Genomic DNA, 144,179 nt, shown 5'->3' with positions numbered 1-144,179 from the left:
ATGGAGTGCTGCATCAGATGGCCTCCACAATCACCCGACCTCAACCCAATTGAGATGCTTTGGGATGAGTTGGACCGCAGAGCATTCCAGGTGAAGCTGGTTGAGAGAATGCCAAGCATTTGCAAAGCTGTCATCAAGGCAAAGGGTAGCTACTTTGAAGAATATAAAATGTAAAATATATTTATTTGTTTAAAACTTTTTGGCTTACTACACGATTCCATATCTGTTATTTCATAGTTTTGATATCTTTACTATTATTCTAAAAACCCTTGAATGAGTAGGTGTGTCCAAACTTTTGACTGGTACTGTACGTATTTTTTTTATTTACTGACAAATGAAAGAAATCAATCAATCCAAACTGTGCAGTGGCAAATTGGTGAAAGAGACATCTGTTACAAAACACCAAAAAATGTTGTGACATTCGGAGATTGTCAAACCAAGCCTTCGATACTTGGTAAACCTACAAGGAAGGGAGGGATATATTTTCTATTTGTCGAGATTGACATAGTCTATTTATTGTGGTGTTGAAAACATTAACCATGTTATTGAAGTGTCTGAAGTCAGTATGTTTTGTTTATCGGTTGTGTGGTTCATTGGCACAGAAACCTGTTGGTTTGTGTTGCATATATTTTATATAATTATAAATATGGCAACAATATGATGATAATCTGACTCCCTCCTAGTTGACCATTGTCTGTAACCGGCTCTGATCGTGAAGTAATGAAACAGTCAGGGAGAGTGATCTCAACTGTGATGGTTGGCAAACCCTCAGCCTTCTGGCCCGTAGCTCTGTGTGGCATCAACTGTAGTATTGTTATTTTTTCTTCATTTAACTAGACAAGTCAGTTAAGAACAAGAGTGACACCTCTTGCAGTGCCTTAGACAGCTGTGCCACTCAGGAGCCTATTTGTGGGTATTAACATTATTTTGAGTTAATTCTTTGAGGCGGGTGGGTGTTACATTTATTTTACAGTACAAGGGAAGGGTGGTGTGAAAATACTTTTAATGTTGGGGAGGGGTGTGCATTTTTTTATGACACCTTGAGATGGTTAAGTGAATGAGTCCTAAATGGCACCCTATTCCCTATACAGTGCACTACTTTGGTCCAGGGACCAATAGCATTCTAGTCTAAAGTAGTGCACTATATAGGCTACGGAATAGGGTGCCATTTATACAAAAACATGTATTTCAGTTCGGAGTTGTGCCTCTTCAGCAGCTCTAGCCTACTCATTCTTCTCATCCCTCTCCGGCTACTGTCTCTCACTAGACGAACGAACCACTGCTGCGGGCTCTGGAATAGGAGGGATAGACTTGTCTAGGCTACTCTAACCCCTTTGGCTTATGTGAAATATTTGCTGCTCTGTCTCGGTATACTTAGCCGATGTGAAATAACCGAGACAATATAAAACCTACGGTCAGATAACGGGTCTGGTCAGGGTGCGCCAAAATAACAGGATTCTGTCAACTTGTTGCGCACTCAATGCAGTGGAACTACAAGTGGTAGTTAGAATTGTTTCGAGTAGCAGCCAAAGTGGACGATTATAATTTCAGTTATCATCATGGGCGAGACACACTAAGCCTCAGCTCCGGAGGATCAGGATTGTTTTAGCAGTGGGGGGACGAAGAGAGAGGCACGGCATTCCCAGACGGGACCGATAAGGACTCCTAAATGCGTCTTCCTGTCGACCCAACGACAACAATGAATAGTGGTTCTAGCAACTTTCTGCTAGTTCCAATACAGGAGTATCCCGTTCTAGACTGCGTACCCAACAAAAACGTCAAGATCGTGGTTTTGGGAGCGAGCAACGTGGGGAAAACAGGTAGGAGATCAAGCTTTACGAGAAGTGTGAAGTAGTCTGAATCGCACCGTTGTCGTGAAAGTCCGGAGGTTTTTAGTTTCCGACTCTTTGAATGAATCTATCGAGGAGTATTAATCGGGTCCAAATAGAAAATGTATACTAGAATGGAAATACTTTATTTGCATCCGTTTGGCACAAACGGATTGGCCATACAAGTAGCCTATACAAATTTCGATTTTGGAAAAATGTCTACGTATTAATATTTCCACCAAAATATTTTATTATGTCTTTGGGATAGGCGACACACTGGTGTGCCAGTTGAACAGTGAGAGGTAAACAATCTCGCCAGGGGGCGACGTGTACGTTCACAGACTCGATCAGGACAGACAGGCTGAGCGCATGTCCCAAATGGCACCCCATTCCTTATTAAAGTGACCTACTTTTGAAAAGTAGTGCAGTACGTAGGGAATAGGGTACTATTTGGTTTAGGATGCATACAGCCAATGCCAACTAAGGAGCAGTATTCTCTTACGGCAACTATAAGAGATATGTGGCCTTCTAGTATTCTTTTCAAGGTGTTTATATTTCAATTTTTTTCATTTAGTAGACACTCTTATCCAGAGCAATTTAAAGGAGTAATTAGGGTTTAGTGCCTTGATCAAGGGTACATCGATATTTTTCCATGTTTAGGATGTTGTTGGCCTATGCCAACTAGGAGTACAGTGTTCTTCAATGGCAACTATGAAAAATATGTAGTCAACTACATTATTATTCTCAAGGTGTTTCTCATTGGAGACTATTCTTCTCCTTGTTTCATTCACAGCGTTGATAGTCAGGTTTCTGACTAAGAGGTTCATCGGGGACTATGAGGCAAACACAGGTACGGTTTTATCATTCTAACAGTCCCATTCATATAAAATACACACACACACACTCACCACCATGCACTCACCTACCACGTATGCCATACTGTTTACTATTATCATTATTTATCCTGCTACCAGTGTGACGTGGCGAGGTTGGACCCAGGTGCAGAGAAGAGACTAAACGAGGAATCAGTGGTTAAGGATAAACATAATACTTTACTAAGAACGGTAGCCACGGGATCCCAGTACACTTGAAAACAAACACTAAGTCTCGAAAACTCACTCAGGAACCGACCGCACACGGTCAACAATTCAAGCTTCTGCAATGTACAGCAGAAAACACACCTCTTTTTTTAAACAGGGAAATCATAATGAGTAATAGAACACACCTGAGTGTCGTAATTGCCTCTAGGATGGTCTCTGCTGCCCTCTGGTGGTGGAACCATGACAACCAGTCACTTTCGCCTAATCCCCTGCTTACATGTACATATCTACCTCCAATTACTCCAGTACCCCTGCATAATATGCATAGTCTTGTAAATTTGGTATTGCCACTCACCCTGTAATGTATGTTATGTTCGTGTTTTTCTTTGTTATGTATATTTATTTTGTATTAGTTATACTATTTTGATATTGATTACTGCACTGTTGGGTAGAGCTTGCAAGTGAAACATTTCACTGTACTTGTGCATGTGACAGTAAAACTTGAACTTGTCATTTCACATTGTTATAACCTTGTAAGAACCCCATACTAGTTTACTACACATTTAGAAACAATTTCACTTGTAAACACCCAGTGAAAAGCCTGAGCTGGCGCACACCCAAAAAAGTGCTGACTAATGGTGAGTTAACTGTAGGCTATAAAAAATAAATGGAGTCACACACTCGATAGACTCCCAGTAATTTATTGGATAAATACCAACGTTTCGGCATCCCTGTGTAGGGCACTATACAGGGCACTAAACTGTGAAGTAGGCACTGTGATGCTGAAACTTTGGTGGTTTACCCAACAAATGTCTCTCTTTATTAACTTATACTGTAAACACCCACCCTAATAATACAGGCAACTTATACATTTTACATCCTCATTCATTTGTTGCATAGAAATCACTTGTGCGTAGTCAGTAATGTTTTGCTTATCTCTGTCCCCAGGGGCCCTGTACTCCAGAAAGATCAATCTAGATGGAGAACAGGTTTCACTACAGGTTCAGGACACGCCCTGCGTCTCTCTACAGGTCGGTCTCTCTCTCTCTCCACACAAGGGCTGAGTCCCAAATAGCACATTAAGGAATGGGAAAGGGAAAGGGGGATACCTAGTCAGTTGTACAACTGAATGTGTCTTCTGCATTTAACTCAACCTCTGAATCAGAGAGGTGAGGGGGGCTGCCTTAATCGACATCCACGTCTTCGACGCCCGAGGAAATGTGGGTTAACTGCCTTGCTCAGGGGCAGAACAACAGATTTTTACCTTGTCCGCTCGGGGATTCGATCCAGAAATCTTTCCTATATAGTGCACTACTTTTCAAATCAAATGACATTTTATTAGTCACATCACATACACAGTTTACAGCAGGTATAAAAGGTGCGGTGAAATGCTTATGCGCAAGCTCCCTCAGCAACGCAGTACATCAGTCAATAACATTAATAACAATAAAAAGAGTCAAGTCAAAAATAACAAGTAATAGAAGTAATAAGAGATGGACTGTATTACACTGTAGTGGGCAGGGACTTGTTCACACAGTGGAATACTGTAAATAGTATATAATAGGACAGCAACATTGATTGTGTTATATGTGTGTGTGAGTTGTGAGTGTGTGTGGGTGCTTGGGTGTGTGTTTATGTAGGTTTGTGTGTTTGTGTGTGAGGGTTTTGCTTAGTCAGTGCAAATAATGTCTGAGGTGCAGATTGTCTCTTAGGTAAAAATAGTCACAGGTACAAGTCTGTGCAGGGAGTCAGCTAGGGTTAGCTGTTCAGCAGTCTGATGGCCAGGTGGTAGTAGCTGTCTCAGAGCCTGTTGGTCTGAGACGCGATGCTTCGATACCGCTTGCCAAATGATAACAGAGTGACTAGAGTCTCAGGCATTATGGAGCCTTATGGGACCTTGTCTCCATAGGGAGTATGGTGCCATTTGGAACACAGCCTCTGTATCTCTCTACAGGTAATTCCTAGTCCTCTCTACAGTCTAAGGGTATATGTAACCAGACCTGGGTCAAATATTTGTGAAATACTTTCAAATGTCAAGTACTTTAAATTACTTGCCAAGTCTCTCTTGGGAAATAGGTTTTCTAACCTCCATGGGACTTTCTGGTTCAATAAAATAAAAGTTACCGTAAATAAAACAGTATCTCGGTTTGCACTTTTGGGACTATTCCATTGTATTGGCTCCATCGCAAAAAAGTATTTGACATACATACAGTAGCTTATGTATTTGATCCCGGCCTGGATATAACAAGTGGAAACATCTCCTTATTTACAGTTCATCACTACCAGTAAGAAGTTATGATGTTACAGTAGAACAGGCCTACATCCAGTATCAGGGCATATCTCAATTATTCTTCTCCCTCTAGAGTGGTTTTTGATAATTCAGTGCCAGGCCTAGGGGAGGCTCCCATTCGTTTATCAAACTCACTTCCACCGCCCGTTCAAAGGCCTGGTCTTGTAAACAGACTATGCCTGAGATAGAGAGTGTGTGCTGTCTTTCTGTCTGCTCCATAATCTCATAATAATAACCGTGCCGACTACTGTGGGAGTTGAACACATCACTAGCTACATACCATTGACTTCCCCTCTCTCTTTCCTCTCTTTCTCTCCTCTACCCACCCCCCTTTCCCCCCTCACTCCTCCATCCAGGACGATGCAGAGGGACTTTATTGTCAGGAGCAGATCAACAGGTCTATCTACTGGGCGGATGGATACGTCCTGGTCTTCTCCATCACAGATGACAGCAGCTATAGAACCATCCAGCCTCTCTACCAGCACGTCAGACGCATCCACCCTGCAGGGAATATACCTGTCATACTGGTGGGTTTGACCGTTGTATTACATCTATTAGTAACGGGAGCTGGATGCTATTATTAGTATTATTTAACTATACAGTATCTGTTACCCATCTATTACATCTGTTTCCATAGCGATACATTAAATGATATGTTATATTTAACTCTCCCGGTGTATGTCCTCGTCATACTGGTGGCTCGATAACCTTTATTTTATCTGGAAGTATTTCTGGACATTGCCTTAACATTGGTCTAATCCATCTCTCATCTCCTCCCAGGTGGGCAACAAGAGTGACCTCCTCCGTGCCCGCCAGGTGCCAGCCGATGAGGGTGAGACTTTGGCAGCCTCTCTGGGTGGTGCGTATTTCGAGGTCTCTGCCCGGGAGAACCACGAGGGGGTCCACGCCGCCTTCCTGCACCTCTGTGGCGAGGTGAGCCGAGCGCTGGGCGGGGGGAACGGGGAGAAGAGGAGAGGGCTGCACCTAGCTCGGCCTAAGTCCCCCAACATGCAAGAGCTCAAAAGAAGGTTCCGACAGGTGCTCTCTTCCAAGGGGAAGTCTTCCACTACCCCGCTGTGATGATTCTGGTTCTGGTTCCGATGGTTCTAGTTCTGGTTCCAGAATTGGAATTATTGATTTAGCCCAGTTGACTCTCTTGTGATGTCATTGTATGAGAATGAATGGAACAGTTTCAATGGAACAGTTTCAATGGAACAGAGAGAAGAGATAAACGGTTCTATATTCTATTTCATTCTATTGGAATGGAACGTTGAGATAAGGAAATCTATATTCCACTTGTGGAAGGAATGGCACAGAGACAGCAAGACCAAACGCTTCCAGCAAAGGAGTGGGCTTCGTGGTATGTGATATCACAAGCCTGTCTGCCGATTCAACCAATGGTGACTGAGGAGACTGAAAAACAGACTATGACTGACAGGTCTAACGGACCAATCGTAGGCTTCTCTGAGATCGCTATTCGTACTAAGCGATCATGCAGTAGTCAACTCTCCTTGCTTTTGATACATTTGTATTTAAAGAATGTAATCTAAAATAAACTGTACCCAGAGGCAAAGAAAAATTATGTTGGCATCACAGATTACCTATAATGAAGGGAATCTTTATCTCTAATGGCACTCTACGAGCCCTGGTCAAAGGTAGTGCTCTAGGCTATATTATAGTGCTCTAGGCTATATTATAGCATTAGAGATGGAACCTATGTATTTTCTCAATGAAACATTTAAAACATGGACGGGCCATGCTTAATTCAATTGAATCGCTAAAAAATGCACTCAACCACAGTCCTTGACATCCTGGTCTGTACTAATCTATACCAGCTTGGTTCCCCTGAACAGTCACTAACCACAGGATCAGTTTACCCTACCCCAACCCTAACTTAAACCATCAGGAAGGCAATAGATAAAACTGACCACAGACCAGTTCTTAGGGGAAACTCCATCCTACATCAAACCACTGTGATACCTAGGGTTGGAAGATTCCTGGAATCAGGAGGGAATAAGCAGGACACTTTGAATCCTTCAACCAGAATTTCAGAAAAACCTGGGAATTATGGGAAAATTACAGGAATTTTGCAACCCTACTCAGGCCCCTTTAAGGTAACATATGTGGCAGCTGTATGTCCTACAGATGTATCTTTCTGTCTGTGTTTTTTATATGAGTCTGGAAAGGAAGAGACATGGTATGCGTCCCAAATGGCACCTTATTCCCTATATAGTGCACTACTTTTGACCAGGGCCTATCAAAAGGAATGCACTATATAGGGAATAGGGTGCCATTTGGGATGCACAACAAGTTCTCATGACCTTTCACCTCTATCTGCTGTGTCAGAGTTTAACACACACCAGAGCAGGGATCATCCACTAGATTCAGCCGCAGGGTGATTTCTTTTCTTGAGCGGATGGTCAGGGGGCCGGAACATAATTACAAATAATTTGAAAACCGCAAATAGACCGCAAGAAGCCGAAACTGATATAATATCTCAAACCTTGTTTACATTTGTATACAATCACATACTGTATATACAGTATATATCTATTAAGTGTGGGAATACTTTGGAACAGATTTCCACATTTAAAATCCCTTGGAGCTGACTTGCTGGTGTTTTTAGTCTTTTATGTCCACAATAAAAGTAAAATATATTTTTGGGACCCAGAAAACTCCAGTTGGGGAACCCTGCACCAGAGGTTAGGGAGTGCCCAGTTCCCCCAGAACCCCCCCCCCCCCCCCCACACACACACACACACACACACACACACAAGTAACTGGTGTGAAATGGCTAGCTAGTTAGCGGTGTGTGCTAGTAACATTTCAATCAGTGACGTCACTCGCTCTGAAACCTTGAAGTAGTTGTTTCCCTTGCTCTTTGGAGCGATAGGTAACGATGCTTCATGGGTGACTGTTGTCAATGTATTCAGAGGGTCCCTGGTTTGAGCCCAGATTGGGGCAAAGAGCGGGATGGAAGCAATACTGTTACATTAATGTTGTTGACCCGGATCATTCAGTTGGGCTCTGCCCAGCAGCTGGGGTTGCTACGGAGAAGGAAGAGGTCAAAGGGGGGGGGTGAGTGTAACCGGTGTGAAATGGCTAGCTAATTAGCGGTGCGCACTAGTGGCGTTTCAATCGGTGATGTCACTCGCTCAGAGTAATTGTTTCCCTTGCTCTGTAATGACTGCGGCTTTGTGGAGCGATGGGTAATGATGTTTTGCGGGAGGCAAGTTATTGATGTGTTCAGAAGGTTCCTGATTCGAACCCAGGTTGGGGCAAGGAGAGGGATGGAAGCAAGACTGTTACACACAACCAGAAGAGAGACGCAGAAATGACAACACACTAGGACACCTGGGGGTACAGTGCTCTGATAATGAGAAATTCCTCGGCACCTGGAATTTTTATTTGTGAATCTGGTCGTTGCCCCCAACCTCCTCCGTTAGACACACTTGACTTTCTAAATGTAATCCGTTACAGATACTAACGTAAACTCACTCACTTTTGTACATCGCCTTGGTCCGTACAATTGACCTTATTTTAGCGCCCTAAAAACGTAATACTTCCAGATCAACTGTAATGTCAATACCATTGTAAAGCACAATTTCTCCCCTTTCCAACAAAATTAATGACATGACCTCCAAGCTGCCCGTTTCTGCATTATTCAAGAAGGCAATGAGCTCCGTCGGGTCTTTTTAAAAATGGCGGGTGGGGAAGCGAAACTAATGCGTGGTAGTGAGAGGAGAGGAGATGTGTGGGAAAATGGCTTTTCTTCACTCGATCTGTCCAACTTATCACCTTATCGCCTCTAAAATGTAAATAAAACACTATAAAGAGTTTATATAATGTGTCATTACATACCTATTTGAAGGTTTGTGTCGAATTTGAATCGGGTTTTTAGGGCGGTGCTAAAGTTAGTTCAGAAGTAAACAGCGGCTTTGAGAGTCATGATCGTTTACAGTGATGATGCAAAAAATTACTAGGTATCCCCCTTACCCCCGTCACTGTCCATTTCTTGTTTTTAAACGATGAGAGAAGTGCTACACCTGGTGGAGAGAGATTGTAAGACAGAAAAAGTTGCTTAATGCGTGCTGTTCGTTACGGCATGACACGTCACGATGTAACGGAGGGTCAGTTTTTTCAACTTTTCTCTTTTCTCTTCACTTACATTTTACATGTACATTTTAGTAATTTAGCAGACGCACTTATCCAGAGCGACTTAGTTTAGTGCATTCATCTTAAAGGGATACTTCAGGATTTTGGAAATGAAGCCCTTTATCTACTTCCCCAGAGTCGGATGAACCCGTGGATACCATTTGTGAAGTAGATAAAGGGCTTCCTTGACAAAATCCCGAAGTATCCCTTTAGCCCTTTCCTGCAGGCAAATGACCAAATCTCCCTCTAGTGGCCTCATGGGTGAAATGTTATTTATATTTGTCATATCTGTCACTTTGTTATATTTCAGTCTTCTGTGATATATAAAGTTGTAATATCGGGATGCAATACATTTCAACTCTATTTCTAGTAGATTCAAAATAGATTTGTTTAAGACTACCAAGAAACCCCGTGTGACACTGATTTAGCCCACGGCAGTAAATTAAGATAGCTAGGTGAGACAATATCTTTGCTGGAAACGTAACTGATTACAGTCAAAAGAAAATTGTAATCAGATGACATGTAACTCCCCAACCCTAAACACACACACGCACACACACACACACACACACACACACACACACACACACACACACACACACACACACACACACACACGCACACTTCAAAACCTTTTAACCCCTTGAGCCCTGACCTTTAACCAATCAAATTAATCAGTCTCAATATGTGGCAGTACAAGGATTCATCTCACAGTGGTGGCTGACCGAGTATCGCTATACTGGGTCATGCCCATTAGGGTCCAAACGGACTGAAACAGTGCTTTTTATTTTCAGTTTTCCACTGAGTGCCCTATTAAACAAGACCTGGATGTTTGACATGTAGTTTAGAAATGCAAATAAAGAAAAAATGAGAGAGAAGTAATTGACTGTATTCTTTACATTTGAATGTCCTTCTCTTCCTGAGTATTTAAACTCCCTGACTACCACACGCACACACACACACACACACACACACACACACACACACACACACACACACACGCACACGCACCGGCCAAAAATCTGAGGGGGCATGAAGTACATGAGGATGGCTGGTGAGTGGTCTGTAGGGGGTTGTCAAACACCTTAAACAGCCTTTTCCTGCAATATAGAGCCATAATCATTATGCTTAATTCTATGACAAGCATATGTTTATTTTCTGCATATCTAAGCATACCTCTTGAGCTGTCTGTCTTTTTAAAAATAAACTAAATATGCTTCTCTGCTAAAATCTTGGTCAAAGATTGAAAGGAATGTGAGTCTTATTCAGTACATTTAGTTATTGCATGCTTTTCTAAAGTTTACCAATCTTGCCAGCAGGGCAATCCCAGCTAAGATAGTTAGACAAGCTAGCTACTCTAAATTGATAGCCTGCAATGGCTTCTTGATAGCTAGTTATGAGGTTGTCACAACTTCTGCCGAAGTCGATGCCTCTCCTTGTTCGGGCGGTGCTCGGCGGTCGACGTCACCGGTCTTCTAGCCATCATTGATCCATTTTTCATTTTCTATTGGTTTTGTCTTGTCTTCCTACACACCTGGTTCCAATCCCATTCATTACATGTTGTGTATTTAACCCTCTGTTTCCCATCATGTCCTTGTCAGAGATTGTTTGTTTTGTATGTTCGTGTATTATGTATTGGTGCGCGACGGGTTCTTGTACCCACTTTTATTTATCTTGTATTTTTGATTATGGAGTTTTGTCAAGTCTATGATATAAGTTCGATTCTCCTGCGCCTGACTTCCCTGCCACCTACACACACGGCATTAGAGGTTGAGAGATTGGTAACCTATCTGAGCTAGCTAAAGCCAACTTCATAAAATTGCTAGGTGGCTAGTAGTATTACAGAGAAACAACAAAAACCTATATATTTGTTTTTAACAGCACAATCTGATACGTTATATTTTAGGTTTTCTCCCAAATGGAACCTTATTCCCTACATAACCCTGGTTGTCAGAAGTATTGCACTACATGGAGAATAGGCTATGGTCACAAGAAGTGCACTATGTGGGGAATAGGGTGCCATTTGGGAGGCAACCGTACTCTTATTTCCCTCCAAGTGTGCCTGAATGCCTTTAGTCCATCCAGTCTACCAGATGAGCCAAACAGTAGCAACATCGCCCCAGCCCACCATAGAAGAGCAGACAGCAGTAACATGGCTCCAGCTCACCATAGAAGAAGAGCAGATAGTAGCAACATGACCCCAAACCACCATAGAAGAAGAGCAGACAGTAGCAACATGGCCCCAGCCCACTATAGAAGAAGAGCCTGACAGTAGTAACATGTCCCCAGCCCACCATAGAAAAAGAACTCTGACCTTTGAACCCAGCAGCTCTCTCCAAGCCTCTTCTTCTAGCTCAGTGCATCTTCCTGTCTTCAGAATAGCAGGCTTGCACAACAGGGTCAAATCTGTCATGGATATCACTAGCTAGGTCTAACTGTTCTGTGTGTGTGTGTGTGTGTGTGTGGACGTGTTTAACTATTCTTGTGGGGACCAGAAGTCCCCACAAGAATAGTAAACAAACCACAATATGACCAACTGGAGAAATGTTATTAGTCTACACAAGGTGAAATGCTATTTTTAGGGGGTTTAGGGTTAGAATTTGTGTTAGGGTGGCACGCCCTGAACATAGTAAGCTGTTTTTTCGCTGTGTTGGTTGGGGCGTGATGGTGACTTGGGTGGGTTATCTATGTGTATTTGTATGTCTATGGTGGCCTGATATGGTTCCCAATCAGAGGCAGCTGTTTATCGTTGTCTCTGATTGGGGATCATATTTAGGCAGCCATTTCCCTTTTGTGTTTGTGGGATCTTGTCTATGTTTAGTTGCCTGTCTGCACTATTTGTATAGCTTCACGTTTCGGTCGTTGATTTTGTTGGTTTGTTAAGTGTTCATTCATTAAAAGAGAATGTACGCATACCACGCTGTGCCTTGGTCTCACTCATATGACGAACATGACACTCCAGCCCACCATAGAAGAAGAGCAGATAGTAGCAACATGGCCCCAAACCACCATAGAAGAAGAACAGACAGTAGCAACATGGCCCCAGCCCACTATAGAAGAAGAGCCTGACAGTAGTAACATGTCCCCAGCCCACCATAGAAAAAGAGCTCTGACCTTTGAACCCAGCAGCTCTCTGCAAGCCTCTTCTTCTAGCTCAGTGCATCTTCCTGTCTTCAGAATAGCGGGCTTGCACAACAGGGTCAAATCTGTCATGGATATCACTAGCTAGGACTAACTGTTCTGTGTCTGTGTGTGGTTGTGTTTAACTATTCTTGTGAGGACCAGAAGTCCCCACAAGAATAGTAAACAAACCACAATATGACCAACTGGAGAAATGTTGTTAGTCTACACAAGGTGAAGTGCTATTTTTACGGGGTTTAGGGTTAGAATTTGTGTTAGGGTAAGCATACAGGTTATTTATTTTTATCTTTATTTAACTAGGCAAGTCAGATAAGAACAAATTCTTATTTTTACCTTGTCAGCTCAGAGATTCAATCTTGCAACCTTTCAGTTACCAGTCCAATGCTCTAACCACTAGGCTACCTGCGGGTTAGGTGTTAGGAAAAATAGGATTTTGAATGGGACTGAATTGTGTGTCCCCACAAGGTTAGCTGTACAAGACTGTGTGTGTGTAATGGTCTCTGGCATGGCCTGATGTTGGGGTTAGGGCTATGGTTTGGGGAAGGCTAATAGAATAATAATAAAAAACTATACGCTATTACCATCAGGTATCATCAGTATTCTCACGGCTTGCTAGAGCATTGTGAAGTGTGGTGGCACAGTGGTCTGAGCAGCGTGCTTCGAACTCCGAGCATCACAAGTATTTTTTTACAAAAATTTGGTGAGCACCGAGCAAGGCAGATATCAACGTTCTCAGGACCTTTTCAAACGTCTGAAATCGACGTTTATTTCTAGTGAACAGGCTGGCTGCCTAGGGCCTTATCTGAGTTGCTTGGTTTCAATAGTTCCACAAAGAATACACTGTATACACACTATATATACAAAAGAATGTGGACAAGACAAAATAATTTATAACTTAATTTTTCCAGAACAATGTAGGTTCAACAAATCCCCTTGTTGTTTGGGATACCTTTAAATATACCTTCAGAGATCATTCAATATTCATCAATAATAATAAGAAAGCAGTTTCTGTCTAATGAGACAAGACTAACAAGGGAAATACATGAACAAATAGTGTTACACGGAGTGGAACAGGGGAACACAAGAGCAGACGAGGAGACTGGGATGAAGTAACCAAGGAATTTATTGAAACACAGGTGGGAGATGGAGTACAGGTCAGGGGAAGCTCGGGCGGGTTGCTGAAAACCAGGTGCGGAGGCTGAGGCTGGAGCGAGAGGGGTTGAGACAAGGTAAGCAGGTCCAGAGGGGAATCCAAGGGAGTAGTAGAGTGGGGAATCCAGGACAGAGTAGCAGGATGACGAGACGTGGGACAGGAGACAGGGACCAGAGTCAGAGCGGGCAGAATGAGCAGAGATTACAATCTGGCAGTGTGGAAGTGGCAGGGCTGAGTATTTGTAGAGTTCTTGATTATGGAACAGGTTGCAGCTGGTGGGGATCTGCTCTGACTCCAGCACACCTGTCTCCGCCCACACAATCACACACACACATAGAGAGAGAGGGAGAGAGTACTGGGGGAGTGGCGGCAGGTCAATGATACACAGGATGAGCAGTAGAGGGCGTTGCAGGAGCAGATGTGACAAATACTACAGGTAGATAGCAATAAAAACGGTACTACAAAGATACAAAATAAGTTAGAGGAAAACCAAAAAAAATAGAGGAACTTATTCAAGAATGATCTAACGTAATCTATTACAAACATAAAGCAAACTGGATGTAATATGGAGAAAAATGCACCAAATTCTCCCTGAATCTCCAACTCAGTGATGCTGCCAAAAATAAGTAGCAAAAACGAGTTACTAAAGACGGAGTCATCTATGATTCTCTGAATTATATTTTAAAACAGGAAGCTAAATATTTTAAGCAGATGTTTTCTTTTCTGTCTCCCCCTCCCCCTCTGAATGACGATTACTGTAAGGAATTCTTTCCAAATAATAAAAAAATGGAAAAGTAACAAACATACAAAAAGATCAGTGCGAAGGCCAAATGACAAAGTATTAACCTTTTATTAACTTTTTGAGGCTATTGAATCCTTTCAGTCTGTAAAAACACCAAGGCTTGATGGCATACCTTTTTTTATATACTCAAAGCTCCATGTTTGGGCTTGTTTTAACTACTCCTATAGAAATTTTGGTCTTTCAGGTACTCAGCAGGAAGGTCTGATTTCTCTATTATTAAAACAAGACCCGGTCAGCAAATATAAAGATCTAAAAACATTGGAGGCCCCTTACACTTCAATGTTGTGATGCAAAAATACTAGCGAAATGCATAGCACTCAGAAATGAAAAGGTTTTACCAGATATTGTTCATCCTGATCAGAGAGTTTTTTTTACATGGACGATACATTGGAGATAAAATACGACAACTACTAGAAATAATAGAACAACATTAAACATCTAAGATGCCAGGCCTTCGATAAAGTAAGACTGGATTAGATTTATAAATGCCTGGATTTTTTCAATTTTGATGAGTCTCTTATAAAATGGCTAAAAGTAATATATAGCAACCCCAGGTGTAAAATAGTAAATAGTGGCTAATTCTCAGAGTTTTGAATTGTCAAAAGGAGTTAAACAAGGGTGTCTGCTGTCACCATATCTATTCGTTATGGCCATCAAAATGCTAGCTATTAAAATCAGATCAAATGACAACATTAAAGGATTAGAAATTCAAGGCTTAAAAACAAAGGTGTCCATGTATGCTGATGACTCAAGTTTTATAGTCCGCAAGCTAGATCCCTGCAATGTCTCATTGAAGATCTAGGTAACTTTTCTGGACTCTCTGGACTAAAGCCAAAGTGTACAGTATTACGTATTGGATCTTTAAAAAATACAACTTTTACATTACCCTGCAGTTTACCTATAAAATTGGCTGACGGTGAAGTAGATATACTTGGTATTCATATCACAACAGATATGAGCTCTCCACAATGAATTTCAATAGAAAACTAGTAAAAAATAGCAACCATGGAGAGGTAAAAAAATTGCACTGATTAACTCCTTAGTCATATCTCAATTTACTCACTTACTTATGGCGCTGCCTACTCCTAATGATTTGTTTTTCAAATCATATGAGCAAAAAATATTTCGCTTTGTCTGGGATGCTAAACCAGACAAGATAAAACGTGCCTATATATATAATGAATATGAACTGGGTGGGTTGAGATGATTAAATATAAAAGTAGTAAACCTCTCTCTAAAAGCTTCACTTAAACAAATGTTTTACTTGAACCCAGAGGCGCAACTTTGGTTTTAGAAGTGGGGGGGACATAATTATTATCCAATCGGACAAACAGCCTACCCAACCGCTCGGAGGAGTCCACATGGTCCTAAAGCACTCTGGTGCCTCATTTTGTATCATAAATCTGGGGGGGGCAATTTCAGTTTAAAAATGGCCTTTTTGCCTTTGTGCATATTGACATGTCAAATTTTTTATTTAATTGAAAATCAAACCTTTTTCTTATCTCTCTTTTTCAAACAAGCATTACAGAGCTGGTTCATATGTATTTAAATTTCATCCCCCTGAAAACATAGAACAAATATTATGGTTGAACTCAAATGTGCTGGCTGATAAAATACCTGTATTTATGGAAAACGTGTTTAAAAGGGTATTTTGTTTTTAAGTTATATTTGAAATTGGAATGGTAGAGTTATGTCTTTCATGGAGTTATCAGAATGGTATGGGAAGGTCTGCTCAATCCAAGATTACAACCAATTGATTACAGCATTACCCCAAAAATGGAGGAGGCAGGGGGCAGCGGGAGGAGGTAGGGAACTAGTCTGTCTTCCCAATATAAAGGATAAAAACTGGCAGAGGAATAAAAATAGCATAAATAGGAAACTACACCAGTTTCATTTGAGGACCAGGATGTTGACAGCTGTGCCATTCAGGTTGCAAAGTAGTTAAAATGACACAAGATTCAAGACTTTGTGCCTTTCAGCTAAAATTATTGTACAGAATTCTTGCCACCAACAGGATATTTGGGGCATACAATCATCGCAGCTCTGAAGATTTTGTTGTGAGTCACAGAATCAATAGACCATTTCATTTGGTATTGCCTTCCGGTAGCCTGTTTCTGGTCTCAGGTTCAGGAATGGATGCACTTGCATTCAAACTCACACACGTGCTCTCACACACACACACACACACACACACACACACACACACACACACACACACACACACACACACACACACACACACACACACACACACACACACACACACACACACACACACACACACACACACACACACACACACACACACACACACACACACACACAGAAACACACATGTAAATAGTGCCATACATGCACTCAAACGTATTAATTTGGCCTTGCTGTTATGATTTTTGTTGTCCTTGATTTATTTTTTGCAGTGTTTTCTGTTTTCGTTTTTTCCCCCTCTTTTTTCTCTTTTGTTAATTTTGTTGGTTGTTAGTGCATTTGGGGACGGGGGCTTGGGGGGACGGGGGTCTTGGGGGTAGGGAAAGGAATTATTTTACTTTATTATTATTTTTTTCAGGAGGGTGGGGACTGTGGGGGGGGGGGGGGGGGGTCTCAGATGGTTGAGGAGCAGCTCTCGGGGAACTTTGGAGGGCTGATGGCCTGGCGTTTGGGAGCTTGTTCCGGTGGATGGCAGGTCGCTGGTTTGGCTCCCTGTTTTTGACCTTGTGGGAAATCTGTCAACGTGCCCTTGAGCAGGGCATTGACCCTGGTTGCTTCTGTTAGATGACTCAATGTAATGTAAATGTTGAGCGGCTTCACTACAAGTAGATTGAATTTTTTAATATTCAATAATAAAAAAGTTAAATTTAAAAATGATGTGGACACCCCTTCAAATAAGTGGCTATTTCAGCCACACCCGTTGCTTACAGGTGTATAAAATCGAGCACACAGCCATGCAATCTCCATAGACAAATATTGGAGCTCAGTGACTTTCAACGTGGCACCGTCATAGGATGCCACAATTCCAACAAGTCAGTTCGTAAAATGTCTGCCCTGATAGAGCTGCCCCAGTCAGCTGTAAATGCTGTTATTGTGAAGTGGAAACATCTAGGAGCAACAACGGTCAGCCGTCAAGTGGTAGGCCACACAAGTTCACAGAACGGGACCGCAGAGTGCTGAAGCACGTAGCGTGTAAAAATTGTCTGTCCTCGGTTGCAACACTCTCTACCGATTACCAACCTTTCTCTGGAAGCAACGTCAGCACAATAACTGTTCATCGGGAGCTTCATGAAATGGGTTTCCATGGTCAAGCAGCCGCACACAAGCCTAAGATCACCATGCACAATTCCAAGTGTCGGCTGGAGTGGTGTAAAGCTCGCCGCCACTGGACTCTGGAGCAGTAGAAACGCTTTCTCTGGAGTGATGAATCACGCTTCACCATCTGGCTGTCCTATGGCCGAATCTGTATTTGGCGGATGCCAGGAGAATGCTACCCGAATGCATAGTGCCAACTATAAAGTTTGGTAGTTTGTCGAGATTGGTGTGGAAGAACATGATTTGCCTGCACAGAGCCATGACCTCAACCCAATTCTACACACATTTTACATACAGTACATGGCACTTCTTTTTTACAGTAGTTACATTGCATATATTTTGATATACGTTTAATCTAGATAGATAGCATTTATACATTATACAAATAAAAGATTACTGAAATGGTACAACAATTGTCACGTTCTGACCATAGTTCTTGTGTGTTTTGCTTGTTTTAGTGTTGGTCAGGACGTGAGCTGGGTGGGCATTCTATGTTGTGTGTCTAGTTTGTCTGTTTCTATGTTTGGCCTTTTATGGTTCCCAATCAGAGGCAGGTGTTTTGTGTTGTCTCTGATTGGGAATCATATTTAGGTGGTTTGTTTTGTGTTGGGGATTGTGGGTGGTTGTTTCCTGTCTTTGTGTTTCTCTGCACCAGCTAGGACTGTATCGGTTTGCCACATTTATTTATTTTGTTATTTGTAAGTGTTCACAGTTTCATAATTAAACATGTTGAGCACTGGCTACGCTGCGTGTTGGTCCGATCCTTGCTACACCTTCTCTTCTCGTGAAGAGGAGGAAGGCTGCCGTTACAACAATAAGGTACATCTTATCCAAAACGATACATTGCCAATGCTTTCACTGACTAAAGTATTCAATAAAGATAATTTACCAGTATATACCCAGAAATTACTGCAAAGAAAGTCAAAACATTTGCGATTTGCGCTCAAGGGTCTCAGAGAGATGCATGTGATGATGACCCTCTCCTTCCCTATACCCTAATAAGCAGTTGTTGATGGTTTCATCCTTCACTGGCCAGCTCTCTCCTGTCCCTCACGTCCCACTGACACCGCTGACAACAACATAAACAATGAGATCACTCCCTTTGACAGATTAAAATGGATCACTTCCTGTCTTCTGATGATGGGCCTCGCTCTTGCTTGAAGCAGAAACTTCCCCGCAGATCTAGGATCAGTTTACCCTCTCTGAATTCTAACCGTAGATTAGTCTTAGATCTTTCTTGTGGCAACTTCCTCCTACTCCTCGCAACCCTTAAAGAGATGAAAAAATATTTAAAAAATGTAAATTAAGAAAACAAACTCTTTTAACTGTAAAGGGGGTTATCAGCTAACTCAAAAATAAAGCATGTAAACGAGCATTTATAATGTGCCTCAATCAGTCTGTGAAAGCATGATAGATGGTGGGAGAGGGATCGTTATGAGAGGGATTAGAACATGGAACGTGGAACGTCTTCTAAGGAAATGTGTTGCTGGACATGGAACAGCTGTTGGTCTTGTTGGTGTGTGTGTCCGTGTTAGAGTGGGCGAGGTTGTTAACGCTTTGCCTCGTTATCAGATGAGGCAGGATGTGCGGGTTCGGAGGCCAGGAGAACACTCACTGCCTGGGATTCTTTTTTTTTTACCTTTATTTTTAACTAGGCAAGTCAGTTTAGAACAAATTCATATTTTCAATGACAGCCTAGGAACAGTGGATTAACTGCCTTGTTCAGGGGCAGAATGACAGATTTTCACCTTGTCAGCTCAGGGATTCGATTATGCAACCTTTCGGTTACAAGTCCAACTCTCTAACCACTAGGCTACTTACCGCCTGGGATGAGGGGAGAGGGGGAGGAGGAGAGAGAAAGAGAGCGAGAGAGAGCGAAAGAGAGAGACACTAACCTCCTAGGATGAGAGAGGGGGATGGATGAGGGGGGGAGAGGAGGGAGGAAGAGAAAGGCCAAGGGAGAGGGGGTTAGAGGGATAGAGAGCAGGGGGCAGGGGAGGAGGGTTGGGAGAGAATGAGAGAGAGAGAGGCCAGAGCAGAGGGGGACAAGCAGAGACAGAGGGCGATTGAGATGTGGGGAGCAAAAGGGAGTGAAAGGGCAGGGCAGCAGAAAAGAAAGAAAGTGAGAGAGATAGATGGGCCTGGAGTAGAACTCATGTCAGTGTGCTGGTCTGGAATTACCTGTGAGTCCATCAGTCAAACTGACTGATGTATGAACGCTCTGCAGCACCCAACACACACCACTTTTCCCTACACTAGACTTTGGGCTTACATCTGTATCTGGGTTTTAGATAAGGAATAAGGGAACACAACTTAGTCAATAAGAGTGTCTCATCAGATAACTGTCCACTTTCAACCACTGTCTATAGAAGGGTAGGTTGACAATTTCACAACAACGATGCACGCGCAACTCAGAGGCTAAAGGCCGTGTGCTATGATTCTGAGCGGTCAGATAGCTAGCAACAATGACAAGAAGCTGCTGTGTATCTTGTTCTTGAAATCATCTCTTGTCTTGAAGTCTTTTGACCTATGCCATATTTTTGCTACACTCTAGTAAAAAGGGTTCCAAAATGGTTCTTTGGCTGTCCCCATAGGAGAACTGTTTTTGGTTCCAGGTGGAACACTTTTTGGTTTTTGGTTTCATGTAGAGCCCTCTGTGGAATGGTTGGCCATATTACACTCTTAGAAAAAAAGGTGCTATCTAGAACAAAAAAGGGTTCTTTGGCATTCCCCATAGGAAAACCATTTGTAGAACCCTTTTTGCTACTAGGTAGAACCCTTTTTGCTACTAGGTAGAACCCTTTCCACAGAGGGTTCTATATGGAACCAAAAAGGGTTCTCATATGGAGACAGCTGGAGAATCCTTTTGGAACCCTTTTTTCAAATGTATTTATGTTTTCAATAAACATTTGCGTACAAAATATAGTTTACAGATTGTCAATAATCCTTTGATTGTAAGCCAAACCTGTCTGTTTTGCCTCGAAGTTGCACACACATCGGTTTTGTTGGTGAACACCCAACCCGTCTATTAAATGTTAAAACAATTGTTTGAAATGAAACGTATAAGAATGCAATAGCACTCACACATACAATATGTATTGAATATATAGTTTCAAGCTCCTTGGTGTCCACATCACCAACAAACTATCATGGTCCAAACACACCAAGACAGTCGTGAAGAGGGCACGACAACACCTTTCCCCCCTCATGAGACTAAAAAGATTTGGCATGGGTCCCCAGATCCTCAAAATGTTCTACAGCTGCACCATTGAGAGCATCCTGACCGGTTGCATCACCGCCTGGTATGGCAACTGCTCGGCATCTGACCATAAGGCGCTACAGACGGTAGTGCATATGGCCCAGTACATCACTGGGGCAAAGCTTCCTGCCATCCAGGCCCTATATACCAGGCTTTGTCAGAGGAAGGTCCAAAAAAATTGTCAAAGACTCCAGTCACCCAAGTGTTCTTTCTGCAACGGCACGGCAAGCGGTAGCAGAAAGAAGCGTCAAATCTAGGTCCGAAAGGCTCCTTAACAGCTTCTACCCGCAAGCAAAAAGACTGCTGAACAATTAATCAAATGGCAACCCAGACTATATACATTGACACCCCCCCACCCCTGTTTTTACACTGCTTTTTACTTATTTAACCAGGTAAGTTGACTGAGAACACATTCTCATTTACAGCAACAACCTGGGGAATAGTTACAGGGATGAATGAGACAATTGTAAGCTGGGGATGATTAGGTGACTGTGAGGGTATGAGGGCCAGATTGGGAATTTAGCTAGGACACCAGGGTTAACACCCCTACTCTTACAACAAGTGCCATGGGATCTTTAGTGACCACAGAGAGCCAGGACACCCATTTAGCTTCCATTCCTAAAGACAGGACCCTACACAGGGCAATGTCCCCAATCTGCCCTGGGATATTAAAAAAACAAAATTAGACCAGAGGAAAGGGTGCCTTCTACTGGCCCTCCAACACCACTTCCAGCAGCATCTGGTCTCCCATCCAGGACCAACCCTGGTTAGCTTCAGAAGCAAGCCAGCAGTGGGATGCAGGGTGGTTTGCTGCTGCTGGCATGCTGCTGCTGGCATGGGCATGCTGCTGCTGCTACTCGCTGTCTGTTATCTATGCATAGTCATTTTACCCCAACCTTCATGTACAAATTACCTCGACTAACCTGTACCCCCACACATTGCCTCGGTACCGGTACCCCCTGTATATAGCCTCGTTATTGTTATTTTTATGTTACTTTTTATTGTATTTTTCATTCAGTAAATATTATCTCAACTCTATTTCTTGAACTGCATTGTTGATTAAGGACTTGTAAGTAAGCATTTCACGGTAAGGTCTACATCTGTTGTATTCGGGGCATGTGACAAATACAATTTGATTTGATTTGAAAAACAACTTGCTGATGTTGAGTTATTACAGTTGTTTATCGCTTTGTTACTATTTTCACAAGTATGTGGTCAAATGTCACAACTCTTAGTACAAAAATCAAAACAGATCATCAAAAAAGCTGTTTTTTCAAAACTTTAAGCACATTTTCAATTGACTAAGTATAACACAGTAACTTTTTCACCAAACCTTATCAGTGTTTAATCTAGAAATACCTTTCATTTAAAGTAATTGCCTTTCACAATGCAATGCTCACAATACTTTTCATATGATTCTCTTGTCATTTCTTTAAATACATTTGACCATCACTTAATCCAACTGTGCTTAACGGTTAATCACTTAACCGTTTGGTATACCTATAGATTTTAAACTGGTGTTGTCTACTATATATGGATTTGGAGAAATATAAATAAAATGTGTGTTTGTAAAGTATAATCATCTAAATGATATATATGGTACATGATAACCATGCATAGTAACTACAGGTTATTGCTAATTGATTTCACATAGTGGTTAACACAATTGGTCGCCAATAAAAGGCAGTGTGTGAACACTTGCAATTTCTTTCATCATGGAGCAGGATAGACAGCAAGGGAGATGAAGAAATAAAAGATCTTGTGGACAAGAGGCCCGTCAGAGAGGTGGGCATGGGCCCCATCAAAGAGTTCAAAGAGGTGGGCATGGGCCCCATCAAAGAGTTCAGAGAGGTGGGCATGGGCCCCATCAGAGGTCAAAGAGGTGGGCATGGACCCTGTCAAAGAGGTCAAAGAGGTGGGCATGGGCCCCGTCAAAGAGGTGGGCATGGACTCCATCAAAGAGGTCAAAGAGGTGGGCATGGGCCCCATCAAAGAGTTCAAAGAGGTGGGCATGGGCCCCATCAAAGAGGTCAAAGAGGTGGGCATGGACCCTGTCAAAGAGGTCAAAGAGGTGGGCATGGGCCCCGTCAAAGAGGTGGGCATGGGCCCCATCAAAGAGTTCAAAGAGGTGGGCATGGACCCCGTCAAAGAGGTCAAAGAGGTGGGCATGGGACCCGTCAAAGAGGTGGGCATGGGCCCCGTCAAAGAGGTCAAAGCGGTGGGCATGGACCCCGTCAAAGAGGTCAAAGCGGTGGGCATGGGCCCCGTCAAAGAGGTGAACATCAGAGCGGGGGAGGCAGACAGCAGGGAACTGTTGTGTCTAATGAAGTCTGTGCCAAAATTGTTGACCGTGTAGTAAACAGAGACCTTACCATGGCAGAGGCTACCAGATTAGTTCACCCAAATCTGAAGATAACTGTCAATTCGATCATTGGAACATTTTGCCAAGATAACCGGTATCTCTGCAGGACATGCACTATGCTTTACCATTACATTTACAGTGACATATTGTAAATGCATGCAGCCGTGTGCTGATCGACCAACAGGAGTGGGCAGTGGTGGAAATGGTGAGGCCCAGGAATGACATAGAGCTGTCCGCAATAAAGCAGGCCATTGCTGGTCATCTATGAACATTTGAACATCTTGGCCATGTACTGTTATTATCATGACACAAGGCGAGACCCAAATGCAGACACAGGAGGCAGATGGTTGGAGTCTTACAATATTTATTAATCCAAAGGGGTAAGGAGAGAGAATGGTCGTGGACAGGCAAAAAGGTCAAAACCAGTTCAGAGTCCAAAAGGTACCGAAGGTCAGGACAGGCAGGATGATCAGGCGGGCGGGAAAGTAGTCCAGAGTCAGGCAGGGGTCAAAACCAGGAAGACTAACAAAAAGAGAATAGCAAAAGGATTATGGGAAAAACCACACGGGTTGACTTGACTAACATACAAGACAAACTGGCACAGAGAGACAGGAAACACAGGGATAAATACACTGGAGAAAATAAGCGACACCTGGAGGGGGTGGAGACAATCACAGGAACAGGTGAAACAGATCATGGCGTGACAGTTATAATCTCCACCCGGCACAACCAGAAGACGACTGGCCACCCCTCAGAGCATGCTTCCTCTCTAGGTTTCTTCCTAAGTTCCTGCCTTTCTAGGGAGTTTTTCCTAGCCACCATGCTTCTGCATTGCTTGCTGTTTGGGGTTTTAGGCTGGGTTTCTGTATAGCACTTTGTGACATCGGCTGATGTAAAAAGGGCTTCATAAATACATTTGACTGATTGGTTGATGGAGAACGATGACATCTTTGCCAATGTGGCATCCATCAGCCTACCAACAATCGCCTGTCTTTTGAAGAGGCACCAGGTATCTATGAAACACATTTACCTGGTGCCTTTTAAAAGAAACAACGACCGGGTGAAACAACTGCGGGCCGAGTATGTTCAGGTACAGCAATATATACTGTATTGCCGTTACTATTTGATGCACATGCTACTTCACAATATCATATTGGAACTATACTGTAAAAAGAGGGTGATTGATGTTGTTGTGAACCATCACAAGTATATCTTTGTGAGTGAAGCAGGCTTCAAACTCAGCATCGTGGGCAGAGCATCATCAGCCAATGGGCGACCGCCCAAGTGCCTGGATAACGTGGGGGAAACATCTCCATGTGCACAGCTATCTCTGAAGATGGTGTGGTAGGATCTAGGCCATTTCTTGGAGACTGCAACGCTGCACACCTCATTGTGTTTCTCAATTAAAATGAGCAGGCCTGTCAAGGTGTGGGACAATGTCAGGTTCCACCATGCAGAGTTGGTTCAGGCACGGTTTCGGGCCCATCCCCGATTCGTGACCCTATACCTGCCCGCATACTCTCCTTTCTTCAAAGCTATTGAATAAACATTTTCAGCATGGAGGTGGAAGGTGTATGATCGCCATCCCCATGAACATGCCACCCTCCTTCTGGCCAAGGATGAGTCATACGACAACATCAATGCAGACCAATGTCAAGCTTGGATTCGCCATGCCAAGATGTTTTTCCCACGGTGCGTGAACAATGAGGACATTCACCGTGATGTGGATGAGAAATGATGGCCAAATGCTCAAGAAACACTTGCATGCAAATTAATGTGTGCTAAACGTTATGTTTTATTTTCATTCCTTTCATTTGTTGCATTGAATTTTGTGACATTTGATTACAGACAGTACATCTATGTTGCAATTATATCTGAAAAGTAGAAAAAAAAATTGTATTCATGATTCATTGATCACACCTTTGATAGATATTATGGAAATTATAGATGTTCTGTCAATTTTGTTGGGTAATGTAAGTGTATTGCCTAATGTGAACTGTGTAATTTACAGTAGTGGAGCATATTACTTTCATCACTTCTTCTAAGGGTGATTTGAAACGAGTATCTTGCATTGTTTGCTATTGGATTAACTGGTAGTTAAAACGACTCAATTGAAAAGATATCCTTATATTGTGTTTTGGTGATTAAAGCCATGTTCTCATTTACATTTCACTATAAATATATTTTGAATCAAGGGTTATGTGGTGAGAGATGTTTAAAATCCAAATGAATGCACAATGACATGTTTTGAATAAAAGACTGTCTTACAAGTGTGACTAGTTTGGAGTTTTGTACTAAGAGTTGTGAAATGTACCACATACTACATACTACTAAAACTGGACTGGTTTGCTTCCTTATCTACTGTGTGAATTGAGTCTGATCTGTTTGATAAACATCAAGAAACGTGGACATATTTGCTTCTATGTGCAATCATTTGTAGTTCAGAGACTAGCTGCTTTTAACTGAATGTGGGCCGTTCCTCTGTGTGGTGTGTGTGTGTGCGCGTTTCGTCAGTTGACCGATTTATCTGATACCACAATATCAAAGATGTCAGTATATGCACAGGTCTATGATCAGCTCAGTCTCCTAAAGCCTTACCTTAACCATACACGGATCACCACAAAACTTAACCTAGATCAGTGGTTCCCAAACTTTGATAGTCCCGTACCCCTTCAAACATTCAACCTCCAGCTGCGTACCCCCTCTAGCACCAGGGTCAGCGCACTCTCAAATGTTTTTTGCCATCATTGTAAGCCTGCCACACACACATTATACGATACATTTATTAAACATAAGAATGAGTGTGGGTTTTTGTCACAGCCCGGCTCGTTTGAAGTGACAAAGAGCTCTTATAGGACCAGGGCACAAATAATAATATAATAATCAATACTTTTGCTCTTTATTTAGCCATCTTACATATAAAACGTTATTTGTTAATTGTAAATTGTGAATAACTCACCACAGGTTAATGAGAAGGGTTTGCTTGAAAGGATGCACATAACTTTGCAATGTTGGGTTGTATTGGAGAGAGTCTCAGTCTTAAATCATTTCCCACACAGTCTGTGCCTGTATTTAGTTTTCATGCTAGTGAGGGCTGAGAATCCACTCTCACATAGGTACCTGTTTGCAAAGGGCATCAGTGTTTTAACAGCGCGATTTGCCAAGGCAGGATACTCTGAGCACAGCCCAATCCAAAAATCTGGCAGTAGCTTCTGTTTAAATTCAATTTTCACAGAACCGCTTGTTGCAATTTCAATGAGGCTCTCTTGTTCAGATACCGGTAAGTGGACTGGAGGCAGGGCATGAAAGGGATAACGAATCCAGTTGTTTGTGTCATCCTTTTCGGGAAAGTACCTGCGTAATTGCGCACCCAACTCACTCAGGTGCTTCGCTATTTCACATTTGACATTGTCCGTAAGCTTGAGTTCATTTGCACACACAAAAATCATACAATGATGGAAAGACCTGTGTGTTGTCCTTGTTAATGCAGACAGAGAAGAGCTCCAACTTCTTAATCATAGGCTCAACTTTGGCCCGCACATTGAATATAGTTGCGGAGAGTCCCTGTAATCCTAGATTCAGATCATTCAACTGAGAAAAAACATCACCCAGATAGGCCAGTTGTGTGAGAAACTAGTCATCATGCAAGTGGTCAGACAAGTAAAAATTATGGTCAGTAAAGAAAACTTGAAGCTTGTCTCTCAATTTAAAAAAACGTGTCAATTCTTTGCCCCTTGACCACCAGCGCACTTCTGTATGTTGTAAAAGCGTTACATGTTCGCTGCCCATATCATTGCATAGTGCAGAAAATACACAAGAGTTCAGGGGCCTTGCTTTAACAAAGTTAACCATTGTCACTGGAGTGTTCAAAACGTCTTTCAAGCTGTCAGGCATCTATTTGGCAGCAATCCCTCAGTGGATGCTGCAGTGTACCCAAGTGGTGTCGGGAGCAACTGCTTGCACGTGCGTTACTATGTCTCCCTGTCATGGCGTTTGTGCCATCAGTACAGATACCAACACATCTTGACCACCAAAGTCCATTTGATGTCACAAAGCTGTCCAGTACTTTAAAAATGTCCTCTTCTGTTGTCCTGGTTTCCAGTGGTTTGCAGAAGAGGATGTCTTCCTTAATTGACCACCCATAAACGTAACGGACTGTCTCGGTCGTCGTTACGCGAAGGAGAGGAGGACCAAGGCGCAGCGTGATAACAATACATCTTACTTTTTAATGAAGATGAAACTAACACTTTTACAAACTAACAAAACAACAAACCGACGAACGTGAAGCTATACAAACAATAAGTGCAGACACTGGCAACTTACACATAGACAATCACCCACAACCTACCTAATGACTATGGCTGCCTAAATATGGCTCCCAATCAGAGACAACGATAGACAGCTGTCTCTAATTGAGAACCAATCTAGGCAACCATAGACTTACATAAACACCTACAATGAACACAACCCCATGAACTCTACAAACACCCCCTGGACAATACAAACACCCTAGACGAGACAAAAACACACAAACATCCCCCATGTCACACCCTGACCTAACTAAAATAATAAAGAAAACAAAGATAACTAAGGCCAGGGGGTGACAGTACCCCCCCCCCCCCCAAAGGTGCGGACTCCGGCCGCAAAACCTGACACAGAAGGGGAGGGTCCGGGTGGGCCTTCCTACGGCGGTGGCTCGGGTGCGGGACGTGGACCCCACTCCACCATAGTCAATACCCGCTTAGGTGGCCTCCCAGGAACGAGGACCCTTGCAGCGAGTCCCGGACTGAAGACCATCGTAGAGGGCGCCACTGGACGGAGGGGCAGCTCCGGACTGAGTGGTAGCTCCGGACTGAGGGGCAACTCTGGACTGAGGGGCAGCTCCGGACTGAGGGGCAGCTCCGGACTGAGGGGCAGCTCCGGACTGAGGGGCAGCTCCGGACTGAGTGGCGGCTCCGGACTGAGTGGCGGCTCATGACTGGAGGGCGGCTCATGACTGGAGGGCGGCTCATGACTGGAGGGCGGCTCATGACTGGAGGGCGGCTCATGACTGGCGGGCGGCTCATGACTGGCGGGCGGCTCCTGACTGGCGGGCGGCTCTGGCAGCTCCTAACTGGCGGGCGGCTCTGGCAGCTCCTGACTGGCGGGCGGCTCTGGCAGCTCCTGACTGGCGGGCGACTCTGGCAGCTCCTGTCTGGTGGTCGGCTCTGGCAGCTCCTGACTGACGGACGGCTCTAGCGGCTCCTGACTGACGGACGGCTCAGATGGGGCAGGGCAGGCAGGCAGCTCAGATGGCGCTGGGCAGGCAGGCAGCTCAGATGGCGCTGGGCAGACGGGCAGCTCAGATGGCGCTGGGCAGACGAGCAGCTCAGATGGCGCTGGGCAGACGGACAGCTCAGATGGCGCTGGGCAGGCGGGCAGCTCAAACGGCGCTGGGCAGACGGACAGCTTAGATGACGCTAGGCTGGCGGGCAGTTCAAACGGCACTGGGCAGATGGCAGACTCTGGCCGGCTGAGGCGCACAGTAGGCCTGGTGCGTGGTACCGGAACTGGTGGTACCGGGCTAAGGACACGCACCTCAAGGCTAGTGCGGGGAGCAGCAACAGGGCGCACAGGGCTCTGGAGACGCACAGGAGGCTTGGTGCGTGGTGCCGGAACTGGTGGTACCGGGCTGGAGACACGCACCACAGGGCGAGTGCGTGGAGGAGGAACAGGGCTCTGGAGACACACTGGAAGCCTGGTGCGTGGTGTTGGCACTGGTGGTACTGGGCTGGGGCGGGGAGGTGGCGCCGGATATACCGGACCGTGCAGGCGTACTGGCTCCCTTGAGCACCGAGCCTGCCCAACCTTACCTGGTTGAATGCTCCCCGTAGCCCGACCAGTGCGGGGAGGTGGAATAACCCGCACTGGGCTGAGTTGGCGAACCGGGGACACCATGCGTAAGGCTGGTGCCATGTATGCCGGCCCGAGGAGACGTACTGGAGGCCAGATACGTTGAGCCGGCTTCATGGCACCTGGCTCGATGCCCACTCTAGCCCGGCCGATACGTGGAGCCGGAATGTACCGCACCGGGCTAAGCACACGTACAGGAGACACCGTGCGCTCTTCCGCATAACACGGTGTCTGCCCGTACTCTCGCTCTCCACGGTAAGCACGGGGAGTTGGCGCAGGTCTCCTACCTGACATCGACACACTCCCTCTTAGCCGCCCCCCAAGATATTTTTGGGGCTGACTCTCAGGCATCCAGCCTCGCGTCCGTGCTGCCTCCTCATACCACCGCCTCTCGGCTCTAGCTGCTTCCAGCTCTTCACGAGGGTGGCGATACTCTCCAGCTTGAACCCAAGGTCCCTTACCGTCCAGTATTTCTTCCCAAGTCCATGAATCCTGTGTTCGCTGCTCCTGCTGCTGCTGCCGCTTACCACGCTGCTTGGTCCGAGTGTGGTGGGTGATTCTGTCACGATTGTCGTTACGTGGAAGAGAGGAGGACCAAGGCGCAGCGTGATAACAATACATCTTACTTTTTAATGAAGACGAAACAAACACTTTTACAAACTAACAAAACAACAAACCGACGAACGTGAAGCTATACAAACAATAAGTGCAGACACTGGCAACTTACACATAGACAATCACCCACAACCTACCTAATGACTATGGCTGCCTAAATATGGCTCCCAATCAGAGACAACGATAGACAGCTGTCTCTAATTGAGAACCAATCTAGGCAACCATAGACTTACATAAACACCTACAATGAACACAACCCCATGAACTCTACAAACACCCCCTAGACAATACAAACACCCTAGACGAGACAAAAACACACAAACATCCCCCATGTCACACCCTGACCTAACTAAAATAATAAAGAAAACAAAGATAACTAAGGCCAGGGCGTGACACGGACATATACCAGGAGCTGTGCCAGGCCGCCACGTCTGTTGACTCATCCAGCTGTAGCGCATAGATTTCACTGGCTTGTATGCGAAGCAGTAATTGTTTGAAAACATCTCCTGCCATGTCACTGATGTGTCGTGAAACAGTGTTGTTTGATGAAGTCATTGTCTGTATAGTTCTTTTGACCTTTTCCCCCAGCATTGTCCCAGCCATAACTGCGGCAGCAGGACGAATTAAGTCCTCCACAATAGTATGGGGCTTGCCTGTCCTAGCCACTAGGTAGCTCACCATATAACCCCTTCTTATTAATGGGATCTGTTGCTTTTGTACATGTCTTACTACTCGAAAGTAGTCTTAATTAAACCATCTAATGTGATTGGATGTAAATTATTTTACTGGTCTACCTGTATTTGATATTGTGTTGTTATTTCGCTGAACACTAGATGGTTTAATTTTATTTTTGGCAGTGAAACGAGGCTACTCAGGCGAGAAAAAAATCTCACCCAAAGGTATAGCCCCGTTGGAAAATATAAATGGACCGTTTGAAAATAAAAAGTGAATCCCATTTTTATTTGGCGTACCCCCGACGGCATTGCGCGTACCCTGCTGAAAAACATGATAATTAGCCAACCGCCTGTCTATTTATTTGATATCAATTAGAAACCATGATTTTTGTTAATTTTGGTGGCGAGACACGGACCTGCTTCTAAATCAGTCTGTTTATTTAAAGGGGCAATCGGGGATTGCTACATCCATTTTTGGACTTTTGAATGAATGATATTTAGCCATGTTGTTTTTTCAACCCCAGATTGTTTTGCTAGCACAGAGTGGAATATGATCCAGGATTCATCCAATGGCATTGAGCCATCAGTACAGATACCAACACATCTTGACCACCAAAGTCCATATGATGTCACAAAGCTGTCCAGTACTTTAAACATTCTACCTCAGTCACAGGTTTCATCAATAAGTGTATTGACGACGTCGTCCCCACAGTGACCGTATGTACATTTCCCAACCAGAAGCCAAGGATTACAGGCAACATCCGCACCAAGCTAAAGGCTAGAGCTGCCGCTTTCAAGGAGCAGGACACAAATTCGGACGTTTATAAGAAATCCCGCTATGCCTTCAGACGAACCATCAAACAAGCGAAGCATCAATACAGGACTAAGACTGAATCCTACTACATCGCCCCTGATGCTCGTCGGATGTGGCAGGGCTTGAAAAATATTACGGACTACAAAGGGAAACCCAGCCGCGAGCTGCCCAGTGACACGAGACTACCAGATGAGCTAAATGCCTTTTATGCTCGCTTCGAAGCAAGCAACACTGAAGCATGCTTGAGAGCACCAGCTGTTCCGGACAAATGTGTGATCACGCTCTCCGTAGCTGAGCAGACCTTTAAACAGGTCAACATTCACAAAGCCGCGGGGCCAGATGGATTACCAAGACGTTGTAACGGCAGTCTAAGTCGTCCTCCTCCTCAGACGAGGAGAGGCGAGAAGGATCAGAGGACCAATACGCAGCGTGGTAATTTTCCATAATGAATTTAATGGACAAAACAAAAACACTATACAAAATAACAAAAGAACATACCGTCACAGTCCTAGCTGGTGCAGAACACAAACACAGAGACAGGAAACAACCACCCACAATCCCCAACACAAAACAAGCCACCTATATATGATTCTCAATCAGGGACAACGATTGACAGCTGTCTCTGATTGAGAACCATATCAGGCTGAACATAGAAACAGACGAACTAGACACACAACATAGAATTCCCACCCAGCTCACGTCCTGACCAACACTAAACAAGCAAAACACATAAGAACTCTGGTCAGGACGTTACAGTACCCCCACCCCCCCCCGAGGTGCGGACTCCGAACGCACCCCTAAAACTCAAGGGGAGGGTCTGGGTGGGCATCTGTCCGCGGTGGCGGCTCCGGCGGTGGACGAGGACACCACTCCACCACTGTCTTTGTCCCCCTCCTTAACGTCCTTTGAGTGGCGACCCTCGCCCGCGACCTTGGCCTAAGAATCCTCCCCAAGGCCCTCACATGATTTAGGAGGTAGCTCAGGACAGAGAGGTAGCTCAGGACAGAGAGGTAGCTCAGGACAGAGAGGTAGCTCAGGACAGAGAGGTAGCTCAGGACAGAGAGGCAGCTCAGGACAGAGAGGCAGCTCAGGACGAATGGCAGCTCCGGACTGAATGGCAGCTCCGGACTGAATGGCAGCTCCGGACTGAATGGCAGCTCCGGACTGAATGGCAGCTCCGGACTGAGTGGCAGCTCCGGACTGAGTGGCAGCTCCGGACTGAGTGGCAGCTCCGGACTGGGTGGCAGCTCCGGACTGGGTGGCAGCTCCGGACTGGGTGGCAGCTCATGACTGTAGGGCAGCTCATGACTGTAGGGCAGCTCATGACTGTAGGGCAGCTCATGACTGGAGGGCAGCTCATGACTGGAGGGCAGCTCATGACTGGAGGGCAGCTCATGACTGGAGGGCAGCTCATGACTGGAGGGCAGCTCATGACTGGAGGGCAGCTCATGACTGTAGGGCAGCTCATGACTGTAGGGCAGCTCATGACTGTAGGACAGCTCTGGCAGCTCCTGACTGGCTGGCGGCTCTGGCAGCTCCTGACTGTCTGGCGTCTCTGGCAGCTCCTGACTGGCTGGCGTCTCTGGCAGCTCCTGACTGGCTGGCGTCTCTGGCAGCTCCTGACTGGCTGGCGGCTCTGGCAGCTCCTGACTGACGGACGGCTCTAGCGGCTCCTGACTGACGGACGGCTCTAATGGCTCGGGACAGACGGGCGGCTCTAATGGCTCGTGGCAGACGGATGACTCAGATGGCGCTGGGCAGACAGATGGCTCAGATGGCGCTAGGCAGACAGATGGCTCAGACGGCGCTGGGCAGACGGATGGCTCAGATGGCGCTGGGCAGACGGATGGCTCAGACGGCGCTGGGCAGACGGATGGCTCAGACGGCGCTGGGCAGACGGATGGCTCAGACGGCGCTGTGCAGACGGATGGCTCAGACGGCGCTGGGCAGACGGATGGCTCAGATGGTGCTGGGCAGGCAGGCAGTGCAGGCAGCTCAGACGGCGCTGGGCAGACGAACAGTGCAGGCGGCGTTGAGCAGACGAGCAGTGCAGGCAGTTCAGACGGCGCTGGGCAGGCAGGCAGCTCAGACGGCGCTGGACAGACGAGCAGTGCAGGCGGCGTTGAGCAGCCGGCCGACTCTGACCTGCTGAGGCGCACAGTAGGCCTGGTGCGTGGTGCCGGAACTGATGGTACCGGACTGGAGACACGCACCTCAAGGCTAGTGCGGGGAGCAGGAACAGGGCACACTGGACTCTCGATGCGCACTATAGGCCTGGTGCGTGGTACCGGCACTGGTGGTACCGGGCTGAGGGCACGCACCTCAGGGCGAGTGCGGGGAGAAGGCACAGTGCGTACAGGGCTCTGGAGACGCACAGGAGGCTTGGTGCGTGGTGCCGGAACTGGAGGTACTGGGCTGGAGACACGCACCACAGGGAGAGTGCGTGGAGGAGGAACAGGGCTCTGGAGACGCACTGGAAGCCTGGTGCGTGGTGTAGGCACTGGTGGTACTGGGCTGGAGCGGGAAGGTAGCGCCGGATATACCGGACCGTGCAGGCGTACTGGCTCCCTTGAGCACTGAGCCTGCCCAACCTTACCTGGTTGCATGCTCCCCGTAGCCCGTCCAGTGCGGGGAGGTGGAATAATCCGCACTGGGCTGTGTTGGCGAACCGGGGACACCATGCGTAAGGCTGGTGCCATGTACACCGGCCCGAGGAGACGTACTGGAGGCCAGATATGTAGAGCCGGCTTCATGGCACTTGGCTCAATGCTCACTCTAGCCCGCCCAGTGCGGGGAGGTGGAATAACCCGCACCGGGCTATGCACCCGTACAGGAGACACCGTGCGCTCTTCCGCATAACACGGTGTCTGCCCGTACTCCTGCTCTTCACGGTAAGCATGGGAAGTGGGCGCAGGTTTCCTACCTGCCCTCACCACACTACCCTTTAGCCCCCCCCCCCCCCAAGAAATTTTTGGGGTTTCTTCACGGGCTTCCAGCCCCGCTTCCGTGCTGCCTCCTCAGACCACCGCTCCTGGGCTTTAGCTGCCTCCATCTCTTCCTGAGAGCGGCGATATTCTCCAACCTTAGCCCAGGGTCCTTCTCCGTTAAATATTTGCTCCCATGACCATTCCTCCTGGTACCGCTGCTGCTGTTGCTGCTGCCCGTTGCCACGCTGCTTGATCCTTGTTTGGTGGGTGGTTCTGTAACGGCAGTCTAAGTCGTCCTCCTCCTCAGACGAGGAGAGGCGAGAAGGATCAGAGGACCAATACGCAGCGTGGTAATTTTCCATAATGAATTTAATGGACAAAACAAAAACACTATACAAAATAACAAAAGAACATACCGTCACAGTCCTAGCTGGTGCAGAACACAAACACAGAGACAGGAAACAACCACCCACAATCCCCAACACAAAACAAGCCACCTATATATGATTCTCAATCAGGGACAACGATTGACAGCTGTCTCTGATTGAGAACCATATCAGGCTGAACATAGAAACAGACGAACTAGACACACAACATAGAATTCCCACCCAGCTCACGTCCTGACCAACACTAAACAAGCAAAACACATAAGAACTCTGGTCAGGACGTTACAGACGTGTACTCAAAGCATGCCTGGACCAACTGGCATGTCTCTTCACTGACATTTTCATCCTCTCCCTTACCAAGTCTGAATGCTTATATGTTTCAAACAGACCACCATAGCCCATGTGGCCAAGAAAGTGAAGGTAACCTGCCTAAATTATTACTGCCCTGTAGCACTCACATCGGTAGCCATGAAGTGCTTTGAAAGGCTGGTCATGTCTCACATCAACACCATAATGCCGGAAACCCTAGACCCACTCCAATTTGCATACCGCCCCAACAGATCCACAGATGATGCAATCTCAATTGCACTCCCTTTCCCACCTAGACAAAATGAACACCTATGTGAGAATGCTGTTCATTGACTACAACTTCAACACCCTAGTGCCCTCCAAGATCATCACTAAGCTAAGGACCCTGGGACTAAACACCTCCCTCTGCAACTGGATCCTGGACTTCATGACAGGCCATCATCCACACCAAGACAGTTGTGAAGAGGGCACAACAACACCTTTTCCCCCCTCTGGAGACTGAAAAGATTTGGCATGGGTCCCCAGATCCTACAGCTAAACCAATGAGAGCATCCTGACCGGTTCACCGCCTGGTATGGTAATTGCTCGGCATCTGACTGTAAGGCGCTACAGAGGGTATTGCGTACGGCCCAGTACATCACTGGGGCAGAGCTTCCTGACATCCAGGACCTATATACTAAGCGGTGTCAGAGGAAGACCCAAAAACTGTCAAAACTCTAGTCATCCAAGTCATAGACTGTTCTCTCTGCACATCGCACAGCAAGCGGTACCGGAGTGCCAAGTCTAGGACCAAAAGGCTCCTTAACAGCTTCTACCCCCAAGCCATAAGACTGCTGAAAAATTAATCAAATGGCCACCCTGACTATCTACTACTATCTACTATCTTTTTACACTGCTGCTACTCGCTGTGTATTATCTATGCATAGTCACTTTACAAATGACCTCGACTAACCTGTACCCCCGCACATTGACTCGGTACTGGTACCCCCTGTATATAGCCTCGTTATTGTTATGTGTTTTTCTTTAGTTTATTTAGTCAATATTTTCTTAACTCTATTTCTTGAACTGCATTGTTGGTTAAGGGCTTGTAAGTAAGCATTTCATGGTAAGGTCTACACCTGTTGTATTCGGCGCAAATCTGATATGATTTGAGATTGTCTCTCTAAATTGTCTTCAAGAGAACTCAACAACACTCAACTCTGCAATACCTCTGTGATGTATGACTGTGTTGTTAGGGGATAGTCAGCATTCCAAATGGCACCCTATTCCCTTTACAGCGCACCACTTTTGACCAGAGTCTTATGGGGCCTGGTCAAAAGAAGTGCACTACATAAGGAATATCGTGGCATTTGGGATGTAGCCACAGTCTCTGATGACACATTTGGTTCTGAGTGCCAAAATTAGTTAGGGAATAGGGATGGTCTGTTGGTTGCTACCACAACAAATAGAAAGAGTCAATGGATGTGTCTCAAATGGGTCCCTTTTCCCTTTAGAGTGCACAACTTTTGGCCAGGGAACATACGTGTAGGCCAATGGTCAGGGCCCATAGGGCTCTGGTCAAAAGTAGTGCCCTATATAGGTAAAAGAGTGCCATTTGGGATGCAAGCAATGTGTTTTAAGCACACATATACGAGAACCTTGTTTGGTCTTGACAAAAGTCCTATCAGGGCAGCAGCTAGTCTGGCGGTTAGTGCGTCGACAAGCTGCCGATGTACCCTTGAGCAAGGCACTTAACCCTAATTTGCTCCAGGGCCGCTGAACTACAATGGCTGACCTTGTAATACAGCACATTTCACTGCACCTATCTGGTGTATAAAACATATTTAATCTAATATATCTGTCAGCTATGGAAGCTCAAACTTACTGGCTTCAGTGATTATCTATCCACGTATAGGCCTATTAAAAGTGTTCACTGGACATCCAAACGCATTAACATAATAGCCAATATGGTTGAGGGAGAGAGAGATATTACACTTACCACCCAAGAAAGATGATTGCATTTTTATTTGCAATTTCTGTGAATTCAATGATACTTAAAATTCAATTCACACGTAATATTGTTTTTAGCATTTTATTACATATTCTGCAGAAAGAAGCCTTTTGAAATATCAGTGATGTCATTTGCTATTTTGCAGCTGAGGCCAATGTCATATTTTCTTTCCTTCGAGAGTGTTTTGTAATCACCAACTCCAACTGACCCGATCCTCTCCTCCCTCCCCCACATCCCTCATCCCCAAGTAAAACAAACAGAGAGAGGAAGAAAAAAAGAAAGAGGGAGGGGCACTTGTTTACCCATTCATCCTCTCCAAAATGTTTTCCTTGAGGGGGAAGAATAGATCCTTCTTTGACCGAGAAACTTCTTCGGAAGTCTAGCACCGAAACATCACTATAACCATTCATACAGCATAAAATTTGTTTTAATGTGTTTTCCTGAGCCTGTAGGCTATTCTGAATGCAATCTGCAGTTCACACAATAACAAAGTGGCTACCCCACCACTGTTTTGATAAAAGGCTGAGGCATGGGACTGGAGAAATGTAACCACTAAAATTCACAGACAGAGCTATGGATGCAAGGACCGACCATCCATGATATCAAAATGATAGTTTTAACCATGTTTTGAGGCTATACAGTGTTTATTTACAATTTTGTTGTTTACAAACAATAAGTAAAACAAGCTTATATTTTGGGTTTGGATGGAGTACGACAGTTGAACTAAGCTCCTGAGGCATTTATAAGCTATATTCTTCAAGAATCAATGGGTATGTATGTATCATTCATTTAGCGCAGATTGCCCCTTTAAACTCTGTGGTTCAAGCTCAAAGTCTTGGAAGTGTGGCCTGGCTCATCAAAATCATTACAATAAACCCACATTACAATAAAACAATATCCTCAAAAATAATACTCTCTGATCTACAATCTTTGAGGTCCAGACTGTCATTGCCATTATTATTATTATTGTTCATTATTGTTCATTATCATCATCCTCCCTAAGAAGAGAGCCAGACTGTTGTGGACAGCATCAGACAAGACTCAAGGGACAATGGGCGATGATGTCTCAATATGGTCGCACTAGGAGATAGCCAGTCTTTGGGAACCACCCATCACTGACAGTACGTGGCTCAATATATCGTCCCAAATGGCACCCTATTCCCTATTATAGCGCACTACTTTTGACCAGTTACAGCATCACTATCTGACCACCTGTCTTCACCTGGGCATAAGCCTGTGTCTGCTTCCAAAATAGCTCCCTATTCCCTATATAGGGAACAACCTTTGACCGAAGATGTTATCAAATAAAATGTTATTTGTCACATGTGCCGAATACAACGGGTGTAGACTACACCGTGAAATGCTTGTTTTACGAGCCCTTCCCAACGATGCAGATAAAGAATAAAAATAGTAACACTCTTAGAAAAAAAGGTGCTATCTAGAACCTAAAAGGGATCTTCGGCTGTCCCCATAGGAGAACCATTTGAAGAATCCTTTTTAAAAAAATGTTATTTTACCTTTATTTATACAGGTTTTTTCTCATTGAGATAATATGTATTTTCCAAGAGAGACCTGGTCCAATAGCAGCAGGGGGAATAACGTTTCAGACAAAACAACTTACATACACTAACACAGCATTAAACAAAACTATAAACACACATACAGTACAACAATTACATATTACATTAAAAACACAAACATCTTGACTAAAAACAGCTGGCCTAAAAACAATTACACTCTTCAATGATATATACATCGATCGAGACCATCACATTTTAAAATGTTCAGGAGAGAATTCCAGGACCACGGTGCTAAGTAACTAAAACTATTTCTACTATGACCTGTTCTAATTTTTGGAACTGTTAGAAGCAAATCAGAATCCTTGTTGGTTCTAGGTAGAACCCTTTTGGTTCCTAGTAGAACTGTTTTGGGTTCTACTGTTTTGGGTTCTACATTGAACCCAAAATGGTTCTACCTGGAATCAAAAAGGGTTATCCTATGGGGACAGTCAAAGAACTCTTTTCAAACTATTTGTTCTAAGAGTGTCGTGCACTACTTTTGACATTAGTCCTGTGGGCCCTGGTCAAAAGTTCTGCACTATATACATAGGGAATAGGGTGCCATTTGGGACGCAGACCCTTGGTTGTCAGTCTCCCTACTAACATCTGGACCTGTTAGCATTGGCAGACTGCTGCTGTTACTAATGTCAGGGGAAGGGGGGAGAGAGAGAGAGAAAGAGAGAGCATGTCACAACCATCCTTAATAAGGACTTGGATACAACCTCTTGGGTGTTCAGCTTTCTCTTTCCTTCTCTTTCTCTCCCTCTCCCACACTCACTCACTCTTTTCTGCCAATCTGTTTCCCTCTCTAATGGTCTTTCACACAGTTTATTCTCTCTGTCACGTGACAGATTCATGATGATGCCATTTTCAGAATGAGAGAACTGGTAAGAGAGAGGAGGTGAAGAAGAGAGAGAGTGAGTGAGTGGTGGGACAAAGAAAGAGATAGGGGAATAAGGAAACCGATGCTACAGATTATGTTAAACAGTGCTTGCCAAGCCCAAAACTCACTTAAATCTTGTTGTTTGTTCCCAACACCAAATAGTACAAGCTAGCTTATCACAGTGAATTGGTTAAGTAAGTCTGGGTGAATGAGGAAAGCGCATGCAAAATCAGAATCTGTTTTCTATCATTATAGAGTTCCAGAATGTAACTCTATACTCAGAGTTCCACATGGGAACTCCATTGTAGAACTGTTACCCAATGAGAACCCCTGAAGTTGCTATCTTGTGCTGCCCTCTAGCTTCAAGAAGAATAACTGAAAATCCGGATGCTGTTGGTAGAAGTTGCCCAAAGATAGGAGCAGGTCTAGGATCAACTTACTCCCATATCTGAAGGTGTAAATTACAAAGTAAAACACAACACTGACCTTAGGTCAGTGTTTAAGCGCTTCCTGGTGTCCTACAATGTTTTGTAGCCTAATTCTGCTATACTGACTGACACACACACACCAATCCAATCAGAGGGGTTGGGTAAATTGCGGAAGACACATTTCAGTTGAAGGCTTTCAGTTGAACTGACTAGGTAATCCCCCTTCACCCTTTCCCTTAATATGGCTAGAAGATACACTACATGACCAAAGGTATGTGGACACCTGCTCGTTCCAAAATATCATTCCAAAATCATGGGTATTAATATGGAGTTAGAACAGCCTCCACTCTTCTGGGAACGCTTTCCATTAGATGTTGGAACATCACTGTCGGCATTTCAATTCATCACAAAGGTGTTCGATGGGGTTGAGGTCAGGGATCTGTGCTGGCCAGTAAAGTTTTTCCACACAGATCTTGACAAACCATTTCTGTATGGACCTCACTTTGTGCATGGGGGCACTGCCATGCTGGACAGGAAAGGGCCTTCCCCAAACTGTTGCCACTAAGTTGTAACCACAGAAAGGGTCTGGAATGTCAGTGTATGCTGTAGCGTTAAGATTTCCCTTCACTGGAACTAAGGGGCCTAGCCCAAACCACTAAAAACAGCCACAGACCAATATTCCTCTTCTACCAAACAAGACAGTTGGCACTATGTGTTCAGGCAGGTAGCGTTCTCCTGGCATCCGCCAAACCCAGATTCGTCCGTCGAACTGCCAGATGGTGAGACGTGATTCATCACTCCAGAGAACGTATTTCCACTGCTCCAGAGTCCAATGGCGGCGAGCTTTACACCACTCCAGCCAACGCTTGGCACTGTGCATGGTGATCTTAGGCTTGTGTGCGGCTGCTCGGCCATGAAAACCCATTTCATGAAGCTCCCGAAGAACAGTTCTTGTGCTGATGTTACTCCCAGAGGCAGTTTGGAACTCAGCAGTGAGTGTTGCAACCGAGTACAGACGGTTTCCTCTTTTCTATCTGTTTCAAAGACAGAGTTCCAGAGTTGTAAAATACAGAATAAATCAGAATGTCTCCATGGACAGGCTGGACATGGAAAATCAAGATGGAATGTTAGGTTAGAGCCTGCATATCATGTGCTTGGGGCTGTGCTCTGTCCCAGAAAGTCCAGCAGTAGAACAATAGGGTTATTATGTTGAGATTGAGATACATGATTTGTCCCACTATTGTAGTCTACAAAGTAACTTCGGCCCCACACTACTTGGGCAGATGTGTCTGGTCAGCGGGAGTAGGCCTACCTACAAAGAGCAAAATAAGGTTGAAGATAAAGGTTATAGGTAGGCCTAATGTAAAAACATTTCCTGTTTTTATACACTACCGGTCAAAAGTTTTAGAACACCTACTCATTCAAGGGTTTTTCTTTATTTTTACTATTTTCTACATTGTAGAATAATAGTGAAGACATCAAAAATATGAAAATAACACATATGGAATCACGTAGTAATCATAACATGGTTAAACAAATCTAAAAATATTTTATATTTGAGGTTCTTCAAATAGCCACCCTTTGCCTTGATGACAGCTCTGCACACCCTTGGCATTTTCTCAACCAGCTTCACCCTGGAATGCTTTTCCAACAGTCTTGAACTAGTTCCCACATATGCTGAGCACTTGTTGGCTGCTTTTCCTTCACTCTGCGGTCCGACTCATCCCAAACCATCTCAATTAGGTTGAGGTCGGGGGATTGTGGAGGCCAGGTCATCTGATGCAGCACTCCATTACTCTCCTTCTTAGTAAAATAGACCTTACACAGCCTGGAGGTGTGTTGGGTCATTGTCCTGTTGAAAAACAAATGATAGTCCCACTAAACGCAAACCAGATGGGATGGCGTATCGCTGCAGAATGCTGTAGTAGCCATGCTGGTTAAGTGTGCCTTGAATTCTAAATAAATCACCAACAGTGCCACCAGCAAAGCAACCCCACACCATAACACCTCCTCCATGCTTTACGGTGGGAAATATACACGCGGAGATCATCCATTCACCCACACCGCGTCTCACAAAGACACGGCGGTTGGAACCAAAAATCTCAAATTTGGACTCCAGACCGAAGGACAAATCTCCACCGGTCTAATGTCCATTGCTCGTGTCTCTTGGCCCAAGCAAGTCTCTTCTTCTTATTGATGTCCTTTAGTAGTGGTGTCTTTGCAGCAAGTCGACCATGAAGGCCTGATTCACACAGTCTGCTCTGAACAGATGTTGAGATGTGTCTGTTACTTGAACTCTGTGAAGCATTTATTTAGACTGCAATATCTGAGGCTGGTAACTCTAATGAACTTTTCCTCTGTAGCAGAGGTAACTCTGGGTCTTCCATTCCTGTGGCGGTCCTCAGGAGAGCCAGTCTCATGAGAGCCAGTTTCATCATGGTTTTTTGCGACTGCACTTGAAGAAACTTTCAAAGTTCATGAAATTTTCCGTTTTGAGTGACCTTCATGTCTTAAAGTATTGATGGACTGTCATTTCTCTTTGCTTATTTGAGCTGTTTTTGCCATAATATGGACTTGGTCTTTTACCAAATAGGTTGATATTCTGTTTACCTACCCTACCTTGTCACAAAATAACTGATTGGCTCAACTGATTGGCTCCAAGAAGGAAAGAAATCCCACAAATATACTTTTAACAAGGCAAACCTGTTAATTGAAATGCATTCCAGGTGACTACCTCAAGAAGCTGGTTGAGAGAATGCCAAAAGTGTGCAAGGCTATCTTCAAGGCAAAGGGTCGCTATTTGATGAATTTCAAATAGAAAATATATTTTGATTTGTTTAACACTTTTTTGGGTTACTACATGATTCCATATGTTTTATTTCATAGTTTTGATGTCTTCACTATTATTCACTATAGTAAATACAAAGAAAAACCCTTGAATGAGTAGGTGTTCTAACCAGTTGAAGTCAGAAGTTTACATACACCTTAGCCAAATACATTTAAACTCAGTTTTTCACAATTCCTGACATTTAATCCTGGTAAACAGTTCCTGTCTTAGGTCAGTTAGGATCACCACTTAATTTTAAGAATGTGAAATGTCAGAATAATAGCAGAGAGAATTATTTATTTCAGCTTTTATTTTTTTCATCACATTCCCAGTGGGTCAGAAGTTTACATATACTCAATTAGTATTTGGCAGCATTGCCTTTAAATTGTTTAACTTTGGTCAAACGTTTTGGGTAGCCTTCCACAAGCTTCCCACAATAAGTTAGGTGAATTTTGGCCCATTCCTCCTGACAGAGCTGGTGTAACTGAGTCAGGTTTGTAGGCCTCCTTGCTCGCACATGCTTTATCAGTCCTGCTCACAAATTTTCTATGGGATTGAGGTCAGGACTTTGTGATGGCCCTCCAATACCTTGACTTTGTTGTCCTTAAGCCATTTTGCCCCAACTTTGGAAGTATGCTTGGGGTCATTATCCATTTGGAAGACCCATTTGCGACCAAGCTTTAACTTCCTGACTGATGTCTTGAGACGTTGCTTCAATATATCCACAATTTTCCTACCTCAGGATGCCATCTATTTTGTGAAGGGCACCAGTCCCTCCTGCAGCAAAGCACCCCCACAACATGATGCTGCCACCCCCGTGCTTCACAGTTGGGATGGTGTTCTTCGGCATGCAAGCCTCCCCCTTTCCCCCCCAAACATAACAATGGTCATTATGGCCAAACAGTTTTACATTTGTTTCATCAGGCCAGAGGACATTTCTCCAAAAAGTATGATCTTTATCCACATGTGCAGTTGCAAACCAGTCTGGCTTTTTTATGGCGGTTTTGGAGCAGTGGCTTCTTCCTTGCTGAGCGGCCTTTCAGGTTATGTTGATATAGGACTCGTTTTACTGTGGATATAGATACTTTATACCTGTTTCCTCCAGCATCTTCACAAGGTCCTTTGCTGTTGTTCTGGGATTGATTTGCACTTTTCGCACCAAAGTACGTTCATCTCTAGGAGACAGAACGCGTCTCCTTCCTGAGCGGTATGACGGCTGCGTGGTCCCATGGTGTTTATACTTGCGTACTATTGTTTGTACAGATGAACTTGGTACCTTCAGGCGTTTGGAAATTGCTCCCAAGGATGAACCAGACTTGTGGAGGTTTTGGCTGATTTCTTCTGATTTTCCCATGATGTCAAGCAAGGAGGCACTGAGTTTGACAGTAGGCCTTGAAATACATCCACAGGTACACCTCCAATTTACTAAAATTTTGTAAATTAGCCTATCAGAAGCTTCTGAAGCTATGACATCATTTTCTGGAATTTTCCAATTTTCTAAGCTGGAATTTTCCCTCCTAGACCTGTTTAAAAGCACAGTCAACTTAGTGTATGTAAACTTCTGACCCACTGGAATTGTGATACAGTGAATTATAAGTGAAATAATCTGTCTGTAAACAATTGTTGGAAAAATGACTTGTCATGCACACAGTAGATGTCCTAACCGACATGCCAAAACTATAGTTTTTAACAAGAAATTTGTGGAGTGGTTGAAAAACGAGTTTTAATAACTCCAACATAAGTGTATGTAAACTTCCGACTTCAACTGAAGTATTTTTTTAGGTATCTGTACTTTACTATTTATATTTTTGACTACTTTTACTTCAATACATTCCTAAAGAAAATGATGTACTTTTTGCTCCATACATTTTCCCTGACAACCAAAAGTACTTGTTACATTTTTAATGCTGAGCAGGACAGGAAAGTGGTCCAATTCACACAATTATCAAGAGAACATCCATGGTTATCCCTACTGCCTCTGATCTGGAGGACTCACTAAACACAAATGCTTCATTTGTAAATGATGTCTGCGTGTTGTAGTGTGCCCCTGGCTATCCGTAAATAGCATATTTTTTTAAACAAGAGAATTGTGCAGTCTTATTATAAGCAATTTGAAATGATTTATACTTTTGACACTTAAGTATATTTAAAACCAAATAGTTTTAGACTTACTCAAGTAACGTTAGTATTTTCTGGGGGACTTTCACTTTAACTTGAGTCATTTTCTATGAAGGTATCTTTACTTTTGACAGTTGGGTACTTTTCCCACCACTGCAAGGTAGGTCGGAGGTCAGAACGCTCGGATCAACCGAACTCCTTGGCCAGAGCGTCTAGTGTGCGCTGTGAATTTACGAAGGGACAATCTGACAACGCTCTGAATTTACAAATGCCCAGAGCGCACTCTGAGCACACTCTGGCACTCCAGATTGAATTTACAAACTACGAACACGTTCCAGGTCTCTTGTTTCTTAGGCGACGCATTAACCATATCCGGTTGTTTCGGGGTCCCAACAAGATCCTGGTCACCCTCAACGACATCACTTTCATCAAACCGTCGCTTACCAACAAGGTCAGCCAAGCAACTCGACTCCAACTCAAACCAAAAAGTATTGTGAAATGCTCTCATAAACAACATGTAGGCTTATTTTACTGGGCGTCTACGACGCCGATTCCACCGATTGTGCCTTTTTGTGAAGTGTATCTTGGTCGACAAACTTTTGATTTCACTTCATTTTAACATTCTGTCAAAGAGCACATGTTCAACTTCATAAACACATTTTCCCATCTCAACAGGTTAAATGAAATAATTACTATAGTAAGCGCCTATTAAGTGACAAATAAAATTACAGGGTTGACGATTTCATCTTAAATCAGCAATACAACCCCTTGTGACAGAGCGAATGGAAGCTTGATGTGTGCAACAGGAAGTGGTAATTGAATGCAAGCGACAACAAAATGTAATTGCTCAAACATTTCTAGGATGTCTGAGGGTTGACGTGTTATGCTCAACCCGCTCAGTTTTCTACCACAAAACACCAGAAAATGGCCAAAAATAGTAGAGCCAGCTCACCGGCTTTTGCGCTATGATTTGAATGTTATATATTCAAATCTTCTTTTGGAAATCTATTTAAAAAGGACTTGTTTCACAATATAAAACCAGAAATCAGTTCACGTAACAGGGTTGACTTAAAAATGAGGAACAGACCTACATTTATCACTAACTACGTAAAACAATGATCTTCCAAAATGAGTTTGTCAAAGCAACAAAGTAACTATGGCTTTACAATGATGGTGAAACTTGGAGACATTTTTGGATTAATTGGGTCTTCCTAGAAGTGACAGGGTTGATGGATGGACATGTCAAAATGCAGATTTTTTTTACTTTAGCAAGCCTTCATTTACATAAAACAAATCTATAAATCGGATTTATTGAATTCTCCATGTGGTCTATATTAAAGGGCACTTCATTTAATATAACAGGCTTTTAAAAATTCAATATTGGTGTACAATTTCTACTTAAAATATCAAATTGCATTCTTTTTGTGGAAAGACCCTGGTGTATTAGCAGTCATGATTGAACCTATTTCTGCTGTGCTCCAGAAGCTGAGTATAGACGACAGTAAGAGTAAGACCAGTGGAGTCTCTCTGAGGAGCCTGTCACAGCGCATGCGTCATGTCCCCTTCTCTGGACAATTACCTGCCACCTACGATAACTCCGTCCTCTATGAAGTAAGAAGAGCAGAATGGTTGTTTGATTGTTAAAATGATTGATTGGATTTGTTATAATGAACTGCGTTAGTTAAAAACATGTTTGTGATGAACATCTGAGTGGGGAGATTCTTGACTATTATGGGCCAATTTAATGTTGGTTTAGACTGGGCGTGGCTTATGAGACTACCTCATGGAACATTCAGGAGCATTAATACCAAAATCAAATTGTATTAGTCACATGCGCCGAATACAACAGGTGTAGACCTTACAGTGAAATGCTTACATACGAGCCCCTAACCAACAATGCAGTTTAAAAAATACGGATAAGAATAAGAAATAAAAGTAACAAGTAATTAAAGAGCAGCAGTAAAATAACAATAGCGAGACTATATACAGGGGGGTACCGGTACAGAGTAAATGTGCGGGGGCACCTGTTGAGGTAGTATGTACATGTAGGTAGAGTTAATAAAGTGACTATACATAAATGATAACAGAGAGCAGCAGCGTTGGGGGGGTGCAAATAGTCTGTGTAGCCATTAGATTAGATGTTCAGGAGTCTTATGGCTTGGGGGTTGAAGCTGTTTAGAAGTCTCTTGGACCTAGACTTGGCACTCCGGAGAACAGTCTATGACGTGTTTGAACGGGTGGGTTACCTTAAGATTTTTTTTTAAATGAATGTTTATTCATATCCTTGGCTATAGTTTTCTAAGTATATTTTCACATCAAGTTGGTGATTAGTGATGTTTTCTGTCCTTGCTGTTGTTGGGGTTCGTTCCTTGTTCCTTGTCAATCATTGGCTCATTGGTGAAATTAGCATTCAGACAGTATCTTTAATTAAATCAATCATTCATTTATTAATGCAGTTGCAGACAGAAGTTGACAACAGGAACATAGCACGCATGTTTCCGAGTAAGTTCTGCATAATAGAAAAGGGTCTGAGTTGTTTTATTATGCCTGCAGTCATATATCTTAGTGATGTCACTGCCTATGTCATTACCTTCTACTCATGAGACCAAACCCATGCCTACACATCTATACAAAGAAGAGTTTCAGTGTTATTTAAAGGCTCAGCAGTAATTGTCCACTCCCCAAGTTGATTTATAGTGGAATGTCTGACTAGTCTCATCTCTTTCACTCCCCCGCAGAGTTCTGTGTCTCTGCATCTCTTATCTTTGAGGCTCTTTCTCAGTCACACATCTCTCAGACCATTTCTTTATAAGAGGCAGAGACTAGAAAATAACTGTGGAACAATATTAAACCTTATAATGCAAATACATATTGTTAATCTGTAGTCTAGGACCCTATAAATGTAAGGGGGAGGGGTCTTATAACCCTTCCCCTTCTATTAATACAACATAAGCATAATCAATTATTATAATACATCAAACATTTGGTACAGCCCCTATCATGACCCCAAGGTGAACCCAACACTGTACTCTAGTGCCAGTCTGTTTTGTGCTACCATGCCACTCCTTGTTAGTCATTGTTTGGCACAAACAGATCTGGGAACAGGCTAGCTGTACTTTACACTGTCATAAATGCTGTTGAAATATGACACCATAATACAATACCTACCTCTAATCTCCCCAGATGAAGGACATGCGTCATGAGAACATTAACCTTTTCCTGGGTTTTTACCACAACCGTGGAGTGTTTGCCATCGTGACAGAGTTCTGCACCAGGGGAAGCATGGAAGACCTATTGCTCAACAATGATGTAAAACTGGACTGGATGTCATCACTACTGCTAGACCTTAAGATAGGAGGGAGGGAGGAAAAGAAGATGGGGGAGGGTGGACTGGATGTTCAAGTCATCTCTACTGCTGGACCTTATTAAGGTGAGGAGAGGTGGAGAGGGAGGGGGGATGGAGGCATTAGGAGGAAAGGAAGAAGTAAGAGGGGATGGAGGCAGGGCAAGAGATATGAAAGTGGCTCAGCCAAAAGGAAAGCGGGAGGAGCAGGAGTCTAAAGTGCAAAGGGGAAGGTGGGAGGGCACGCCTGGGTTCCATGCTAAGTACCAGTGTTCTCTATATTCTATGTTCTCTGAGTTCTATGCTCCATGTTCTCCCCCAGGGTATGAAGTACCCGCACCACAGGAACTTGTTTCATGGTCGTCTGAAGAGCAGGAACTGTGTGGTGGATGGACGTTTTGTCCTGAAGAGCACTGACTACGGATACAACGAGGCAGCAAGGTTCCCCTACCCAGAACCGCCTGCAGAGGGTGAGTAGGTCTGGAGAGGGGTAGAGAGTTTTACCTTGAGTGCCTTAAGTTCCATCTGGACAGAGTGGACTGATTCTGTATGTTTAAAAGTTAATATACAGTAACTTGTAGTTTGTTTCTCTATGCATATGTGTGTGTGTGTGTCAGAGGAGGCTGGTGGGAGGGGCTATAGGAGGACGGGCTCATTGTAATCGCTGGAATGGAGTTAATGGAAAAGAGTCAATGTGGTTTCCATATGTTTGATAACATTACAATGAGCCCGTCCTCCTATAGCTCCTCCCACCATCCGCCACGTGTGTGTGCTAACTCTATGCTTGTGTGTGTCTGCGTGCATGCCCCTCCTAGACCTGTTGTGGATGGCCCCTCCCCGGTCTCTATGGCGGTCTCCATGGTGACATCTGCAGCTTCGCCATCATCATCCAGGAAGGGGTTATGAGGGGCCCGCCCTTCTGCATGCATGGGGCAGTCTGCTGCAGGTAAGAGACTACATTACGCAGAGTACACCTGTACAAGGAACAGGAAGTGGTCATGAGTGGGCCGACCTTCTGCATGCTGGAGCAGTCTGCTGCAGATAAAAGTACATTACCCAGAGTACCCCAGTACAGGTAACAGGAAGTGTTCCCCCGAAGAGGTGTACATTTTAGTTTTTGCCCTAATCCTACACACCTGATTGAAATATTCAACACATCATCAATCCTTTGGAACTTGGTCTGAGTGGAGTCAGGTGTGTGGCGTTGAGACAAACATAAATGTGCGCCACTATAGGTCCCCAGGACCAGGATTAAGAAACCCTGCTCGAGAGTCATGTTGCTACTGTATTTTTCTTTAATATACCTGACTAGTCTGTTGTCCTTTTGATCTTTACCCCCTGCCCCTCCAGAGTTGATCCAGAAGATCCGTAAGCCCCCTCCGCTGTGTCATCTAGTGGTCTACCCTGACTACGCCCCATGGAGTGTATCCAGCTGATGAAACAGTGACGGAAGGAACAGCCAGACAGACGGCCATGCTTCGACGAGATCTTTGACTTGGGTATGTATGTGTACTTTATTAGATGTAGAGATGAATCAGAATCAAATGAACATGTTTTCAAGATAAGGCAATGATACAAGTTATACACTGAGCGAACTCAACATTGTTCTTTCCATGACATTGACTGACCAGGTGAATCCAGTTGAAAAGCTATGATCCCTTATTGATGTCTCGTGTTAAATCCACTTCAATCAGTGTACTGGAGGAGACGGGTTAAAGGAGGATTTTTAAGCCTTGAGAGAATTGAGACATGGATTGTGTATGTGTGCCATTCAGAGGGTGAATCAAATCAAAGTGGGCAAGTCAAAATATTTAATTAAGTGCCTTTGAACGGGGGATACCTAGTCAGTTGTCCAACTGAATGTATTCAACTGAAATGTGTCTTCCGCATTTAACCCACCCCCCTCTGAATCAGAGGTGGGGGGGGGGGGGGGGGGGGCTGCCGTAATCAACAGCCACGTCTTCGGCACCCAGGGATCACTGTCTTGCTCAGGGGCAGAACAACAGGTTTTTACTTTGTCAGCTCGGGAATTCGATCCAGCAACCTTCCAGTTACTGGCCTAACGCTCTAACCACTAGGCTACCTGCTGTAGGTGCTAGGCGTACCGGTTTGTGTCAAAAACGACAATGCTGCTGGGTTTTTTCACGCTCAACATTCTCCCATGTGCATCAAGGATGGTCCACCACCCAAAGGACATCCAGCCAACTTCACACAACTGTGGGAATCATTGGAGTCAACATGGGCCAGCTTCCCCGTGGAATGCTTTTGACACCTTGTAGAGTCCATGCCCCAACGAATTGAGGCTGTTCCGAGGGGGGGAAAAGGTGGTGTTCTTAATGTTTTGTATACTGAATGTACAGTGGCAAGAAAAGGTATGTGAATCCTTTGGAATTACTGGGAGTTCTGCATAAATTGGTCATCAAATTTGATCTGATCTTCATCTAAGTCACAATAGACAAACAGTGTGCTTAAACTAATAACACACAAATGATTGTATTTTTCTTGTCTATATTGAATATATCACTACACTATAGTGTAGGTTGGAAAAAGTATGTGAACCCCTAGGCTAATGACTTCTCCAAAACCTAATTGGAGTCAGGAATCAGCTAACATGGAGTCCAATTAATGAGATGAGATTGGAGATGTTGGTTAGAGCTGCCCTATAAACACTCAGAAAAGTTTGAGTTTGCTATTCACAAGAGGTATTGCCTGATGTGAACCATGCCTCGAACAAAAGAGATCTCAGAAGACCTAAGATTAAGAATTGTTGACTTGCATAAAGCTGATAAGGGTTACAAAAGTATCTCTCAGATCTCTCAGATCAAATGTTATGACCAATTTATGCATAAATCCAGGTAATTCCAAAGGGTTCACATACTTTTTCTTTCCACTGTATATCCGTGGCTTGATATTGACCAATATGATTTAACCCTACTTGTATTTCCATGACATACGTTTATCAGGGTGAACTTCTTACCTTCAAGTCTGTCTCTGTTATTCACTCATAAACTTAGGGTCACTGACTGAACCTGTACTGTATTCCTTAAATGCTCTCATTCTCTCACTCTTTCCCTCACTCAGTCTCATCATTCACACACTATATACTCTTTCTGTCTCCAGTTTAAGAAAAATCAACAAGGGCAGGAAGACCAACATCATAGAATCTATGTTGTCGATGCTGGAGCAGTATTCCTCTAAACTGGAGGACAGAGGAGCTAGATATAGAGAACTAGAAGACCTGAGAAACTACTCACTCAGATGCTGCCTTCGTAAGCCATATAAAGACACCGGTACACACACATACACATACACATACACATACAAACACACCTGTAATGTCTCCCCCTCGCTCCTAGGTCCGTGGCGGATGCCCTAAAGGTGGGTTGTAGGTGGTGGTACCAGGCAGTGATACTTGTCCCGACAGGATGCTCTCGATTGTGCATCTGTAAAAGTTTGATGTGGTTTTTTTTTGGATGTGTTTTTGGTGACAAGACTCATCATGAGGTTGAAGAGGCGCTGTTGCACCACCTTCACCACGCTGTCTGTGTGGGTGGACCATTTCAGTTTGTCTGTAATATGAACGCAGAGGAACAAAACTTTCCACCTTCTTGTCCCGTGGATAGGAGGGTGCTCCCTCTGCTGTTGCCGAGGGAATTCATGTGTGTTATTACAGCTGTTTACATACTGTCACAAGCAAACACCCGGAGGCAGTCTTTATTGTCTCGGGTGATTTTTAACCAAGCACGTTTAAAATAAATTTTTCCAAAATATCACCATGTATCCATGAGAGGAAACAACGTGCTGGACCATCTATATACAAACATCTGTGACGCATACAAAGCCATTCCCGCCCCCACTTCAGCCAATCAGATCAGGTCTCTCAGTTCCTATTCCCTGCCCACAAGCAGCAACTCAAGAGAGCCAACACAGAATATTGAGGCGCTGGACAGAAGAGGCAGACTCTAATACTGCGGGACCTTTTTGAGAATACTGATTGGAATTCAAAGCTGTTAGGTGCCAACCGAAGCCTCACGCCCAGACAAGCTTAACACATTCTATGCTCGCTTCGAGGCAGACAATACTGAGTCATCCAGGAAGACTCTCGCTGCCTATCAATACACACACAAGTTACAGCCTTATTCTAATAGATTACATTTAAAAAATCCTCAGCAATCTACACACAATACCCCATAATGACAAAGCGAAGATAGTTTTTATAATGGTTGCAAATTTATTAAAGATTAAAAACAGAAACACCTTATTTACATACGTATTCAGACCCTTTGCTATGAGACTCAAAATTGAGTTCAGGTGCATCCTGTTTCCAGAGATCATCCATGAGATGTTTCTACAACTTGATTGGAGTCCACCTGTGGTAAATTCAATTGATTGAACATGATTTGGAAAGGCACACACTTGTCTATATAAAAAGGTCCCACAGTTGACGGTCCATGTCAGAGCAAAAACCAAGCCATGAGGTCGAAGGAATTGTCCGTAGAGCTCAGAGACATGATTGTGTCGAGGCAAAGATCTGGGGAAGGGTAGCAAAACATTTCTGCAGCATTGAAGATCCCCAGTTTCGAACCACGAACTCTTCCTAGAGCCGGCCGCCCGGCCAAACTGAGCAATCAGGCGAGAAGGGCCTTGGTCAGGGAGGTGACCAAGAACCCGATGGTCACTCTGACAGAGCTCTACAGTTCCTCTGTGAAGATGGGAGAACGTTCCAGAAGCACAACCATATTTGCAGCACTCCACCAATCAGGCCTTTATGGTAGACTGGCCAGACAGAAGCAACTACTCAGTAAAAGGCACGAGAGCCCGCTTGGAGTTCCCCAAAAGGCACCTAAAGACTCTCAGACCATGATAAACAAGATTCTCTGGTCTGATGAAACCAAGATTGAACTCGCTGTACAATTTGCCCAGGGTCATCCTTGTTTGGCTGGTGTAGGCAGTCATTAATAATTTGTTCTTAACTGACTTGCCTAGTTAAATAAAGGTTAAACACTCTTAATCTCTATCCAACAATGTCACCAAGCTCTCAACACATAGAACCCCTATAATGCTCTGTGGCACAATCCCAATACAACTCACTAGGTTCATTCTCTGATCCTAATTCTATGATTGATGGACAACATGTCAGTTCATACTGCAAAAGTTGATTGGTTGGAGGACATCCTGGTCGTGGTCATAATTACCATTTATCAAATCAAATCAAATCAAATTTTATTTGTCACATACACATGGTTAGCAGATGTTAATGTGAGTGTAGCGAAATGCTTGTGCTTCTAGTTCTGACAATGCAGTAATAACCAACGAGTAATCTAACCTAACAATTCCACAACTACTACCTTATACACACAAGTGTAAAGGGATAAAGAATATGTACATAAAGATATATGAATAAGTGATGGTACAGAACGGCATAGGCAAGATGCAGTAGATGGTATCGAGTACAGTATTTACATATGAGATGAGTAATGTATGGTATGTAAACATAAAAGTGGCATAGTTTAAAGTGGCTAGTGATACATGTATTACATAAAGATGGCAAGATGCAGTAGATGATATAGAGTACAGTATATACATATACATTATATTAAGTGGCATTGTTTAAAGTGGCTAGTGATACATTTTTGATCAATTCCCATCAATTTCCATTATTAAAGTGAGCTGGTGTTGAGTCATATTGACAGTATGTTGGCAGCAGCCACTCAATGTTAGTGGTGGCTGTTTAACAGTCTGATGGCCTTGAGATAGAAGCTGTTTTTCAGTCTCTCGGTCCCTGCTTTGATGCACCTGTACTGACCTCGCCTTCTGGATGATAGTGGGGTGAACAGGCAGTGGCTCGGGTGGTTGTTGTCCTTGATGATCTTTATGGCCTTCTTGTGACATCGGGTGGTGTAGGTGTCCTGGAGGGCAGGTAGTTTGCCCCCGGTGATGCGTTGTGCAGACCTCACTACCCTCTGGAGAGCCTTCCGGTTGTGGGCGGAGCAGTTGCCGTACCAGGCGGTGATACAGACCGACAGGATGCTCTCGATTGTGCATCTGTAGATGTTTGTGAGCGCTTTAGGTGACAAGCCGAATTTCTTCAGCCTCCTGAGGTTGAAGAGGTGCTGCTGCGCCTTCTTCACAACGCTGTCTGTGTGGGTGGACCAATTCAGTTTGTCCGTGATGTGTACGCCGAGGAACTTAAAAATTACTACCCTCTCCACTACTGCCCCGTCGATGTGGATAGGGGGGTGCTCCCTCTGCTGTTTCCTGAAGTCCACAATCATCTCCTTTGTTTTGTTGACGTTGAGTGTGAGGTTATTTTCCTGGCACCACACTCCGAGGGCCCTCATCTCCTCCCTGTAGGCCGTCTCATCGTTGTTGGTAATCAACATTGAGTATTAAAATTAATTGTGAATTAAAAGTGAGGATCGACCTCTGTCTAAGATCAGTTTCATGAAGAAGGATGAAACGGTGCGTGCGTTCAATACCAACTGGTACAACAGTATAGCTGGTTAACAGGAGCCTTTCATCAAGCCGCCTGTATGTCTATAGAAGGGGGTGAGGCCTACCAGCCTCCTAGGTTTTGTATTTAAGTCAATGTGGCCAGAGGAGGACAGAAGCTAGCTGTCCTCCGGCTACACCATGACAGTGCTGTTGAAGTTACCTTCATTGCAAAACAGTGTATTTTAATCAATTATTCGGTGACAGGAATATATTTAATACAGTTTTATCTTAGGATACTTTTTTTTATCTTAGGATAGTTTTATCTTATCTTATCTTATTGTTACTATTGTTATGAAATTTCATGGTAGAGTTCATGGTAGAGTCTGGCCACTCTACCATAAAGGCCTGATTGGTGGAGTGCTGCAGAGATGGTTGTGCTTCTGGAACATTCTCCCATCTTCACAGAGGAACTGTAGAGCTCTGTCAGAGTGACCATCGGGTTCTTGGTCACCTCCCTGACCAAGGCCCTTCTCGCCTGATTGCTCAGTTTGGCCGGGCGGCCGGCTCAAGGAAGAGTTTGTGGTTCCAAACTGGGGATCTTCAATGCTGCAGAAATGTTTTGTTACCCTTCCCCAGATCTGTGCATCGACACAATCATGTCTCTGAGCTCTACGGACAATTTCTTCAACCTCATGGAGATGCATACAGCCTATGTGCGCTGTCCATTTGGTCAGGGTAAACTCATTGATAACTTTATGTATTTATAGTCCATTTGTGTGTCAGGAGAAAATGTGATCAAATTTGGTCAACATTGGGCTGGCTAGGCTGCCAATACGTTTTCAATCAAAAATTATTAACTGGAATTAATCAATCAACAAGTCTTTTGACCGATGTGAGTAAATATTTTATAAGGCCTATAGTTGCATAGAACTGCATGATGTAAACATAAAGCAAGCTCAGCCCTGTGAGTTCTATTGTCTATCAGTTGTTGTCTGGATAGAGGAAATCCCCTTCCTAATCTAGTATAAATATAATTCAAATGAACAAGTGTAAGGTTGATGCAGTTTGACAGGGTTTTCATCCACCCAGGGCCAGGAGTTTTTTTTTCTTCCGTTTTTAAAAACATTGGACTTGATTGGGAAAAACTGGTCCCATCATAACCCTTATGTCACGTTCGTCGTAGTGAAGAGACCAAGGCGCAGCGTTATGTGAATACATTCTTCTTTTAATAAACGCAGAACACTTAAACAAACTAACAAAATGACTGTGACGCTATAAACAACTAGTGCTGACATGCAACTAAACATAGACAACTACCCACAAACCCAAAATGGAAAATGGCAACCTAAATAGGATCCCCAATCAGAGACAACGATAAACAGCTGCCTCTGATTGGGAACCAATTCAGTCCACCATAGACCTACATGACCTAGACATACAAAATCCCCATAGATAAACAAAAACCCTAGACAAGACAAAAACACACATACCCACCCTCGTCACACCCTGACCTGACCAAAATAATACAGAAAACTAAGGTCAGGGCGTGACACCTTATAAAAACGTTTTACAACTGATTAATCACTGTCATACCTTATAGGATCCAGAGTTGTCCTGGTTAGGTTAACAGATCAGGAAAAAAAAAACGCTCTGGGACCTATGGTGCCACCAGTCTGCTTGCAGTTGTCTGTTATGGTCAGGTATGTGGATGATCAGGGCTTTATTCCGGAATGTTTCTTGGGCTACTTGGATGTGTCACGTGGGCGAGATGCCAACTCTGTGTTTAACTTCACGGAGAAGCTTCTTCAAACCTACGATGGCGCAGCTGTAATGGAATGTATCTGCTATTTGTATTTCCAGCAAAGTCCCCTCCTGTTCCCTGATTTTTAAGAGGTGATGACCAGTCCACTCTGCTACCATTGTCAACTCTGTCCTGACATGAACTGAAGCCATGTCGCATGTGCCCGCTCATCCACTTTCAAATTCAACCTAGCTAATTTCCGATTTATACGAAATTGTTTGACTAGAGACTAGCAAAACTGTACTTCAAATCTATGATACTCCCCCACTTAACATACTGCTTGACTAGTTGGGCCCAAGCTTGCTGTACAACATTAAAACCTATTCAGTCTGTCTACAAACAGGCTCTCAAAGTGCTTGATAGGAAGCCCAATAGCCATCATCACTATTACATCCTCAGAAAGCATGAGCTCCTGAGTTGGGCAAATCTTGTGCAATACACCGACGCATGACTTGTATTCAAGATCCTAAATGGCTTGGCTCCCCCTCCACTTAGTATTTTTGTTAAACAAAAAACACAAACATATGGCAGCAGATCCACAAGGTCTGCCATGAGAGGTGACTGTATAGTTCCCTTAAGGAAAAGCACCTTTAGTAAATCCGCTTTCTCTGTGAGAGCTTCCAATGTCTGGAATACACTGCCATCAGACACACATAACTGCACCACATATCACACTTTCACAAAATGCATGAAGACATGGCTAAAGGTTAATCAGATTTGTGAATATAATCCCTAGCTGTGTGTTGCCGCTTTCCATGGTGTCTGTTGTCTGTAGCTTGTGAGGTGTGGAAACACTTTGTTGCTTTTATGAATTTTGTCTTGCTGCTTTTTGTTCTATGTTGCTCTGTCTGTATGCTACGTCTTGCTTGTCCTATGTTGCTCTGTCTGTATGCTATGTCTTGCTTGTCCTATGTTGCTGTAACGTCCTGACCAGAGTTCTTATGTGTTTTGCTTGTTTAGTGTTGGTCAGGACGTGAGCTGGGTGGGAATTCTATGTTGTGTGTCTAGTTCGTCTGTTTCTGTGTCCAGCCTGATATGGTTCTCAATCAGAGACAGCTGTCAGTCGTTGTCCCTGATTGAGAATCATATATAGGTGGCTTGTTTTGTGTTGGGGTGGTTGTTTCCTGTCTCTGTGTTTGTGTTCTGCACCAGATAGGACTGTTTCGGCTTTCACGTTTGTTATTTTGTTATTTGTTAATGTTCACCGTTTATCGTCTGATTAAACATGTTGAACACTAACTGCGCTGCATTTTGGTCCTCTCCTTCATCCCAGGAAGAAAGCCGTTACAGTTGCTCTGCGTGTGCTCACAGCTCAATGGTTGTCTATATTTTAATTGTTTTTAATAACCTGCCCAGGGACTGCGGTTGAAAATTAGCCGGCTGGCTAAAACCAGCACTTTTACTGAAACGTTGATTAATGTGCACTGTCCCTGTAAAAATAAAATAAACTCAATGAACTCAAACATTGAATGTTTCCTCTCCAAGCCCTGTGTACTCCTATCATTTTCTCTCATTACTCTATGTAGAGTCAATCACATACACAATCACATTATTACACATCAATGATTTTGCTCCGTGCTTGGTCTAACTGTTGTGTTATTGTTTTTTTTGTCTTCCCAGACATTCTGTCCTGCACTGAAGTCAAGCCTCTGAACACCTCAACTCATGCCTCACACACTCATTCAATCACTGCTGTGATAAACACTGTAAGGAACCCTCTTATTCCCATTCCCCATAATATTGTACTATAAATGTATTTTATTAAATGCTTTAGGTTAAAATAGTTACTCTTTTGACGATTTTTGAAACACACTGACATCTCCGTGCGTTCAGCACTTATACCGTGGGTCTCCCATCATCAATTTTTCAAGTCACCAGCATCCACTGATATATATACACGTACACCCACAAGTCAAAAGTTTGGACACACCTACTCATTCAAGGGTCAAAATATATTTTCTATTTGAGATTCTTCAAATAGCCACCCTTTGGTTTGATGACAGCTCAAATAAGCAAAGAGAAATGACAGTCCATCAATACTTTAAGACATGAAGGTCAGTCAATCTGGAGAATATTACGAATTTTGAACGTTTCTTCAAGTGCAGTCGCAAAAACCATGAAGCGTCATGATGAAACTGGCTCTCATGAGGACCGCCATAGGAAAGGAAGACAGTTACCTCTGCTGCAGGGGATTTCATTGGAGTTAACTGCACCTCAGAAATTGCAGCCCAAATAAATGCTTCAAAAAGTTCAATTAACAGACACATCTCAACATCAACTGTTCAGAGGAGACTGCGTGAATCAGGCCTTCATGTTCGAATTTCTGCAATGAAATCACTACTAAAGACACCAATAATAATAATAAGAGACTTGCTTGGGCCAAGAAACACAAGCAATGGACATTAGACCGGTGGATATCTGTCCTTTTGAGTCCAAATTTGTGTCTTTGTGACGCGAAGTAGGTGAACGGAGGATCTCCGCATGTGTGCTTCCCACCGTGAAGCATGGAGGAGGAGATGTGGTGGTGTGGGGGTACTTTGTTGGTGACACTGTCTGTGATTTTATTTAGAATTCAAGGCACACTTAACCAGCATGGCTACCACAGCATTCTTCAGCGATACACCATCTCATCTAGTTTGTGCTTAGTGGGACTATCATGTGTTTTTCAACAGGACAATGACCCAAAACACACTTCCATGCTTTGTAAGGGCTATTTGACCAAGAAGGAGAGTGATGGACGGCTGCATCAGATAACCTGGCCTCCACAATCACCTGACCTCAACCTAATTGAGATGGCTTGGGAAGAGTGGGACCGCAGTGAAGGAAAAGTAGCCAGCTAGTGCTCAGTGTATGTGGGAACGTGTTTTAAGACTGTTGGAAAAGCATTCCAGGTGAAGCTGGTTTAGAGAATGCCAAGAGTGTGCAAAGCTGTCATCAAGGCAAAGGGTGGCTACTTTCTAAAATATATTTAGATTTGATTTATTATTTCATAATAAATTAGATTTATTATTTCATGTGTTATTTCATAGTTTTTATGTCTTCACTATTATTCTATAATGTAGAACATAGTAAAAATCAAGAAAAACCTCAATGCTGTGGGCACCTTCAAGATGAGACACATGCTTGATGTCCCTGTACGCATAAGCATAGGACTACATTCAGGTGAGAGAGTGGGGGGGACATACCTTACCTCACCTATCTGTGTCTATCCAATAGGTCCGTTTGTAGCAGGGGTAGTAGAACTGACTATGCCCAGATACCGTTTATTCAGTAACCGTCTCTCGTATGGAGTCTACTGGGATGGGTAAATTACATATGCATGTATAATAGATATGTGACGTAGTCTATGCACTGTTGCTTAAAAGTGAGGGACTTGTCGTGGGTACATGATTGACTGAGCCAGGAAGCTTCTTTATAAAGTGTGTATAAATTAGAGTTTTGAGTGTCATGCCGCCTGTATTTGCAGCGTCCAGAATCCACATCCATAACAGCACAGTTAAAATCCTCCTGGATCTCAAGGCAGGTTACAAGGTGCAACTGAGGCAGGACAGGCCTCAAGGTAAAAGTCACAGGTAGGACCGACTACTTGGTACCACCATCATGTTACATACAGTAAGTTCAAGAATACTTCAAACTCCCTACAACACCCTAAAACTTCATAGAACTGTCTAGAACTCTCTAGAACTCACCTAGATCTCCCTACTAAACTCTTTCTCTCTCGTCTTTCCCTGCCCTCTGTCCTCTCCCCCTCTCTTCTTCACAGGGAAAAGGAGGAACAGAGGAGACCTACTGGCTTATAGGGAAGGGCAACTTTGAGAAACCTCTCCCCGTCCCTCCCGAATTCAAGAAAGGGTAAGGAACGCCCTCCTCCCTTCCCTCTCCTGTCTCTCCTCTAATGTCTGTGTGTCTTTCCTTGTTGATCCTGCCTCTGTGTCCGGTTCGTTTTCCACAGGCAAATGGCTCACGGCCTGCAGATGGAGGAGATGGCGAGATAGAAGATGAAAAAAGCTGCTCAATTGCAACAGCTTGCAAAGAAAAATAACTGCATTTACATAAGGTAATGTGATGCATGAAAAATGTATAACATTACTTGTTTGGCTATGTTTTTACTTACTGTAGTTTAGGACTTGGGGCTAGTTGTGATCCTTATGAAATGTTTTGTTTGGCGTCACACCACTGCCATTTATATTAATTTGTTGGTCATTGATGACTCGGTTCTTCTACTTTACAAGTTTGAGGCCGTAATTCGGTCAAAGGTACGTTGTTGACAATGCGCCTTTGATTGAATCTCAGCCTAAGTTTCACTTGTAAACTTAGTGTTATGATACTGTATGTGTAGATTTGATTCTAAGTTAGTATGAAAGGTATGGAAGCACTATTGCAAATTTGATGGAGCAAACCAGAAGAAAATAAAACTTACAAAATGTCCAGACACATACTGATGTTAACCTTTCTGGTTATAACCTTTTTCGTCAAGACAGATCTTCCAAAGGTGGGAGTGGCAATCTTTACCAAGGATCACCTTCAGTGCTCTGTTGTCTGTCCCCAAACAATTTGATTTGCTGGTTTTAAGTATTAAACTTTCAAATAGCTCTTTGTTGACTGTTGCTGGGTGCTATCGTCCTCCATCAGCACCGGCCTGTACCCTACCTTCCCTAAGCTCTCTCCTGGCCCCTTACACTAAGTCTGAATTTGTTCTGCTAGGTGACCTAAACTGGGACATGCTTAAACCCCCTTACCAAGTCCTAAAGCAATGGGACTCCATAAATCTTTCTCAGATTATTACCAATCCCACAAGGTATGACTCCAAACACCCAGAAAAGTCTACTCTTCCTGATGTTATCCTCGCAAATAATCCTGATAAGGTATCATTCTGGTGTTTTCTGTAATGACTTTAGTGATCATTGTTTTACAGCCTGTGTTTGTAATGGCTGCTTAGTGAAACGACCTGTCCTGATTTGTCATAGACGCTTGCTAAAAAAAAAAGTATGAGCACGCCTTCCTTCATGAACTGGCCTCTGTAAAATGGTATAGAATCAGCTTGATCCCCTTTGTTGAAGACGCTTGGACATTCTTTTTGATATTTTCAGTGGTACACCCCCCTCATTAAAAAAAAGAGAATTAATAACAGGTTCAGCCCCTGGTTCGACTGTGATCTTGCAGAGTTACTCCACCTCAAGAATTGCATTTGGTCAAAGGCTCGGCGTGCGCATGCTCAGGCTCGGCGTGTTCATGCTCAGGCTCGGCGCGCGCATGCTCCGGCTTACTGTATAATCTCGTTCAGGCAAATGAGAAATAAGTGCACTCAGGCTATCCGGAAGGCCAAAGTTAGTTACTTTAAGGAGCAATTCTCTCTCTGTGGATCTATCCCCAAGAAGTTCTAGAAAACAGTTAAAGACCTGGAGAATAAACCCTCCTCACAGCTGCTCATGTCCCTTAATGTTGATGATTTGTTTGTTACTGACAAGAAGCACATGGCTGAGCTCTTCAATCACCGCTTCAGGTGATTAAGTCAGGATTCCTATTTGACTCAGCTATGCCTCCTTGCCCATCCAACATTTCCTCATCTCCCACCCCTTCTAATGCTACTATCCCCGATGCTTCTCCCTCTTTTTCCCCCTGCCCCGCTACAAAGTTTCAGGCAGTCACTGAGTCCAAGGTGCTAAAGAAGCTCCTTAAACTTTACCCCCCAAAAAACACGAGTCAGATGGTTTAGACCCTTTAAGGTTGCTGCCCCTATCAATCGCCAAGCCCATCTCCAACCTTTTTAACCTCTCTCTCCTTTCTGGGGAGGTTCCCATTGCTTGGAAGGCAGACCTGGTTCGTCCTTTATTTAAAGGGGGAGATCAAGCTGATCCTAACAGTTATAGGCCCAGTTCTATTTTGCCCTGTTTATCAAAAGTGTGAAAAACTTTTAAAATAATCAACTGACTGACTTTCTTGGTGTCTAAGGTATTCTCTCTGGTATGCAGTCAGGTTTCCGCTCAGGTTATGGATGTGTCACTGCGACCTTGAATGTCCTCAATGATGTCACCATTGCCGTTGATTCTAAGCAATGTTGTGCTGCTATTTTTATTGACTTGGCCAAAGCTTTTGATATGGTAGACATTCCATTCTTGTGGGCCGGCTAAGGAGAATTGGTGTCTCCTGAGGGGTCTTTGGGCTGGTTTGCTAACTACCTCAGAGTGCCGTGTATAAAGTCAGAAACTGCTGTCTCAGCCACTGCCTGTCGCCAAGGGAGTACCCCAAGGCTCAATCCTAGGCCCCACGCTCCTCTCAATTTACATCAACAACAAAGCTCAGGCAGTAGGAAGCTCTCTCATCCATTTATATGCAGATGATAGTCTTATACTCAGCTGGCCCCTCCCCTGATTTTGTGTTAAATGCTCTACAACAAAGCCTTCTTAGTGTCCAACAAGGTTTCTCTACCTTAACCTTGTTCTGAACACCTCCAAAACAAAGGTCATGTGGTTTGTTAAGAAGAATGCCCCTCTCCCCACAGGTGCGATTACTACCTCTGAGGGTTTAGAGCTTGAGGTAGTCACTAGGGATGCACGATATATTGGTGAACATATCGGAATCGGACGATATTAGCTAAAAATGGCAACATCGGTATTGGCTGATGTCTAGTTTAACGCCGATGTTAAAAACCGATGTCAAAGCTACCGTGCATACCTATATAACGTAGGTACATGACCTAATGACGCCACGTAAAATTTTGCGCTAAACGTGCAACACAGCATTCATAACCTAGCCCACACAATGTCTGCTGTGTGGATTTCAGTGAGACAACTCAAAGGCGAAATCTATTAAAGCCAAGATAATGGAATTCATTGCCCTTGACAATCAACCGTTCTCTGTCGTGGGTGATGTTGGCTTCGTCGACTGGTCGAGCAATCGTACACACTACCACGTGCACTATTTTTCAGATGTTGCCCTACCGGAATTACACTGTAAATGCTTCACTGCTATTAGCTTCATGACATACATACTGTGGAACGCCATTTGGGTCTTTGCGCGTAAAAGAAGATACAGTAGCACTGTCAAAGCTGTACAAAAAAGTATGCAAACAAGCAAACCCTGGACACGAACGATGTGTTTACAATACCGCGTTGGTGATAAAGCATAATTTGCTCGACCGGAACTTCTGGGGTAGCTAGCTTTAGCTTGGTACCAAGCTAACGCCAATACAACCAGCCTGAAAACAATGACCAGTAGAAACTGCAGTCATTTTCATTATTCTTAGCAATGATATAGAAATCCTTGTGAGTAAGTATTAGCTAGGTAGCCACTTATTGTTCGCCTATTGAAATTGAACTTCAGTTCATGAAAATAAATAGCTAGCCAGCTACTTAACCCTGTTGCCCAAAGCTAACGTTATAAGCAGCCAGCTAGCTTCATCTGACTAGTGAGGTTCGATCAGACCGGGTTGTGTTGTGAAGCTAGCCACAATAAGGATTAGGCCCAATAGTGGAATTTGCTGTTTGCCTTCAAAATAAAAGTATGTCATTGAGTGATGCAAATGAATACAAATAGTAGAATCATGCCATACTTTTACTTTGAAGGCTAACCGTAGAGTCCAGTATTGTGGCTAGCTTCACATAGATGGGTCCGACCACCATTAATCAAATAAGAACTGTCTTATAAATTAGGGTTATTTTAGATGATGACACCTGTTGATAAAACATTTACTGGAGACAGGAGATCAAGTTGAGACATAGGACTAGGTGGATATGGTATAATAGAGGCAGTTTATTCAAAGGTAAAGATATCTGGTAAATCGTGCTGCACGGCCCCTTTCGTCTAGCTCGTATGGAACCGTCGGAGAAAGAGGCCCGAAACATATTGTGCAGATTATATATGCAGTAAATGACGTAGGTTGAATCTGGTAGTCTGGCCTTCTGATTGGTCGATCTGGGTCGTGGGTAGTCCTGTTCGGGCCTGGTGTCGACGTTCCATTGGCTCTTAACATAGTTCTTTGTCTTGAGTCCCAACCTTGGAAAGAATGTGTGTGCCTAATGTGGTTGCAGGGGCCTGTTCTGAGTGGGGGTGTGTGTGTGTCTGTGGTTGGTATCTAATGAGACCAGCATGTGTCTAAAGAGAAAGAGGGGGTGGGTGCATGTTGTATAAAAGATAGCTTATGTTGAGAAGTTGTTATAACAAGTTTCCAGTATCTATTACAATTTCTTACACACCTAGCTATATTTTTAGCTAGCTAACTATAGCTACTGAAACAGAATGTCGTTTTGCTATGTTTTTGGGGAAGAGCATTGTTTGCATCCATGAGCTAGCTAGCTTTTTTTATGACCAGCACTGTAGGTGCGCGAGACAACGTTACCAGCATCATAGCATACGTATCGATGAATCGTAGTGACATATGAAACACGAGTGATAGTGTAATCAATGTGTTAAAAAAAAATATGAACGCGTTAAATTATTATGTGACGTGCTGTCATATTCAGGCCCTGATTGGTCAACAAACTTATTTGAAACGTCAAATAGTGTTATTTGACACGCAAAGACCCAAACGGTATTCCATAAAAATCCTGGTTCAGAATGAAACGACTAAACAAATGAACAACGAAACAGCACAGCAATAAGTGAAAGAGAGGATTTGATGATGTTTTACTGGTAATGGGGACACAAGTAAATGCCAACAAAATAACTTTTTGGTCAGTGTGGTGTGTGTGTGTGTAACCTTTTATTTAACTAGGCAAGTCAGTTAAGAACAAAATGACGACCTACCAAAAGACCTCCTCGGGATGTTGTCATCCCGAGTCACATTTTATTTATTTTCCAAGCTATAGCAAACAATATTTGACATAGAACAGGTTTTTAAAGGACAAAAGAGTTAGATCTGCTTCGTGTTTATTTTTGCCATGGAATTTTTTTTGCGATACTGGTATCGTCCAGGCCCTAATATGAAGCACGTACTATAGGTTCTTATAGCATTTTATATCAGCTGCCAATAATGCTCCCTACTGTATGTGTGGAATCCTACATATGTTGTTTGTACTGTACAGTCGTGGCCAAAAGTTTTGAGAATGACAAAAAAAAATGTTTCACAAAGTCTGCTGCCTCAGTGCCTTTAGATATTTTTGTCAGATGTTACTATGGAATACTGAAGTATAATTACAAGCATTTCATAAGTGTCAAAGGCTTTTATTGACAATTACATGAAGTTGATGCAAGAGTCAATATTTGCAGTGTTGAACCTTCTTTTTCAAGACCTCTGCAATCCGCCCTGGCATGCTGTCAATTAACTTCTGGGACACATCCTGACTGATGGCAGCCCATTCTTGCATAATCAATGTTTGGAGTTTGTCAGAATTTGTGTGTTTTTGTTTGTCCACCCGCCTCTTGAGGATTGACCACAAGTTCAATGGGATTAAGGTCTGGGGAGTTTCCTGGCCATGGACCCAAAATATCGGTGTTTTGTTTCCCGAGCCACTTAGTTATCACTTTTGCCTTATGGCAAGATGCTCCATCAGGCTGGAAAAGGCATTGTTCGTCACCAAACTGTTCCTGGATGGTTGGGAGAAGTTGCTCTCTGAGGATGTGTTGGTACCATTCTCCCTTGGCTGAGAAGCAACCCCACACATGAATGGTCTCAGGATGCTTTACTGTTGGCATGACACAGGACTGATGGTAGCGCTCACCTTGTCTTCTCCGGACAAGCTTTTTTCCGGATGCCCCAAACAATCGGAAAGGGGATTTACCCCAGTCCTCAGCAGTCCAATCCATGTACCTTTTGCAGAATATCAGTCTGTCCCTGATGTTTTTCCTGGAGAGAAGTGGCTTCTTTGCTGCCCTTCTTGACACCAGGCCATCCTCAAAGTCTTCGCCTCACTGTGCGTGCAGATGCACTCACACCTGCCTGCTGCCATTCCTGAGCAAGCTCTGTACTGGTTCCCCGATCCCGCAGCTGAATCAACTTTAGGAGACGGTCCTGGCGCTTGCTGGACTTTCTTGGGCGCCCTGAAGCCTTCTTCACAACAATTGAACCGCTCTCCTTGAAGTTCTTGATGATCCAATAAATGGTTGATTTAGGTGCAATCTTACTGGCAGCAATATCCTTGCCTGTGAAGCCCTTTTTGTGAAAAGCAATGATGACGGCACGTGTTTCCTTGCAGGTAACCATGGTTGACAGAGGAAGAACAATGATTCCAAGCACCATCCTCCTTTTGAAGCTTCCAGGCTGTTATTCAAACTCAATCAGCATGACAGAGGGATCTCCAGCCTTGTCCTCGTCAACACTCACACCTGTGTTAACGAGAGAATCACTGACATGATGTCAGCTTGTCCTTTTGTGGCAGGCCTGAAATGCAGTGGAAATGTTTTTTGGGGATTCAGTTCATTTGCATGGCAGATGGACTTTGCAGTTAATTGCAATTCATCTGATCACTCTTCATTACATTCTGGAGTATATGCAAATTGCCATCATACAAACTGAGGCAGCAGACTTTGTGAAAATTAATATTTGTGTCATTCTCAAAACTTTTGACCACGACTGTACACCAGTACCATGTCAGTGTGCGGGTGTACAGGCTAGTTGAGGTAATCTGTACATGTAGGTGGGGGTGAAGTGACTATGCATAGGTAACAAACAAACAGCGAATAGCAGCAGTGTAGGGGGGGATGTCAATTGTCTAGGGGAGATTTTTATGAATTGTTCAGCAGTCTAATGGCTTGGGGGTAGAAGCTGTTGAGGAGCCTTTAGGTCCTAGACTTGGCGTTCTGGTTCCGCTTGCCGTGCGGTAGCAGAGAAAAGTCTATAACCTGGGTGACTGGAGTCTCTGACAATTTTATGGGCTTTCCTTTGACACCACCTATTATATAGGTCCTGGATGGCAGGAAGCTTGGCCCCAGTGATGTACTGGGCCATTCATACTACCCTCTGTAGCGCCTTACGGTCAGATGCCGAGCAGTTGCCATAACAGGCGGTGATGCAACCGGTCAGGATGCTCTCGATGGTGCAGCTGTAGAACCTTTTGAGAAAATGGGGGGCCATGCCAAATATTTTCAGTCTCCTGAGGGGGAAAAGGTTTTGTCGTGCCCTCTTCAAGACTGTCTTGGTATGTTTGGACCATGATAGTTTGTTGGTGATGTGGACACCAAGGAACTTGAAACTCTCGAACTGCTCCACTACAGCCCCGTCGATGAGAATGGGGGCCTGTTCGGCCCGCCTTTCCCTGTAGTTCACGATCAGCTCCTTTGTCTTGCTGCCAATACCATGTCTCTTCAGCAGAGTTGATTCTCCCTGGTAGTTCGTTGATTAATTGTCATGGATTGACCATTGTGTCCACTCCCCTGGTTGGGGAAGGATGAAGACAGGGATGGAAAGCCCGAGGCTAGTAGAAAATTGTCTTTTCAAATATCGCAGGGCACAGATTTAGGACCCGGACTTGTAAAACTTGTGGTCTATAAGTCCGACTGAGCAGTGCCCAAAATCCTTAACTTCTTACCGTCCCACCTGCCCAACATCCGGTGAAATTGCAGAGCGCGAATTTCAAATTACAGAAATATAAATATTTAACATTCATGAAAATACAAGTATTATACATCAAAATAAAGCTTAACTTCTTGTTAAAACCTCTAACACCTCCCAAACCCGGATCCGGGAGCACCCCCATCAGTAGAAAAGCTACTAGCATAGCCTAGCATAGCGTCACAAGTAAATACTAGCATCTAAATATCATTAAATCACAAGTCCAAGACACCAGATGAAAGATACACATCTTGTGAATCCAGCCATCATTTCTGATTTTTAAAATGTTTTACAGGGAAGACACAATATGTAAATCTATTAGCTAACCACGTTAGCAAAAGACACCATTTTTTTTACTCCACCAGTTTTTTACTCCATCAGTAGCTATCACAAATTCGACCAAATAAAGATATAAATAGCCACTAACCAAGACACAAATTCATCAGATGACAGTCTGATAACATATTTATTGTATAGCATATGTTTTGTTAGAAAAATGTGCATATTTCAGGTATAAATCATAGTTTACCATTGCAGCCACCATCACAACTCGACTAGAATAACTACAGAGAGCAACGTGTATTACCTAATTACTCATCATAAAACATTTCTTAAAAATACACAGCGTACAGCAATTGAAAGACACAGATCTTGTGAATCCAGACAATATTTCAGATTTTCTAAGTATTTTACAGCGAAAACACAATATAACGTTATATTAGCATACCACAATAGCAAACATCACAACCGCATTGATTCAAGCCAAACATAGCGATTACGTATAAACCACCAAAAGATATGAATTTTTTCACTAACCTTCTCAGAATTCTTCAGATGACAGTCCTATAACATCATATTACACAATGCATATAGAGTTTGTTCGAAAATGTGCATATTTAGCGGCACAAATCGTGGTTATACAATGAGAAAAGTAGCAAAGCTGCCCAGAAAATGGCAGGAGAAATCTTTGAAGAGGCACCTATTCTAATCAGTAACTATTCCAAAACTTGACTAAAAAATACAGGTTGGACAGCAATTGAAAGACAAATGAGTTCTTAATGCAATCGCTGGCTTACATTTTTTAAATTAACGTTACTTCAAGCATACAGCGTGCGCTAAAGCGAGACCGCACCATAATTCATGGCGGAATTATTATCTGACATTTGTCAACATAAGTACGAATTAACAGCATAAAGACTGCTTACTATTAGCTGAGCTTCCATCAGAATCTTGGGCAAGGTGTCCTTTCTCCAGAACAATCGTCTTTGGGTTGAAAGATGTCCTCTTGTCCGGTCGAAATAGCCGCTAATGTTAGCCGCCAACTGGAGTGGTGTCCAACTCGTGAAAGCGCATGGCAAAGAAATCCCAGAAAATCGCAATAAACTGCTATAAACTGCTAAGTCGGTTTAAATTAACTACCTTATGATGTCTTTAACACCTATAACGAATAAAAACATGACCGGAGATATAGAACTACTAAAACGAAAGCGTTTGCAGGACGCCATTGTGATGTCTTCATGCGTCAAGCGCACCGTTGAAAAGGACGGTACTTCCGTTCCACGGTCTATATATAGGGCCCAGATTGCGCAATCCACTCCATTCAAATTCTCCCCGCTTACTGACATCTAGAGGAAGACGTATGCAGTACATGTAGCCCCATAGCTTACATTGGGACTTATAAACTGACCCCAGAACAGGGACCTCGATTTCTGAAATCTCACTCCCTGACAGGAAAAGTGCTGCAGAATGAGTTCTGTTTCACTCAGAGAAATAATTCAAACGGTTTTAGAAACTAGAGAGTGTTTTCTATCCAATAGTAATAATAATATGCATATTGTATGAGCAAGAATTGAGTACGAGGCAGTTTAATTTGAGAACAATATTTTACAAAGTTGAAATGGCGCCCCCATAGGCTCAAGAAGTTAATCCAGCCTCTGTGTCAGATTTCAAAAAGGCTTTACGGCGAAAGCACACCATGCGATTATCTGAGGACAGCGCCCTGCATACAAAAACATGAAAAACATTTTTCAACCAGGCAGGTGCGACACGAAAGTCAGAAATAGCAATATAATAAATGCCTTATCTTCTTCTGTTGGCACTCCAAAATGTCCCAGTTACATCACAAATGGTCCTTTTGTTCGATAAAGTCCTTTATATCCATAAAAACTAAGGTTTGGTGGCGCGCTTCATTCAATAATCCACCGGTTTCCCTCCTTCAAAATGCATACAAAATGAATCCCAAACGCTACCAATAAACTTATCCAAACAAGTCAAACAATGTTTATAATCAAACCTCAGGTACCCTAATATGTAAATAAACGATACAATTTAAGACGGAGAATAGTATGTTCATTACCGGAGATAAATAACAAAGAACGCGCTTTCACCCACATGCATGGAAACACTACAGCCAAAATGGGAGCCACTGAGAAAAACTACAACTTCTAGCTCATTTTTCCAAAAACCAGCCTGATACTCTTTCTAAAGACTGTTGACATCTAGTGGAAGCCCTAGGAACTGCAATCTGGCAGGACTTCGCCTCATAATAAACATGAAAGCCATCGGAAACAGTGGGAGGCTGAAAATTATTATTATTTTGGATGGTTTGTCCTCTGGGTTTCACCTGCCATATCAGTTCTGTTATACTCAGACATCATTTTAACAGTTTTTAGAAACGTTAGAGTGTTTTCTATCCAAATCTACCAATCTACATATCCTAGCTTCTGGGCCTGAGTAACAGGCAGTTTACTTTAGGCACGCTTTTCATCCGGACGTGAAAATAATACTGCCCCTACCCAAGAGAGGTTAAGTTCCATCCCTGAATGAAAACCAGCAGCAGTGTTGCTGCCAGTCAGACCTCCAGGCTTAGATTTGAATAGCCCCTAGTAGAGCCATGTATTTCTAGAGTTATTTAGAAGTTGTAGAATGTTGAATCTTGTTCTAATTCTAGACATTCAGTTGCATAGCATTATTTATTATTTCAGGTCCTTCTACAAAACGTTCCAAGATGATGGAGCAGCAAAGCTAAAATCACTCTTACTAGACTGTTCTTGTGTTGGGAACATTTATGTAAAACTCTTCTCTTGTCTTTCAGGTCTGCCCAGGAGATCAACAAGATCTTCAAGCGGCTCCTCCAGAAGGCCGTGAAGAAGATCTCCACAGTGGCTCAGAGGTTCCATTGGTGGGTAGCTACAGGTGTAAAGACCAAGTCCCCAAATAAGAGAAAAGTTACTGTAACATGTACAGTACATCGGTTGAATGATTCACAAAAGTGTTTTTAAATTTTAATTTTTTTATGGGGCCAAGAGGTTGCTGCTATGAACATTGTGCTCACAGAGACACATTTACGTAATTTAGCAGAATGTCTTATCCAGAGCGGCTAACAATTATTGCATTCATCATAGACACTTTCTTTTAATGTGAGAGACAATCCATCAAAGCTCACTTGTAAGAGTTATCTGATGCACCATCATACACTCTGAAGCACAAACATTCCCTCTACTCATTTTTATCAGAATTATAGTTTTTTTGTTTTGTGTACCAGTATTGATTGTATTCATCTATAATTGTGTACTGTAACTTGTTAGCATTGCTTGCATTAGATACTATTTCCATGGCTTCATAATAGACTAGTCACTACTGGTCAATTTACTCACAATAATGCACTTTCATGACCCATATGTGGTGACTCAGACAAACAGTACATATGCCTACAGTATGACCATATAGTTAAATGATTGTAACAGTGTGCCGTCTTTCAGTAAACATATTTCCCAATATCGCAAATACTGTAGCTTTGGTATTCTGAATGGCATTCAAATTAGATACACAGAGGAGCAAGGTAAACCTAATTGCTTACATCAATTATGAAAACTTGTATCTGTACTTGTGCACATTCTACCTACTCCCATGATCGAATGATATCTGACTGTTATAATAAACCATTTTTCCTCGATCACAAATATATATCTGCGGGGTTCTGAATGGATCTCAAATTAGATAAAAGATGGGGCAAATAAAACCTAAATCTCAATGAAAGGGTTATGAAAAATATATGTATCATTGGTTACAGGCAACCCCTGTACCTGTAGGCTTACTGTCTGTCCCTATGTACCAGTACATGTCTCAGGGTTTAATCAAACTACAGCACTCCCCCTGGTGGCAGAGGGAGCAAAAGCAGCAGATGGTAACTCAGAATGCAACTGGGACTGGGATTATCTCATAGAGATAGATATAGGACTCAAGTGCCCAAAAGCCTGTTTTAGCATGGACAGTGCCATTGAGGACTTTCACCATTTTGAACTAGTCAACTGGGTGGGACTTCCCATGGGTTAAGGAAGGATCACATGAGTCCATCTTGATCATCATTAGGGATCAGCCAATGAATTATACTCGTGAGCAAACATTCCATAACTAGGTGGCAGTAAATCGCCAACCTTGGCTTTATACCTGTTCAAACAACACACTCTAGATGGCAGTATGCACCCTTTCAGTTTGTTTGCCTACTCATAGAAGTAGTAGAAGAAGAAAATGTACTATTTCAAAATGAAGATGGCCTCAACGGCGCTGCCCATGCTCTTACATGTGCCATAATGGGACAGATACAATGCAATCTATCTACACTGAACAAACATATAAACGCAACATGTAAAGTGTTGGGCCCATGTTTGATGAGCAGAAATGAAAGATCCCAGAAATGTTCCATATGCATAAAAATAGTATTTCTGTTAGTGAGCATTTCTCATTTGCCAAAATAGTCCATGGACCTGATAGGTGTGGTATATCAACAAGCTGATTAAACAACATGAACATTACACAGGTGCACCTTGTGCTGTTGACAATAAAAGCTCACTCTAAAATGTGCGGTTTTGTCACACAACACAATGCCACAGATGTCTGAAGTTTTGAGGGAGCGTGCAATTGGCATGGTGACTGCAAGAATGTCCACCAGAGCTGTTGCCAGAGAATTTAATGTTAATTTTTCTACCATAATCTTCTTCCAACGTAGTTAAAAAAACATTTGCAGTACGTCCACCCGTAGACCACATGTACAATGAACACAATTGCATTTTATTGATGGCAATTTGAATGCACACAGATACCGTGACGGGATCCTGAGGCCCATATTTTTAAAGGTATCTGTGACCAACAGATTATTATCTGTATGCCCAGTCATGTGAAATCCATAGATTAGGTCCTAATGAATTTATTTCAATTGACTATGAACTCTAACTCAGTAAAATCTTTGAAATTGTTACATGTTGCGTTTATATTTTTATTCAGTATAAATCTATGAATTATCTACTGTTCTACTACCTGCGGGCGGGGCAGTCTGCCTGCTCCTAGAAGGACATAATGTGTAGGAGGGCTGGGTCATCCTTTACCATATTATAATCACACTACAGGCCCAGTTATAAACCTGCTCATAGATAGAGCCACACACAGATTATATGCTGCCTGGGAATATGTATCAGACTACATTAACATTTCAGTGTTATCAGATTCTACTACTGGACAGGAACAAAAAACAGCAAGCAAACCCAGATTATAGTCCCTCTGCACCATTTATAAACCTAATCATAGATAGAGCCACAGACAGATTAAGGTTATATTAGAACACACTGCTGCCTGGGAATATGTATCAGACGAAAGTATAATTTCGCCTACAGTATAATCTGGGTTAGCAGATTTTTTTTCAACAGCACTACACAGAGTATATGATAACACTGCTAGTCTGCTGGGGATAAGTATCCGTCTAAAGCACCATTTACTGTACATGGGGGCTACTGTCTGAGTTTGCAGAGATTTTTCCCAGTCCAGCACTACAGACAGATTATATTACAACACTTCACTGGTCTGCTGTGTTGGGAATATGTATCAACAGACTAAAACACCATTTACAGTACATCAGGATGAGCATAAATACTATGGTTTGCAGGGTCTTGTCCAGCACTAACCAGATCGGTTTAAAAATATTTATTGTGGACTTTAATCAACAGATCACTTCAGTCTGGACCCTAGTTAGTCATATTGAGTGTATTAGTGTCGGGCTAGAACAAAAACCTGCATATAGCTCTCCAGAAATGATTATTATTAATGATAAAGTTCTGTAAGACATACTGGTTAAACACAGTAATGCATGTATTGCACAGTATGTCTGTATATGGATATACAGTGCATTCGAAAAGTATTCAGTCTCTTTGACTTTTTCTGCATTTTGTTACGTTACAGCCTTATTATAAAATGGATTCAATTGTTTTTTCCCCCTCATCAAACTACACACAATACCTCATAATGACAAAGCAAAAACAGCTTTTTATAAATATTTGCAGATTTATTAAAAATAAAAAACGGAGATATTACATTTACATAAGTATTCAGACACTTTATTCAGTACATTGTTGAAGCACCTTTGGCAGCGTTTACAGCCTTGAGTCTTCGTGGGTATGACTCTACAAGCTTGGCACACCTGTATTTGGGAAGTTCTTCCCATTCTTCTCTGCAGATCCTCTCAAGCTCTGTCAGGTTGGATGGGGAGCGTCGCTGCACAGCTATTTTCAGGTCTCTCCAGAGATGTTCAATCGGGCTCTGGCTGGGCCACTCAAGGACATTCAGAGACTTGTCCTGAAGCCACTCCTGCGTTGTCTTGGCTGTGTGCCGAGGGTTGTAAGTTCTATTGGAAGGTGAACCTTTCCCGCAGTCTGAGGTCCTGAGCACTCTGGAGCAGGTTTTCATCAAGGATCTCCCTGTACTTTGCTCCACTCATCTTTCCCTCGATCCTGACTAGTCTCCCAGTCCCTGCCTCTGACATACATCCCCACAGCATGATGCTGCCACCACCTTGCTTCACCGTAGGGATGGTGCCAGGTTTCCTTCAGACGTTATGCTTGGCATTCAGGCCAAAGAGTTCAATCTTGGTTTCATTAGACCAGAGAATCTTGTTTCTCATGGTCTGAGAGTCCTTTAGGTGCCTTTCGGCAAACTCCAAGCGGGCTGTCATGCACCTTTTACTGAGGAGTGGCTTCCGTCTGGCAACTCTACCATAAAGACCTGATTGGTGGAGTGCTGCAAATATGGTTGTCCTTCTGGAATATTCTTCCATCTCCACAGAGGAACTCTGGAGCTCTGTCAGAGTGACCATCGGGTTCTTGGTCACCTCCCTGACCAAGGCCCTTCTCCCCCGATTGCTCAGTTTGGCCGGGCGGCCAGCTCAAGGAAGGCTCTTGGTGGTTCCAAACTTCTTTCATTTAAGACTAATGGAGGCCAATGTGTTCTTTGGGACCTACAATGCTGCAGACATCTGTTACCCAGATCTCTGCCTCGACACAATCTTGTCTCGAAGCTCTACGGACAATTCCTTCGACCTCATGGCTTGGTTTTTGCTCTGACATGCACTGTCAACTGTGGGACGTTATATAGACAGGTGTGTGCCTTTCCGAATCATGTTCAATCAATTTAATTGACCACAGGTGGACTCCAATCAAGTTGTAGAAACGTCTCAAGGATGATGAATGCATACAAGATGCACCTGAGCTAAATTTCGAGTCTCATAGCAAACGTGTCTGAATACTTATGTAAATACGTTTTTTTACATTTTATTTATAATACATTTGCAAAACATTTTTAAATAAGCTGTTTTTGCCTTGTCATTATGGGGTATTGTGTGTGAAATAAAAACCTAATATAATACATTTTAGAATAAGGCTGTGAATGTGAAAAAAGTCAAAGGGTCTGAATACTATCCGAATGCACTGTATGGCATGCAGAATAGGAAGGAGACTAGAGAACAGTCATTTTGGGATGAATTATGTAATCTGGAGTTGAATGGTGGTTGAGGGGGAGGGGTAGAGGGAAAGGATGGAGGGAATTGAAGGGGGATTGGTGAGGGGGGAGGAAAGGCGATAGCCTATAGCATTATATGTGTAAGCATGCAAAGTAGGTAAGTACTTTTACTATTCACTATTCCATTTTAGTTCTATGTCCATGCATTTTTACATAAAATAACCAAACAACTACAATACATCACTATAGATGTAACTACAGCACACCCAACTGCATTTTTCTCTGGCACATTGCTTCAATCAGGAATCAGGAATATTACAACATATTATGGTGGTCCCATTATTATCAGACGGCATACCATTTACAGCACAATGGGCAAACCTTCTGTAATGTACTAAGGAAAACAGTAGAGGACGCTCAAACTGTCTGTTGTAATGCCAGTACAAAAGTACTGACAAACACATAACAATGACTATTAAAAGTTGTGGTATAATTTCTTACAGATATGCCAGCAAAGGAGTTTCCACTCCTTCAATGGCCAGTATAGCTTGATAAATCCACGTTGGGTAGGCCGTCATTGTAAATAAGAATTTGTTTTTAACTGACTTGCCTAGTTAAATAAAGGTTAAATAAAATAAATAAATAAATAAAGATCGGGGGGGACTAGTCCAATCCAGGGATGTCCCATGTCAAATAATGAATGTGAAAAGATCATGATACTATAGTGATTAAAATAATGTTTGGAAAGAATGAAAAACTCATTATTATACTTTACACCCATCTCTGTCTCTCTGGAGCTTGACCAGACAGCAGGTCACAGGTACATTTTTGCACAAGCGCCAAGCGGCAACAACAAAACATAGGCATGCTGAGTCATGATTCACACCACTAATCATTCTACAGCAAGCTAACTAACAAGATGATTGCAAAAAGAAAACACAAATTGTCAACAGATTCTACAAACAACACCATAAATAATTACTGTGGCCCCTGACTGTGACACCTGGCCCTTCCAATTTTGCAGATCTGAAATAATCGGATAGGTGCTATCAGTTTGGTAATATCTCCAACCATTCCACTGGTTTTACTGGAGCCCACTTCTTTGGAATCTGTAAAGTACACCAAATGGGAAAGAGGCAAGGGGTTGTTTTGGGGCACATTTTCCCCAAGGCCTTGCAAAGATTTTGGGGTGGCAAGTAGCCTAGTGGTTAGAGCGTTGAGCCAGTAACTAAAAGGTTGGTGGCTCGAATCCCAACGCTGACAAGGTAAAAGTCTCTCGTTCTGCCCCTGATCAAGGCAGTTAACCCAGTGTTCCTAGGCAGTCATTGTAAATAAGAATTTGTTCTTAACTGACTTGCCTAGTTAAATAAAAATACACCTTCGTGCCAAATCAAAACAGTGGTCAATCAACAATATTGTCCAATGAAAGGGATAGCATCAACGAACGCCTATCACTGTACCTATAATCATTGGCCAGTCAGCTGTCAATCATCTCGAATACCTCTCTTTAACTAATGAAAATATGTGCTATGTCTCATTGGTCCACCGTATTGACGTAAACACAAAACAATTGTCTCGTTTGCCTGTCAGTTCCTGTCAATCTCGCTGAACTTCCAATGAGAAGCCCCGTCTGGCTCATTATTCCGCCTACTTATGGCTGACGTACCAGTCACGTGTTGTTTGTGCTCCGCTCTGTAGAGATATGTAGAGAGGGAGAAGGGGACAGTTTGCTAGCTAGCTAGCTTGGAGAATAACGATTATAGAAACATGGGCATGTTGCACAGGGGCGGCTTTATTTCATAAAACCCCATATTGGATACCTGTTTTTCGCGAAGAGGCCTGGACCGGTCGTTTTTAACTTAACAATCTGACATTTTTGCTTTGATTGTAGCTAACCATCGCGCCACCACAATACAGCAGCGCCAGCCGGAGCCCGTCTCCTAAACAAGAATGGGGTCTAGGTCCACAGCACTGCTTAGGTAAAGTGACCTTTGGTTGTGTTATATAAATGGCCAATTTTATGAATTACCAAGAAAACAAAGCCGCTATGTTGTTGGTGGAGACGCAACAGAGGGGCATCGGGACGACACCAGCAGGTACGGCAGCCAACGGCTACACCTCAATTGGGGAACCCCCTTCCCCGTTATTGAATATCTGTGGTGGCAGTGGAGCTCGTTTTCATCAGCAATTGCCGCCCTCCAACCACCACAGCCACCATCACTATCCCCAGAGCTCGCTGCCCAAAGAACAACGCCCGCTGTTGCACCACTATCAGGCGGCGACACAGCAACAGCAGCATACTCTCTCTGGTGAAAACATCCCTGGGTCCCCGGTAAGGAAAGCCTCGTTGTCGTCTTTGAACCTGGTACATGAGGACCCCTCTGCTAGCCACCACGCACTCGCTGCATCGGTGAACGCGGCGTCGGCTGCGATTCAATTGGCTGCGAATGCTAACGTTAGCGTCGCTGCCTCAGGGGTCATGGACGACATTCGGAAGTGTGGCTACCTACGGAAACAGAAGCACGGACACAAGAGGTTTTTCGTTCTGAGGGTGGCGAGCCACCTAGGCCTCAGCCGGCTGGAGTACTATGACAGCGATAAAAAATTCCGCAGTAGCCTCCGGTCTTCAGCAGCAGCCCCGAAACGGGTGATCTATCTGTATCAGTGCTTCACCGTCAACAAAAGAGCAGATTCCAAGAACAAACACCTCATAGCCCTCTACACTAAGGATGAGTACTTTGCCATTGTGGCTGAAAACGAGCAGGAGCAAGAGGACTGGTATGTAGCCCTGAGTGAACTGATGAGTGAGGGGAAAAAGGGGCATCTAGACTCTGACGAGTTGGATGATGGCTATGGTACAGTCACACCAGGTACGGTTTTCAAAGAGGTGTGGCAGGTGAACGTGAAACCCAAAGGGCTGGGTCAGACCAAGAACCTCACAGGTGTGTATCGTTTATGCCTCTCTTCTAAAACGATCCATCTGGTCAAACTAAACTCTGAGACACCGTATGTTAACCTCCAGCTAATGAACATCAGACGATGTGGACACTCAGAAAGCTTCTTCTTCATCGAGGTGGGTCGGTCGTCCTCCATAGGACCAGGGGAGATATGGATGCAGGTAGATGACTCTGTAGTGGCTCAGAACATGCACGAGACCATCTTAGAGACCATGAAGGCTCTGAAGGCCTTCGCAGAGATCCGCCCCAGGAGTAAAAGCCAATCATCGGGCTCCAACCCCATGGCGTTCATTACCACCCGCCGTCACCTAGGCAACCTGCCGCCGAGCCAAACGGGTCTCCAGCGCCGCTCCCGGACCGAGTCGGCGGTCGGTACGCCACCATCGAGTAAGAGCTCCGGTGCCAGTGGCTACCGCTTCAGGACGTCGAGTGAAGGCGAAGGGACGATGAACCGGCCATTCCGGTCTGTTACCGGCAGCCTGATCCACCTGAACACCGCCCGGATACACCTAGGGCGCCAGGAGGGTGGGGGAGGGGCAGGGAACACCGGGGGAGGAGGGCGCTATGTCAGGGCGCTACCGGGCTCCAACTGCCACACCCGCTCCGCCTCGCTCCCCGTCTCCCACTTCTCCTCCACCACCTCCCCCGTCAGCGTGTCCAGCAGCAGCGGTCACGGCTCAGTCTCTGACACCCTCACCCGGCCCTCCAGCTCGTCCATATGCGGCTCCCCCTCTGACGGAGGCTTCAACTCCTCAGACGAGTACGGCTCAAGCCCCGGAGACTTTCGCTACTTCCGAGTCCGTAGCAACACACCCGATTCGCTGGGCAACACCCCACCAATCAGAGAAGAGAACTGCCTGAGTGACTACATGGCCATGGGCTGGCACCGCGAGGTGTTTGGAGCGGGCGGCGTGAGTAGCTCTGGCGGCGCTGAGGCCCCCCACCGGGACGAGAGCACGTCGACGGACGAAGACCGGTCTCTGAGGCGGCGGACACACTCGTTCACGCGGCCCGGGAGTCAGGGTGGTGTTGCCGGCGGTAGCAGCGGCGTGGCGGTGTACCAAAAGATGACCCAGACCACCACCTCACAGGACGAGTTGGTGTCTGTGGAAGAGGCTCTGTCTCTGGGCCGCAGCAGCAACCAGCCTTCCTCCCCCTCTTCCTCCCTCCGCTCTGACTACAGCTCCTGCTCCGAGCACAGCCAGGGCAGACCCCCTCCTCTCTCCTCCTACCCATCCTCCTCGGCCAAGGAGGACAGTGGCTATATGCCCATGTTGTGTGGGGTGGCAGCCTCACCCCGTGACACCCCGGATTACATGCCTATGCAACCTAGTTCCCATTCTCATCCCCATCACCACTCTCTCTCACACCCTCCCCATCCTCAGCCCTCCCACTCCCCCCAGGCCTCTAGCCCAGCACTGGCCCCACGCTCGGCCCACCAGCTGCAACCCCACCAGCCTACGGACCCCCAGGGCTACATGATGATGCTACCAGGGGGACCGAGCTCCTCTTCCCCAGTCCAGGCCTCCCCAAGTCCCCACAGCAGTAGCAGTAACATGGGTCTGGGTGTCGGTAGTTCTGGTAGTATAGTGGAGCGGCCTGAGACTGGAGAGTACATGGACATGTCGTACAGCAGTGGAAGAGGAGGGAACGCGACAGGAGGACGGAAGCTCTCCAACGAGGGTGGATACTACACACTGAGCAACCCTGAGGGTCCCCCCAAATCATACAGTCCCTACTTCTCCCTGCCTCGCTCCTACAAGGCCCCCGTCGCCAGAGATGGTGAACAGAGAAAATGGGAGCATGAGGAATACGTGCCTATGAGCTCCCCAGCTAAACCCGTCTACTCCCAGGTCACTGGCGTTACGACAAAGGGTTTCAGTAGTGGGGGGTCAGACACCCCTCACGCCCACCACCCCCCGCCCTACGGGGCCCACCACCAAGCAGCTCGCGGTGACCGGCGAACGACTGCGGTTCGGCCCAACCGCCTCCCCCTGGGCCGCCACAGCTTCCACGGGTCGCTGAGGGTTAGTGAGCCAGCTGCTGCCGAGGGACCCTCCAGCCCCGGCGAGTACATCAACATCGAGTTTGGAGATCCCTACGGACCCCCCACATCCTGCCCTCTCGCTGACCAGTACGTCTCACCCTCGATGGGCTCCGTCGAGCAGCGTCACTCCCCTCCCCAGAACCAGGACTATATGAGTGTAGAGGGTGGGGGTGATGATGGTTGCCGCCTGACTAAGAACCAGTCCCCCAGACCCTCTCTGGTGGCCCCATGGAACCCACCCAGCTACATTCGACCCCTGACCGCCAATTCCTCCCTGAGCGGAGCTCCTGGATCTTCTGGCGCTCACTGGCGGACGGGAACAGATGACTACACAGATATGACCTTTAACCTTAGCAAGGGTGAGGGGTCGCGGGGGTCACAGAGTAGCCCCACAGCCATGCTGCAGCACCTGTGTTTGATGGAGGGCAGGTACCCCCCTACCTTACTCCCCCACCCCATCACTCCTCCCTCATCCTCCAGCCCCCAGCCTGAGCCCCCCAAAGTGGTACGTGCTGACCCCCAGGGGCGACGCAGACACAGCTCTGAAACCTTCTCCTCCACCCCTGGAGGAGGCAGAACCACAAGCTCTAGCACAGGCACCAATCCCCCCTCGGGCTCAGCCAACCCCTCGGCCCTCAACGGCGCTCTCCTGGCCGAGGGCTCCAAGTGGGCCAGCTCTGGCTCCTTTGACAGCGTGTGGATGTGTGTGGAGGGGATAGGGGTGGATTTGGCCGGTTTCCCTGCCCAGCCAGGGCCCTCTGATCTGGGCATGGACTCAGCCTCCTCTGGGGGCCCTCCTGGAGGACATATGTGCAGAAATGTGTCTGTGGGGTATCAGAACGGCCTCAACTACATTGCCCTGGAGCTGAGAGAGGACCAGGAATCTAACACACTCCCCATATCCCAGCAGCAGCAGGGGGGAACCGGGCCGACCCCCAACGCCCCCTCAGCTGGTAATGTGACTGTGCCGGTAGCAGAGAACAACGGCGCCTATGCCAGTATAGACTTCAACAAGTCAGACGGGATGACTGCCACGTTCACGGGTGAGTGACGGAGGGAGTGTTTTTGTGGGGATGAGGTGGGGTTTGTGTGTGTGTGTGTATGGGGGGGTCTGTGTATATTAGCCTAATGCTCATAAGTGTGTCTGTGTGCTTACATCTGCTCTGTGTTCAGTGTGCTTGTAGGAGTTCTGTGTTTGTGTGTGTAGCCCTCCAGTTGTGTCTGTTGGCATGCAGGGAGGCATGCTTGCCCTGCAGTGTATAAGGTGATAATGAGGAGAGGGATTCTCCCCTACTGTACTCTACCAGTGATTGGGGGGTAATCGATAGTTGCATATCGGGAAATAATTTGACGATATATCGTCTCGTTTTGACTATCGCAATATTATTTTTGCACTAGTTGGCTGTACCTGCACCAACACTCCAGTATTTTTGCTTAATAGTTTGTTCTCCATCTTCCTTTTGAAATAGAGAGCCGATTTTGTTTTCGGCACTTTTTTTATTTCCATGACTGATCAAAACACATTTTCTCATGCTCTCTTTTCCAACTGCAGCAGACATATAATGAGCAATATGTGTGCAACATAGAATCACAGTATTGAACCGCAATACACAGAATCGTGAGAATGCAATGCATATCGTATCAGCACCAAAGCATCGTGATAATATCGTATTGCGAGGTCCCTGGCAATTCCCAGCCCTATACTCTGCACACACTTTTGTATTTAATTTTTTTATGAATCAGCAGCATTCCTGTATCATGCTGTAGATGCATCAGTCATGAGTTAAAATCATCCAAGGTGTTACATTTTAAGGGTGCTTCGTAAATTCACTCGAGTGTCAGAGGGCGCTCAAGAGCGTTTTGTAAATTCAAAGGTTGACAGATTGTCCCTTCCTAAATTCAGTGTTTCACACTGAGCGTTCAGAATGAGCACTAGACGCTCCGCAGACCTGCAAACTTGCACACATTTTGAGTTCAAAGTACGCTGGTATGAGACACGAATGTAAAATATGCAAAAATAGACTTCTAGTTGGCACATTGGTTTTTGACTCAACTGTCTGAAGTTGGAGCTAAGCCAATCAGATGACTTGGGCAAGGAGAAAAAATTAAACACCATCAATTTTACAACGGGTGTAGAGCTTAACTGTCATACGTAGGCGGTGTGTGAATTTGGAGAAGATCATTTTCACCATTAAAAATGCACATTAATAATGCATTACATGCATAATCTCATTTACGGTCACGGAATATTCGTGTTTATAGCCTACTGCCATGTGCACATTGCTGCACAATTAGCAGGAAAACAACATTCTCAAAAGTGACCGTAAATGCACTTATAATGTGAATAAATAACCAAATAGTTTATCAACATTTTAAGCTAAACGTTCTAATCTGTTGCATCAGCCTCATTGATTTTTTAAAATGTTTTTTTTTATATTAGTGGTTGTATTAATTTGGGATCTATGGCATCCCACATCTGTCCCATCCTACTATCCCCCATTGTAATTCTCACTCAGAAGTACAAGTTGACCAATAGAATACGTTAACTTTTGTACTTTTGAGGGATAGTGGATTGACATGTTTCTTTGTTAACCGCTCAACACAGAATAGTCGTATGTGCGCACTCCCTGAAATTGTTTGGAGAAAATATATTTCATTCAGCTATGTCCAATTGTATTCTTCATACTATAAAAGAATTCTAAGCAAATCTTGTCTGCTAAATTAACTGCTGCTAAATTAACACAGCCAATATGGCATAGCCAGATCCGGGCCTAACATAAGGACAACTCAGAGTATGCTAATCTGTTCTTCTGAAATAGACATTTTTTTTCATATTTCTTTAGACCTGTCTTAAATGAATAATGGATTTATTGTGATGGTGTAGGCTATATTATATGGATTTATTAGACTTTTTAAAATGTAGATGTTCCAAAGGTCTGCGTCAGTTGAGACCGGCAGTTATTTGCTTGACCGTCACCGGCTGACAATTTTATGACTGCCACAGCCCTTGGTGTACCGTATTTTAATATATACCGGTATTGATGCACGGACCAGTTTGGGTTTTTACTTTACCTTCTATAACAGTATTTAAATGTTTGGTTTTCTAAATGTGATACGCCTTGTATGAAGTCAATTGTTATAGTTTACTCTGCTACTTGAGTCATCTCTCTCTATGCCACTTTCCACAGACCTAGCCCCGCCCCCTGTCACTTGAGGAGCGCGTTTGTTGTGGCTCGACCATGAGACACTTGCATTCAGTCTGCATGGTTAATGCAGCACATGCAGCAATGTTGATGACTGCGATGCTGTTTCCACTTAGCTTCTTAATATAAATCCACAAGCGTTCTATAATTACACAATTCCTTTGTGTTTCTTACATCTGCAAACAGCTAGTTTGTCTTAGCCACAAGCTAAGTCGTGTTAACCGCTAATGCTAATCGCTAGTTAGCTGGCTAGCTAGCTAATAAAAGTACTGAGTCAGTGCAAACGTAGCTAGCTATACAGCCTGATACCAGTGATGGTTTGGCCTAAATCAGCATACTGTTTTTACAACCTTATCTTCTAAATCAGAGGAATAGGCGAAGCATGACTGTTAGCTACATGAAGTAACTAAGAGAAAATATTTAATGTAGCCAAAGATTATAGGGTGCCCTAGGAAATGATGACCAACTCTTTGGTTCCTAACCTGTCAATAACTCGTCACCTGGCATTTTCATTCGTTGTCATGTCAAACACTCTATTCAAAGTGCCCACTATTATCTTCTAACTATAGAATTAGAATAATCATTATTTTCTTGTGATTCCAACGGTTCACATAAGTGTTTTGATCTAAATCAAGGCAAATCGCAACACTTGGTTAAAAACAAGCCTTTTTTCCCCTCCATATCTTGCAGCCCTACGTGGCAGTGTGGAAATGATCTCAAATGAGTGCAGGAAATACAGATTTTTGGGGGAGGGGTTGAAGTTTAATTGAACAGTAGCAAACAGTCAAAGTAGAGCAACCCATTGAAGTCACTTAGAATGTACAGTACCAGTCAAAAGTTTGGACACCTACTCATTCGAGTTTCTTTATTTTTACTATTTTATACATTCTAGAATAATAGTGAAGACATCAAACTATGGAATAACACATATGGAATCATGAAGTAACCAAACAAGTATTAAACAAATCCAAATATGTTTTATATTTGAGATTCTTTAAAGTAGCCACCTTTTGCCTTGACAGCTTTGCACACTCTTGGCATTCTCTCAACCAGCTTCATGAGGTAGTCACCTGGAATGCATTTCAATTAACAGGTGCGCCTTGTTTAAAGTACATTGGTGGAATTTCTTTCCTTAATGAGTTTGAGCCAATCAGTTGTGTTGTGACAAGGTGTGGGTGGTATACAGAAGATGGTAAAACACCAAGTCCATATTATGGCAAGAACAGCTCAAACAAGCAAAGGGAAACAACAGTATATTATTTTAAGACATGAAGGTCAGTCAATCTGGAAAATTTCAAGAACTTAAAGTTTCTTCAAGTGCAGTCTCAAAAACCACCCAGCTCATAAATAAGTGTCAGTCTGAAAATAAAGCAGTAAATATAGATGGAGGAGGTATTGGAAAGGGCAGCTAGCGAACACTCAACAGCAGCTAGCTGATACACCGCTCTGCGAAACTTAACTCAGCCCCACAACATGAAACTGGCTCTCATGAGGACTGCTACAGGACAGGAAGAACCAGAGTGGCCTCTGCTGCAGAGTATACATCCATTAGTTACCAGCCTCAGAATTTGCAGCCAAAATAAATGCTTCACAGAGTTCAAGTAACAGACACATCTCAACATCAACTGCTCAGAGGAGATTGTGTGAATCATGGTTGAATTGCTGCAAAGAAACCACACCAATAAGAAGAGACTTGTGTGGGCCATGAAACATGAGCAATGGATATTAGACCGGTTGAAGTCTGTGCTTTTGGTCTGATGAGTCCAAATTTGCGATTTTTGGATACAACTGCCGTGTCTTTGTGAGACAGAGTAGGTGAACGGATGATTTCTGCATGCGTGGTTCCCACCGCGAAGCATGGAGGAGGTGTGATGATGGTGCTTTGCTGGTGATTTATAATTCAAGGCACACTTAACCTGCATAGCCACCACAGCGATACGCCATCCCATCTCTTTTTTTTCTCCTTAGGCAAGTCAGTTAAGAACATTGTTATTTACAATGACGGCCTAGGAACAGTGGGTTAACTGCCTTGTTCAGGGGCAGAACGACAGAGTTTTACCTTGTCAGCTCAGGGATTCGATCTAGCAACCTTTCGGTTACTGGCCCCGCTCTAGCCACTAGGCTACCTGCCGCCCCTTGTGCTTAGTCCCACTATCATTTGTTTTTCAACATACACAGCCTGGAGGTCCTTATAAGGGCTATTTGACCAAGAAGGAGAGTGATGGACTGCTGCATCAGATTGCCTGGCCTCCACAATCACCCAACCTCAACCCAATTGAGATGGTTTGGGATGAGTTGTACCGCAGAGTGAAGAAAAAGCAGCCAACAAGTGCTCAGCATATGTGGGAACTCCTTCAAGGCGGCAGGTAGCCTAGTGGTTAGAGCGTTGGGCCAGTAACCGAAAGGTTGCTAGATCGAGTCCCCGAGCTGACAATCTGTCGTTCTGCCCCTGAACAAGGCAGTTAACCCACTGTTCCTAGGCTGTACATAAGAATTTGTTCTTTACTGACTTGCCTAGTTAAATAAAAGACTGTTGGAAAAGCATTCCAGGTGAATCTTGTTGTAAGAATGCCAAGAGTATGCAAGGCTGTCATCATGGCAAAGGGTGGCTACTTTGAAGAATCTAAAATATATTTTTGTTTAACACTTTTTTGGTTACTACATGATTCCATGTGTTATTTAATATTTTTGATGTCTTCACTTTTTATTCTACAATATAGTAAAAATAAAAACCTTTGAGTAGGTGTCAACTTTAGAATGGTACTGTTCGTGTTTCCATTCTAGGGTCACGCACTACTCATAAAGCAAATGTTACAATTTTATCATTGAAAAACATAAAATACCACCCAAAATTGGAAAAATACTGTGATTATATTTTGGCCATATCGCCCTAATCCAGTAATCCCCAAACAAAGTTAAGAAGCCATTTTCACTAGACTATTGACATAAAGACACCTAATAATCAATACCCCTACATTTTAACCTAGAAAAAATGTGAAGGTGTCATTGAGACGACGACCTCAATTTCATTTAGGATTCAACACAAGACTTCTGTGTTGTCTACATTGTTTGATATAGACTCTGTTTCAGGAAATGGCATTCAAAAATGCAAAATGCTCCAACTTCCTGAGGGGGAAGTTGACTGACCCAACCTTAGGCCTACATCAGCACCGCCTTGTCAGAAAATCCTAGGGAGAGCCCTGATTGTACATTTTAAACATTTCTAGTTAGCTAAGGAAGAGCAGCCAATTTCCAAGTACCCGTAACAGTCTATAGTCTACCATTCCTGCTGAGGCAGTCTTCAACCAAGGTAATTATTAGGCTAAAAAAGGTTGCATTTGCTTATGATTTGAGTAGTGTGGGTGTCACACGTGCCACCGTGGGGGCTGGGGGTGCCACCGCCACGCTGAAGTGGTACTCGTAACAATTCAGGACTGGCTGAGGAGTAGGGTTGATCTGAGCGTTCTGACCTCACAATGGCGGTCAAGCACCCAAGCCAACTGGCTAAAGTTGGCTAGCTTACTAGCTAGCTATTTCCAGACACAATGAGAGAACACCTCTGAACATTTTACTCGCCCTAGCAGAGCTGGTAGAGCTGCTAGTGTTTTCATGTTATCAAGAGGGTTAGTGACGAACTGTTACTGGCAACAATTGAATTGTTTATTTTTGTCTGTCTACTTACACCTGGCATTCCTCAATTATTCTAATGTTTTATGATTTCTTCTTGGAAATGTACTTAAAAACATCTACAGGATCGGTGCCCCCCCCCCCCCGTGGTACGGTTGAGCTAACGTGCGCCAATGTTACTTACAACGTCATGCTAATCACAAGAGAATTTCCCTCCCAGGACATAGACATGTCTTATATGGGCAGAAAGCTTAAATTCTTGTTAATCTAACTGCACTGTCCAATTTACATTAGGTATTACAGTGAACGAATGCCATGCTATTGTTTGAGGAGAGTGTACAGTTATGTACTTGAAAATGTATCAATAAACCAATTCGGCACATTTGGGCAGTCTTGATACAACATTTTGAACAGTAATGCAATGGTTCATTGTATCAGTCAAGCACTTTGCACATTGCTGCCATCTAGTGGCCAAAATCTAAATTGCTCCTAGACTCCTTAGTCATATAATGGCCTTTCTCTTGCATTTCATAGACGATGGACCAAAAGAAAAATTTGAAAACACGTTTTTTTCTTTGTCTTTTACCAGATCTAATGTGTTATTCTCCTACATTAATGTCACATTTCCACAAACTTCAGTGTTTCCTTTCAAATTGTATCAAGAATATGCATATCCTTGCTTCAGGTCCTGAGCTACAGGCAGTTAGATTTGGGTATGTTATTTTAGGCAAAAATGGGGGGGGGGACGATACGATCTTAAGAGATTTGTTACTTTAGGACAGCTAAACCCTTGTCTTGTGATGAATGGATACTTTTGTAACCATGAACTGTCCCTTGCCATACCCTCGACGGCAGAGACTGACTCGGCCATCCTCTTTTTTTGGTCTCTGCAGTGACCCCGCAGTTATCAAGTCTCCCCAACAGCAACCTTTTTCTGGCTGCTATTTCCTCCAGCATCACTACAAGCACTTGTTTGCTGAAGCTTTTATTGTGCTTTCCTTGGTTATCTTTATTTTTGATATAGCTAGTCTGATGGCTATAATGTGTGAAAAATAACATTTTGTTTTTGTGTATAAATGGTTTGCGAGCCAACGAAAGAAAAAAATATATATATATATTCTCGAGACATAAAGCAGATGCTTCAAATGTATTACATTTATCAACACTTTATTATAGTGGGCAAAATCCTATCATCCCTGTCACAGGCTTATTTATGGTTTCAAGCAAGTCACTAATGTCAATGCCACCAAAGGAGATATTTACAAAGTTTTTAGGAAAGCTATTTGCAAAGTTCCTAAGAACATTTTGAGGAATTGCACTTACAAACTATCTTGTGAACTTGTATTTTTTTCCCCCCTTAAACTTCTTACTTTTTCGTAAGTAGTGTTTTGTGAATCCGGCCCCAGAACATTAGTGTACCGTTAGTACAGTACATGCCTACTACAGTACAGACAAGATTGGGTTGGTTTGACAGCCCATTAGGAAAGAAGCATGAGGTGTCAGCCTAGTAAACATGGTGTGTGTGTTAAGTGCAGTCTATCCGGTGTTAAGTGAGAAAAGCATCTCTTTTGAGCCTTTAACCTATATTTTTTTCTACAACATATCCTATGAGCAATCTAATGAAACAAACAAATCCTAGACAATGAGCAATTTCATCCGGGGTGATTGGTGCTTGATAGTTTGACTCAATAGGTTCATGCAACCACAGGCTGACTCATATGTTAACTGTTGAGCTGGGGCTGAAATGGACAAAGGGGTATACGTTCATTGACGCTGAGCCTGGCCAGTGTGCCAAAGTGGGTCAAACAGTACCAAGGTAATATGGAGAAACCTTGACCTGTAGTTGTGTGTGTTCACGTGTGGTGTGTCTGTTTTCTCCCGAGGTGTGTGTCTTGCATTGACCCATTTCTGCCCCCCTTAGTGAGGTCATGCTCCCATAGGAGAAACAATACTGTTTGTATCTGTGTTTTTGGTTTTCCACAGGGAAAAAACAGTATTTTCTGATGAAGGGTGTGTTCACTGAAGTGTTTTCCGCTGTTGTGTGTCTGAGTCATGCGGATGGTCTTTGATGTGCTCTAATTGGCCCAGCGTGTCTCAGCAGCACGGCAAGAGGCACAGGAAACGCATCATCACACAGGAATGCACTTCCTGTGACCTGCCCTGAGCAGCCAGGCACACCTGAGTCTCTTTCAGTACCCTTTCCATTTCTTCCTCCATGAGAAAATGTTTTGAAATGGAGTGAGAGAGGGAAGTTAGTGGGCTACTAGGTCCTGTTCATTAGGGCACGCCGTAGTGAAACTTTTTGAAACGGGAACATGGGCAGAATGTACTATTCAAAGTTGTCTGATAACAGCACAGACTTTCCTTTTCGATTTGCTATGTGTGACATACTGAACACGACCCTGGCTTCAGAGTGAGAGTATATGGAGGGTTGGTTGTGTGTGTGTGTGGAGCATGGTTGAAAGAGCGTTGTGCTTGCTGCTGCCCTTTCCTATCCCTGTGACATCCATAGGTAGGCTCCAGAGTGTGAACGTGTGAGTGTATCCTACTGGTTGTCTGGAGCATGGAGTTATTTGGAGCTTGGTTATGGTCCCGTTGAGTACAGAGTAGTGAGAGTTTTAGCTAGCTAGCTACAGTTTTTTAGCTTTGAGATAGAGGGCGTTAGCTAGCTGCTGCCCATTCCTATCCCACATCCATAGGTCCCCTTCAGAGTGTGACTGAGTATACTTGTTACTGGTAGTATGGGGCTGAGTTAAGTTTCGCAGAGCGGTGTGTCAGCTAGCTGCTGTTGAGTGTTCGCTAGCTGCCCTTTCCAATACCTCCTCCATCTATATTTACTGCTTTATTTTCAGACTGACACTTATTTATGAGCTGGGCCTAGCAGTAAGCCTGTGTAGGCTGCGTCCCCAAATGGCTCCCTATGTAGTGCACTACATAATGTACACTGGCCCTAAAGCAGGACACTACCCAGGCACAGGCAACTGGACCCCTGTGTGTGTGTCGAAGAACCTAAACTTGCTCTCAAACACTCTGACGTAAATACATACAGATGTTAATGTAATCACAAGATGTTAGGTCAAATCGATTTTTGTGTTTTCGTGGGCTATATACCTGTCTCATTAATTGCAGGTTGACGTTTTATTGGGACGAGCTCATTAATTTCCTTATCGCTGTATAATAAGTCGCTCTGTAATAAGTTGCTATGAATGACGATGTAAGTCTGGCTCATTCCACCTCAATAAGCACAAGATTTGATTTCAACACATTTTGTGTAACCACAGCATTCAAACGAGGCTGCAATAAAAACGAATGGGAATGTAGCAACTGTGTAGCATTTTTAAAATCTGGGGTGTTTATTATTTATTTTTTTAACCTTTATTTAACTAGGCAAGTCAGTTAAGAACAAATTCTTATTTTCAATGATGGCCTAGTGGGTTAACTGCCTTGTTTAGGGGCAGAACGACAGATTTTGTACCTTTCGGTTACTAGTCCAACGCTCTAACCACTAGGCTACGCTGCCGCCCCTAATGGACTAATAGTATTTGAGAAAAGATGAAAAAACGGACCCCTCTGACACTGTTCGTCACATCGTGTGTGTGTGTGTACGTACTACCGTTAAAAAGTTTGGGGTCGCTTAGAAATGTCCTTGTTTTTTTCTCCATTAAAATAACATCAAATTGATCAGAAATACAGTGTAGACCTTGTTAATGTTGTAAATGACTATTGTAGCTGGAAACGGCAGATTTGTACTTTTTTTCTGAATATCTACAGAGGCCCACTCAGCAACCATCGCTCATGTGTTCCAATGGCACGTTGTGTTAGCCAACCCAAGTTTATCATTTTAGAAGGCAAATTGATCATTAGAAAACCCCATTGGCCATCTCTGAGTTCCGTGTGCTAACTGAGGTTATTTAGCCGCCAATGATCACAGTAGGCTTGTCACGATACCAAAATGATACCAGGCCAAGTATCACGTTACCGAGTAGTATCACAATACCACGGTGGGGGAAAAAACAGTGGCCTAGCATCCTGTTCGCCCCGTCCCCCGAACGCTTGGTCACGTTTGCTAAACGTTCTCCAAAAACCTGTCACTGAAATTCACACTTCTACTTAATATAACACATTTGATTTTAACTTCACACTGTTTAGTGTATATAATACTGCATAAAATGGCTAATTTGCTCATATTGGCAAAGGCCTACCTGTGATTTGGCTGGAGGAATGGGAGGAAAGAATATAGTGCTTTCAGAAAGTATTCAGACCCCTTTCATTTTCCCACATTTTGTTACGTTACAGCCTTAATCTAAAATGGATTAAATAAAAAAATATCCTCAGTAATCTACACACAATACCCCATAATGACAAAACATTTTTGCACTGTATTAAAAAACTGATACCTTTTTTTACACAAGTTTTCAGACCCTTTGCTATGAGACTCGAAATTGAGCTCCGGTGCATCCTGTTTCCATCGATCATCTTTGAGATGTTTCTAAAACTTGATTGTAGTCTACCTGTGGTAAATTCAATTGATAAGACATGATTTGGAAAGGCACGCACCTGTCTATATAAGGTCCCACAGTTGACAGTGCATGTCAGAGCAAAGACCAAACCATCGAAGGTCGAAGGAATTGTCCGAAGATCTCCGAGACAAGATTTTGACGAAGCACAGATCTAGGGAAGGGTACCAAAACATTTCTACAGCATTGAAGGTCCCCAAGAACACGGTGGCCTCCATCATTCTTACATGGAAGAAGTTTGGAACCACCAAGACTCTTCCTATAGCTGGCCGCCCGGCAAAACTGAGCAATCGGGGGAGAAAGGCCCTGGTCAGGACAGTGACCAAGAACTCGATGGTCTCTCTGACAGAGCTCCAGGGTTCCTGTGGAGATGGGAGAACCTTCCAGAAGGACAACCATCTCTGCAGCACTCCACCAATCAGGCCTTTATGGTAGAGTGCCCAGACGGAAGCCACTTCTCAGCGGAAGGGACTGGGAGACTTGTCCGGATCGAGGCAAAGATGAACGGAGCAAAGTACAGAGATCCTTGATGAAAACCTGCTCCAGAGTGCTCAGGACTTCAGACTGGAAGGTTGAACCTTCCAACAGGACAATGACCCTAAGCACACAGCCAAGACAACGCAGGAGTGCCTTCGAGACAAGTCTCAATGTCCTTGAGTGGCCCAGCCAGTGCCCGGACATCTCTGAAGAGACCTAAAAATAGTAGCAACGCTCCCCATCCAACCTGAGAGAGCTTGAGACGATTGTCAGAGAAGAATGGGAGAAACTCTCCAAATACAGGTGTGCCATGTTAACGGAGCGCGCACGCATGCCTGAGCATGCATAGAAGTACCTGGCCTTCTGTGGGCAAATATAGGAAAGTGCCCATTTGGGGATTTCTGATTCTTAACTCACCACAACTAATAAGCTGAGCTTCTCAGTAATTTTCTTTCTTCACATCACATAGTCAGACATAGTCTGTGACACACCGCCCCAGACCATGACAGACCCTCCACCTCAATTGATCCCACCCGAACTATTTACATTTTACACTGCTGCTACTCACTGTTTATTATCTATGCATAGTCACTTTACCTCAACCCAATGTACAAACTACCTCGACTAACCTGTACCCACGCACATTGACTCTGTACTGGTACCCCCTATTTATATCCTCGTTACTGTTATGTAATTTTATTGTTACTTTTAATTTTTTACTTTATTTAGTGAATATTTTCTTAACCAACAATGCACTTCAAGAAATAGAGTTAAGGGCTTGTAAGTAAGCATTTTGCGGTAAGGTCTACCTACACCTGTTGTATTTGACAAATGTGACAAATCAAATTTGATGTGTAATTTGACTTGCATGTTCTGTTCATTTGAATTACCATTATCGAAATGTGATTTCTGTCATTCTGAGCACTGTTGCCGGACACACTAATCAGGTTACGCACCCACTGCATATGGGTCTGGTAAATTTCTCAAATTTACAGGTATTTTTTTTATTTTTTTTTTACATCCATTACGAATGATAATAGTTCCTTACAAATCTTTCAACTATTTTTCTCCTGATAATCACCAAGCCTCTGTGTGAAAGAACTACTATTTTCCTTTGGGCAAAAACAGTTGTCTGATAGCCCAGAATAGGCTAGTTGATACAATGTTGCAAGTTCGCTAGTGCAAAGCTTCAGGCCAGACCCATTTTGATTTGAAACAATGTTGCACTTAACTAGCAATAGCTCAAGACCGATAGATAGAAAGGGAGGTAAGCAGGCTCAGTATAGAGATGAATGCGATTTGAAAGAACTGGATCTTTATAATTTAACTTTTTTTTTTATTGTCGGCTTTATGTATTTTTACTTAGTTGACAATAAAAGTTATAGCCTATGGGCCAATGCATCAGTAGGCCTATCTCTGCACTCCATGCACTCATTTCTTTAGCCGCCAATAGATCACGTGTATCATCAATGTCCATATGGCAGAGGCTGGTGCTCTCGTTAGTTTAATGTAATCTTTTAGATTTTTATCATTTGAATTCAGAATTGTATAATAACCACGTGACAGTGATTTTGAAAACAAACTTTATTATTGAGAACTGTTCCACGAAAATGAGCATATGGCAATCGTAACTGGCACACAGATCGGTAGAAATTGCAGGGGGAATTGAAAAAATAATTGCCTCCATGTTTCTATGGTCAGATTTTGCCTGTAGGCTACTTTGAAGCAAGGTAAGACATGCCTCATAATATGAAGTAAAACATTCAGGTTTCAAACAATTAAACTAGGTTTAAAAAAATGCATACTGGCTCACATTGTAAAGAGGTCAATCTGATAGCCTACTGTTGCTTGCACTTGACTGGTGAATGGGAGGCGTGCTTCAATTATCAGTTGAGATATCAAAAAATATTTTTTAAACATGCACCAAAATTGTTAGCATTTTAGAATTGTTGCGCAATGAATGGGCTTATAAAAACACGTTTTACTCCAGCTGAGGATGCTGTGCGTGTGTGATAGTCGTTATTTATCCAATAACGAACATAAATACAGACGGCAATTTAATTCCACAAAATTATGCAAATGAACCGAATATACTGATAAACATGGCTGTCAAATGTATTTATAATGACTGCTATTTCAATCAATTAATTAAAAAGCGTTATTTTACAAAAAATGTTAGGCCGGTCAATTTGGCAGGCTTTTCATTTTTTTTAATCAGCTGTAATTACCGGCTTTTGGCCAACGGAAACCCTTGTGTGCCTGTGCTGTGCTAAATGTTTTCTCTGGGACGTTAGATGACTGACTAATAGGCCTTGCTGGAGAGTAAACGTTCCCTCCTATCCACTTAGGAGGAGGATGTGAGGTGACTAATACGAATTTGGTTGAGTAATCATGTGCTTTTTGAGTGTAAAAATCCCCCGCAACGCCAAAGCTTAGTGCTGTTTGTATGACCATAGAAGGACAGTAGAAGTTGGCTAATGCTGTTCTTAAGATCGTAGTGTGCTCACTGCGCACCTATTTGTTCACTATAATTTAATTAGTGTCCCTAGTATTGCTGCACAATATACTGAAACTTCAGTACTTTTTTGATACTAGAACATGAAACAGTTCTGTACTGGAATTTGTTACTTTTGGTACTTCTGTCAAATTTGTCTCACGTCGTACAGATTGAGAGGATCCAGTCTGTCTAGTAATTTGTCTGGATCTCCTCAAGGGGGCACTAGAAAGCGAGCCAGGCTACTTGCGCATGCAGTTCACACAAAGCAAGCCACTTTTGAGAGGAAAGCAGGAGGGGAGAGAATGCTGACAGCATGGCTTCTTCTAACAAAAACATCATGCCTCCACAAAACTGGCTCCGGAAGCGAACTATGGGAATGCTTTGCTTACAGAGCAGATGAGGGCCAGCCCACCAAAACAACTATGAAAAAGGTGTTCCAAAACAGTGCAGTGCAAGGGAGGTATAGTTGCAAAATTTATATTTAAAAACTATTTTACACACATTTGCATTGTAACGTTATTCTACTAGCAACTAAATTCAAATGATTTTTGAGTGACAATGACATTGCAACCTGAAAGTAATGTGAAATGTACTCGTAACTTAGAAATAACAGCAATATATTTAGACTAAAGTTACTTTGTGTTTGTCTGGACTTGTTAGCAGTAGCCAGCTGGCAGCCCTGGGTGAAGCATTGCACCCTGGGAGTTGAAATGCACTCTGGGAATCATAGTATGCTGTGTAAAATTAATTCTATATTTATGGTGTGTAGACTATTACAAAGTATAATCTTCAGAAATTTGTTTTTGTTGTTTTGGAACTTAACTATTCATTTAATACATTCATTGATTTAGCTATAATGAATCATAAGTCTAATGGATGTAATTTGAACCAATATTATGGCCATAGATGAGGAAAATGTACTTTTCTACTATGGTGGATAGTAGATTGACGTAGGCTAGTGAATTTGCGGTCTCTTACTTGTCTTGTAACAGAGTACGCAATCTCAATGGCATTCCACACTGCCCTTTCCCACGTGGACCAAAGGAACACCTATGTGAGAATGCTGTTCATTGACTACAGCTCAGCATTCAACACCATAGTGCCCACAAAGCTCATCACTAAGCTAAGGACCCTGGAACTAAACACATCCCTCTGCAACTGAATCCTGGACTTCCTGACGGGCTGTACCCAGGTGGCAAGGGTAGGCAACAACACATCTGCCATGCTGCTCCTCAACACAGGGGCCCCTCGGGTGCGTGCCTAGTCCCCTCCTGTACTTCCTGTTGACCCACGACTGCGTGGCCAAGCATAACTCCAACACCTTCATTAAGTTTGCTGACGGCACAACAGTGGTAGGCCTGATCAACGACGAGACAGCCTATAGGGCGGAGGTCAGAGACCTGGCCGTGTGGTGCCAGGACAACAACCTCTCCCTCAATGTGAGCAAGACAAAGAAGATGATCATGAACTACAGGAAAAGGAGGGCCGAACAGGCCCCCATTAACATCGATGGGGCTGTAGTGGAACGGGTCGAGAGCTTCAAGTTCCTTGGTGTCCACATCACCAACAAGCTATCATGGTTCAAACACACCAAGACAGTCGTGAAGAGAGCACGACAACACCTTTTTCCCCTCGGAGACTGAAAATATTTAGCATGGGTCCCCAGAGCCTCAAAACGTTCTACAGCTGCACTATCGAGAGCATCCTGACCGGTTGCATCACCGCCTGGTATGGCAACTGCTCGGCATCTGACTGTAAGGCGCTACAGAGGGTAGTGCGTACGGGCTAATACATCACTGGGACCAAGCTTCCTCCCATCAGGACCTAAACTCAGCAAAAAAAGAAACGTCCTCGCACTGTCAACTGCGTTTCTTTCAGCAAACTTAACATGTAAATATTTCTATGAACATAAGATATCAACTGAGACACAAACTGAACAAGTTCCACAAACGTGACTAACAGAAATGGAATAATGTGTCCCTGAACAAAGGGGGGGTCAAAATCAAAAGTAACAGTCAGTATCTGGTGTGGCCACCAGCTGCATTAAGTACTGCAGTGCATCTCCTCCTCATAGACTGCACCCGATTTGGCAGTTCTTGCTGTGAGATGTTACCCCACTCTTCCACCAAGGCACCTGCAAGTTCCCGGACATTTCTAGGGGGAATGGCCCTAGCCCTCACCCTCTGATCCAACAGGTCCCAGACGTGCTCAATGGGATTGAGATCCGGGCTCTTCGCTGGCCATGGCAGAACACTGACATTCCTGTGTTGCAGGAAATCACGCACAGAGCGAGCAGTATGGCTGGTGGCATTGTCATGCTGGAGGGTCATGTCAGGATGAGCCTGCAGGAAGGGTACCACATGAGGGAGGAGGATGTCTTCCCTGTAACGCACAGCGTTGAGATTGCCCGCAATGACAACAAGCTCAGTCCAATGATGCTGTGACACACCGCCCCAGACCATGACAGACCCTCCACCTCAATTGATCCCACCCGAACTATTTACATTGACCCCCCCCCTTTTGTTTTTACACTGCTGCTACTCACTGTTTATTATCTATGCATAGTCACTTTACCTCAACCCAATGTACAAACTACCTCGACTAACCTGTACCCACGCACATTGACTCTGTACTGGTACCCCCTATTTATATCCTCGTTACTGTTATGTAATTTTATTGTTACTTTTAATTTTTTACTTTATTTAGTAAATATTTTCTTAACCAACAATGCACTTCAAGAAATAGAGTTAAGGGCTTGTAAGTAAGCATTTCGCGGTAAGGTCTACCTACACCTGTTGTATTTGACAAATGTGACAAATCAAATTTGATGTGTAATTTGACTTGCATGTTCTGTTCATTTGAATTACCATTATCGAAATGTGATTCCTGTCATTCTGAGCACTGTTGCCGGACACACTAATCAGGTTACGCACCCACTGCATATGGGTCTGGTAAATTTCTCAAATTTACAGGTAAATTAATGTGCTGCTGGTCAGATGTCCAGCGCCACATTTTCCTGTGTGTACTTTCTAGGAGAGTGTTGTCACGATACCAGTATCGCAATACTAGGAAGAAAAGGAAGCAAAGGAAACAAATCATAAAGTGGACTGAATTTCTTGAGGAAAACAGTCCTATTGTTGGAAAAAAATCTGCCTTATGTTGTCGCCCAGAGTCACATTTAGTTAAATTTTTTAATTTACATTTTTTGTGTGCTTTGTTTTCTTTTTTACCAAGGGAAATCTAGTATCCTGATTAGTACCCTAGAAGCGCACACTGGTGATTATTTTTATATATTTTTGGTATTTTTATAAATGTAACCATTATTTAACAAGGCAAGTCAGTTAAGAACAAATCCCTATTTACAATGACAGCCTACACCGGCCAAACCCAGATGTAACCAATTGTGTACCGCCCTATGGGATTCCCAATCACGACCTGTTGTGATGCAGCCTGGAATCGAACCAGGGACTGCAATGACACCTCTTGCACTGAGATGCAGTGCCTTCGACAGCTGCGCCACTCGGGAGCCCGAGTGTATCAGGCAGTGTAGTGATATCATCTGTGGCGGAAAAGCCAATAGTTGGGCAAACAGACCCTCTACCCCTGTTAAAAGCTGTGATTGGCTGTAAGTGGTATGTTGGGTGATATTGATTGGCAGTACTTAATGGGCGGGACTACAGGATCTCCTTTTGGCACTAAACATCGGATTTTTGCGGTTCAGAATTTATCCAAGGGCCATTCTAAATTCATAAATGGGCTCGATCTGGCCCGCGGGCCACCAGTTGAATAGCCCTGGCCTAGGCTAACCGATTCTAAATGGCACTAGCAGTTCGCAAAGTAGCTTAAGTGGAAAATAGACAGGACGCAATTATTACAAAACTGCAGCTCGTTGTTGGAATACATATATTTCCCCATTTCAATCAGCCAGTCCAGTTTGAATTGGTGATAAAACTGTCGTCATTTGGCAAGACATTTTGCTTGTGTATCCCATCAGTTAGAAACGTTTTTATAGGCATATATTTCTGTAGGCCTAACGAGAGCTTGTGTGTGCACTCGGCACATGTGTAGAGGGAGTGGTCAGAACGCAATTGAGTGAGTGAGACATGGAGGAGAAAGGGAAAAGAACTGTGATGCTTGGCTTTATACATTTTTTGTTGTGCCCAGCAAATGCACATGTACAAATGGAACACTAAAGTCAAAGCAAATTAGCAATGTCTTAAAGACAAGATGTCAGTTGTTTTCGGGACCAAATTGTACTTGCCCATTCAGGCAGCCATAAAGCACATTCCACCAAATAGTTCTACAGTATTTCTTTTACGTGTTAGTTTTGACGTCCATTTGAGTACTCGATTACGCGTGCTTTTTACCCCTTTTTCTCAATTTCGTGATATCCAACTGGTAGTTAGTCTTGTCCCATCGCTGCAACTCCCGTACAAACTCGGGAGAGGCGGTGGTCGAGAGCCATGCGTCCTCCGAAACCCGACCCTGCCAAGCCACACTGCTTCTTGACACACTGCTCACTTAACCCGGAAGCCAGCCGCACCAATGTGTCGGAGGAAACACCGTACAGCTGGTGACCAAAGTCGGCGTGCATGCGCCCGGCCGCCACAAGGAGTCACTAGAGCGCGATGGGACAAGTACATCCCAGCTGGCCAAACCCTCCCCTAATCCGGATGACGCTGGGCCAATTGTGCGCCGCCTCATGGGTCTCCCGGTCGCGGCTGGCTCCAACACAGCCCGGTTTTGAACCCGGATCTGTAGTAACTCCTCTAGCACTGCGATGCCGTGTCTTGGACCGCTGTGCCACTCGGGAAGCCCTATGCCCATCCCTACCCCTTAGCACCTCTACCCTTCCACTAGACCTCAGCCCTATTTTTATTTTGTATTTTAATGTAATATCTTATGTTTTTCTTGTTTAACTGTTCTGTACTTTTATGTATTTGTACGTTTTATGTGGATCCCAGGAAGAGTAGCTGCTCCATGTGTTGTAGCTAATGGGGATCCTAATATACTAAACCCCAGATCTAAAGGTGACAATGGGATAGTTACTGTCATGTTCTGTTTCCGGGAGAGAGACAGTTCCTCTATGGGTTCCATTACAGAATTGTGATGTCAATTGTAAAATATTCTGACTTCCAAACATAGAATTCCATTCTGATTCTAACTCTACATAATGGTCTGGCTTGGAAGGTTATTCCTTGTCAGCCAGTATAATATAGTATTGTTATTTACGTTAAAATGTTCTTGTGTGTTGCATCACTCAAGTTTTTCCTTCCTGTAGTTTGTGTGTGCCACCCCTCACCCATTATCTATCACCCGGCATTTGGCCATGACCACCTTGTCATGGGTGTGTCTGGGATAGACTGGTGGACCCTTTAGGCCACACACACACACAGATCCTTAGGCCAAGTGGAAGGATTGCACTCTCCATTTCAGAGGAGATGAGGGGGAGGCAAGGTACTGAGTGTTGAGAAGCCACATGGGCAGCCTGGTCGCTCCGACTAGACACAACATAGTACACGTTTGTTTTTACCTGTATGTAACTCCAAAACGTATAATACAAATGTGTGCGAGACTGTGTTGACATGGGTGAATGGCATTACCACTAAGCCTATTTTGACTCCCATCGTTTAATTATGGCATTTTATCTATTGGACTTGACCCGTTGGATGGAACTGACCCAAAGTCCCTAAACTAGAGATGGTCGGGAGAAAGAGGAGCAAACGGAGTGGGAGGAAGAGAAGGAAGGGTGGTGAAGCCGAGTAATCTAATTGGTTTTCAAGTGGGATTGATTAGTCTCCAATGTAGCTAGGTTAATTCCTTCTCTTCCTGCTCCTTCTGGCATCAGCAGTCTTCTCAGGTCAATCTCGCGCCCTCTTTCGCACTCTTTCTCCTTCCTTTTCAGTCCAGCAGTCGGCCTTCTCTGCTTATCCTGGGACAGTAGCGTTGGTGGCCATTTGACCTTTTGAGGACCTTTTAGTGACGGGGCTAACATTAGGGGAGGTGTGTGTGCACACAGTACCAGTCAAAGGTTTGGACACAGCTACTCATTCAAGGGTTTTTCTTTTAACTATTTTCTACATTGTAGAATAATAGTGAAGACATCAAAACTATGAAATAACACATATGGAATCATTTAGTAACCAAAAAAAGTGTTAAACAGATCAAAATATATTTGAGATTCTTCAAAGTAGCCACCCTTTGCCTTGATGACAGCTTTGCACGCTCTTGGCATTCTCTCAACCAGCTTCACGAGGTAGTCACCTGGAATGCATTTCAATGAACAGAATTTCTTTCCTTAATGCATTTTAGCCAATCAGTTGTGTTGTGACATGGTAGGGGTGGTATACAGGAGGCTATTGGCTAATCAGGGACACTTAACCTGTAAACTGATTGACAGTTTACCTTTTACCGCAGAACCAAATCCAGACCTGACCAGAAAGAAAACGGGGATGGACCTACCTGAATTTGTCCACTGATTTCTCATATATTAGTCTCAAATGATGGTGTGATGTTCACGTTGGGCCCAATTCTAGCAAACAAACTGAGGACACCATCCAACCTGGAACTGAGTGAGTAGTGGTTGGTCTGGTGCTATTTTGAAAGCCAAGAAGAAAAATAAAGTACATTACAATTATTTATTTTATGGGAACTGAATGCTGAGTTAAGGCTCCCAGGCTTGCAAGGACAGACCAGATACAAATTCAATTGGCACTAAGGTGTGAAGTGAAAGGTGTCGAGGCCTTTGCACCCAGCAAGTGGCAGGAGTCTTTGAAGCATCCTCTGAATCCCTCCTGCTGTTCAAAGACCACTGGCATTTTCTAAAAGAAATCTGCCTCCAGAAATAAAAGCTTCTCCCAAGTGGGTGTGACACCTACTCCCATTGCCTGCTGCACTGCTGCTTGCATTCCACCTGGTGATCTGTTCACCGTCTGCCCTGGCCTGTCTCCCCCTGTCTGGTACCGCCACCACACTCACCCCTCTCCCGAGCTTCCGCTCGCCTCCAGTCGTTTTATATTAAATGTATTTCTTGTGCATTTTGCTATTTGCCTCATGACTCCTGCATACGTTGTAGTCAGCAAACTTTCTTTACCCAACCGTGGGACAGACTTTGTTCCCACACTCGGGACTCTGACTCTATTTTGGTTACACAGACTTTTGGCCTCCCATCCTATTCTAACCACCTCTCGCCGGCTTTGTATTCATGTTACCTGATGGAATTGCTGTACAAATATGATCTTGTTGCCATCTGATGCAGATGTCATAAATCAGCACTGCAGAGCTCTCCGGTGTCCTATTGCGTGCCTTGATTGTATTACTGTTGATGATTTCTGGAAATGTGCATGTACACTCTGGCCCATCTACTGATGCTAGCCCCAATTCTAACTTGTACTCTGATATCTGCTTCACTGATTTCTGCTCTTGTAGAAGCCTGGGTTTTCTGCACGTTAACACAAGAAGCTTATTACCTAAAATGGATCAATTGAAAGTGTGGGTTCACAGCTAATGATGTTTTGGTCATTACTGAGACGTGGTTAAGGAAGAGTGTTTTGAATACTGATGTTAACCTTTCTGGTTATAACCTTTTTTGGCAAGACAGATCTTCCAAAGATGGGGGAGTGGCAATTTTTACCAAGGATCCCTTTCAGTGCTCGGTTGTATCCACCAAGTCTGTCCCCAAACAATTTGATTTGCTGGTTTTAAGCATTACATTTTCAAATAACTCTTTGTTGACTGTTGCTGGGTGCTAGCGTCCTCCATCAGCACTGTACCCTATCTGCCCTAAGCTCTCTCCTGGCCCCTAACACTAAGTCTGAATTTGTCCTGCTTGGTGACCTAAACTGGCACATGCTTAAACCACCTGACAAAGTCCTAAAGCAATGGGACTCCCTAAATCTTTTTCAGATTATTACCAATCCCACAAGGTATGACTCCAAACATCCAGAAAAGGCTACTCTCCTTGATGCTATCCTCACAAATAATCCTGATAGGTATCAGTCTGGTGTTTTCTGTAATGACCTTTAGTTATCACTGTTTTACAGCCTGTGATCGTAATGGCTGCTCATTGAAACGACCTGTCCTGATTTGTCAGACGCTTGTTAAAAAAAAATGTTTTAATGAGCAAGTCTTCCTTCATGAACTGGCCTCTGTAAAATGGTATAGAATCAGCTTGATCTCCACTGTAGCACACTTGGACTTTAAAAAAATATTTTCAGTGGTATTGTTAACAAACATGCCCCCATGAAAAGAATGAGAATTAAAAACAGGTTCGACCGCGATCTTGCAGAATTACTCCACCTCAAGTATTGCATTTGGTGAAAGGCTCGGCACACTCAGGCTTACTGGCTCTCGTTCAGGCAAATGAGAAATTAGTGCACTCAGGCTATCCGGAAGGCCAAAGTTAGTTACTTTAAGGAGCAGTTCTCTCTCTCTCTCTGGGTCTAACACCAAAAAAGTTCTGGATAACGGTTAAAGACCTGGAGAATAAACCCTCACAGATGCCCATGTCCCTTAATGTTGATGATGTTGTTACTGACAAGAAGCACATGACTGAGCTCTTTAATCACCACTTCATTAAATCAGGATTCCAATTTGACTCAGCCATGCCTCCTTGCCCGTCCAACATTTCCTCATCTCCCACCCCTTCTAATTCGACTATCCCTGATGCTTCTCCCTCTTTTTCCTCTGCCCCGCTACAAAGTTTCTCCCTGCAGGCAGTCACTGAGTCCGAGGCGCTAAAGAAGCTCCTTAAACTTTACCCCCCAAAAAACACGAGTCAGATGGTTTAGACCGTTTAAGGTTGCTGCCCCTATCATTGCCAAGCCTATCTCCAACCTTTTTAACCTGTCTCTCCTTTCTGGGGAGGTTCCCATTGCTTGGAAGGCCGCCATGGTTCATCCTTTATTTAAAGGGGGAGATCAAGCTGATCCCGACTAGAGGTCGACCGATTAATTGGCATGGACGATTTTAATTAGGGACGATTTTCAAGTTTTCATAACCGGTAATCAGCCTTTTTGGATGCTGATTATGGCCGATTACATTGCAATCCACGAGGAAACTGCGTGGTAGGCTGACCACCTGTTACGCGAGTGCCGTGTCAAAAGGACCTTGTGGCTGTAAGGAGCCACGGTAAGTTGCTAGCTAGCATTAAACGTATCTTATTTAAAAAATCTTCACAATCACTAGTTAACTTCTCTGGGATGCTAACGTCCCACTTGGCCAAAAGCCAGAAAAAATGCAGCGTGCCAAATTCAAATATATTACTATAAAAATCAATCTTTCATGAAATCACACATGAAAGACACCAAATTAAAGCTACACATGTTGTGAATCCAGCCAACATGTCTGATTTCAAATAGGCTTTTTGGCGAAAGCACACCAAACAATTATGTTAGGTCAGTATATAGCCACAGAAAAACAGCCATTTTCCCAGGCAAAGATAGGAGTCACAAAAAGCAGAAATAGAGAAAATTAATCACTAACCTTTGATCTTCATCAGATGACACTCATAGGACATCATGTTACACAATACATGTATGTTTTGTTCGATAATGTGCATATTTATATCCACAAATCTCGGTTTACATTGGCGCCATGTTCAGAAATGCCTCCAAAATATCCGGAGAAATTGCAGAGCGCCACGTCAAGTAACAGAAATACTCATCATAAACTTTGAAAGATACATGTTTTACATAGAATTAAAGATACACTCGTTCTTAATGCAACGGCTGTGTCAGATTTCAAAAAAACTTTACGGAAAAAGCACACCATGCAATAATCTGAGACGGCGCTCAGATATAACAACATTTCTCCGCCATGTTGGAGTCAACAAATACGAAATTACATCATAAATATTCCCTTTGATCATCTTCATCAGAATGCACTCCCAGGAATCCTAGTTCCACAATAAATCGTTGTTTTGTTTGATAATGTCCATTCCTTATGTCTAAGTAGCTACTTTTGCTAGCATGTTTAGTGCACATGTCTAAACGCTCGCGCAGATGCAGGCGAACTCGGACAAAAACTTCAAAAAGGTATATAACAGGTCGAATAAACTGGTCAAACTAAGTAGAGAATCAATCTTCAGGATGTTGTTATCATAACTATCCAATAACGTTCCAACCGGAGAAGTCCTTTGTTATGGAAAGCAAGACGATATCGTTTGGAACGTGCGTGACCAGGAACTGGCAAACTGCCAGACCAATGACTGAAACACCTCCCATCCGGCCCCACATCACACTAGAGGCTTCATACCACGTTCTACAGACTGTTGCCATCTAGTGGAAGGCGTAGGAAGTGCAAACAAATCCATATCTTACAGGGAATTGAATAGGCGATGAGTTGAACATTGACCAGTTTCAGAATTCTCACTTCCTGTTTGGATTCTTTCTTAGGTTTTTGCCTGCCATATGAGTTCTGTTATACTCAGACATCATTCAAACAGTTTTAGTAACTTCAGAGTGTTTTATATCAAATAGTAATAATAATATGCATATATTAGCATCTGGGACAGAGTAGGAGGCAGTTCACTATGGGCACGCAATTCATCCAAAAGAGAAAATGCTGCCCCCTATCATAAAGAAGTTAAATCAATACACAGAATATTTAGTTTAAAAAATTCTCTTAGCAGGCAATATTAACTTGGGAAAATGTGTCACTTCTCTTGCCGCCTGGCTCATTGAACTAATTTGCCAGAATTTTACATAATTATGACATAACATTGAAGGTTGTGCAATGTAACAGCAATATTTAGAGACTTAGGGTTGCCACCCGTTCGATAAAATACGTAACGGTTCCGTATTTTACTGAAAGAATAAACGTTTTGTTTTCAAAATGATAGTGTTCGAATTTGACCATATCTTCTCACGAGTCACCATCCCGGATCCGGGAGCACCCTCATCAGTAAAAAAGCTGACTAGCATAGCCTAGCATAGCGCCACAAGTAAATACTAGCATCTAAATATCATGAAATCACAAGTCCAAGACACCAGATGAAAGATACACATCTTGTGAATCCAGCCATCATTTCCGATTTTTAAAATGTTTTACAGCGAAAACACTATGTATTTCTATTAGCTAACCACAATAGCAAAAGACTCAACCGCATATTTTCACAATTTTTTTTACCGCATAGGTAGCTATCACAAATTCGACCAAATAAAGATATAAATAGTCACTAACCAAGAAACAACTTCATCAGATGACAGTCTTATAACAGATTTATTGTATAGCATATGTTTTGTTCGAAAAATGTGCATATTTCAGGTATAAATCATAGTTTTACATTGCAGCCACCATCACAAATCTCACCAAAGCAGCTAGAATAACTACAGAGACCAACGTGAAATACCTAAATACTCATCATAAAACATTTATGAAAAATACATGGTGTTCAGCAAATGAAAGACAAACATCTTGTGAATCCAGCCAATATTTCAGATTTTTTAAGTGTTTTACAGCGAAAACACAATAGCATTATATTAGCTTACTACAATAGCCAACCACACAACAGCATTCATTCAACGCAACGGTAGCGATAGCGGAAAAAAACAGCAAAAGATATAAATTTATTCACTAACCTTCACAATCTTCATCAGATGACAGTCCTATAACATCATATTACACAATACATATATGGTTTGTTCGAAAATGTGCATATTTAGCGGCACAAATCGTGGTTTTACAATGTGAATACGTAGTCAAAATGCTAAAAAATTGTCCGGAGAAATCTTGGAGGCACCTAATCAAATAACTAATCATAAACTTTACTAAAAAATACATGTTGGACAGCAAATGAAAGATACACTAGTTCTTAATGCAACCGCTGTGTTAGATTTTTTAAAATAACTTTAGTACGACATACAGCTTACGTTATAGCGAGACAGCGCCCAAAATCAGGGCGAAAAATACGACTACACATTTGACAGAAATACGAAATAACATCATAAATGGTTCCTACTTTTGATGAGCTTCCATCAGAATCTTGTACAAGGGGTCCTTTGTCCAGAATAATCGTTGTTTGGTTGTAGAATGTCCTCTTCATCTGTCGAATTAGCAACCAAAGCTAGCCATGTGGCGCAGGAGTGTCCAACTTCACCATAACGCAAAGAAAAGAAAATTCCGAAAATCGCAATAAACTGATATAACTCGGTTTAAAATAACTACTTTATGATGTTTTTAACACATATCAAATAAAATCAGAGCCGGAGATATCTAACGTCTATAACGAAAGCTTTTCAGAACGCAATCCAGGGTTCCTTCTCGCGCCTTGCTGAACAAAGGAAAAAGTGGTCACGTCATTCCAAGAGGTCTTGTTCGGCCTCAGATCAAGCTATACACCCCATTCCACCTCTCACTGCCTATTGACATCTAGTGGAAGGCGTATGCAGTGCATGTAGATCCATAGATTTCAGGCAAATTAATAGGATGGCCCTGGAACAGAGCCCCCGATTTCAGATTTTTCACTTCCTGACAGGAAGTTTGCTGCAAAATGAGTTCTGTTTTACTCACAGATATAATTCAAACGGTTTTAGAAACTAGAGTGTTTTCTATCCAATAGTAATAATAATATGCATATTGTACGAGCAAGAATTGAGTACGAGGCAGTTTAATTTGGGCACGATTTTTTACAAAGTGAAAACAGCGCCCCCCTATTGACAAAATTAATGACCTAAGGTTTGTATTTCTGTATTTATTATATTATAATTAAGTCTATGATTTGATAGAGCAGTCTGACTGAGCGGTGGTAGGCAGCAGCAGGCTCTTAAGCATTCATCCAAACAGCACTTCACTGCGTTTGCCAGCAGCTCTTAGCAATGGGGCTGGCAATGCATAATTCCTACAATAACTACAACCTAAAACTTCTTAACTGGGAATATTGAGGAACTGGGAATATTGAATCACCAGCTTTCATATGTTCTGAGCAAGGAACTTATACGTTAGCTTTTTTACATGGCACATATTGCACTTTTACTTTCTTCTCCAACACTGTGTTTTTGCATTATTTAAACCGAATTGAACATGTTTCATTATTTATTTGAGACTAAATAGATTTTATTTATGTATTATATTAAGTTAAAATAAGTGTTCATTGTTCATTCAGTATTGTTGTAACATTATATATATCTTTTTTATTTTATTTAATCGCTATCGGCTTTTTTTGTCCTCCCATAATCTGTATCGGTGTTGAAAAATCATAATCGGTCGACCTTTATTATAGGCCCATTTCTATTTTGCCCTGTTTATCAAAAGTGTTGGAAAAACGTGTCAGTAATCAACTGACTGGCTTTCTTGATTTCTAGTATTCTCTCGGGTATGCAATCTGGTTTCTGCACAGGTTATGGATGTGTCACTGCAACCTTAAATGATATCACCATTGCCCTTGATTCTAAGCAATATTATGCTGCTATTTTTATTGACTTGGCCAAAGCTTTTGATACAGTAGACAATTTCATTCTTGTGAGTATTGGTGTCTCCTGAGGGGTCTTTGGCCTGGTTTGCTAACTACCTCAGAGTGCAGTGTATAAAGTCAGAAAATCTGCTGTCTCAGCCACTGTCTGTCACCAAGGGAGTACCTCAAGGCTCGATCCTAGGCCCCACGTCTTCTCAATTTACATCAACAGCTAAGGCAGTAGAAAGCTCTCTCATCCATTTATATGCAGGTGATATTCTTATACTCAGCTGACCCCTCCCTGGATTTTGTGTTAAATGCTCTATAACAAAGCTTTCTTAGTGTCCAACAAGCTTTCTCTACCCTTGAACTTATTTGAAGGTGTTCAGAACAAGGTCATGTGGTTTGGTAAGAAGAATGCCCCTCTCCCCACCAGTGTGATTACTACCTCCTGAGGGTTTGAGCTTGAAGTAGTCACCTCGTACAGGTACTTGGGAGTATGACTAGACGGTGCACTGTCCTTCTCTCAGCACATATCAAAGCTGCAGGCTAAAGTTAAATCTAGACTTGGTTTCCTCTATTCTAATCGCTCCTCTTTAACCCTAGCTGCCAAATTAACCCGGATTCAGATGACCATCATACCCATGCTAGATTACGGGGACTTAATTTATAGATCGGCGGGTAATGGTGCTCTGGAGCGGCTAGATGTTATTTGCAACCAATGCACCTTATAGGATACATCACTGCACTCTATACTCCTCTGTAAACTGGTCATCTCTGTATACCTGTCGCAAGACCCACTTGTTGATGCTTATTTATAAAACCCTCTTAGGCCTCACTCCCCCCTATCTGAGATATCTACTGCAGCCTTCATCCTCCACATACAACACCCGTTCTGCCGGTCACATTCTGTTAAAGGTCTCGAAAGCGCACATCCCTGGGTCGTTCGTCTTTTCAGTTCGCTGCAGCTAGCGACTGGAACGAGCTGCAACAAACACTCAAACTGGACTGTTTTATCTCCATCTCTTCATTAATTAAAAGACTCAATCATGGACACTCTTACTGACAGTTGTGGCTGCTTCGTGTGATGTATTGTTGTCTCTACCTTCTTGCCCTTGGTGCTGTTGTCTGTGAGCAATAATGTTTGTACCATGTTGTGCTGCTGCCATGTGTTGTTGCTACCATGTTGTTGTCATGTTGTGTTGCTGCCTTGCTATGTAGTAGTGTTGTCTCTCGTTGTGATGTGTGTTTTGTCCTATATATTGTATTTATTTTTAATCCCAGGCCCCCATTTTCCTTTTTGGTAGGCTGTCATTGTAAATAAGAATTTGTTCTTAACTGGCTTTCCTAGTTAAAGGTTAAATAAAAAAAGATATACACAAATTCAAAGTTGAGGTAAGTAGACTTAACATGGACTTAGCATAATAAAACGGATTTAAGTATTTTTCTTAAAGAGATAGTTTGGGATTTTGGCAATGAAGCTCTTTATCTACTTCCCCAGAGTCAGATGAACTCGTGGATACCATTTTTATGTCTGCTTGCAACTTAAAAAAGGAAGTATGCTCTCTAGTGTTTACACTAACACTAGTTAGCAACTGCAATGACTGGAAGTCTATGGGAACAGCTAGCATGTAGACTTCATCATTACTCTAATCCTAGTTAGAGTTGCGAAATGACATCTTGTTTCCTTCATACTGTACGCAGCAACTTAAAAATGGTATCGACAAGTTCATCGGACTCGGCGGAAGTAGGCTGGGGCTTCATTGCCAAATGGGGTCAGTTGAGGCTGTTGTCCAGTAGTGTCCAGCAGTGGTTGGAGCCTGAGCATATTCTTATGGTCTAAGTAAACTGCCGTAAAAAGGTCCCTAAGACCCCTCTCCACATCTTCTCTCTCCCTCTATCTCTGTTTCCCCCATCTCTCCTTCCCTTCCTCTCTCTCGCTCTTTCTGTCCCCATCTCCTCCCACTCCTTTCTCCATCCCCCCCTAACAGACAGATAGAAAGCGTTAGCCAGCATTCCTGTCGCTCCAGCCCAACCACAGCTGAAGCCCTCTCTCAAAGCAACTGTATTGTGACCCAGCAGCCATTGTTATAACAGGACAAAGCCCCTATCAAAGCCCTGCTCAGGGTCAACTGAGGCCAGCCTTAAAACACGCACGCACACAGGGGGGATATACGCACACGCTTTAGATACAGGGGATATGCGCAGCCAGAGCCCAGCCTAATCCACTACCAGAATGTGTGTGGGCCACGAAGGGACATGCTGCTTTACCAACTTTTTTGGTAAAGTTAACTGATGCTCTCTTTCTCTACAGAATGAAGCTGGATGGAGGAATCTGATCTGAGATAGAGTTTCTGTGGTGCACCCCTCTAACTAAATCCCTCCACTACCACCCTTTGACCTCGACCCCAAGGCTGGCCCTCCGCCACCACCCTTCAAACTCGACCCCAAGGCTGGCCCACAAGGTCATGCCCCCTTTGAACCACAACATCACGAAGACAGCAGAAGATGAAGACTGAAGGCGCTTGCATTTTAGTATTTTTGTTTTTTTAAATATATATTTTTTCCCGATTTTGTTTCGTCAGTGGCTGGTTTTGAGGCTGCTCTCTCTCATCGTTAAAGGACTTTAGATATAAAAACATTATTTCTGATCTACAGCGCAAAAAAGGGAGCTTCGCTCAAACATGGTATCGCTGTAAGTTAATAATAATAATAATAGCCAAATAATAATACAACTCTTAGACTGGGTTGAGACTGGTCAGTAGAGTTTACTCTTAAGTATTACTCTTATCTTAGAGTTTACTCATCTTCTCACTGAGAAACTGCTACATGTATTTAAAGCCACATAGTGCATTTGTTATTCTAACATGGTTTATTTAGTATTTTTCTATTAGCAGAAAATGGTACTGGACTCGACGATAGTCCCAATATTTTCCATAAAAGACGCAAGTATTTTATTTCCACTTAAGGGCCTTATTAGCACAGGTCTGGCTCACAGATGGATGGAGATATATACACATACACACTTTCGCTTGTCTGTGCTCTGTAGGCTACAGTCAAGGCCGTAACCAAGGTTTTTGTGAGGTCTGGATTGTTTTTTTGGGGGGGAGGACGTTGAAGCTCATTTACTGCATTTCTATACAATAAAAAAAAGAAGCTATTTGTAGAACAGCAAAACTGACCTCTGCCATTACCACCGTGGCTGCTGTAGGTTCATTCATTCACCTCAGTCGATCTACAAACATATATTAGCTATACAATTGTAATGTCATATCCCTGAAATGGGAGGAATGATTCAAACTGACACATAGCGACTGTTGAGTCCGTTTGTGTGATGAATTGCATAAAATCCCTTTTTTACACGTCTCTCTTCTCAAATGACATGGCATTAACGTTTGTATCCCTAGGCATTTACTAATCAAGCTCTGCACAAACGGACATCAAAGGAGCACACAGATCATATTATCACATGCACATGAATTATTAGAATATTATGATTCTGTATTAATATCAGTGATGTAGTGGTAAAAAAAAAAAAGAAAGGTGGGTAAACCAGAAACTCCAGGGGTAAACGGCTACCAATATAAATGAAAACGTATGTCATTTTCAGTGTACTGTATTGTTTGCATTTCGATTCGAATGTAATGTCGGCCTATAGGGAAGATGGGCCATGTGGAGATGTTCATATTGAAACATATTTTAAGTTCCTAACCTGTTTTAAAAGATTAGTACAGATTTTCTCAGGGGGGCATAGACGCAAGTTTGGGAACCACTCCTCCTCTGCTTCCATTGCAGCCTGCCTCAACCTTAACACTGAGTTGCCACACCACTGTCTGTCTCAGTAGCCTACTCTCTGTAAAGCAAAGTTATTGTGAGATCTTAACCTATTTATTTGCTCCTGTTGAGGTAGGCTTCGTTTAACATGATCTTCTTACTTCATCCTTCTAGCTGGCCCTCGGCCTGTGCCACAAGCGGGCAAAGTTAGCCGTTTGAGTGAGTGGTGAATGTGCTGCTAAAAAGGATAATTCGGGAGGCAAATCCAGGGGACGCAGGCGAACACACCGAACAAACCACGGTTCCTGGTTCCAACTCGTTCACAAAGAAGCCGGCGTGATTTAAAGCAGTCAGATCAATAATGTAAGCGATCTGAGCTTTGATCAATGCTGAAAGTAATATTCAGATGTTGACCCATAATAGATTCTTTTTATTAGAAAAAAATGTGCGGTCCGGACCGCAGTGTCCTCATGTAGTTACGGCCCTGGCTACAGTGACTGACCACACACACGATGCCCCCTGTTGCTGTGACTCCACTAATCCATCAGTAAGTGTGCTGGGTGACGTTAGGGGTTCCAGTAACCTGACTCTACTACCCCCCCCCCCCCCCCCCCCCCCCAAGGTGCAACATGCACACACACGGACACACACCTCTGCCAGCCCCTAACTTCCCTGGTTACGCACGTTAGACCCCTCACATTGCCAAGCATGTAGGCTGGCCGCAGTGAGGGAGAGAGCGCAGGGGAGTGAGGGTCTATTCTCGGCCTAAACTGGGATCCACAAGAACCAGTTCAGAGAGGTTTTCAGGATTTGACGACGTTACTTTAGGGTTAGCGCTGGGAAGTGTAGCTACAACAAAGGGTTAAATGCAAGAGATGAGGTACAAGTAAGGTAAAATACGTTGTCTAATACGTTGCTTGGAATCCGTTAGAAAAGTTAGGGGGGAAAAAAACATGTCAGTGCGCCACTTAACAGAGGAGTGATCATGTTACCATCCTAACTGAAAGACCGCTGTGGGGTGTCCTCTTAATTTTCTTTCATTTCAGTATTTTGACTCGTGTGCCATGCCTTTAAAAAATATATATATATATATATCCCTATCCCTAAAAAAAATGTACCCTTCTGTCTCCCTTCTGAAAGGCTGGAAGCAGTGAGTTCTGCTAGAGTACTGTTGTGTATTTTTCTGTGCAATCTCTGTCGGCCTTTTATATAGTTAACCCACTCTATGGGTGTCGGTGGGAGGAATGGGGGGGGGGGGCAGAGGGAGAAGATGTTAGTCGCACTATCGATCGCGTGACTGGAGTGTTAATTTTATTCGCTCACCTGATTATTCCCTCGCTCCCTTCCCCCTCTTTCCCTTCCCTCTTTTTCTAGATCTCTTAGTCATTTGATGATGACTGAACCAAAATGTCAGTGAAAAAGAAAAAAAGAGCTTGATGCTTGTTAGGAAAGGGGGGGGGGGGATTAGAAGGGCTCAAAAGTATCATGGTACGTCTTGTCGGTGTTAACTAAAGTATGAAGATGATGATGATATATTTGTTGGTGCAGAATAATGGACTGTGGAAAAGGTTGACCCCCCCCAGCAAAAAAAAAAAAAAAAACTTTCAACAACCCGTCAGATCCCATTTGGTACAACCAATGTCTTATATGGTACAGTTGCGGTGCACAGAACCTACTGTTAATGTATGTTATGGAAAAGGAACTGTTACTATATCTACCCAAGGCTGAAACCATATAACTAGAATCCTCATTCTAATTCTGTGGTTGGAACACATTTTTAAAGGCTGTACTGTGATTTTATTTATATTTGGTTACGCTGCAGCGCTGTTCGGCTTCGAGCTATTAGATTTGAATAATACGAAAGCTTTATTTGGCAAGACTTTCTGTGATTTTAATTAGTCTTACTTAATCAATTAAATAAAAAATAGTCTTGATTATCGATACTCACTCATATCAGCCTTGTTCAGTTCTGTACTATTTGGTGGATGATTCTACTTTGTTCTGTTGATGATATATTATAGGCCAATATGGTCGGGTCCCACACTCCTTACTAGCGATGTATTGGACATGCATTCTCAGTAGTGTGCGACTAGCTACTAGTGTGCATACTAAGTAGTATGCTAGTGTGGATGTTGGAACAGAGCCGTAGCGTTTTGAGTTAACAATAATAACAAACCCTTTTAGGAAATAATGGGGGGAAATCTAATAACTACATAATATATTACAGAGGAACTAAACGGTACTGCATAAATAAATGTGCAACAGTTTTTTTTATTTTTAATCTACTTTATAGAAAGAGCAGAAGTTAAATCTCCATAGTTTTTTGGGTGTTGTGTTGATACTTTTGATGGAACTCTTAAAGACGGGGTATAAAATCATTTTTAAGCTAAACGGAGACAGTGGGGTAAAGTTTTGAAGAGTTTGAGGATGTAGACATTTAGCAGTTTTGTATAAAAAAAAATAGGAAAAAAAATATCCTCTGCCTAATGTTTTGTAACTTACTATTTTATTTGCTGCTGTGTAGTATTACAAAATAACCATTTTGAATGCTGTTGATTGATGGCAACCATGACGATGTCATTTTCATTGCTACCTGTGTTTTCTTTCAGAATTTAATGGCATTGTCATTTAGCTTTATGGAACAGACAGTTCTTCATACGGTGGAGGTGTTAATCCTCATATGTGCATTATATTTCTCTGCAACGTATGTCCTTACGGGGGAAAAAAAGGTGTTAAAATAAAAAGAGAAATTATTTAAATATGATAGTATTTTTTTCATGTTAATTGCGCCCCAAGGTGACTTTTTTTTCGTTCTCACTTCAGGAGGGATGGGGGTGAAGTCCTAGCGGAGGAATTTGGAGCATAGTGTTTATATTTATCCAACTTTTTTGCTTTCAATAGAGCTATTGCAATAAAAGTGTTCATGTACATCTACCACCTCAACTGTCCCTCATTATTTTTGTGTGTGTGTACGTATTAGTAAGCCTTGTCTGAGCCAGAATGTCCTGTGGGGCTGGAGTTTACTGTTTCTGCAGCATGAGGCAGAGTTGATGTACAAGTACAGCAGTGAAGGTTGCTGAGGAGGATGGCTCATAATGGCTGGAATGGTATCAAACATGGTTTCCATGTGGTAGATACCATTCAATTCCAGCCATTTACTAGGTGCCATCCTCCCCTCAGCACCCTCCACTGAAGTACAGTATACACACAGTCCCCTGTCCAGGGGGTATGTTGTGTACTACATGTCATAAGTTGACTCTTTGGCCAATGCACAGTGACTCTGCTTCAAAAGGTCTATACCCAGAATGCAACTGGTCAACAACAGCCACTGACTGACAGTTGGACCACCTCTCTAAAATAATGTTGACCTTTTAACAGTTGCGGGCTCGAGTTGCCTTTTGGCTCAAACAACTTATACCAGTGTTTACCAACTGTTCCATTTAGTTCTCCCACTATGATCAAAAGCGGACCCTGACAGCAGTGGAATTCGAAACCCACGCCCCCAAAGAGATTGGAGCGCCTTAGAGCACTTGGCCACACTATCACCTAACCTGTCACACAACTTTGTTTTGGCAATCCCATGATATCCTATCAAGTCTATATCTCTTTACTGAACTTGTAACCTTTGTGCACATTTCACACTAAATATCTGTGCCATTTCTGAAAAGACTGCATGTACAAAAATAGAGATTTATATGCCCAAACCTTCCCGCACAAAGCCCTAACCTGCAAGGAGATTAACCTAAAGAGTCCCTGCAACCAGCTGGTTCTGGCGACACAATTGCACCTAACCAGATTAAGAGAAAACAAAAAGAGAACTACTTGACACATTGAAAAAAAAAAAAAAAAAACACAGAGCAAAATACTTGAAATAATTGATTGATTTACCACTAACGTGGGTCCAATTAAATGAGAGCTGGGACATTGTTGGCATTGTTGGGTACTTCGCAAGTAGGAAACCATCAGTCAGAAAAGGTGATCATGGAAATGCATCTTATTATATTTACTTTTTTTATTTTCATAAGTGTGTCATATCCCCCCCATTTGCACAAAATACCCAGCATGGTCTCATACAAATCTTAAATTCTTGTTAATCTAACAGCACTGTCCAATTTACAGTAGCTATTACAGTGAAAGAATTCCATGCTATTTGAGGACAGTGCATAATTTAGAACATGAAAGTTATTAATAAACATATTAGGCACATTTGGGTAGTCTTGATACATGTTTAACAGAAATGCAATGGTTCATTGGAACAGTCTAAAACTTTGCACATACACTGCTGCCGTCTAGTGGACAAAATCTAAATTGCACCTGGGCTGGAATAATACATTATGGCCTTTCTCTTGCATTTCAAAGATGATAGTACAAAAAAATACAAAAGAACGGTTGTTTTTTTCTTTGTATTATCTTTTACAAGATCTATTGTGTTATATTCTACTACATTCCTTTCACATTTCCATGAACTTCAAAGTGTTTCCTTTCAACTGGTACCAAGAATATGCATATCCTTGCTTCAGGGCCTGAGCTACAGGCAGTTAGATTTGGGTATGTCATTTTAGGTATGTGGGTATGTGAACGTCTAGCAACCAAAAGGTTGAGTGTTCGAATCTCATCATGGACAACTTCTGCATTTTAGCAAATACTTTTTAGCTACTTTGCAACTACTTAGCATGTTAGGTTAAGGTTACCTAACTCATAACCTTAATCCCTAACTGCTAGCCTAGCTAACATTAGCCACAACAAATTGGAATTCGTAACGTATATGTACTGCAAATTCATAACATATTGTACCAATTGCAATTCGGAACATATACGGATTGCTATTTGTAACATATAAGAAATGGATGCTAGACATCCACAAATGAATGCATACCATACGAAATGTAACATAACATACTAAATGGAGTGTACAGATTAATAGGAAATGCTCTGAGACCAGGTTGAAATACTAGGCTATTTGCCTGCTTGCAATGCAATACTTCAACCACTAAAAACTGCGTATGCATGGTCTAAAGCAGGGGTGTCAAAGTCAAATGGACGGAGGGCCAAATAAAAAATTTAGCTACAAGCCGAGGGCCGGACTGTTCGAATGTTCATTGAAAATTTTTTAAATGACGCATATAGTCTAGTGAACCTAATTGAACCTACTGAAAACCTAACAAATATATTCCAATATGATCAGATAAATAAAGCAATATTTTCTTATGGCTCTGTCAGTAATCTTTAATTTTCAACAGACACAAAAGACAAATTTCCTTTATATAAAAATCCCCATAACATGAACATTAAATGAAAGAAACCGGTATTCAAGGCACCATCAGTAGCCTATATTTTCTATTTTAGCAAAAGTGGGCTAAATTTACTTCAAAGAAAAAAACAATAATAGCAATTTTCTATCATCCACTCAACTGAAATATTTTTAAAATATAATTGGATTGAAATACAATAAAATAAAGTGCAAAAATCTAGCCTTTTGTAGCCTTTGTTCCATGTCCATATTCTTGTTTTTGTCCGCGTGTTTCGTTTCATAATGTCGTCTCAGATTATACTCTTTCAGTACCGCCACACTTTCTCCACACAGAAGACACACAGGTTTTCCAGCTACCTCCGTGAACATATACTCCGACTCCCACCTTGTTTGAAACCCCCGGTTCTCAGTGTCCACCTTCCGTTTTGCCATTTTTGATGGGTATCTGAAAGTTAATTTTACTGTGATGCTGACGACTGCTGTGCCAATAAATATTGAAATGAAGCAGCCTACTGCTCGGTGCGTCACCGTTGCATTGTGGGAAATGTAGTATTGGTGCGTGTAAAAGATCTGCGGGCTGCCGGCTTGCTGCGGTCTGCGGGCCGGTTCTAATAATAAATCAAGATCATCCCAGGGGCCGTAAAAAACCTTCTCGCGGGCCGGATGTGGCCCGCGGGCCTTGACTCTGACATATGTGGTCTAAAGTTAGCGGGAAGTTAAACTACATTCTCACGTCACGTTCAGTTTTTAAATAAGCCGCACCCATGTTTTGGGGTATATTTTGTACATATGCAACGTTTATAAATGAGGCCACAGCGCCTGTGTCCACAAAGCAGCTCAGTAGGAATGTGAATCTACGCTCTGTCTATACAATCTTATTCATAATGATCTCAAATTCAAAACTGATGCTCGACAGCTAAACACATTCTAATTGGTACTAACACGGTTTTCAGACGGAGCACAGTAGTAGTGGGATACTGTCTGTCTCTGTTTCTCGCTCTCTCTCTGTGTCTGTGAATAATTCCCTTTAATTTATATCACTTGTTCTCAAACTAACCCAGTGTTAGTCCCAAATTCCACCTCAGGGACAGAGAGAGCCTCCTGACTGTCAAAACAAGGTAAAGTCCACATGACGTACAGTTATGAATGGAACTATGGTTCCCTGGAGAAGGGAACGAGGTATAACATACTATGGGGTCTCAACGTCCAATCCTATTCGTGTGAAGCAAACTGAAATCATGCCCAACGGGCCAATGGAGGCCGAGCCCACCCTCGGCAGCCCCGTCTTCCTAGCTATAATACCAGGGCTCCTCTATTTCCTCAATTCAGTACCGCTCTTCAGCGAACCCAAGCGCCCTGGCGGTGCGTAGCCAAAATATGTCATACCTCGTTCCCTCCTTCAGGGAACAGTCGTTTTATTCATAACTGCACGTACCCTTTCAGTCGGTCACTCGGTATAACATACTATGGGGACATACAATCGCGCCCCACGTCGGCTCAGAGGGTACCAAACTAGGAGGACCGCGGCAGCTCAAGCACACACAGGTTCCGTTGTGTTGTGTTCATCATTGATTGGCTAGTATAGCATCCATGATTGGACAGTTTTTTGTTTATGTTTTTTCATTGGAAATGACTAGGTGATTTGGTGCTTCTATTTCCGTTGTATTTTGAGATGCTACTTGTTGAGATAAACGTCCGCTTCAACTAAGAACAAGTGGGTTTTTTTGTTTGTTTTTTAACATAACATTTGGCAAACGAGGATTGCTGAAAGTATTTCTGCATTATCCCTATCTCCACCGGAGCAGTTCTTGCCTCATGCGGGCAAACCAACAATCCCATGGGACAGATGGAAGTTATCGTTTGACACGTCCATGCTAGCTACCAGAAAGGATGTGGTTAGCCCTGAGAGAAAAAGGGCCATTCTTCACTGTCTTTTGGCGCCGAGAGCCTGCACATCTTCCAAACGCTCGGGGAAGCACACACATGATGCAGCTGTTGAACTTTTGGATGGACATTTCACAAAGAAACATTTTGGGCATCGCTCACGGCAAGTGGGTGAGTCAGTGACCGAGTAAGTCAGCAATCGTAAAGGGCTAGCGCAGTCATGTCAGTTTGGTTATCTTCGAGATTAAATGATCAGGGACCAGTTCATTGAATGAACCTCAAGCTCATTCGTGCGGTAAAGGCTTCTTCTCTTTAACCTCAACAGCCCAACTCTGGTCACTTGTGACGCATCAGCCACTGCAGTGGGAGCCGTCCTCTCTCAGCTTCAGGATGGTGTTGCGAAGTCAGTGGCTTTCACATCTGGCGCATTGAGGCCCACCAAACAGAAGTACTCCGTTGGAGAGAGGGAGGCACTAGCATGCGTCTGGACCTGTGACCTGTGGTACATTTACCTCTACGGACATTCTTTCACACTGCGCACCAGCCCTCATAGCCTTGACGTCTACCTCCAGGTCGGGTCACAAGCCCCTCCGCATGTACCGCTGGTGAGACCGCCTCATGCAGTATAATTTTAAGCTGCAGTTTACGCCGGGCAGGGACAATGTGGTTGCAGATCTCCTTTCGCGGCTTCCGGTGACGCAACTTAGGAAATGGCTGCCTAGTTTTTCGTGCTGCACATCGGTTGGGTGTTTCCCCCCCAAATTCAAGTATTTACTCTGAGCATTATAATAACTTACGCAAAATGGAAAAGGGGAAAATAGGAAAAGGTTGCAGAGCTACAACAACAGCCCGTAACAAGACAGCAGAAGATATAATCGTCGATGAACCCGAAATGGCTAATGCTAGCGCAAATAAGATAGCAGCAGCAAAAGAACACTCATTTCGTGAGGTGATGGAGGAATTGCGCGAGGCGCTCACAGGCTTACGAGAGGAACTTTGAGAAGATGTAAGAAAATAACTAAATGAGTTCAAGAAGGACATGAACCAGAAACTGGAAGAAAACAAATTAGAACTTCACAGCATATCTACAAGAATGGGGGACGCAGAACAGCGCATTGGGGAAACGGACACATGGAACTTCGCAGTCAAGGAAATACTTGAACAGTCACTGAAAAGCCAACACGCACTACAGGCAAAAGTGACAGAACTCGAAGGTTTCTCACGTCGAAACAACATTAGACTTTATAACGTAGTAGAGGGCGCAGAAAAAGACTCTATGCCCAACTTCGTGGAGGGTCTATTCAAGGACATACTTGACGACGACACTGACCTGGGAATCGAGAGAGCACACCGAGCTCTGGCCTCAAAACCCCCCAGTGGCACCCCACCAAGATCCATAGTAGTACGGTTCCTAAAATTCTCAGTCAAAGAGAAAGTTTTACATGCTACCTGGAAAAAACCTGTTAACTTCCAAGGCCAACGAGTGTTCTTTGATCATGACTACGCGGGAGAGATACTGAAAAGAAGGAAAGAATACACCCTCATTAAGAAAGCACTTAAAGAGAAGGGTATTCGCTTCCAAACACCATACCCGGCAAAAATGCGGGTATTTCTGAAAAATGGCCCGGTTACATACGAGCATGCAGACGAGGCGGCTGAGGACCTGAAGTCAAGGGGCTTCCTAGTGGAGTATACCGCCAGGAGAAAGGTGACATCACCAGCGGAAAGACTCGAGCAGGCTCTTCTATGGATCGTTGTCGACAAGCAAGGTCATGGAGAAAGAGGGAAACCATCTCGGCGAGAGGACGTTCACATCCGAGAGAGACTCAGGCATTTCCAACGGGAAGATAAAAGACACTGAATCGGATTTAACAGAATTAATAGTTACCGCAGCTGTTAAGACTTTGGGTTGTTACGGTTGACATTGCAATAGATGAAATATCTCCCCTATTTTCCCCCAATGCTGAACAAGGGTGAGTACCCAAAAGCATGTGTTCTTTATGAACACATTAAGTAGCGTCACGTTAATAACATATATATTAGCTAAGGATTAATGACACATTGACAACGGGGCGACAGAAGCGCATATCAAGGGGAGGATTCATGATATGCACGCATGACCGATATAGTTTTCACTTGTAATTAACCGATGTGTATAAGCGACGAAATAGGCGCCCTTATTATTTTCGCTTCCACCAGGTCTTGTTTGTGACTACGTCACGCATTTTCATATCTGAGCGAGGGGCCCATCCTGCGGACAGGCTCATCCCCTCAAACCCCAGAGGCAAGAGACAGTCCTCTGACATGGGAGTCCAAATACCAAAGTATTTTCCCACTTTGGTTTACTTTATTATCGTTCTTGATTTTTTTGTTCATTTTTAGGTTTATGATAAGCAGGCAGATATGGTGCACAGTTTTTTAAATTTATATCGATGCATCATCTGGATTTAAGGTCATAAGTCTCAATGTAAACGGACTGGGGAGTGCCATCAAGAGAAGTAAGGTAATAGCAAAGATGAAACGGGAGAGAGTTGACATACTATTCTGGCAGGAAACTCACTTATCCACACCTGAACACGAGAAACTCAAGAAAATGGGATATAGGAACACTTTTTTTTCTTCTTACAAAATGGGTAGAAGGGGAGTTGCAATCTTGATCCCAAATTCAGTTAATTTGGAGTTTGTCAGAAATAAAAGACAAGGAGGGTAGATTTATACTTAAATGTAAACTGGATAACAAGGAAGTTACATTATTTAATGTATACGCACCCCCAGGGAGTGACATGGTCTTCTATAGGAAGGTGTTTGATTTAATTGCCACAGAAACCACTGGCACTCTTATCTGTGGAGGGGATTTTAACACAATTCTAAACTCAAAATTGGACAGCACAAATCAAAATAGGAAAATGAGCCTAGTTGCCAAAAAGATCAATAGGATTCTGCAGGATCTAGGACTGCTCGATGTATGGCGTGACACCCACAAGACCGATAAGGAATATACTTTTTACTCAGCCCGCCACACTGAATACTCCAGGTTAGACTACTTTTTTATGTACAGTGCAGATAGACACAGGCTTAAGGATTGTAGGATCGGGCAGAGCGACTTATCAGGTCATAATGGAGTTTACCTCACTCTACACCTTGATAGCAAACCAAGAAATACTATATGGAGACTTAATACAAGCATGCTGAATGATCCAGCATTCAAGGAATCAAAAAAGACAGAATTGAACATCTATCTGGAGAATAATGATAATGTATCTCCTGCTATATTGTGGGATGCAGCTAAGGCGGTTATTAGAGGAAAGATCATAGCCACATCATCTCTCAAGAAAAAGATTAAAGCACAGAAACTGCTGAAATTACAGGAAACCCTAAGAAACTTAGAACGATCTCATAGTCAATACAAAGACCCTCTTATATTACGAGAGATTCAAAAGGTAAAACAGGAAATTGACCAGATTTATAGAGAAGAAGTAGAGAAAAAGCTTAGGTTCCTGAAACAACGATATTATGAAGCAGGCTCAAAGGCAACCAAATTACTAGCATGGAGACTCAGGAAACAACAAGCACAGAATACCATTTTTTAAATAAAAGACCCCAAAACAAAAAAGATCACATGCAAATTAGATGAAATACAGAATGCATTTGAATCATATTACACAAATCTGTACAAGCAACCAGAGAAGGCAGATGCACAGACAATAGAGCACTTTTTGAACTCACTTGATCTCCCCTCCATTGGGACAGAGCAAAATGATAGGCTAACTTTAGAAATATCCACCGAAGAAATTAATAAAGCAATATCTCAACAAAAAGTCAACAAGTCTCCAGGCACTGATGGCTTCCCTTCAGAATGGTTCAAGACCTTCAGAGAACAATTAGCACCTCGACTTAAGGCCTGTTTTAACTGGACTCTGAGGGAGGGTGGTCTCCCACCGTCATGGAGAGAGGCCATCATATCTGTAATCCCAAAAGAGGGTAAAGATAAGAAAGAATGCAGTTCATATAGACCTATCGCAATTCTTAACACAGATTATAAACTATATGCATCAATAATAGCCAAAAGAATGGAGAACATAATCCCAGAATTGATTGACGGAGATCAAACTGGTTTCATACAAAATAGGCAGACACAGGACAATATAAGGAGAACACTACATGTCATGGACCACATTACTCAGAATAAGACAAGTGCAATATTAATCAGTCTAGATGCAGAAAAAGCATTTGATTCAGTGGGATGGGATTACCTATTCCAAGTTATGGAAAGATTTGGTTTCAACAAAGAAGTGATACAGTGCATCAAAACACTGTATTCATGTCCGACCGCTAGAATAAAGATAAATGGACATTTGACACGAACGATAAAATTAGAGCGAGGGGCAAGACAAGGCTGTAATCTTTCACCCACGCTCTTCTCCTTGTACCTCGAACCATTAGCACAGGCAATAAGACAGGACCCAACCTTAGAGGGAATAACAATAAGAGACAGTGAACATAAGATATGCATGTATGCTGATGACGTTCTGTTATTCCTTAAAGACCCAGGCTCAAGCGTACCTAGATTGATGGATGTTCTACAAACATTTGGAACATATTCAGGGTATGTGCTTAACGTACACAAGACCCAAGCCCTAGTATATAATTATACCCCACAGGAAGAGCTGAAGAGTAGGTATAACTTCACCTGGATCTCTTCATCCATTTAATATCTTGGAGTATACCTACCAAAAGATACACCCAAACTTTATTGCATGAATTACGATCACATCAACAAGAAAATATATGATGACCTAGACAGGTGGAACTCACTTCCCTTAGATCTTAGTAGTAGAATTGAAACAATCAAAATGAACATCCTGCCGAGGTTATTGTATTTGTTCCAATCACTGCCCATAGAAATCCCACCTAAACAGTTTAGGGAATGGGATAAACGGATATCAAGGTTTATCTGGAACAGTAAGAGACCAAGAACTAGATATACAACATTACAATTACCAAAACACTGTGGGGGTATGGCCTTACCAAACCTAAAAGATTATTATGTGTCAGCCCAATTGAGACCCCTGGTTTGTTGGTGCAATTCAGAATACGAATCCAAATGGAAAGACATAGAGACTACTTTGACAGAAATACCCATACAGTCAGTTTTGGGAAATAAGGACATGGTAAAAGAAATATACAATTGACAAAATCAGTGGATTAATTTCTCTGAAGACATGGTTTAGGGTAGTTAAGCAAAATCATTTAGACAGAGATATCAAACTGCTGAGTTGGCCCGCATACGACCCCAGCTTCATCCCTGCAACTCAGGACAGCAGATTTAAACAATGGACGCAGAAAGGCATCACATCATTCAGTACAATTATAAGGAATGGGAACCTAGATAACTTCCAGGACTTAAGTAAAAAACATGGCTTGGATAAACAAGATTTTTACAGATACCTACAAGTCCGACACTATTTCTTAAGGGAGATAAAAGTGACTGACCCTCGAGCACCTCCAAAATTAATCCAAGTATTCACTAACGCATACAATTTGGGGAGTAACAAAAAAACGATTTCAAATCTCTACTTGGGTATTCAACCCTCAAAGAAACATTCTACAAACTATATTAAAAAGAAATGGGAGGAGGAACTTAACATTGAAATAACTGATGAAACATGGTTGAACATATTAGAGACCCAACAAAGCTCCACCAACTCAAGGTCATGGAGAGAATTCTGTTGGAAGAATGTTATACGTTTCTTCATAACACCTAAACTGAAATCAAAACAGACTGGCTCACTACATCCTTGTTGGAGAGAATGCGGTCTATTGAGGGCGGACCACTCTCATATCTTTTGGTCCTGCCCCGCAATCGAAACTTACTGGGGAGAAATAAGATCTAACATTGGAAAAATAATGGGATTTGACATAGAACAAACATTAATTTCTTTGTACTTGGGTGAAATACCTGATAACTTACACAATAGAGAAAAAGTACCTCTTGAAGGTCCTACTGGCAGCCAGTAAAAAGGCTATCACTAGGAAATGGCTACAAAAAGACCCTCCCACAGTGACACAATGGATAGACATTGTAGAAGAAATACGCCACATGGAGCGTATGACCTTTGCTTTAAGAACTCAACAGGAGAGAGGTCAGGAATACTGGGAAAAATGGGTTGTGTACTTGGTAAAGGTCTAATTCAAAGATGCCAATGTAACTAATATGATGATATGATGATGAAGGTATGAAGTGCACTGTAACTGCCAGATCTTTTTTGTTATTTTATTTTACTTTATTTGTACTTTCTTTGTGTTCCTACATCCTACATCCTTTCGCGCTCAGTTCCCCCAGACTCCACCAGGCTGACTCCGCAGAGGACCTCATCCAGCTCCTACACTCACCTCCTACAAGACAGTGTCGCTCAAGGAGCCGACCATCAGAATCACCCCATCTTCACGACCTTGTGGGAATAGGTAGCCAATGACTGTCCGGCACAGCTCCCGTACTATTGTTTGTACAGATAAACGTGGTACTTTCAGGCGTTTGGAAATTGCTCCCAATGATGAACCAAACTTGTGGAGGTCTACAATTTATTTTCTGAGGTCTTGGCTGATTTCTTTAGATTTTCCCATGATGTCAAACAAAGAGGCACTGAGTTTGAAGGTAGGCCTTGAAATACATCCACAGGTACACCTCCAATTGACTCAAAAATGTCAATTAGCCTATCAGAAGCTTCTAAAGCCATGACATCATTTTCTGGAATTTTCCGAGCTGTTTAAAGGCACAGTCAACTTAGTGTATGTAATCTTCTGACCCACTGGAATTGTAATACAAGTGAAATAATCTGTCTGTAAACAATTGTTGGAAAAATGACTTGTGTCATGCACCCAGTAGATGTCCTAACCGACTTGCCAAAACTATAATTTGTTAACAAGAAATTTGTGGAGTATTTGAAAAACGAAAGATAACTTTATCCCATTACTCAACAATATGAAAGCAGATCTAATTAAATGGAACAATATTCCCATTAATCTTACAGGTAGAATAAACCTCTTCAGAATGGCATGGCTCCGAAAGTTTGAATATTTATTCTCAGTAATATCAATTACCCCACCGAAGAGTATACTTGGTCATAACAGACTTTATATTCGCAAATAAAACTCCTAGAATAAAAAAATGACGTTTTACATCTCGTCACCGAGTGCGTTTACTTGCGACATATAGTTAAATGCATTAAAGAGGAACAATGGGTAGATATTGAAGATGAGGATACTCATCCCGAGAATCGTTTAACTCGTCTAGTTTCTAAGGATAAACCTAAGAACATTAACAACTTCATAGTTAAGAACACTATAACAATATAGAAGAAAATGAAACGTACTCTACAGTAACCAATATCACTCACTAAAAGCACAACCCTATGGAACAATCCTTGGATAGCTTTTGAGAATTCAATGATACATTTGTCTATGTGGAATACAAAGGCATAGAAACCGTAAATGACTTGGTAATAGGAAATACATATATTTCACAGAATTAAGAAGGAATTTTGGACTGACCAATGTAGATATTTTAAAATACAAGCAACTTAAAAGTTTTATATCAAGAAATTCCTATTTGAAATCTTGTGGACATCAGAGTAATCTTGAGGGAACCCTATTTGAGTCAGAAAATAATATTAATATAATAGGTAAGATATAAAACCTTGCAGAGAGCCTATTCAACTAACAATCGCTACTGGAAACAATACATAAAAATAACTGATGTTGGCACAAGGTGGAGGGAATGTTGGAACATAACTAATGAAATTACAGTTAACTGAAATGTATGCTTAATCCAGTTTAAACTAATGTATGGAATTGATTACGCAGACAAAACTCACAAATTATACAGCACAATGGCAGAGTCCTGTCTTGAGTGTAAAACTTACAATGACTCAATAATCCATGCCTTCTGGGAATGCTATAATGTCCAAAAGTTATGTGCACAGTTAGAAAGTTGGCTGTCAGAGGTATTACAATATCAATGTACTTTTAATTCATCTGTCTGTGTAACAATTCTCGTTGGTGGAAGGAGAGGAGGACCAAGGTGCAGCGTGGTACGTGTTCATTTTAATAAACAAAATAAACTGAACACTGAATTGACAAAAAATAATAAAGAGTGAGAACGAAAACGAAACAGTTCTGCAAGCAATACGCACAAACAGAAAACAATCACCCACAACACACAATGGAAAACAGGCTACCTAAGTATAGCTCCCAATCAGAGACAACGATAGACAGCTGCCTCTGATTGGGAATCACACCAGGTCAAACACAGAAATAGACAACCTAGACATACAACATAGAATGCCCACCCACATCACACCCTGACCAAACAAAACATAGAAACATACAAAGCAATCTATGGTCAGGGCGTGACAGTCTGCATATTTCAAAACATAGCATATGAGGGTGAAGTGAAATACTCAATGGGTTGGATGTTATTTTTCTCGTCATTCATCTTGAAAAAATATATACTTCAAAACTGGAAATCACAAAGGAAAGATCAAATGCTTAATTGTCTCAATGTTGAAAGTGCGCATGGGTGATGGAGAGAAACAAAATGGTGCAGTTTGAGGCCATGGAGCAGAGAGTGATACACAGGCACTGGAGATGAGGGTGTGAGCAGGTGGGTATAGGCAGGGGTGATGTGGGTGTTTGTGTGCGTCTGTATGCTGTCGTTTGTATGTGTATTTATTGTATAAAAAAAAAACATGAATAAAAAATGCGGATATCCTTGGTCCTATCCATATACTGTACATGCGTAAAGCTAGCACCAGACCCAGGCCATGCGATCTCTATTGTTCACTGGAAGCGAACGGAGGAGGTGAGACAGGGGAAATGCTCAAAAGTCAGGGACCTGTATGATATAGGTATAACCTTGGGAGAAAAAACTGCATTAGGATATAACCTCACTTTGGAGTTGCCAGGTCGCAAACTCCAAACAGGAAGGGTGTACTAATAGCGAGTGGAAATCCCCCACACTTGGCCAAGGCCATGAGCAGGGCGGACTTGTAGGAAGGCCCTTTCAGGTCCGAAGAATCCAATGGTTAAAAATGGAGGCTCACTCAATGTGGAACCGCACCACCAGAGGATGAGACCTGAGGTAGAGCCAACAATCCCTACATGACACGACGAGATGTCTGCCATATCAACCTTCAATGTGGAAAAAGATAGGCCCTGCTCAAAAAGCTCTACAAGAACATCAACATGTCCAACAAAGAACTCTGACAACGGAGAAACTCCTTTAACCTGGCACTAACACTCAAACGCTCGCCACTTATATACTACGTGACCAAAAGTAACGCGTTTCCACTGCTCAAAAGTCCAATGGTGGCGAGCTTTACGCCACTCCAGCCGACGCTTGGCATTGCTCATGGTGATCTCAGGCTTGTGTGCGGCTGCTCAGCCATGGAAACCAATTTCATGAAGCTCTCATCGAACAGTTCTTGAGCTGACTTTGCTTCCAAAGGCAGTTTGGAACTCGGTAGTGAGTGTTGCAACTGAGGACAGATGATTTTTACGCGCTATGCGCTTCAGTACTCGGTGGTCCTGTTCTATGAGCTTGTGTGGCCTACCACTTCGCGGCTGAGCCGTTGTTGCTCTTAGAGATTTCCACTTTTATACCCCTGTCAGGTCTAGCTAGACCTGTTCAATTTTATACACCTGTCAGCAACAGGTGTAGCTGAAATAGCCAGATCCACTCATTTGAAGGTTTGTCCACATACTTTTGTATATTTGGTGTATATATACAACCCCCTCTGTACAGTCGTAATTGCGTTCTATGGTAAACCCCTAGCCGTCAAATTCAACCAGGTGCGAAACCCACAGATGCCAAATCTGCGGTTGTGGTTGCCAAATTATCCCGTGTGCCTGGAACAATAGATCCCGGCGACAAGGAACCCCTCAACGGATCCCCGACCAACAGGCGGATGATCTCTGGGAACCAGTGTTGTCTGGGCCAATGGGGAGCCACCAAAATCAACAACAGTCCCTCCTGATAGACCCTCTCTATGGTGACCTGAATCAGGACCCCCGGAGGAAAGCAAAGAGCTGGGTCCAAGGCCATTGCTATGCCAAAGCATCTGTTCCCAACCGTGCATGCTCGGTCAGCGCATGCTCGGTGTACACATCCTGGTAATCCGTCTGGCCCTTCGGCCTTGTGAATGTTGACCTGTTGAAAGGTCTTACTCACATCGGCTGTGGAGAGCGTGATCACACAGTGGTCCTGAACAGCTGAGGCTCTCATGCATGTTTCAGTGTTACTTGTCTCGAAGCGAGCATAGAAGTAATTTAGCTCGTCTGGTAGGCTTGTGTCACTGGGCAGCTCTCGGCTGTGCTTCCCTTTGTAGTCTGTAATAGTTTGCAAGCCCTGCCACACCCCGTCGAGCATCGGAGCCTGTGTAGTACGATTCGATCTTAGTCCTGTATTGAAGCTTTTCCTGTTTGATGGTTCGTCGGAGGGCATAGTTGGATTTCTTATAAGCTTCCCGCTCCTTGAACGCGGCAGCTCTACCCTTTAGCTCAATGCGAATGTTGCCTGTAATCCATGGCTTCTGGTTGAGGTATGTACGTACAGTCACTGTGGGGATTACGTCATCGATGAACTTATTGATGAAGCCAGTGTCTGATGTGGTGTACTCCTCAATGCCATCAGAAGAAACCCGGAACATATTCCAGCCTGTGCTAGCAAAACAGTCCTTTAGCTTAGCATTTGTTTCATCTGACCACTTAATTCAATCTCCCCGGCCGAATCCGAAGCCGGGGCTTCAGGCTGCCCCGGACTAATGTCATCCAATTCAGGGATAATATATCATCCCCGGAATCCGGACTCTGAATTTTCCTCACAAAGTCAGCCCGACTCCCAATGGAAGTTGAACCCAGCCGGAGACAATAGTCACACAAACTGGTCCGACCCAAGGCCTTCTGGGCATGTTTCCACCCCAGGCAACAGGACAGCACTCGTGAGTATCTTTAATTTTCATTGTGAAACCACATGCCGTACAGCACTGTCGGAGGTTCAAACTCTTTCTACTGGCCCCCTTACTCCTGCAAGGAAGCACTGGCTACACAAGCAGAGCAAAAAGGTGTGTCTTTTTTAGCCATCACAAAAAAACGATACCAAGAGCCAAAACTTGCAACACCTATGGGGACTATTACTCTCTCCCCACTAACAGACACCGAAGTCAGAGACGAATCTGGTAGCCTTCATGCTTTAAAAGTTTGGCGAGCTGAAGAGCGAAGAATTGAGGAAATGGATGCAAGCCCCGGTATTTTAGCCAGGAAGGCGGGGCTGCTGAGGGCGGGCTCGCCATCCATTGGCCCGTGGGGCGTGATTTCGGTTTGTTTCAGGTGAATAGGATTGGTCGTTGACTCCCCATAGTATGTTATACTGAGTGACCAACTGAAAGGGAACAGTCACAGGGACGGGACAGTAAACAGCTGAGGTTTAGCTTTGATCAGCTACCACAGGGAGGAGTATATAGCCCTACGCGCAATAGAGTCAGCTATTCTTCTGATCACTAAAAAGAGTGTAAAAAGTGTAAAGGCCCTCTTTCTTCAGTCAGGGTACAACCTGACCACAACGTCACAAAAGACACTGATCTTCTGAAGACACCGATGCGAACAGCATAAGAGAGCCATAGGTTTATGACCATCCATCCCTTTTAAGTTATTTACCAGGTCATATCCTCTGTTATAGCTTGTTATCTGGACCCATAATACCACACCATTGATCCCTAACAACCTGCCACAGTACACTCACGCACACACACACACGCATACGTACACACACACATGCATACGTACACACACACACGCATACGTACACACACACACGCACACACACACACACACACACACACACACACACACACACACACACACACACACACACACACACACACACACACACACACACACACACACACAGACACACACAAAGACACACACAAAGACACACACACACCTGCCACCGGAGGGGGTCAGGACAAGCATTTACAATTTAGATCTTTGTATGAGATAAAGCCAATAACTAACTTGATAGTGCCTGAGATGACCCAAGAGAACCATTGGTGTTCAATGCATAGACACTTAGCTGTACCACAAAAACGTAGTTCAGCTGTTGCTTGTTCAATGCATAGACATTATAAACACTGCTGCAGCGTGTGTTTGAGTGAGCGTGCACGCACATGCGGGTGTGTAAGTATAATCCAAATTGATTCAAACATTCATACCCCAATATGGCCGCCAACCTACATACGTCATTGGAACACTTGTAATCAGAACATCCGTTCCACTAATTCAGATTCTAGGATCCGAATTCCCCAGAAAATGAGTAATCAGATTCTAAAATAAGGGGTTCACATCTGAGACGATGGGATCTCCCTTCCTTACTATGTCATTAGGGAACCAGTGACCTCTTTCTCACTTCATCCACACTGCCAGAGCAAGCTGAATATGATAGTCCCAGTGTGTGTGTGTGTGTGTGTGTGTGTGTGTGTGTGTGTGTGTGTGTGTGTGTGTGTGTGTGTGTGTGTGTGTGTGTGTGTGTGTGTGTGTGTGTGTGTGTGTGTGTGTGTGTGTGTGTGTGTGTGTACGTGTGTGTGTACGTGTGCGTGTGTGTGTGTACGTATGCGTGTGTGTGTGTACGTATGCATGTGTGTGTACGTATGCGTGTGTGTGTGTGCGTGAGTGTACTGTATGTGCATGCGTGTGCGCGCCTGCATGTATGCTGGATGAATGTCTGTATGTGTACTGTGTGAATCTGTGCGTGCATGTGTGGGTGTCCAGGGAGGGGGAGATACAAAGCTTCATCGGAAAGCTTTAACCTGGTTAAATGAAAGGTTAAATAAATCTCGATTACATGTAAATATATCATATCTCTCTGGAGGAGGAGGACTACAAAATTAGGGCAGGAGGTGAGAGGGGGGTGTGTCTCTTCCAGGGAAATGTCTTCCGTCACGGGGAGACGAGGCTCCCTCTGCCCTGCTGACAGACTGAGCTCCACAGGGGCTCTGGAGGTATGGAGGTTTGACGTGTGTGTTTGTATGTGTGTGTGTGTGTGTGTTTGTATACATGCGTAAAGTAGGTTAGTTCTGCTGTGTGTGTTGGGTGTGGGGGGTTGGTATGAAGGGTGATAAATGCCAAAAATGAACCATTGAATACGCATGTGAATGTGTGAACTTGTTTTTTTCTTGAAGGTGTGACTGAAACATGTGACTTCGATTTTATTTTTGTTAAAATAAATATTGCACCATTCACAACAATACGACGTCTGATTAATTCAGTTTCAAACAGTTGGGTTAATAGAATTCACTCCACAATATAATAGCCACTGTATTAACATGACCCCTGCACTGTTTACTATCGGTCAAGGTTGGGGTTATAATGCCTGTATATTAACACTATATTATAACATTGTTCATTGGGTCTACATGTAAAAAAGTAATTGACCTGTCAATTCTTTCATGTTAGAATATTACATAGGCTATATAGCAACACTGTCACCGCTCAAGAGAAGACCCAGATGCAGACAGTTTTGAAGTAACAAAAGTTTATTACAAAAACGGGGGCAGGCAAACGACCGGTCAAGGGCATGCAGAGGTCAGTATTCCAGAGCAGAGTCCGAAAGGTACAGAACGGCAGGCAGGCTCAGGATCAGGGCAGGCAGAGGTCAGTAATCCATTGTGGTGTGACAAGGTACAGAACAGCAGGCAGGGTCAGGGCAGGCAGAGTGGTCAAAAACCGGGAAAGCTAGAAAACAGGAACTAGAGACGGACAGGACCATGGGAAAAAGCGCTGGTAGGCTTGACGAAACAAAACAAACTGGCAACAGATAAACCAAGAACACAGGTATAAATACACTGGGGATAATGAGGAAGATAGGCGACACCTGGAAGGGGATGGAGACAAGCACAACGACAGGTGAAACAGATCAGGGTGTGACATTACCCCCCCCCCCCCCCCCCCCCCCTCTGGGGGCGCCAACTGGTGTCTTACCAGGGCGCATACCAGGTTGACCGGGGTGCTGGCGTTGGAACCCAGCAATGAGGCCTCAGCACCTCTCCTCCAGACCAATCCCCTGCCCAGCAATCAAACCGTCAGGAGGCGCCTCACCATGTATGCCAGTTGGTCGACGATGAGACGGGGGAGAGGGTTGGGCCTAGGAACAGGAGACAATGGGCTGTGAGACACAGGTTTAATCCTAGAGACATGAAAAGTGGGATGTATCCGGAGGGTATGGGGCAACAGAAGACGAACAGCAGAGGGGCTAATAATTTTGGAAATGGGGAAAGGGCCGATTATACGGGGGGCAAGTTTGCATTTTCAACCCACATGAGTTGCAGGCTCCAGGTGGTGGGGCAGCGAAGAGTCGTCTCCAGGTCTTGATTGGCTCGCTCCGACTGGCCGTTGGACGGAGGGTGGAACCCAGAGGACAGGCTGGCCGATGACCCAATGAGCGTGCAAAATGCCTTCCAGAACTGGTACAAGAACTGAGGCAGTCCATGGATCCGGATGACGTGCTGCACCATGAGCTGGGCCCTCTCTTTGGTGGAGGGTAGCTAGGGGAGGGGAATTAAGTGGGCGGCTTTAGAAAACCTGTCCACTACTGTCAGGATGGCGGTAGTTTTTGCCATCAGACGGGGAAAGACCCGTGACGAAGTCCAGGAATATGTGAGACCAGGGACGGTGAGGGACAGGCAGTGGTTGAAGGAGACCGGCCGGAGCTTGCCGATGAGTCTTGTTCTGCAAACAGACCGTGCAGGCAGCAACAAACACGGAGACGTCCGGGAACTTGGTCGGCCACCAAAAGTTTTGCTGTACAAATGCCAGGGTCCGACGGGAGCCCGCGTGGCAGACAAGCCTGGAGGAGTGGCCCAGTCCAGGACCGAGGAGCGGACAGCGTCAGAACAAACATCCGGTTATCTGGGACACCCTGGGGTTCGGCTGGGAACGCTGCGCCTCACGGACCTGCTTCCCTATTCCCAAGCTGAGTGCCGTTGCCAGGCACATGGTGGGAAGGATGGTCTCGGGATCTGAGGTTGTAGCCGCAGGGCGATAGTGGCGTGACAGGGCATCCGGCCTGATATTCTTGGATCCCAGTCGGTAGGAGAGGGAGAATTTAAACCGGGTGAAAAGCAGCACCCACCTAGTTTGCCTGGAATTGAGACGCTTGGTGGTGTGGAGATATTCCAGGTTCTTGTGGTCGGTCCACACAATGAACAGATGTTCCGCCGCCTCCAACCAGTGTCTCCACTCCTCCAACACCATCTTCACCATGAGAAGCTCACAATTCTCCACATCGTAATTCCTCTCCGTGGCGTTAAGGTGATGGGAGAAGGCACAGGGATGTAACTTGAGGTCCAGGGCAGAACGCTGGGACAGGACAGCCCCCACTCCGACATCCAAAGCATCGGCCTCCACCACGATCTGACGGGACGGGTCAGGATGAACCAAGATGGGAGCTGTGGTGAAGCGGTGCTTAAGGTCCCGGAGCGCACGGTCACCAGCTGGGGACCACGTGAATGGAACCTTGGGAGAGGTGAGTGCAGACAGGGGGGAAGCCAGGGTGCTGTAGCCCCAGATAAAGAGGTGATAAAAGTTGGCAAATCCCAGGAAACGTTGCAGCTACACTCTGGACGTAGGCTGGGGCCAATCCAACACCACTCTCACCTTTCCGGGATCCATCTGTACATTCCTTACAGCGATGATGTAACCAAGGAAGTGGATGGTGGAGCAATGGAATTAGCATTTCTCCCCCTTCATGAAAAGCTGGTTCTCCAGGAGGCGGTGGAGGACCTGTCCGACGTGGATCACGTGTTCTTGGGCTAAGTGGGAGAAAATGAGGATGTCGTCGAGGTAGAATAAGACAAACCGGTTCAACATGTCGTGGAGAACGTCATTGACCAGGGCCTGTAACACTGCTGGGGCGTTGGTAAGGCCAAATGGCATGAACAGATATTCGTAGTGTACGCTGGCCATGTTGAAGGCAGTCTTCCACTCGTCCCCATCCGTATCCGCACATTCTTCTCCACAAAGAAGAACCCTGCGCCGGCGGTGGAGGCAGAAGGATGGATACACCCTGCAGCTAGGGAGTCCTCGATGTAGGTCTCCATAGCCTTGGTCTCCGGACCCGACAGAGAGTACAGTCCTCCCAGGGGCTGTGTGGTGCCTGGGCCTTACTGAAAACCTCCCAAAGGTCCTGGTACTCCGCGGGAATGGCGGAGAGGTCCGGGGCAACTTCCCGAGCCCACCGGGAAGACGTCCCGGGGCAGGCTGCGCTGACTTCAGGCAATGGGCGTGGCAGAATGGGCTCCAGCCTATGATGGCACCAGCAGTCAAGTCAATAAGAGGATTGTGTCGCTGGAGCAAAGAGAATCCCAATACCACAGGAACCTGAGGAGACTTAATTAGCATGAATTGGATAGCCTCGCTCTGGTTCCCTGACACTCGTAGGTTGATGGAAGTGGTATTGTGGGTGACCCGACTTATAGAGCGCCCATCCAGCACTCTAACATCCATGGGAATGGAGAGGGCTTGAGTGGGGATGCCCAGCTCGGACGCGAGAGTAGCATCCATAAAACTCTCATCGGCCCCAGAGTAGATGATTGGTTCCCCCACAGCAGGATGGCATGGAAAGGGGTGCGAGTAAGGGGATAGGAAAAGTTCTCCGTATGGCCCACCAGAGTACCCGCCCCTACTAGTGAGCCTGGTCTTTTAGTGGACAGGAGAACACAAAATGACCAGTAGTCCCGCAATACAGGCAACTCTTTGTGTGAAGCCGGTGTAGACGTTCGGGCTGGGGACAGCTTAGCTCTGCCTAGTTGCATCGGCTGAGGAAGAGGTGATTCGCCAGACTTTGGAGACTCTCTGGGTGAACTTGGGTAGCCTCGAGTTCTCTCGGCAACGGAGACATTGGGGACTTCTGCCTTGGAGGCGAAGTGGAATCCTTGGGTGGACGAGTGGAATTGAACCCCCTCTCCTTCCTGTTTCCCGTAGCCGCCCATCGATCCGGATGGTCAAGGCAATGAGTGAGTCGAGATCCGTCTGTAGTTCCCGGTCTGGTAGTTCATCCTTAACCTCCTCCGATACTTCATGCAGGAACGTGTCGAACAGCGATTCTGGGTTCCAGGCACTCTCAGCTGCCAACATGCGGAAATCCATCACATGTCTGCCACACTTCCGGGCAGCCTCTCTCCCTGGCAATGGATAATCAAAAACCTTCTTCACCTCCACCACAAACTACTCCAGACTGAAGCATTCGACCGACTGTTGTTCCAATACGGCCGTAGCCCGGGCGAGAACCCTCCTGGACATCAGCGTGATGAGGGTACGCTATCTTCGAGCGGTCCGAGGGGAAGGAGGAGGGCTGCAGCTTGATGATGAGAGAACACTGCGCAAGAAACTCCAGAAAGGTTCCCGACACTCCATCGAAGCGTTCCGGGGGAGGTAACCGGGGCTCTCGGGAAACCAGCGTGGCCTGGGAGGCAGCGCAGCTAACAGCCAGGTTACTGAGGGAATGGGAGGTTACCGCATGGTAGGCTGCCTGACAGACATCCCGCGGAATTGCTCCAGCAGTGTTCAACGCGCAGTCATGGCTTTCGGCCAAGGTCTGGAACCCTTCCATAAGACCACGAAGCAACTCCTCGTGCCTTCCAATGGAGGCTCCTTGGGAGGAGACGGCGTTGCACAGGCTCAGGAGAAGACCCAGATGCAGACAGTTTCGAAGTAACAAATGTTAATTACAAAAACAGAGGGGGCAGGCAAACGACAGGTCAAGGGCAGGCAGAGGTCAGTAGTCCAGAGCAGAGTCCAAAAGGTACAGAACGGCAGTCAGGGTCAGGGCAGGCAGAGGTCAGTATCCAGGGTGGTGTGACAAGGTCAGAACAACAGGCAGGGTCAGGGCAGGCAGAATGGTCAAAAACCGGGGAAGCGAGAAAACAGGACCTAAGCCAGGATCACCGGGAAAAATGCTGGTAGGCTTGACGAAACAAAACGAACTGGCAACAGACAAACCGAGAACACAGGTATACAGTATATCACAAAAGTGAGTACACCCCTCACATTTTTGTGAATATTTGGGTATATCTTTTCATGTGACAACACTGAAGAAATTATACCTTTCAACCACTCCACAAATGTCTTGTTAACAAACTATAGTTTTGGCAAGTCGGTTAGGACATCTACTTTGTGCATGACACAAGTAATTTTTCCAACAATTGTTTATAGACAGATTATTTCACTTATAATTCACTGAATCACAATTCCAGTGGGTCAGAAATGTCCATACATTAAGTTGACTCTGCCTTTATACAGCTTGAAAAATTCCCGAAAATGATGTCATGGCTATAGAAGCTTCTGATAGGCTAATTTACATCATTTGAGTCAATTGGAGGTGTACCTGTGGATGTATTTCAAGGCCTACCTTCAAACTCAGTGCCTCTTTGCTTGACATCATGGGAAAATCAAAAGAAATCAGCCAAGACCTCAGAAAATAAATTGTAGACCTCCACAAGTCTGGTTCATCCTTGGGAGCAATTTCTAAATGCCTGAAGGTACAATGTTCATCTGTACAAACAATGGTATGCAAGTATAAACACCATGGGACCACACAGCCATCATACTGCTCAGGAAGGAGATGCGTTCTGTCTCCTAGAGATGAATGTACTTTGGTGCGAAAAGTGCAAATCAATCCCAGAACAACAGCAAAGGACCTTGTGAAGACGCTGGAGGAAACAGGTACAGAAGTATCAATATCCACAGTAAAACAAGTCCTATATCGACATAACCTGAAAGGCCGCTCAGCAAGGAAGAAGCTACTGCTCCAAAACCGCCATAAAAAAGCCAGACTACGGTTTGCAACTGCACATGGAGAAATGTCCTCTGGTCTGATGAAAGAAAAATAGAACTGTTAGGCCATAATGACCATCGTTATGTTTGGAGGAAAAAGGGGGAGGCTTGCAAGCCGAAGAACACCATCCCAACCGTGAAGCACGGGGGTGGTAGCATCATGTTGTGGGGGTGCTTTGCTGCAGGAGGGACTGGTGCACTTCACAAAATAGATGGCATCATGAGGTAGGAACATTTTGTGGATATATTGAAGCAAGATCTCAAGACATCAGTCAGGAAGTTAAAGCTTGGTCGCAAATGGGTCTTCCAAATGGACAATGACCACAAACATATTTCCAAAATTGTGGCAAAATGGCTTAAGGACAACAAAGTCAAGGTATTGGAGTGGCCATCACAAAGCCCTGACCTCAATCCTATAGAGAATTTGTGGGCAGAACTGAAAAAGTGTGTGCGAGCAAGGAGTCCTACAAACCTGACTCAGTTACACCAGCTCTGTCAGGAGGAATGGGCCAATATTCACCCAACTTATTGTGGGAAGCTTGTGGAAGGCTACCCGTAACGTTTGACCAAAGTTAAACAATTTAAAGGCAATGCTACCAAATACTAACTGAGTGTATGTAAACTTCTTTATTTTTACTCTGATTAAATGTCAGGAATTGTGAAAAACTGAGTTTAAATGTAGTTGGCTAAGGAGTATGTTAACTTTCGACTTCAACTGTATGTGTGTGAGAGAGAGCGTGTGTGGCAGGTGGTACACTATCATGTGATTGGTAAAATGTAATTACTACTGCTGTTAGCAGCGAGTAGCACAGAAGTTCACACACACACACATAGAGGTAGCGGGTAGCCTCTGGGTCTCAGGAGATAAAATATTTGTGGCTGACGTGAGTTTCAAAACAGTAATGCCTCATGTCTCAGAGTGTGTGTTTCGAATTTAGCAGTTCATCAAAAGGAAAGGTTAAGGGTTTTATGGACAACGTAGTAAGGCTTCTTTGGCGCGGAGTGACACCACACACACATCATCAATCGTCCCTTTAATCATTGTAGGTTCATAATGTTTGTCCCATGTGTATGGTTTAGTAAGGTCAGTTCATGGACCTGACATTTTCCTAACCTCCTCTCATCCCTGTCTCCTCTACTCTTCCATCACTCGCTCTCTCTGTGGTCATTTCCCGTCCATGTCTCTGTCTTGGGACCATCCTTCGGAGCCTTCTAAGTACTTGACTCCCCACCTATGTGACTGGCTTCTTCTGTGTGTGCATACTGAAGTCTCTGGTTCTCTCACCCCAGAGGAGCTGACCCTCTCTTCTTCTTCGTGTGTGTGTGTGAAGACTTAAGTGTGTGTCAATTTCCTTGAAGTGTCCATCACAGCCTTGACTCCACCTGTATGTGATTAATTCTCTCTGTAACCCCCACAGGTGCTGAATCTAATGAGAAAGACCTATATGGGATTCATTCACAATGGAACCATAGACATTTAGTCACTAAACTATACCAGTGATCTCTCCTGGAACTTCTGGGTACAAATGTGGATACTAAACCAGCTGTCCTTCTTAGAACTGACCTCAGGGAGTGCTTTTTATTGCATGCGCGTGTGTGTGTGTGTGTGTGTGTGTGTGTGTGTGTGTGTGTGTGTGTGTGTGTGTGTGTGTGTGTGTGTGTGCGTGAGTGCGTGCGTGCGTGCGTGCGTGCGTGCGTGCGTGCGTGCGTGCGTGCGTGCGTGCGTGCGTGCGTGCGTTATCTAGAACCTTAAAGGGTTCTTTGTCTGTCCCCATAGGAAAACCCTTTAAAGAACCCTTTTTGGTTTCCACAGAAAGTTCTACCTGGAACCAAAAAGGGTTCTCCTATAGGGACAAACGAAGAACCCTTTTGGAACCCTTTTTTTTCTAAGAGTGTATAGGTCCACACCACACTAGATTGACTGACCATTGACGCCTCAGATCCACATGACACAGAAGAGGATGAGGAGCAATTAACTAATGCCATTGTTGGGGAGACACTTATAGGTTAGAGGTGGGCCAGCCACCGGAGGATTGTGGGTGTATGTAGAGCCATGGATACACTATGTACAGTAGCTTGTGCTTTTCGTAATCGGATCAAGGACCAACCAGAATCAGTTATTTTAATTGTTGACACACCTGTCTAAAAATGTGGGCACAATCAGGACATGTGTTAGTACCAGGTATTCAACGGGCTTCTGTTTGTGTCTTGGGAGAGCTGGGATGATGACCAAAGTTTCCTGTTGACAATGGGAAATCAAGTAATCTACTTTACTGTCTGTGTGTGCATTCCGTGTCTTTGTGAAACCTCATTCCCGAACATCAGCCACAACTTTATTCATTCATAGGTAGCCTACATATTACAGTTATTCTTCTAAGAATTGGACTCTCCAAGCCTATTACCTATACTGTAGATCCTGGACCATTACATCAGACCACCAATTGTGTGTGTCTTATCTGATCATTCATAGGAAACCGGTCAACTAGTCCCACATGAACAAAATATTACAGTTTACTATAGAATACTATAGTACTTACTATAGCATTTGGTAGTAAACTGTAGAATACGATACTCCACACTGCAGTAACCCTCGATCATATGTAGTACTTACTTTAGAATTTTGTGGTATTATGTAGAATAATATACTACACACTGTTTGAAGTGGATTTAACAAGTGACATAAATAAGGGATAATAGCTTTCACCTGGAGTCACCTGGTCAGTCTATGTCTTGGAAAGGGCATATACACTCAGTGAATATAGCTCTCCCATAACACGTTAAGATGGAATGGCTTGTGCTGCACTTTGTAAAAACCCAGAGTACAATGAGTGAATGTTGGGAAAAGATTCCTCTCTAAACATAGCGAATACATAGCGAAACATGTGAATGCAAAGAGGACTCAGACCACAAAATAGGTGAAGTGAACTGGCAAAAGAGTTGAGTCCTCATTCAAAGGCAAGGACAGTGTGAATACAAAGATAACGGAGTTATTTAGCTTTTTTTTACCCAGAGTTCACTCTAAAGAGGAATAAGATCTGCTATTTTAAAGAGGACTATATGTGAAAATGGACTGCCATTGACCACTGCTGTGGGTAATGGAGTTTGTGAGTCACTACTCACTCTAGTGGTGGCTTTGAGCCACAGCAGTTCAAGGCCGACCATGGTACTGCAGGCATTGTTAGCAGAACACAGTGAATGAAAAAATGTAAATCTTTGTGTAATTTTTTTTACAGGCAATAATTGTTCCAGTAATTGCTTCTAATACACCAGATGTATGTCCTTGAACCGATTATTTAAAAAATGCACACAGAAGAAGCTAAGGATAATTTAGTTGCTAATGGCAGAGTTCGGTACCCCGGTCGGCCTTAAATTTCAGTTACTCAATGAGAGGGGGCAGCACTGAGGTAGCCTGCAACTTCACTTCCTGGAGTAGCTCAAACCATAGAAAGGGAAAGTGGGATATCTAGTCAGTTGTACAACTGAATGCCTTCAACTGAAATGTGTCTTCTGTATTTAACCCAACCCCTCTGAATCAGAGAGGTGCCTGGGGCTGCCTTAAATCAACATGTTATGTCTCCATGAGACGCCGTCTTAACCAACTTCATTTGGCTTCAGTGCGCTGTTGAGTCTCCCATGCACCTGCTCCTGCCTTTCGTGAACCAACACTTGCACTTGAGTTTTTTTCCTCTCACTAGCTCAGATTTTGTGACAGCTACTTTATCTTGGAAAATATTGTTTAATATGACTGTGATATGTGATTGTCCCATCGAGCGATCTTAAGACGAAATTGTCAACTGTAAGTCACTTTGAATGTTTTGTTTTGTTACAGCCTGAAATCAAAATGGATTTTATTTGTATTTTTTATCTACACACAATACCCCATAATGACAGTGAAAATGTGTTCAGAGAAATTTTTACAAATGTACTGAAAATTAAATACAGAAATATCAAATTTACAGCACATTCGGAAAGTATTCAGACCCCTTGACTTTATCCACATTTTGTTATGTTACAGCCTTATTCTAAAATGGATTTAAAAAAAAATTATCCTCATCAATCTACACACAATACCCCACAATGACAAATCGAAAACAGGTTTTTAGATTTTTTTGCAAATGTATAAAGAAATATATAAAAAATGTATTTACGTAAGTATTCAGACCCTTTACTATGAGACTCGAAATTGAGCTCAGGTGCATCCTGTTTCCATTTATTATCCTTGAGCTGTTTCTACAACTTGATTGGAGTCCACCTGTGGTAAATTCAATTGATTGGACATGATTTGGAAAGGCACACACCTGTCTATAAAAGGTCCAACAGTTGACAGTGCATGTCAGAGCAAAAACCAAGACATGAGGTCGAAGGATTTGCCCGTAGAGCTCCGAGACAGGATTGTGTCGAGGCACAGATCATGCCGAAGGGTATCAAAACCTTTCTGCAGCATTGAAGGTCCCCAAGAACACAGTGGCCTCCATCATTCTTAAATGGAAAAAGGTTGGAGCCACCAAGATCCTTCCTAGAGCTGGCCGCCCCACCAAACTGAGCAATCGGGGGAGAAGGGCCTTGGTCAGGGAGGTGACCAAGAACCCGATGGTCACTCTGACAGAGCTTCAGAGTTCCTCTGTGGAGATGGGAGAAACTTCCAGAAGGACAACCATCTCTGCAGCACTCCACCAATCAGGCCTTTATGGTAGTGTGGCCAGACAGAAGCCACTTCTCAGTAAAAGACACATGACAGCCTGCTTGGAGTTTGCCAAAAGGCACCTAAAGTCTCTCAGACCATGAGAAACAAGATTCTCTGGTCTGATGAAATCAAGATCAACTCTTTGGCCTGAATGCCAAGCGTCACGTCTGGAGGAAACCTGGCATCATCCCTACGGTGAAGCATGGTGGTGGCATCATCATGCTTTGGGGATGTTTTTCAGTGGCAGGGACTGGGAGAATAGTCAGGATCGAGGGAAAGATGAATGGATTAAAGTTTACCTTCCAACAGGACAACGATCCTCAGCACACAACCAAGACAACGCAGAAGTGGCTTCGGGATAAGTCTCTGAATGTTCTTGAGTGGCCCAGCCAGAGCCCGGACTTGAACCTGATCAAACATCTATGGAGAGACCTGAAAATGTCTGTGCAGCAACGATCCCTATTCGACCTGACAGAGCTTGAGAGGATCTACAGAGAAGAATGGGAGGAATCCCCAAACACTCTGAATATTTTCCAAATGCATAAGTATTCACAACCCTGAGTCAATACATGTTAGAATCACCTTTGGCAGCGATTACAGCTAAGACTTTCTGGGTAAGTTTCTACACAGGACTTTGTTTGCATGGGCGGGAGTTTTGGCTTGCCAGGTGACATCCCCAGGCAGTAAATTGGTTCATAGACCAATAACCTAGTCAAAAACCAGGCCTGATGAAGTCCATAGTACAAAATTTGCTTAACAAGGGTGGAACCCGGCATAAATCAGTGACTCCTCGCAGCACGTCAAACCAATCAAATGCCTTGTTTGGGCGGAGGCGCTCACTAGGACAGCTAGTTTCCATCCTCCTATGTGTACATGGACTTCAATATAAAACCTAGGACGCTCGTGGTTCTCACCCCCTTCCATAGACTTACACAATAATTATACCTTCCGGAGGACGTCCTCCAACCTATCAGACTGACATGTTGTCCAACCAATCAAAGGACCAGAAAATGAATCTAGTACTGAAAGCATAAGCTACAGCTAGCTAGCACTGCAGTGTATACAATGTGGTGAGTAGTTGACTCAAGGGAGAGAATGAAAATAACAGGAGAAGCAAGCAAGAGAGAGAGCGAGCTAGCCATATTTCATATTTTATTCACTTTCAATTACTTAGCTAGCGAATGCAGCTAGCTAGTTTAGCCTACTGAAATTAATCACTACCCGCTTTGGTGGCGCCTCTGGAGCGGCGACCCTTTCTGCGAGTCCTGGACTGAATACCATCCTAGAGGGCGCCACTGGACGGAGGGGCAGCTCCGGACTGAGGGGCAGCTCCGGACTGAGGGGCAGCTCCGGACTGAGGGGCAGCTCATGACTGGCGGAC

At 43.7% G+C, this 144,179-nt stretch overlaps 2 protein-coding genes and 1 pseudogene across 2 annotated transcripts; all 3 read left to right on the top strand.

The window, feature by feature from the left end:
* The first annotated feature begins 1,319 nt into the window (after positions 1–1,319).
* LOC120049297 (ras-like protein family member 11A-like) lies at positions 1,320–7,700 on the top strand. Its single transcript, XM_038995549.1, has 5 exons — positions 1,320–1,820; positions 2,623–2,679; positions 3,818–3,900; positions 5,516–5,686; positions 5,940–7,700. The coding sequence occupies exons 1-5, from the start codon at positions 1,670–1,672 to the stop codon at positions 6,237–6,239; spliced, it is 762 nt and encodes a 253-aa protein (XP_038851477.1). The 5' UTR covers positions 1,320–1,669; the 3' UTR covers positions 6,240–7,700.
* A 15,463-nt stretch (positions 7,701–23,163) lies between these two features.
* On the top strand, positions 23,164–71,914 carry LOC120049047 (annotated as a pseudogene).
* A 5,400-nt stretch (positions 71,915–77,314) lies between these two features.
* LOC120049809 (insulin receptor substrate 2-B-like) lies at positions 77,315–115,029 on the top strand. The gene is made up of 2 exons (XM_038996252.1): positions 77,315–81,652; positions 110,635–115,029. The coding sequence occupies exons 1-2, from the start codon at positions 77,614–77,616 to the stop codon at positions 110,637–110,639; spliced, it is 4,044 nt and encodes a 1,347-aa protein (XP_038852180.1). The 5' UTR covers positions 77,315–77,613; the 3' UTR covers positions 110,640–115,029.
* Positions 115,030–144,179: the final 29,150 nt, after the last annotated feature.

This window comes from Salvelinus namaycush, chromosome 6, assembly GCF_016432855.1.
Source record: "Salvelinus namaycush isolate Seneca chromosome 6, SaNama_1.0, whole genome shotgun sequence".
NCBI classification, from domain to species: domain Eukaryota; kingdom Metazoa; phylum Chordata; class Actinopteri; order Salmoniformes; family Salmonidae; genus Salvelinus; species Salvelinus namaycush.
The sequence above is the reverse complement of the archived record's forward strand: the minus strand, read 5'-3'. Positions and strand labels throughout refer to the sequence as shown.

Excerpts from the sequence above, each read along its gene's own strand:
- LOC120049809 (XM_038996252.1), top strand. The coding sequence starts at position 77,614 with ATGGCCAATTTTATGAATTACCAAGAAAACAAAGCCGCTATGTTGTTG.
- LOC120049297 (XM_038995549.1), top strand. The coding sequence starts at position 1,670 with ATGCGTCTTCCTGTCGACCCAACGACAACAATGAATAGTGGTTCTAGC. Across the intron at positions 3,901-5,515 it reads CGCCCTGCGTCTCTCTACAG|GACGATGCAGAGGGACTTTA; the intron begins GTCGGTCTCTCT and ends TCCTCCATCCAG. Across the intron at positions 5,687-5,939 it reads GGAATATACCTGTCATACTG|GTGGGCAACAAGAGTGACCT; the intron begins GTGGGTTTGACC and ends ATCTCCTCCCAG.